Source organism: Camellia sinensis, chromosome 3 (assembly GCF_055761805.1).
Source record: "Camellia sinensis isolate YWXY chromosome 3, ASM5576180v1, whole genome shotgun sequence".
Classification (NCBI taxonomy): Eukaryota; Viridiplantae; Streptophyta; class Magnoliopsida; order Ericales; family Theaceae; genus Camellia; species Camellia sinensis.
In genome coordinates, this window is record NC_138963.1 from 171,600,983 (window position 1) to 171,745,161 (window position 144,179).

At 35.2% G+C, this 144,179-nt stretch overlaps 6 protein-coding genes and 1 long non-coding RNA gene across 18 annotated transcripts; 3 read left to right on the forward strand and 4 right to left on the reverse strand.

Moving 5' to 3' along the window:
- Window positions 1–2,648: 2,648 nt before the first annotated feature.
- Window positions 2,649–7,221, reverse strand: LOC114258755 (uncharacterized). Its single transcript, XM_028198746.2, has 2 exons — window positions 3,264–7,221; window positions 2,649–3,112 (listed from the first exon to the last, which is right to left on the reverse strand). Exons 1-2 carry the CDS (start codon window positions 6,658–6,660, stop codon window positions 2,742–2,744), a joined length of 3,768 nt encoding a protein of 1,255 aa, XP_028054547.2. The 5' UTR covers window positions 6,661–7,221; the 3' UTR covers window positions 2,649–2,741.
- A 2,019-nt stretch (window positions 7,222–9,240) lies between these two features.
- On the reverse strand, window positions 9,241–16,827 carry LOC114258757 (uncharacterized). Its single transcript, XM_082921394.1, has 3 exons — window positions 13,586–16,827; window positions 12,427–13,440; window positions 9,241–9,796 (listed from the first exon to the last, which is right to left on the reverse strand). Exons 1-2 carry the CDS (start codon window positions 16,755–16,757, stop codon window positions 13,070–13,072), a joined length of 3,543 nt encoding a protein of 1,180 aa, XP_082777520.1. The 5' UTR covers window positions 16,758–16,827; the 3' UTR covers window positions 9,241–9,796; window positions 12,427–13,069.
- A 19,288-nt stretch (window positions 16,828–36,115) lies between these two features.
- On the reverse strand, window positions 36,116–43,353 carry LOC114258758 (uncharacterized). The gene is made up of 3 exons (XR_003628073.2): window positions 42,910–43,353; window positions 37,372–37,458; window positions 36,116–36,896 (listed from the first exon to the last, which is right to left on the reverse strand). It is a non-coding gene; the product is annotated as an uncharacterized LOC114258758 (long non-coding RNA).
- A 7,959-nt stretch (window positions 43,354–51,312) lies between these two features.
- LOC114258759 (uncharacterized) lies at window positions 51,313–62,966 on the reverse strand. 7 transcript variants are annotated; one of them, XM_082921396.1, is made up of 9 exons: window positions 62,768–62,966; window positions 62,503–62,625; window positions 61,275–61,354; window positions 61,022–61,110; window positions 60,845–60,919; window positions 54,821–54,882; window positions 54,672–54,741; window positions 52,698–52,897; window positions 51,313–51,727 (listed from the first exon to the last, which is right to left on the reverse strand). In XM_082921396.1, the coding sequence occupies exons 3-9, from the start codon at window positions 61,293–61,295 to the stop codon at window positions 51,609–51,611; spliced, it is 636 nt and encodes a 211-aa protein (XP_082777522.1). In that variant the 5' UTR covers window positions 61,296–61,354; window positions 62,503–62,625; window positions 62,768–62,966; the 3' UTR covers window positions 51,313–51,608. The 7 variants fall into 7 exon arrangements, with proteins under 7 accessions (XP_082777522.1, XP_082777523.1, XP_082777524.1 ...); XM_082921397.1 differs by having other exon boundaries at window positions 62,503–62,654; window positions 62,768–62,965; XM_082921398.1 differs by having other exon boundaries at window positions 62,503–62,651; window positions 62,768–62,943.
- A 26,723-nt stretch (window positions 62,967–89,689) lies between these two features.
- Window positions 89,690–101,241, forward strand: LOC114258760 (polypyrimidine tract-binding protein homolog 3). 5 transcript variants are annotated; one of them, XM_082921427.1, is made up of 16 exons: window positions 89,770–89,878; window positions 90,305–90,407; window positions 90,532–90,599; window positions 91,390–91,461; window positions 91,569–91,645; window positions 91,809–91,893; window positions 93,833–93,956; window positions 94,297–94,361; window positions 94,465–94,514; window positions 94,666–94,707; window positions 97,696–97,747; window positions 97,862–97,919; window positions 98,021–98,034; window positions 98,440–98,547; window positions 98,715–98,858; window positions 100,678–101,241. In XM_082921427.1, the coding sequence occupies exons 3-16, from the start codon at window positions 90,543–90,545 to the stop codon at window positions 101,065–101,067; spliced, it is 1,338 nt and encodes a 445-aa protein (XP_082777553.1). In that variant the 5' UTR covers window positions 89,770–89,878; window positions 90,305–90,407; window positions 90,532–90,542; the 3' UTR covers window positions 101,068–101,241. The 5 variants fall into 5 exon arrangements, with proteins under 5 accessions (XP_082777551.1, XP_082777552.1, XP_082777555.1 ...); XM_082921425.1 differs by lacking the exon at window positions 90,305–90,407 and having other exon boundaries at window positions 89,690–89,878; XM_082921426.1 differs by lacking the exon at window positions 90,305–90,407 and having other exon boundaries at window positions 89,690–89,856.
- A 16,008-nt stretch (window positions 101,242–117,249) lies between these two features.
- Window positions 117,250–120,932, forward strand: COG0212 (NagB/RpiA/CoA transferase-like superfamily protein). Its single transcript, XM_028198758.2, has 6 exons — window positions 117,250–117,749; window positions 117,855–117,945; window positions 118,711–118,937; window positions 119,641–119,716; window positions 120,444–120,569; window positions 120,692–120,932. The coding sequence occupies exons 1-6, from the start codon at window positions 117,330–117,332 to the stop codon at window positions 120,838–120,840; spliced, it is 1,089 nt and encodes a 362-aa protein (XP_028054559.2). The 5' UTR covers window positions 117,250–117,329; the 3' UTR covers window positions 120,841–120,932.
- Window positions 120,933–135,246: 14,314 nt separating this feature from the next.
- On the forward strand, window positions 135,247–141,440 carry LOC114258763 (ribonucleoside-diphosphate reductase large subunit). 2 transcript variants are annotated; one of them, XM_028198759.2, is made up of 17 exons: window positions 135,247–135,892; window positions 136,066–136,127; window positions 136,215–136,302; window positions 136,453–136,716; window positions 136,805–137,045; window positions 137,257–137,333; window positions 137,527–137,697; window positions 138,126–138,218; window positions 138,305–138,454; window positions 138,548–138,634; window positions 138,755–138,919; window positions 139,007–139,126; window positions 139,550–139,752; window positions 139,832–139,981; window positions 140,061–140,208; window positions 140,607–140,693; window positions 141,090–141,440. In XM_028198759.2, exons 1-17 carry the CDS (start codon window positions 135,665–135,667, stop codon window positions 141,186–141,188), a joined length of 2,433 nt encoding a protein of 810 aa, XP_028054560.2. In that variant the 5' UTR covers window positions 135,247–135,664; the 3' UTR covers window positions 141,189–141,440. The 2 variants fall into 2 exon arrangements, with proteins under 2 accessions (XP_028054560.2, XP_028054561.2); XM_028198760.2 differs by having other exon boundaries at window positions 135,288–135,892; window positions 139,007–139,117.
- Window positions 141,441–144,179: the final 2,739 nt, after the last annotated feature.

Below are 144,179 nucleotides of genomic sequence, written 5' to 3' on the forward strand. Positions count from 1 at the left end.
TAACAACACTAAAAAAATTTAATTTATAAGGCCATAATTTATAATTTACTATTTTTAATTAAATTTAATTTATAATTTAATTTTTTTATTTAATATATAATTTTAAATTAACAACGCTAAAAAAATAATTTATAAATGTTCAAAAGATTATTTTATCATTTTCTAATTGTTTACTAAGTAATAGTATGGAGGGTAAAATGGACATTTCACAAAATAATCCCATGGGATACCAATCCCATGGTTTCTATCTCACCTCCCCCCATGGGATAGGATAGTCTCATATTTGTGGGACTAATAGTCCGGGAGGACTATTAATCCGGAGCAAAAAAAATGAAACAAACAATGGACTATTAGTCTGGTGGGACTAATAGTTCAATCCCAACCCTTAATCCTTCAAAACAAACACACCCTCGAAGTATTGTAAGGGATTTTTTACGAAGGCAGAACCCAGGCCCTTTGTGAGGGTCCGGGGGCAACACCCCTGGCTCGAAGTTTTGGTGATATATATTGTTAATTTCGGGTACGGTTTCGTGAGTGTAACAAAAACATAGAGTTGCAAAGTATTCTTGTAATCCTTATTGCGTATAATGGATTTTGATCGTTTCTCCACTATGGACGTAGGCATCTCGTTGGACCACGTATATCTTGTGTTTGTGTGTACTTGTTCTTCTTGTTATTATTTCTTGTGTGATTTAATGACGTTCTTACATAACAAATTTAAAATTTGTTGAAGGGAAGAAAATGTAGAAGAAATGGAATGATTTTATTTTTTTAATTTTTTGTGGGTCATTCTATAAAAATTTATTTTTTTATTAATGGTTATTCAGTTTATCACATTTTTTTTCATTCTATTTCTTTTCCTTTTCCTTTTCCTTTACCATAAGAAATTGGGTGTTTGAAGTTTGTTTCTTTTTCTTTTTCTTTTTTAATGGCTTTTTTGTTGGCTTTTTTTTTATTTTTAATTTTTTTTAATTTCAAAAACTTCACATTTTTGGGTTCTACTCAACCAGATGGATCGATAAAGTAAATAATAATAATAATAATAATTTTGAAAAATAAAAGTCTAGAAAAAAACAACAACAAAAAACAAGCAAAAAAGTATTTGGCTCTTTCAACTTTTTTTTTAATTTTTTTTTTTTGAAAAAAAAAATACTTTTTAGATTCATTTACACAAGAGAGACCGAAAAAAATAAAAAATAAAAAATGACATAATTTTGAAAATATACTAAAGGAAAAAAAATTGAAAATAAAAATTGTGACTTTTGGCTTTATATCAAACACCATAGTATGAAAATCATTAACAACACACTGGTTTTTATTTTTTATTTTTTATTTTTTATTTTTTAAAATTAGTTAGAGATGATAATTTATAAATATCATGAATTACATCAAATAAATTATATAATTATGTTAAAAATATTCAACAATACATTTATTAAAATAATATATACCACAAAGCACGAGCCCTTACTAGTACTACACGCCAATTGAGAAGACTTGGACCTAAGCAACCCAAACATAATTCTTCTATTTATTTTAAGGAAAATGTTAGAAATCTTAAAAGATTTATCAAAATTTTTATCAAAGGTTTTACATAGGTGTGAGACTTATACCATATGGGTCTCATACGGATCCTACACCCATGTGAAATATTTGATAAAAATTTTGATAAATCTTTTAAGTTTCTAACATTACTCTTATTTTAATATAACCCAAGCATACTAACTTTTATTTTAATGTAATTGTTATATAATTTTTCTATTAATACAACTAACAAATGACTAATAAAAAAAAGATAAAATATTATTACTTAAACTTGTAAAGAAGCATAGTGTAATAATTAAGCCTTGTGGAGTTTAGTGTATATTTTTTTAAACTTATGAAAGGTTAGTGCAATTCTTTTCTTTTTTGTTTTTGCTGTAACAGTTTTCAAACTCCTCCTAAAGACTTATTGTAAATTAAAATCTTAATAAGCAAAAAACACCCTCTCTCAACTTTTAAATTATCAGTTGTTGTTTTTTTAATTTATTTAAACTATTTTTGTTTAGTAAGTTATAAACAGACTTTACACCAAACAAATTTACACAAACTCTAAAATATATATATACACAAACTCTAATATATATATATATATATATACTTACCTAAACAGCTCACATAAAAAATCAATTTTATTTGGTTGGAACAAAAAATCAATACAAATTATAATTGGATACAAATCAAATCATTTTTTCATCACTGACAGCAATATGAATATGACTGCACTTTCAATCAAAATCCACATTAAAATACTCTGCAAATCAAGGTTTTACTATTACTCAAAAGATTGACAATTCCACAAATATATTTCAGATGCAAACTGTAAAAACATGAAAAACAACAATTAAATTGTACTTGTCTTGGGTTTAGTGGTAAGTTTGGAACTAGCATGGAAGCGAAATGGATCCTACCTTAAAACTACAAAAACATGGCCGCCACATAACAGCATCAGCCTTTCACCATATCTAAAATATTCTTAGAAAATTATTACTGAAATATACTATTTTTTTTCTCCTTTTCCATTTTCTTCAAAACAAGACATAATCAGCAGAGCAAGCATCCAAAACTAGCAATCTAAGCCAAATTATATACCTCACAGCAAAGGGTAGATAAATAAATAACAAAGAGAACAAAAATCAAATTTTGAAGTGGAAATCAGAGAACGATAACACATAACAATTGACCCATCAAAATGAGAATTCTCAAGATGCCAAATGATTGACTTCAAAGAGTTGTCCTAATGAAATCAAGTGGAATGAATTTGGCAGAGGCGGCCTCTGTTTTGATAGAGCCACAGAAACTTGTCGCATTGTTGGTCGGCACTGTGGACTGGTGTGTAAACATGCCAACGCCAGCTTTGCAACAAGGACCACTTCTTTTTCCATACGAGTCCTAGGAATTGGGAGGCGCGAATCCAATATATCTTTCAACAATATATCATGAGCAGTGACTGGTGATGCGGAAACATATGTGATGAGATCACCCGGATGCTTCCCCATTAACACTTCCAGCATTAAAACTCCAAAGCTATAAACATCCAACTTCTCATTCACTTGCATTGTGTAAGCAAGTTCTGCCACAAAAACAAAGCTAAGAAAAAAAACGGATAGAGGCAAAAAAGGAAAAAGAAAAAAGTAACGACAGTTTGTTCATGGAAATTTAAGAAGAAGAAGAATAGTAAAAAAAGGCTTTGCATGTTGATTTGAATAGAAGTCATGCCATACCTGGAGCCGCATATCCAAAGGTTCCTGCAAACGAGGTCCAATTGGAAGAGTGAGGGTTTAGAAGTCTAGCAGTGCCAAAATCAGATATGTGAGCCACGTATTCTGAATCTAGCAGAACATTCTTGCTTGATATATCACGATGGATGACCGGTGGCAAGCAATCATGGTGCATGTATGACAAAGCATCTGCCAAACCACTAACAACATTCACCCTCTTAGTCCACTCAAAATCCAATGTTGTTTCGTCATTGCTCAATATCTTTTCCAAGCTCCCTCCTTCCAAAAACTCATAAACTAAAAATGAGTGCTGTGGATGCGAACAAAAACCATAAAGCTTTATGATATTACGATGTCGTATCTCTGTCAATGCATGAATCTCACTTGTAAAACTTCTTAGGTAGGCCAACTCACCGTCTTGTGAAGAGTGAAGTTTCTTCACAGCAACAATCTGACCACTTGGCAACTCAACTCTATAAACAGTGCCACATCCTCCCACGCCAATGCAGTGTCTGGCATTAAAGCCCTCTGTTGCTTCAATGATGTTTTCATAGACCATTTTTCCATCATAGCTCCATATTGCAAACAAATTTTCATTATTAGCTCCTTCAGGCTCATTTGCTATGTTTCCCACTCTTTTCCGAAGGACTAGAAAACTCCCAATAGCCCCAAGTAATAAAATTCCCGAAACAGGAACTAAGACCAAAAGCAAAATTTTGTTGTGCTTGTTACCTTTAGCCCCATTGCTTATGTTTGGAGAGCATGGCATCAAACCAGTCTTATTTCCACACAAACCATCATTACCCACGTATGCCTCAAATGGAGCATCTTGAAAGGCTTTGGTGTTGGGCAAAGGACCTTCCAAGTGATTGTAAGATATGTCAATAGATGTCAAACTTCTCATCCCATTGAAAGAGGACGGAATGGAACCAGACAGACTATTGTGGGAAAGATTTAATGTCTCTAAGATTTGCAATTCCCCAATCGGTTGTGGAATCTCACCCGTCAATGAATTGTTTCCAAGATCAAGAGTTTGAAGAAATTGCAATTTGCCTATTTCAGTTTGAATACCACCGCTGAGAAGATTTTCGCTTAGATTTAAGTTCAGTAGCTTTACACACTCCCCCAATTGACTTGGAATTGAGCCACTAAGTTTGTTTGTTGCCAAGTTTAGATTTTGTAGATTGGATAGGCTTCCCAATTCTGCTGGAATGTTGCCTGAAAGTCTATTATTGCTCAGAGTAAGGTCAAACAATAAGTTCAAATTTTCCAAATTCTTAGGGATCTCCCCAACTAGATTATTTGAAGAAAGGTCAAGCACTTGTAATTGAGTTGCCCCTCCAAGCTCCGGCAATATCTTTCCAGAGATTTTATTTTCAGAGATCTTTAGGCTAGTCAAATTGTGGCAGCGCCCCCAGTTTTGCGAAAGCTCACCATAGAAATTATTATAGCTCAGATCGATATAAACCAAGTTGGGGAGAAACCCAAAATCTTCTGATATGTTCCCTGTGAGTTGGTTTTGTTGAAGCCTAACTTGAGTTAAAGACTTGCAATTTTTCAAGCTCTTCGGGATTCTGCCTATTAAGTTGTTGTTTGATGCAACCAGTTTTGTAAGTGATCCACCAAGGCATATATTCTGAGGTAGAAAACCTGTAATTTTGTTATCATATATATCAAATAACTGTAAATGTGTAAGGTTTTCAAATTCTGGAGGAATGGAGCCGGTGAGTTTGTTCCCTAACAAGCCAAACCATATAAGAGAGTTTAGCTTTCCTAACTCAGGAGGGATGGAGCCAGATATTTGATTTCTACATATAGAAAGATCTTGGAGGTTCTTCAACTTCCCAATAGTGGAAGGGATGTGTCCAGTGAGATTGTTGAAAGAAAGATATAAAAGTGTTAGGTTGCCTAAGTTCCCAATAGAAGAAGGTATTGAACCCGTGAGATTATTATTTGAGAAATCAAGCTCATTAAGAGACCTTAACAACCCAACTTCTTCAGGGATTGATCCGGAAAGTTGGTTTCGATATAGATATAAATCGGTTAAATTACCCAAATACCCAATAGAAGAAGGTATTGAACCCATGAGATTGTTCTCTCTCAAATTGAGGTAACTAAGAGACCTTAACAACCCAATTTCTTTAGGGATTGATCCGGAAAGTTGGTTTTCACGAAGGTATAAAGCGGTTAAATTACCCAAGTTCCCAATAGAAGCAGGTATTGAACCCATGAGATTGTTAAAGCCCAAACTGAGGTTACTAAGAGACCTTAACAAACCAACTTCTTTAGGGATTGATCCGGAAAGTTGGTTTCCACGAAGGGATAAAAAGGTTAAATTACCCAAGTTCCCAATAGAAGAAGGTATTGGACTTGTGAGATTGTTTTCTGAGAAATCAAGCTTAATAAGAGACCTTAACAACCCAACTTCTTGAGGGATTGATCCGGAAAGTTGGTTTTCATATAGAAACAACATGGTTAAATTTCCCAAGTTCCCAATAGAAGAAGGTATTGAGCCCATGAGATTGTTTTTTGAGATATCAAGCTCAATAAGAGACCTTAACAACCCAACTTCTTGAGGGATTGATCCGGAAAGTTGGTTTTCAAACAGGTACAAAATGGTTAAATTACCCAAGTTCCCAATAGAAGAAGGTATTGAACCCATGAGATTGTTTTCTGAGAAATCGAGCTCAATAAGAGACCTTAGCAATCCAACTTCACGAGGGATTGATCCAGTAAGGTTGTTCCCTGACAATGAAAGAACAAAAAGAGACCTAAGCATCCCAACTTCTTGGGGTATGGGTCCAGAAAGTTGGTTGTCGAAAAGGTGTAATTTGGTTAAATTGCCCAAATTTCCTATAGACGGAGGTATTGACCCTATGAGGCTATTAGACGACAAAGAGAGATCAAAGAGTGAATTGAGATTTCCTATTTCTGATGGAATTATTCCTGAAAGATGATTGTTGGACAAGCTAAGATTGGTGAGTCTCGAAAGGCTACTAATCTGTGAGGGGATGGTGTCGTAGATTGAGTTGTTGTAAAGTTTAAGACTGAGGAGATGATGAAAGGAAGTGAAGCTAAGATTGGAAAGCGTACCTCTCAAACTAGAACTCTCAAGGTCTATATGGGTGACTCGACCAGCCTTATTGCATCCAATTCCAACCCAATTGCAATGACTGCTTCCATTCCAAGATGACAGGAGAGATTGACTATGGTTGTCAAGGCTAGCTTTCCACATCAAGAGAGCCATTGCTTCAGTTTGTTCTTCTCCAACTTTACTAGTTGCAGAAGAAGCATAAGCAGTAGAATTAGAAGAAAAGACCAATGCAAGGATCTTGACAAAGACAAACAGGACATGGAAAGGAATAAACTGGTTGGAAAACCTATTTGCTAAGGCTGCCATCGTTGGTTTGTTACTCGAAGCTATTAGGAGTAGTTATTGGGTGGAGAGATTATGAGCATGAAGGTTTTGGGTGCATGGAGAGGTATTTATAGATAGAAAATGCAATACATACGTTTAAAAAAAAATTACAAAAAAAATAAGGAAAGAAATATGTAGTGGACTGCCCACCCAGTTGCTTGGAGAATAGTTATTGGGATTAAAAATTCTGATGTTTCTCATTCCATGTTTTGGTTTGAATACTCACCTATGAAGTATAGGCTCAGTTTGATCAACTGAACAATAAAATTTAATATTCAACTATGAAGTATAGGATCAGTTTTATCAATTGAGCAATAAGAGTTAACATCAGATCAGATTCTTTGAATGAGTTCCTATGGTTTGAATACTCACCTATGAAGTATAGGCTCAGTTTGATCAACTGAACGATAAGATTTCACATCACAAATCAAACTGAGCAATAAGATTTCACCTCACACATCAGATTGTTTGAATGAGTTCCTATGGAATAACTTGCATACTTTATTTTCCATTGGATTTTATCTGGTCAGCATTTTACTCATGATTCTACAGATCTTTGACTTTCTTTTTTTTTCTAGTCAATCGATAGGAGAGTAATTTCAAATATGAAAAGTATTTATATCATTAATTAGAAAGTCAATGAAGTCTAACAACCAATAACCAAGCCCAACAATCACTCCGAATTACATATAATCTATATAATGGGGGAGAAAATAAACCACCACAAAAGGGTATCAAATTCCTCTTTGTAGGAGTTTGAACCATCAGCTTCACACTACAAAGGTTTGTGATATTACACAACCCCTAAGCCAAATGCCCTGAATACATATCTTTGACTTGCATAGTGCTTTTTGCTTATGTTTTCATCCATTAGGCATAAAAAAAACTTTCGAGAATTTCATTCACCATTAAGATTCTGTGAACTATGGTATTAACATCCCTCCAATTGCCTTAGACACTGATATCCTATTTTGAATTTAAAATTTGTTGAGGGAAGAAAATGTAGAAGAAATATAATGACTTGCTTTTTTAATTTTTTATGGGTAATTGAATAAAAAATGAATTTTTTATTAATGGTTATTCAGTTTATCATCATTCTTTTTCATTTTGGTTCGGTTTGTTTCGACGTCAAAAATATTTTACTCATTTTTCGGTTGAACAAAAAGTAATTAATAAAATATTTTTTTAAAAAAATATTTTTGCATCATTTCCTCAAAAATGACTTACCTTAAAAAATTATGTAAGTCAATTTTTACAAAGTTGACTCTCACTTTTCAATACATTTAGTCTTTTCAAATAAGTATCTAAACTCACTAAAAATCATAAATGACACTTAATTTTTCTATTAATACAATTGACAAATGACTAATAAAAATAAGATAAAATAGTGTATGAATTAAATTTTTAAGGGGGATTTTTTTTAAGGTCCCTGATATTAAGAATTTATAGCATAAAGGACACTCAATATTTTCATAATGTCTAAGGTCCCCCAACATCAATCCAGAGAAAATTCGATCCAGAGAAAATTCGGTCCAGAGAATTTCTCTGGATGTCCAGAGAAATTCTCTTTATCCAGAGAAAATTCAGATAGTCCAGAGAAAATTTAGACATCCAGAGAAAATTCAAATGGTTCAGAGAAAATTCACACAATCCAGGAAATTCTGCATCATCGTGCATTTTATATGTTCTCTTACAAATATCTTTTCATGAAGGGTTGCTATCAAAATTCTGTTTGCTAATCCTAGTGCTCTTTGTAGATCAAGTCCAACAAGATGAGGTGGTTGACAGTAAGATCTTGCCATACCTTAGCATAGACAAGAAAGAGAAGAAGTCATTCCCTAGACTTCCAGAGAAAATTCAACTTCAAAGAGAAAATTGGTCCAGAGAAGAATTTCTCTGGACTTTCCAATTTCTCTGAAATTCCCTAGAATTCCCACTGTAAATTTCTCTGGCCTTCCATTCTCTCCAGAGAAATTTCCCTTCTCTCTAGAGAAATTGTAATGTGCTTCATCTTGTTTGAATATGCTATATTGTTGATATTGATTCAAAATTTCTACAATTGTTTGGGAAATTCCTATCATTTTCTTTGAATGAATTCAATAAATTTTTGTTGTACTTATCTACAAATTTTCCAGGGTATATCTATCCTTACCTAATTCCAATGGAGAGTGGGAAATATACTGAAGGCTAGAGAAAAAAATTTCTCTGGAGAAAAGGGAAGACCAGAGAAATTTGCAATGGAAAGTCTAGGGAAGGTCAGAGAAATTTAAAAATTTCTCTGAAAAGTCCCTGCACCAATTTTCTCTGTGAAGTCGAATTTAGCAAAATCAACAATTATTACCAGCTCTACAACCTGAATTCTGTAGAATCAAATATCAATTATTGAATATAAGTAGTCTCGATAAGAAGAGTGGGAGAAACTTACTAGTTATGAGATCAAAAAAAGAGGTTCTCCCAAAATCCAAACCAAGTTGGAGGAGATTTCTATTTGCTTGTTTCAGGTCTGACAAAATGTTCCATTCCGTACATGAGTTTGTCATTGACAATGGATAAATTCTTAAATTCTACTGAAATGATAATAGTAAATCATTTTTTTTACAAGAAATCAGTTGACTCATATATATGCACATTATCACAATTCACAAACACAATAAAAAGAGTGGGATTCTACTGGAGAGAAGGGTACACATCATCAATTTCCTTCTTCCCAAGTCCGACCCCTCTCTCTCTCTCTCTCTCTCTCTCTCTATATATATATATATATATATATGTATATTTATACAATCAAAAAATATTTTCCATATATATGATTTTAACTTTCGAAGCACTCAACAGAACTTTCAACTCCAAATCGTCGAGCTCCCAACACAACCTCTACGACGCAGCGTCGATTGGATTGTTCTGAAAAGTTGTCAAGATGTTCCGATTCACCTCTTCGGAAGAAGCAATGATAAATGAGATAGGACGACTGGCTCTGTGAGTGGCTGAGCTGACTTGATGTTCCGCCGGAGATACCGACGGGACGCCGCAAAGATCGTCGTTCACGATGGTGATTCCAACTACCTTCGCTGCTACTCTCATGGCTCCACCCCTTTCCATGGTTGCGATTGATCGAAACCTAGAACAAAAAAATATATGTAACGATTTTATAATATTTCATAGAGTCAAATTTCTCTGTGATATATGAATGTGGGAGCTGAAGGACCTTAGACATTACAAAATAATATTGTGGATCTCTTCCATTACTAAAAATGGGAGAGGGCCCTTAGACTAATTTTCCCAATTTTTAAATAGCATAATATAATTATATTATGCTTGTGGAGTTTAGTGTATTTTTAAAACTTGCCAAAGGTAAGTGTAATTTCTCTTTTCTGTTTTTGATATAACAGTTTTCAATCTTTTTCTCAAAATTTATTGTAAGTTAAAAACTGATAACCAGAAAACATAAGCAAAAAAACCCATCTCTCAACTTCTAGATTATCAACTTTTTCCAATCTATGTAAACATTTTTTGTTTAATCAGCTATAAACAAAAGTTACACCAAATAATTTAACACAAACTCCAAAATATATATATATATATATATATATATTTATAAACAGCTCAAATAAAATAATCTCAATATCTTAGGAACATTTTCAATAATTTTTTCAACAATATTACAAACACAGAAATTATCAAGTTATAATTGGCTCCATTTTTTTTTTAGTAGACAATAAAATTCAAACCTCAAAATTTCTTTTAAAATAATTCATATATTATTCAAGATATCAGTTTAGTGATCGCTTCCTTAATTGAGAAATAACAAAAAATTACAATTTGTTTTTTGTCGGTACGAAAAATCAATATAAATTATAATTGGATACAAATCTAACTATTTTTTTTAGCACTGACAGCAATATGAATATAATTGTGTTTTCGATCCAAATCCACATTAAAATGCTGTGCAATTCTAATTTTTACCATTACTCAAAGGATTGACAATTCCACAAATATATTTTAGATAACCAAATCAAACTAAACCATAAATTCTATCAAATGGGGTCAACTACATGAATCATTCTTTTCCATTCGATTCTATCTAAGGACATATCGTTAGTCAAATTAAGAAAATTCATATCTTTATTTACTACCCTAACCCTTGTCACTCTAGATCTGCCCCTTCTCCTAACACTTCTATCTATCATCACTATATCGCATCTCTTCACTACTGTCTTTGTTGATCTCCGTTGTATATGACTAAACCATCTCAATCTATTCTCTCTTAACTTATCTTCTATCGATACTACTCCTACCCATCCTTGAATATACTTATTTCTAACTCTGTCTTTTCTAGTCTTGACACGCATCCACCTTAAACATCCTCATCTCAGCAACACTCATCTTACCTACATGTTGTTTCTTAGTTGCCCAATATTTCGTCTCATACAACATCGCTAATCTAATAGTCGTTCTATAGAACTTTCCTTTTAGTCTAGTGGGTACTCGTTCATCACATAGTACCCTAGACGCACTCCTCCACTTAAGCTATCCTACCTTAATTTTATAAATCACATCCACTCCAATCTCCTCAACCGTTGTGATAATTAATCCTAAATAATGAAAATATTCACTCTTTGGTAGTGCTTGGTTCTTAATTTTCAATTCTCCTCTATTTTCATTGTTACTGTTACTAAAATTACACTCCATATACTCTGTCTTAGTTCTACTTATCCTAAATCCTTTAGATTCAAGTGCTTCTCTCCAAGTCTCCAACTTAGTGTTAACTTCTTCTCTAGTCTCATCTACTAACACGATATCATCTATAAAAAGTATACACCATGGCACAACATCCTTAATATTTCTCGTCAACTTATCCATAACTAAAGCAAAAAGTTAAGGACTTAAGGTTGATCTTTGGTGTAACTCTATAGTAATTGAAAATTCACTTGTCTATCCAATAAGCAATCTAATAATGGTCACCACACATTCATACATATCCCTAATCACATCGATATAATATTTTGTCGCTCCTTTCTTCTCTAACACCCACTACATTATATACAAATATATTTCAGATATCTATACTATTATATAAAAATAAGAATAAACATTGCCAAACTACAACAACTTAATTGTAATTGTCTTGGGTTTAGAGGTAAGTTTGGAGCTACCATGGAAAGAATGACAAGGTTTAAATCCCACCAGCTAAGCATCATCAGCCATGTGAATGGAAGAATCCTATAAGAGTTTTTGAATCAGTTTGGTAAAAAAAAAAAAAAAAAAAATTCAAAAACTAATTTAGTGGGGAAATTTTTTTAAAAAACTTATTATTTTCATTAAAAATATATATATTTCTTAGGGATAAAAGATTTTTGTTTAAATTCAAAAATATCTTTTTCTGTGTTTATTTTTTTGAAACTAATTTTTAATTTTTCAAAAATAAAAAAATTACAAAGTAACAGGAATTGCCACAGAGGTGAGAATCCTATGTTCCCAAATACCACTCATCGAATGCATTATCAACCATAGGATTTTTTAGGATCTGGAGACACAAAAATCTCCAGACACAAACACATGACTACCAATGCATTGAGACTGAAAATTTTGGGGATAGAAACTTGACTATTTGATGAATTAACTTGTCCAAGTGCAAACAAGGCAAGCTATCAGAGCCCCATTCTGCCTGGTTCATAAAAGAGAACTAAAATAAATAAATAAAAATAAAATAAAATAAAATAAAAGAAGATGAGAATAAGAAGAGCGTACCGTTGCATTGGATATTCCTTAATTTGCAATGGCAATTCACCCACATATTAGAACCCACTCCCCCAAAGCTGCACTCGAAACTGCGGTCTTTATATTTCAACGAGCAGATACATAAAGCTAAAGACTGAAAAGAGGTAATACACAAGTCCAAACAGCGCCATTTTCAATAATAATTTCATGAAAATTTTGATTCTACAAAGGGAGACTGAACATTGGAGTTAAGAATGAAAGAATGTGCTACTCTAGAAAGTGTACAATACAGTTTGTCAACGTTAAATAAAAATAATAATCCTACCTTAAACTACAAAAACATGGCCACCACATAACAAAATCAGCCTTTCACTATGACTAATATCCCTATAAAATTTATCACTCAAATGCACTATCTTAGTCCACTCAAAATCCAATGCTTTTTTTTATTTTATTTAAAACCACACATAATCAGCAGAGCAGGCATCCAGAACTAGCAATCGAAACCAAAATTCTGTACCTCACAGCCGCTCTCAAGCAGCTAGCTGCCTGCAGTGCTATGTGACCTCAGTATTTCAATGTCTTTTAGACTATGAACACAGAATGAAAATCAAAATTTCAAAGTAGAGATGGGAGAACAAAAACACAAAACAATAGAGGAAAATGAGAATTCTCAGGATGTCGAGCAGTTGACATCAATGAGTTGTCCTAATGAAATCAAGTGGAATGAATTCTGCAGGGGAGGACTCTGTTTTGATAGAATCACAGAAACTTGTCGCATTGTTGGTCGGCACTGTGGATTGGTGTGTAAACAAGCCAATGCTAGCTTTGCCACAAGGACCACTTCTTTTTCCACATGAGTCCTAGAAGGTGGGAGGCGTGAATCCAATATATCTTTCAACAATATATCGTGAGCAGTGGGTGGTGATGAGGAAACAGATGTGATGAGATCGCCCGGATGCTTCCCCATTAACACTTCCAGCGTTAAAACTCCAAAGCTATAAACATCCAACCTCTCATTCACTTCCATTGTGTAAGCAAGTTCTGCCACAAAAACAAAGGCATAAAAATAGAGGACAAAGAGAAAAAGGAAAAAGAAAATAGAAAAGACAGTTTGTTCATCAAAATTTAAGAAGAAAAATAGTAGAAAAGGCTTTGCATGCTGACTTGAAGAAAAGTCGAGCCATACCTGGAGCGGCATATCCAAAGGTTCCTGCGAATGAAGTCCAATTGGATGAGTGATGCTTCAGAAGTCTAGCAGTGCCAAAATCAGAGATGTGAGCCACGTATTCTGAATCTAGCAGAACATTCTTGCTTGATATGTCGCGATGAATGACCGGAGGCGAACAATCATGGTGCATGTATGACAAAGCATCTGCCAAATCACTAACAACATTCACCCTCTTAGTCCACTCAAAATGCAATATTTCTTCATCATTACTCAATATCCTTTCCAAGCTCCCCCCTTCTAAAAACTCATAGACTAAAAATAAGTGTCGTGGATGCGAACAAAAACCATAAAGCTTTATGACATTACGATGTCGTATCTCTGTCAATGCACGAATTTCACTTGTAAAGCTTTTTAGGTCAGCCAACTCCCCATCTTCTGAAGAATGAAGTTTCTTCACAGCAACAACCTGATTACTTGGCAACTTGGCTTTGTAAACAGTGCCATATCCTCCCACACCAATGCAATGTCTGGCATTAAAGTCCTCTGTCACTTCAATGATATTTTCGTACACCATTTTCCCATCATAACTCCATATTGCAAACAAATTTTCATTAGTTGCTCCTTCAGGCACATTTTCTATGTTTCCTACTCTTTTGCAATGAACCAGAAAAATCCCAACAACCACAAGACATAAAATGCCCAAAACCGAAAATATAACCAAAAGTACAACTTTGTTATTCCTTTTCCCCATAACCCCATTGCTCATTTTAGGTGAGCATGGCAGCAAACCAGTCTTATTTCCACACAGACCATCATTACCTTTATATGCCTCAAATGAAGCATCTTGAAAGGCTTTGGTGTTGGGCAGAGGACCTTTCAAGTGATTGTAAGATATATCAATAGATGTGAAACTTCGCATCCCATTGAAAGATGATGGAATGGAACCAAACAGACTATTGTGGGAAAGATTTAATATCTCTAAGCTTTGCAATTCCCCAATCTGTTCTGGAATCTCACCTGTTAATGAATTGTTTCCAAGATCAAGAGTTTGAAGAAACTGCAATTTACCTATTTCAGTTTGAATACCACCACTGAGAAGATTTTTGCTCAGATTTAAGTTTCGTAGCTTCACACACTCCCCAAGTTGCCTTGGAATTGAGCCACTAAGTTTGTTTGTCGCCAAGTTTAGATGTTCCAGATTGGATAGCTTGCCCAATTCTGCTGGAATGTTTCCTGAAAGTCTATTATCGCTCAGTTTAAGGTCAAACAACAAGTCCAACTTCCTAAAATTGTTTGGGATCTCTCTAGCTAGATGATTAGAAGAAAGGTCAAGTACTTGTAACTGAGTTGCCTCTCCAAGCTCAGGCAATATCTTTCCAGAGATTTTATTTTTGGAGATCTTTAGGCTAGTCAAATTGTGGCAGCGCCCCCAGTTTTGCGAAAGCTCACCATAGAAATTATTATAACTCAGATCAATATAAACCAAGTTGGGGAGAACCCCAAAGTCTTCAGATATGTTCCCTGTGAGTTGGTTTCGCTCAAGTGTCACTCGAATTAAAGGCTTGCAATTTCTCAAGCTTTTTGGGATACTACCTATTAAACTATTGTTTGATGCATACAGATGTCTAAGTGATCCACCAAGGCATATATTCTGCGGTAGATGACCTGTGAGATTGTTATCAGCTATATCAAAAAATTGTAAATCTGTAAGGTTTTCCAATTCTGAAGGAATGGAGCCAGTGAGTTTGTTCCCCAACAAGTTTAGATAAATAAGGGATTTCAGCTTTCCTAACTCAGGAGGGATGGACCCAGATATATGATTTTCAGCGAAAGCAAGAAATTTGAGGTTCTTCAATTTCCCAATTGTTGAAGGAATGCGTCCTGTGAGTTTGTTGTAATAAAGATACAACACTGTTAGGTTGCCCAAGTGCCCTATTGAAGTAGGGATTGATTCAGAAAGTTGGTTTTTAAAAAGGTGCAAAATGGTTAAATTACCCAAGTTCCCAATAGAAGAAGGTATTGAACCCATGAGATTGTTAGACCCCAAACAGAGCTTACTGAGAGACCTTAACGACCCAACTTCTTGAGGGATTGATCCGGAAAGTTGGTTTTCACAGAGGTGCAAGATGGTTAAATTACCCAAGTTCCCAATAGAAGAAGGTATTGAACCTGTGAGATTGTTTTTTGACAAATCAAGCTCAATAAGAGACCTTAACAACCCAACTTTTTGAGGGATTGATCCGGAAAGTTGGTTTTCATAGAGGTACAAAATGGTTAAATTACCCAAGTTCCCAATAGAAGAAGGTATTGAACCTGTGAGATTGTTATACTCCAAACAGAGGTTACTGAGAGACCTGAACGACCCAACTTCTTGAGGGATTGATCCGGAAAGTTGGTTTTCATAAAGGTACAAAATGGTTAAATTACCCAAGTTCCCAATAGAAGAAGGTATTGAACCTGTGAGATTGTTTGTTGACAACTGGAGATCAGTGAGACATCTTAACAATCCAAATTCTTGAGGGATTGATCCAGTAAGTTTGTTCCATGATAATGAAAGAACAAAGAGAGACCTTAGCATCCCAACTTCATGGGGTATGGGTCCAGAAAGTTGGTTATCGAACAGGTATAATTCTGTTAAATTGCCCAAATTTCCTATAGACGGAGGTATTAAACCTATAAGTCTATTAGACCACAAAGAGAGATAAATGAGTGAACTGAGCATTCCTATTTCTGATGGAATTGTTCCTGAAAGATGATTGTTGGGCAAACTAAGATTGGTGAGTCTCAAAAGGCTACCGATTTGTGAGGGGATGGTCCCATAGATTGAGTTGTTGTAAAGTTTAAGGCTAAGGAGATGATGAAAGGAAGGGAAGCTAAGATTGGAAAGTGTACCTCTCAAACCGTAACTCTCAAGGTCTATATGGGTGACTCTGCCAGCCTTGTTGCATCCAATTCCAACCCAGTTGCAATGACCGCTTTCATTCCAAGGTGAAAGGAGAGATTGACTCTGGCTGTCAAGGCTAGCTTTCCACGTCAAGAGAGCCTCTACTTCAGCTCCAACTTTACTAGTTGCAGAAGAAGCATAAGCAGTAGGATCAAAAGAAGAGAAGAATGCAAAGATCATGACAAAGACAAACAGTACATGGAAAGGAACAAACTGGTTGGAAAGCCTCTCTGCTAAGGCTGTCATTGTTGCTTTGTAACTACAAGCTATGAGGGGCAGTTATTTGAATGGAGGATGAAGGGCATGAAGCACTTTGAGTGCATGGATAGGTATTTATAGATAGAAAATACGATAAATAATAAAATTAAGATTTTAAATACCAAAATTTAGGGAGAAATTGTTTTTTAGGGACCAAATATTTTTATTGCGAAAAGTGTCATTATATTTTTAGCAACGAAAATTGAACATTAGTGATAAATTATTAACTTTTTCGGATCAAATTTGTCTCAAAAAATAAAATATTTTGAGACCAAATTATTTTATCCGTAAAAGTATATTTATTAATGATATTTTCAAAATTTTGTCGCTAAAAGTCTTATTTTTTACTTTTCATAACGACCTTTTAGTGACTATTTAAAAATTAGTCCCTAAATATCTTTTGTAACAAAATTTTCACTTTTAAAAATTAAAAAATTTAATTTTTAAAATTCTTATATGTTGTACTGAATAAAGGAAGTACAAGATGAAGTGGACTGCCCCAGCGGTTGAAAATTAGTTGAGTTTGAAAATTCTCATGTAAATTATTGCAAGTTTTGGTTTGAATACTCACATATGAAGTATATGCTCAATTTGATCAAGCTCACCTATAAAAAGATTTCAGAGTAAATTTTTTTTTTTTTTTTTTTTTTTAATGATAGGTGTTACCGTCTAATGTGTATAGCCAAAACTAATTTTTGTAGTTGGTTGTGTCCCTAGAGTTTATTTATTTTTTCCTGAGAACAAACCATTAATCACATGACACTCGCCCTTCATTTTAATCACGTACATATTTTGGATAATGGTATGGTACATACCCTCAAATACAAGTTATACCATTTGTGTTTTTGATTATCACAAACACAAATGGCATAAGTCAATATTATTAGAGTCATAACTAAAAGAAAAATAAGTTATAACTAAACATCACATTAGGTATAACAAAAAACTATTGGATCATTACCAAAATAATGTCATAACCAATATCGCAATGAGTTATAACTAACAACATAATAAGTCATAATTACAGACACAAAGGTCGTAACTAGGGGTGTATATGGTTTAACTCAAATTTCCCATATATTTTTTGATGTAATTACACTTTTTATTCATGTAGTTTAACTCAAATTTCACCTTAGTCCCTATAGTTTAAATTTGAACAATTTGGTTGCTACACTTTAAGTATAGTTTTAATTTGATCCTTACATCTAAATTAAAGGTTAAAATTAATAATTTTGAGACACTTGTCAATTTTGTAAGGTTTCAATTTGGTCATTTTGTCTAAATTAGAAGTTAAAATTAATAGTTTTAGGACACTTGTCAATTTTCTAAGTTGTACATGTAGATAAAATTAACAAAAATTTAAATGAAAGGATCAAATGGAAACTAGATGTCATGATTAGGAGGAGAGTTAGTATAGCTTGCGTATAAGAAACTAAGTAGACGGGTGAGAAAATTAAGAAAATGAAGGATACCAATTTTAAACTACATTATAGTGGCAAGGATAGACACAAGAATAGGGTAAGAATAATAGTTGTCAAGAGTCTTGTAGAAAATGTAGTTGCGGTCATTAGGAAAGATGATAGGATTATATTAGTTAAACTAATTGTGGGGACATATTTCGTGAATGACAACACATGGCCAAGGTGACGCCAGAGTGGCAGCCGAGGTGCCATGTGGCCTGGTCCTGATACCAAGGTGATCTTGGCTAGGCCGAAGTTATCTGCGGAGATACCGGAATCTGAGATGAGCGGATAAGGGACAAAAGTCCTAGAATAGGAGAGGATCTCAGTTTGGATAAAGATAAAGCTCAAAAAGAGTTTATCTCTATCTAGATGAAGGTCCATGATGAGCATTGAGCCTGAGTCCACTAAAGTAAGGCTTCTACAAGGATCAGGTCAGTGTTGGCTATAAAAACAGGGCACCCTCGTGGGTCTGAGGTATGTAGGAGATACTGAGAACCATAAGTTCTCTCTTGTGAGTTTAAGCATAATTTGCTATCTTTGAGAGATATTGATTACTGACTTGATCGTCGAATTGCCCCCGGGTGGACGAACCACCGTCGGATTCTTATCTTTCTGTGACAGGTTGTTCTAGCTTAATTTATTCTGCCGGTGCTCTCCAGTTGAGTTCTCTGTTTGGTTGTGTAGTCAAAAATCAACACCCACAATTTGGTGCCGTCTGTAGGAACGTAAGGAGAATAGATGGCCAACAACAGGCAAAAAGAGAAGATCGGGGACGACATCCTTCGTGGGAGTGTTAAACATGCCGATCCTAACATGGAGGAGGAAAATCATAATAAAGGACCACGGGATCAGAATCCCGAGGAGAAGGACATCGACCAAGAGGGAGACGCTCCGAAGAAAGTAGGCCAAAACGAGTATTGCAACGAAAACGACCTCCAAGTATAGAAAGATAGATGCCTGAGAAGGGACGGCGAAATGAAGGGAATGGCAAACAAGTTAGCAGACCTACAATCGGTTGTCAATTTCATGATGCAGAACAACATCATGCAACCACCGTTTCCATTAAAGGACACGCCGATTCCAGCGGCCAAGAACGACGCCTAGAAAAGGGGACAGAAAGCAATCCCAATAGTCCCTCAGCATGACAGGGTAAAAGAACACTCACATCGACCTTCACGGGATGTCGGGCAAGCAAAGTTGATGAGATGAGAGTCTCAGAAGACACCACGTACCAAGGGAACTTATGTCAAAGAACATCGGCATGTTCAGGAGAAGGAATTTTGCTTTGATACGGTGAATGAAAAAAAGTCCAAGAGGACGCATAACAACACCAGGAGCAGCGCACCAAAAAGGTTGAAATATGTTGACAGCCAAGCTCCTAGTCGGACTAAGAAGGATTTGAGGGACTACCTCCAGAGGAAGCGGTAGACTGTCGAGGTCACATCCCCCATCAAGCTGAGAACGCCGTTCTCAGTAGAGTTGGATAAGTTTGAGGCCCCAAAAAGGTTCCATATGCCGAGGTTCCAGATATATGACGGTAAATCCGATCCAAACTTTCACGTCGGCTTATATCTGAATTCAATGGTTTTGTATACCGAGAACGAACTTTTGTTATGCAAGGTGTTCCCCTCATCCTTTGGGGAAATCGCATCAAATTGGTTTCACAAGTTGCCGAAAAGAACTGTGAAGTGTTGGGAAGGCTTGACCAGGATGTTTGTGGCTAGGTTTGTTACAAACAAGTTACAGTCATTGACAGTAAACTCCCTGATGGCTTTGAAAATTGGCGAGGGTGAAAGCCTCAGGGCTTATGCCAAAAGGTATTATAAGGTGTTCAACCAAATACCGAGATGTAACCAGGAGCTGGCGGTCGTGTCTTTTAAGAACGGCCTGGAGGATGATTGCACGCTTTGGAAATCGCTCACAAAGACTCTACCAAAAAGTATGGAGGAGCTCATGGCAAGGATCGAGAAATATGCCAGAGCAGAAGAGAATACACCGGGAACGAAGGCGCTGAAGCAGGAGAAGAGAAACAGCTCGCCAAAGCAAAGCCGAGGTAATACTGGATTTAACAGGCAAAAAATAGGGTTAAGGGCTGCACAGGTAGTCACCATTGTGTTCCAGATCTCGGTTTATAAAGTTCTAGAAAGGATTAGGAATTAGCCATATTATAGAGCGTCGGAGAAGATTCCTGGCGAATTTATGACGAGAAGCCTTGGGAAGCATTGTGCCTACCATAATGAGGATGGGCATCTGACTCAGGGATGCAAAGCCCTGAAGATACATTTGGAAGACCTGGTCAGACAAGGTCACTTGAGGGACCTGGTAAAGGCGAGGCTGCCTCAAGCACCGGCAACGCCACCTCTACTGCCACCACAACAGCAAGCAGATGGACCTCGAGTGATTGATGTGATTCACTCGAGGATCAATAAGAACGAGGTGCGTGGAGAGACTTAGAGGGTGAGGCATTTACAACATGTGTATCAGGTCCAGCAAAAGAGGCCTAGGACAAACGAGTGCCAGGGACCAATGGTGTCCTTTACTGAAACAGACCTAGACATGGTATAGCGTCCACACAACGATGCTCTGGTAGTGACCCTCAAGATCGGAGAATGCCAAGTAAGGCACATTTTGATCGACCAAGGCAGCTCTTGTGACATCATTTATATCAGATGTTACAAGGAGCTCGGCCTTTACCGAGATGATTTGGAGCAGTCCGACAACCCAATGGTCGGGTTCAATGGAACGCCAATATGGCGTCTGGAAGCAATAAATTTGGAGGTGTAGGCAGGCACCAAGAAGGTAAGCACAAAGTTCACAGTAATTGACACCCCCTTCCCTTACAATATTATCTTGGGAAGACCATAGTTGCACGCAATAAGGGTTGTTCCCTCAACATTGTACCAGCTGTTGCAATTCTTAACGGAGCATGGAATTGAGGAGGTCAGAGGGGATCAAGTGCAAGCAAAAAATTTCTCCATGGCAGCAATGAAATCCACCTGCAACGTGCGAGAGGCAGAAACAGTAGAAATTGAAGACGATGACATAGAGGTCCTGGATGACGTCGGCAAAGAACTGGCCGACAAAAGTGAGGAAGCCTTGAAGAAAATTCTGGTCCAACAGAAGGATGAAGAGGGCTTCTTCCTTCTCGGCTCAAGTTTGGCTGAGGAGGAAGAAAGGGAGTTAGATGCATTCTTGCAAGCAAACATAGAGGTGTTTTCCTGGACGCCATACGAGATGCCTGGCATTGACCCCGAGGTCACTTGCCATACACTAAATATGGGCAGGTCAGCTAAACCTGCCATTCAGCAGGCAAGGAGGCCGACGTTAGTTCATGTGGAAGCAGTAGAGGAGGAAGTGGACAAGCTGTTGGAAGCCAAGGCAATTCGGGAGGTGAACTACCCAACTTGGCTGTCCAATATAGTAGTTGTGAAAAAGAAGAATAAGAAGTGGAGGGGTCTGCATGGACTTCACCAGACTAAATAAGGCTTGTCCCAAAGACAATTTTCCACTGCCCAAGATTGATCAGTTAATAAATGCCACTTTAGGGCATGGAAGGATGAGTTTCCTGGATGTTTATAGGGGATACCACCAGATAGTGATGTACCCCCTGACGAGGAGAATACCTCATTTATCACCCCAAAAGGGTTGTACTGCTACAAAGTGATGCCTTTTGGGCTGAAAAATGTAGGAGCAACCTACCAGAGATTGGTAACCAAGATATTCAGACATCTGATTGGCAAAGCAGTAGAAGTGTACATTGATGACATGGTTGTGAAGACCAAAGAATTTGAGAATCATCTGGCCGACCTGAAGGCAGTTTTTGATATCCTAAGAACATATCGGCTTCGACTCAACGCTTCGAAATGCCCATTTGGAGTCGAGTCTGGTAAGTTCCTGGGATACTTGGTTACTAGAAGGGGCAGTGAAGCAAGCCCGGAACAAATCAAGGCCATTCTTGACTTGAAAAGCCCGACATCAACAAAACAAGTGCAGATGTTGACTAGAAGGGCCGCAACCCTGAACGGGTTTATAAGCAGAAGTTCGGATAAGTATAAACCATTTTTTAGTTTGTTAAAGAAGGCCACAGATTTTTTGTGGACGGAAGAGTGCGAAGTCATCTTGGCCAACTTGAAAAAGTACTTGACAACAGCTCCAGTTCTATCAAATCCAATACCTGGAGAGGAACTGTTCTTATACTTTGTAGTTTCAGAGCACGCAGTGAGTGCAGTGTTAATCAGAGAAGAGAAGGGAGAACAAAGGGCAGTATACTATGTGAGTAAAACCTTGGCAAGCGCGAAGACCAGGTACTTACCCCTGGAAAAATTTGACACTAGCCTTGGTAATGGCTTCGAAGAAACTGAATCATTACTTCCAATCCCACAGGATCGTCATACTAACTAAGCATCCTTTGAAGTCCCTGTTACAGCAAGGAGATCTGACAAGCATGGTAGCCAGATGGGCAGTAGTGTTGGGCCAATATGACTTGGAATTTATGCCCAGAATAGCAATTAAGGGCCAGGTTTTGGCCGATTTTGTGGCCGAGTTCACACCTGATGCCATCCCACGTCGAACTCCGGTGAGCCGCGGCTTGGGATGCCTAGGAGAGTAAGAAGAAACCCAGTTGGCGCCAAAGAACCCCACTTAAGCAAAACAGAAAAAAGAAAAGAAACCAAAGCCCTATGACATCTACATCGACGACTCCTCCTTCCGCCTGTTTGTTGATGGAAGTTCAAATCGTCAAGGAGCGGAAACAGTAGTAGTGTTAGTATCGCCAGATGGGCAAATGTTAGAGCAATCTATTCATTTGGGGTTCAAGGCCTCAAACAATGAAGCAAAGTATGAGGCACTAATCGCAAGGTTGAAGTTAGCAACAGCAATAGAAGCCAATGAGGTGGTAGTCTTCTGTGACTCCCAATTTATTGTGAATCAGGCAACAGGCGAGTATGCAGCTTGAGATGAAAGAATGATAGCCTATGTCAAAGAAGTTGTTAGAATGCTAGCATTGTTCCAGGATTGCCGACTACAGCAGGTTAGCCAAGATGATAACAGTCATGCCGATGCCTTGGCTAACCCAGCTAATGCAATGAAATCGGAGGAGGCAAGGACAATAATGGTTGATTATTTGTCAGGCCCAAGTGTGGAACCACTGATCACAAAATACGAAGCAATGTGTGTGGAGATGGGTCCAAGTTGGATGGATGCAATAGTGATGTTCCTTAGGGATGGAAAGCTGCCAGACGGCCGAAAAGAGACACATAAGACTAGATTCAAGTCGGCCAGGTTCAACCTAACAGCAGATGGCCACCTCTACAGGAGATCCTTCACTGGTCCCCTTTTGAGATGTGTGCATCCCTCTCAGATTAAAGACTTCTTGTATGAAAACATGAAGGGGTATGCAGAAGCCATGCTGGAGGTAGATCACTTGCTTATATGGCTATTACTCAGGGGTACTGGTGGCCCTACATGTAGAAGGATGCTGAAGCCTACGTCAGAAAGTGCGAAAAGTGTCAAAGGTTTGCATCTTTAATACGTCAACCAATAGCAGATTTGAACCCAGTATCCAGTCCTTAGTCATTTTCCCAGTGCGGCATGGATCTTGTTAGACAACTGTCCCAAGCAAGTAGGCAAACGAAATTTCTGCTAGTCACAACTGATTACTTTACGAAGTGGGTAGAAGCTAAACCCCTTGCGAAAATTTGAGATATTGATGTGAAGAACTTCATAGGGAAGAACATCATCACCAGGTTTGGGATCCTGTCACGACCCAAACCCGCCCCTATAGGTTTAGCGTCATAACCGGCCAGTAATCCTTGGATTACCAAAGGCCTCTTAGCGTAATAACATATAGTTAGGGGCTACGGAAGCAAATATACAACATACAAAGTCCATTGAGCTGTGAAGACGTACATGGAACTGAAAATCTTAAACTTTATATACATACAAGTGACGTCATAGGTACAGTGTTTACACGTCACTATCAAGTACATACAAAAAGGCGAACTTATTCATAAAACAAAAGAAACAATCTTATACATTCATATAGACACGGCCACAATACATGACTTGATCTGGAACCTCCTCGTGAGGCGCAAAGGGGGTGGCCGACCAACACAAAATATCCCAAGCATCATCTTAAGCCTGATCACGAAACTGCTCACCTATATACATAATAAATAACTAGTGAGCGGAGGCCCAGTAAATAATAACAAAGTAAAGGGTAAATGAATGATGTCCCAACTGTGACTGAAACTGAAATTCACATTCGTATTTTCATTCTGAGCATATGTAGAATTCAAAGTTCATGCTTAGTCTTACATAATACATCCATCCGCGCTGACAGATCACACACAGATTGTTCTTAAATCATACTTGTCAGTTCTATATAAGAACCTCCGGCCGTGTAAGAATAACTTGTCAATCTCATAAAGGAACCTCCGGACTGGGAACTTATAAACTTGTCAGTTCCACTTAGGAACCTCCAGCCGGGTATAGATAGGTTGTCAGTCCCATAAGGGACCTCCGGTACCAGGAACTTACATATACTTGAATCATGATATTACTTGAACCATAGCATAATGGCATAAGTGCTTGTTAGACTTGGACAATCATTCATTGCATAAAACATGACATTTCATAGAACAGTTCTTAATTCGTGTACAGAAAATAATTTACTTGAACATAGCTTTACTAAGTTATTACTCACAGATAATTGGTAGCTTCAAATTGACGGCAAAGTAAGCAATTCACCTATCCTGAGGCATGTGACCTACATAACATGGCAGATTCATACGTTGAAACACACGCTCGGATTGTATTTTATTTATTTCGTTGTTCTCGGTGTGTTTCTACTCTTATTCTTATTATGGTGACTTATTCATGGCCCAGGAATGCCTAGGATGGAATGAGGATGTAAAGATTGCATTAGAAAACATTTTCCAAAGTTTACTAAAAACAAGGTCCATACTCAAACGTGGCTTCCCTCACTCAAGCGGACATGCAAAAAGTGAGGGTTCGCTCAAGCGTGATTTCCTTCGCTCGAGCGGACTGTAAACTTTGAAAAAGTACTGGTTGCTTACTTTTCACGCTCGACGGACGCTCTATCCATGCTCGAGCGTGAGGCTCAGATCTTCGCTCAAGCGTGATTTCTGTCGCTCGAGCGTACTGCAAAACATATGAGCTTCTGGGTACATGCATTTCACGCTCGAGTGTGCCTCAGGTCGTTCGACCGGAAGTGCACGCACTCAGAGTTCTCGCTCGAGCATGAACTCCTACGCTCGAGCGTGGATTCAAATTCTGGAATTTCCAGATTTGATCTCCAAGCTTCAAACTCAAACTAAACACTTCAAAACTCAATATTTTGAGCCAAAATTCTGGAAAACATTTGGAAACTCACAAAACATCATGACTTGAAGATCATTTCATGAAATCATGGCCCAAGGGCATGCCAATTGTTCACAATTTCAACTTAAACTTTATGGATGTTCCAAAAACGTGACATGTATGAAATGATTTGAGTTTCAAGCCTCCAAACCATGATCAAATGTAATGAGAGGATGAAAAACATGATGAATTCTCAAAACATAGGTGAGATAAACACATGCATAAAATAATTCTTTGAAATCATGCTCAAATTGTGAAAAAATAGACATGCATGCATGGTATGACTCAATTCTACTCCATTCTAGTGCAATTCCTTCATGAATTCACCTAATTCACTTAAAGTCTTGTAAGGTCTGCTTTAATTACACAATTAAGAGTTTGATTCCTTACCTAGAGTCTTGGATTCTCAAAGGTTGAAGTTGAAACTCCCAAATTCTTTCAATCTCACAACATCCCTAGCAAATCCTTTGTTTGAGCTCAATTATTCCCAACTCTCCCCCTCTCACATTTTCTACTTGATTAGGCTCAAAATGTATTGAAATGAAGGAAAAAGATGAGTGAAAGCTCAATTGGTGCCTTAAATAGGCTTGGATAAAAGTGTAATTAATTAAGGCCAAATAAGTGGACATTAAATTAATCTAATTTAACTGTTCAAAATCGAATTTTAATTAAACCTACCATAAAATTCTAAATATCCTAATTAACATATAAATCAAGTCAATTTCTGAATCGGTTGCTGATAAGACCTTCAATTCGCAAATCGAAACGAAAACACGAACAGATCTTTCTACGTTAAACAAATATAATCACAAAATGATGCAATGCACAAATAATTAATTGAGGATTTCTTCTTAATTACTCATTTGGCGTACTTAAACATGAATTAGTGTTAATCATGGGTCGGGGTTACCACAGATCCCAAGGGCAATAATAGCAGATAATGATACACAGTTTGACAGTAAGCTAATAAAAAGTTTATGTGCAAAGTACAAAATCAAGAACTACTACTCCACTCCAAGTTTCCCTTAGAGCAATGGTCAAGCAGAAGCATCCAATAAGACTATTTTGGATGGGATCTAGAAGAGGCTGGAAGTAGCAAAAGGGAAGTGGGTAGAAGAGTTAGGTATATCGGACTACGCTGAGAAGATCAACTGGGGAGTCTCCTTTTGCCATGGCTTATGGCACTGAAGCAGTTATCCCACTAGAAGTCGACATCCTTGGAATCAGAACCCAAGGAGTAAAGAGAGAGAGCAGAAAAGAGGCTTATGGGACTAATGAGGCATTCCTAGCCTGAGATCTAGACCTATTAGAGCAGAAAAGAGAGAGAGCAGCAATTCGGCTAGGGGCATACTAGCAACAACTTGCTAGGGCTTACAACAAGAAGGTCAACCCAAGAGAGTTCAAGGTTGGGGACCTCGTCCTGAGAAAAGTCATCGGCAATAAGAAGGATCTCAGGGAGGGAAAACTTGGCCCAAACTGGGAGGGGCCTTACAGAATCATCTCGGTTGCCGGTAATGGGGCATATCGGCTTAAAGACACTAATGGCAAAGAGTTGCCAAGCCCCTGGAACACTTGTAACTTGAAGTTTTTTTATCATTAGTTTTTTTGTTTTTCAAAGTTTATGTCATACTTTCATTAGCCGAAGTAATAATAAAACTCTAGTCTGATTTTTATGAATTCGAAATTTATGTGATAGGACTAACCAATCCTATGGCGATGTTTCCGATTGAAACATAACGAATAACTTAGACTTATTATATGGCAGAGTTGAATTATACCTGCATATGATAGAGTTGAACTAAGTTGGCGATCTTTCCGATTGAAACATGACGAATAACTTAGACTTATTCTATGACAAAGTTGAATTATACTTGCATATAATAGAGTTAAACTAAGTTGGCGATGTTTTTGAATGAAACATGACAAATAGCTTAGACTTATTATATGGCATAGTTGAATTATACTTGCATATAATAGAGTTGAACTAAGTTGATGTTTCCGAATGAAACATGACGAATAACTTAGACTTGTTATATGGTAAAGTTGAATTATACTTGTATATAATAGAGTTGAACTACGTTGAATTAACCTTGACTTGCCATGTCGGCAGAGCTGAACTTAGCGTGGAACCAAGCTCGCTTCAGTTAGATTAACAGAAACCAAGGTTGAACACCTCGGCTAGTCTTTGTTTGAATTTGACCTCGACGAAAGACCATAAAAGATAATGTGAACCTAAGTGGAACTTAAGCCCACATTAGGGGGTAGGGAGCAAGATTGATAAATAGACTTGGAAGCTTGTGTCACAACCCAAACCCGCCCCTATAGGTTTAGTATCGTAACCAGCCAGTAATCCTTGGATTACCGAAGGCCTCTGAACTGTTTAACAAAATTAAGGGGCTAGCAGAAGCAAATACATAAATATAATTGTCCAATGAGCCATGCTAACTTATATGAACGGAATATTGAAAACTTTATATACATATCCAAAAATCATTCTTACATTATTCTATTCCCACACACATAATAGCATCTTAAGTACAGCCAACAAAAACAAACAAGTCTCATATACAGAAATAACCAGAACTTATAACACATGACACTTCCGGAACCTCCACGTGAGGCACAAGGGTTAGCTGACAACAGAACACAGTTCCAGACAAAAGTCTTCAGGTTCGATCTCCAAAACGCTCACCTATACATATATATACACACAGTGAGCTAAAGCCCAGTGAATTACATTAATGTAAAGAGGTTAGTGAACGAACTCTAAACATTTCATAATCATAGAACATATCATAACATAATCATCCTCATATCCGAACATAATAATGGTACATCCCATAGAACACATCACATATCGTCTTCTGACTAGAGTAATCGGTTCTGAATACCGATTAAACACATATCACCACAATGAAGTGGCTAACAAGATCTCGTAATTATATATATGTCATGGACCAGCATTAACATGTCATCCCCCATGACTTGGGACTATCTATGGATGCCATAATAGATTTCAAACATAGGACATTCGTTCACGTAAACAAATATCATTTCAAAAATCATAACTTATCAAATCACATTTCGAACATAATTCATATGAACATATCTTTACAATAACGTTACTCACAGTGGGCTCCCGTAAATGGTCAATCAATCTTCGGACGTTGACCTACAAACACAAAAGTACATAACACAAGCATATCATATTATTACACATGTTCACATGGCTGTCACGGTTTAGCTTTCTTTACATTGATTCTTGTTCTTTCTTCTCACATTGCTCAAAACACACACTTGTAATCTCTTAACTTAGTACATTCATTTCTTAGTGTGTTTCTAATTTATATCCTCATTACTATGGCTAAACTAAGGCTTAGGAATGCCTAGGATAGAAAGAGGATGCAAAAATGTACTTGAAATTATTTTTCAAAACTTGCTGAAAATAGGGGTCTCTCTCGAGCTTAGCTTTCTTCGCTCGAGCGGACATATTGAATGTGAGTGGTCGCTCGAGCGCACACTCCTTCGCTCGAGCGGTCTGCAAAATATGAAAAAGTTCTGGTTACGTGCAATTCCCGCTCGACGCTCGCTTGAGCGTGAGACACAGGTCCTCGCTCGAACGCAAGTCTTGTTGCTCGAGCGTGCTTCCAAACACACAAACTTCTGAGAGCATGCAATTTACGCTCGAGCCAACCATTTGTCGCTCAAGCGGAAGTGTGAAAATAAAGGTGGTTGCTCGAGCGTGGAAGCAAAATTTTGGGTTTTCCAAATTTGCTCCCAAAGTTCAAAACATGAATGCAACTTAACATTGTAAACTTGCAAAATATGATGAATTAAGAATTATTTCATAAAATCATGGCCCAAGAGTTTGCCAATAGCTCACAATTCATCTTGAAACTTAAGAAGCAAAACATGTATGTAAAATCTTTCAAGCTCTTTTCTTCAAAACTCATGAAATTAGTAAATTGAGCTCATAAGCTCCATGCATGTAAGAAATTCCTTTTCAAAACATGAAATCAAGGTTCAGAACATGATAATTCAAACATGCATGTACCAATCAATTCACAATAACACCTTGAATGCTCAATCTCAACTCAACATGGTAAAACTCTATATATTCTTGCATGCATGTGGACTTTTCTTCCAAATTCTTTGAAATTCAACATGGATGATATGAATCATGTTCAAAATGATGAAATTAAACTAAACTAAGCATGCATATATGAATTAACTCTAAATTCATCATCTTTAATTCAATTCTCGTACATAATCACAAATTCCTCTTGAATTAATCTACTTGATGGCTTAAACCCATAATTAAGTCTTGAATTCTCACCTAGAGTCTTGAACAAGCCAAATTCTTGCAAATCTTAGAGCTTCTTATCTTAATCTTCAAGAATCAAGCTCCAATCCTTCAAACTCTTAGCTTTCTCTCACTAAAGTGAACTCACTCTCCCTCTAGAAAGTCTCACCAGATTTTTCCACTCAAAGAATAAAGGGTCTTAAGCTCAAAACGAGCTTATAACTCATATATATATATATATATAGTTGTGATGATATAATATATTAATTAGAACATAAGGCTTGCTAAACAAAACTTAGTTAATTAGACTAAATCAATTTTTAATAAAATTTTCCATATGGTTCTAAAAATTCCGAATAACATATTCATGTTACCAATTTCAAATTTCGGATGCCGATAAGGCTTTCAATTTTCATATTAAAGTAGAATTCTAGACAGATATTTCTACAAGTAACAGATAGAAAGTCAAAGATCACGAAAAATACATAATAAACACATAATTTATTTTATCCACTAAATTACATCCTTAATTACGGATTAGTACTTTATTACGGATTGGGGTTGTTACAGCTTGGGACTTGTTGAAATTTTTAGAATTAGAAAAATTTACAAGTTAGAATGGACTTGATACTTATTGAAATTTCAGAACAATTTACAAGTTAAAGTTAGCCAAGATATGCCAATCATTGGCCGAGATAAGCAGTCAAGGTTTATATCCGAGGTACCTTACCCCGAAGTGATTGCACAAGTTAAGGTGTACTTTGAAGAAATGCAAAAAATATTCTAAGTATGAAAGCATGAAAGGCATAGAAGGAAAGGAGTAAGCATACATGAAGCAAAGAATTCAACACTTATGAAAGAAGAAAGAATGCAAGCATGCATTCAAGAAAAACTTGTTTAGGAACAAAAAGGCACTTCGGCCTAGCAAAAGAGATTACTTGTCCAAAAGTTACAAAAAATTACAAACTGTTCAAAAGTAAAGTTCAAAGTAAAAATTCCTAAGTGTTGGAATTGTGGGCATCGGTCTCAGATTGCTCAATCTCGGCTGTTGGTGTTGTGTCGGCCTCGGTTAGCAATATGGCTTCCTTCTCCGCCGCTATCTTGGCGTCAATTTCTAGAAGGGTCTGGTCTAAGCTTTTCTCAAATAAATGAATCTCGACCTCAGAAGTTGTTTGTTTGGGAAAGGCACCCTTGGAAACCAAGTCTTCTTCATCATCATGAGTCAAGTCCAGGACTTGATCATTCAATGTCGGGGACTTGGCCCCCGTAGCAACCTCCTTCTCTTCTTCAGCGTCGTCGAATTCAACATTCTCTTCATCAGCCTCGCCGCTCGATCCTTTGGAAGGCAGACGGAAAGGCACTTGGAGTTTGCTGATATCTCGGAGGTCGGAGTCCATAGGGACAAATAAATTGTTGAGAGATATAGTCCAGCCGAGGTAGAAGCCTCGGTTACAGGCTTGGTTGACTTGTTCTTTGTACGCATCACGGACGGCAGCTTGCCCCTTTGAGAATGCTTTCTCGTCGGTCGCCTTGATCTTGGCCTCCTTCGTAGCCAGTGCCTCTTGGAGCTCTGCCTTGACCTCAGTAGTTTTGGCCTCAGCGTCCTTGATCTCAAATTTTAGTACTTCAGCTATAGCCTCAGTCGCCTCAGCTTTTTCCTCGGCCTAGTCTTAGGCTCGTTTGGCTGCCTTGGCCTGATCCAACAAAACCGTGATCTTGGCCTCGGCGTTGTTTAGAGAGGAGAGGAAGCCAGCAACTTCCTTGGTTTTGTGCACCAACTCTTCTTTGAAAGCCTCGGCTTTCGTAGAGAAAGAATGGGCATACTGGATGGCCTAGAAAGAGAGAAACAAACAAGTTAGTATGAAGAACTTAAAAAACAAACCAAAAAGTACCAAGTGTTGGGAACTTACCAAGATGGAATGCTGCATCATCAGAGCAAAATTTTTATATTCATTGATCGCGGCCATACGATTGAGATCAGTTGGAAGGAGCACAGCTGTGGAGAGAGCGGTGCTGACCTCAATACTGTCAATGGCGCTGTCACCGGCCTTCATTGGCTTATCACCAATCATGATTGCAAGGGCCCAAGGCTCATCGGCTTTGAAAGCACTTGGGCTTGCGGCGATTTTTGACCCCGGCTTCTTCGATCGAGCGGCATCGGATGGTTCGGCCTCGGCAGGCCTCTTCTCGGCATTGGAGGCACTTTTCTCAACCTCTGCCAATCTCAAGATCAACACGGTGTCTTCAGTGTCAATTTGAGAAGCGGCAGTTTTTGCCTTGGCACGCTTCACCATTTTTGTCTTAGGCTTGAGTTGGGACTCTAATGGGGAAGAGGTGACAGTAACCACTCCTGGCAAGTCGGCCAGGAGGTCTTCCACAATAGCTTTTCGGCCCATATCGTCTGCGGCTGCAGCAAAGGTAACTTTGGTGCCAAAGTGAATTGCTGGAAATGCAATGGGTGGGTTTGCTGGATCGTAAGCCGACGCCTCAAAGTCTTAACGTTTGCGGCTACGAGTTCTGTCTGCTGGTACGTTTGCTAGGGCACGACGACGGCGTCGACGCTGGGATATTGGGATAAGTTTGGGGGGCAGAGGTTGACGGCAACTCAACTGGATCAGAAGAGAAAGCCTGATCAGCTCTTAGTGAAGAAGTGACTGGAGGGGTTGAGGCAGACGGTGGAGTTTGACTTCTTCGAGAGATGTCAGGCAAAGCTGATTTGTATATTGGTGTGTAATTCAACAAAAGAGAGGCCTTGCATCTTTGCACAGGGAGATCCAAGAGCTTCTTTAGATCTCGGCTGGAGACGTATGATTGCTGAAATCCCTTGGCTGGCTGAGAAAGAACTGCAAAAAATAAAGAGAAAACATTAGTAGAGATGAATGAGTTGGCAAGCCTTAACCTAAATGCAATTACAGTAGGATGACTAAGTCTTGCCATCACCCTTTTTAAAAACTGCTCGACACAGAGGATAGAGATGAAGATCGTCATTAGGAGCAAACTCTCAGTTGCCCCGAGACGATGAAGTAATCATCTCCAGTAGTTGGAGTCTGGGAGGTCGGCTATTAGTTTGAAGGCAGTCGATCTGAGGTTAAGGTAGTATATGTAGCCTTTTTCAGACTTAAGGCCACACATGGTATAGCATAATTGGATATCGGCTAATGTGATCCTAGCCTTCTCTCGGTGTGCTAGTTTGATTATGCCATTGATAACCCTTTATGAGTTTATGGCAAGCTGTATGGGGTTGAGTTTGTAATTGTAAAGGATTTCTCGGAAAAGAGTATCTAGGGGAAACCAAAGTCTGCATTCAATGAATGCAACAACAATGAAGGGCATGGGGTCTCCATCAAGTATGATAGAGTCCTCCTCCCCAGCTAACCTTAAATGGACGTCATCTGGGATAAAGAACTCCCGCCTAAAATGCTCTAGTTTTTCTGGGGTGTCTACCCTCCACCTAAACATACCCATTATCTCGGCAAGAAGGGATTGGGCGACAGAATGATTGATATAGGTTTAAAAACCTCGGCTAAAACTTAAATAGGCATTGGTGCAAGGGTTTTTGAAGATCTAAAGGGAATTCATTTCAATTTTCCTAAGGAACAAGGTTCTAAAGCAAATCCCAAATCTAGGAACTACAAAAACAGGAATTGAAGGCAAAAATCTGGAAATACAACAAGAAAAGAAAAAAAAGAGCATGATTTAGAAATCAAGAAAGAAACCGAGATTCAAGAACAAAGAAAATCATAAATTCTCGGAACAATGAGTGAGTGAGTGTGTGCAAAGCAGTGTGCAAAAACTAGAAGCAATACACACACTCTCAAATTCAGGAACAGATTATGTTACATCAAACAGATTCAAGAAACAAGAAAATGATGACCAAAGCACGAAGATAAAAATAGAGAACAACTACAAATGCATATACAAATTCCACAAAAATAGGTGTGAAGTGAAACGTATAGCACAATTCAAAAGGAAGTCGTATGGAAGAGCATGGCCAAGAATAGTAAACAACAGTGGAGAATTAAAGTTAAAATAAAAAGGAATCGAAGGACTTACAGATTAAAGCCGGAGTGAGGTACGTCGGAGTCAAATGAGCTAAATGATCAAATTCAAATGAGTAGTGTGCCGGCGGTAACGAAAAATGCAATTGCAGAGAGCTTGTGAACGTAACAATGGAAGATTTGGAAATGTTAGAGAGAGAGAGTCTGAGAGACAAGGGAAAATTGTGAATTGCAAAAGTGAAAAGACGGAGAAAGAATGAAGAGTTTTGTAAAAAACGCGAAAAGGCGGCAAACCATAATGAAATGCTTTGGACGACATGTTTGTCAGGTGGCATATGCAGAAACAACGTAACCTGATAGCGTATGTCAGGTACGAACCAATGAGAAAGGGACGTGTTGTGGAAACGGTTGAGAAAACCGTATGTGACAGCTCATGCGCAGATAAAACTCTTGGAGTTTTTGATTTAATGAATCAAAAACCTCGGCTAGGGGAAGATCTAGGTTAAGGAACTCAAGGAACTTGGTTCTTGGTCATTGATAGAGATGGACAGTTGAGTCCTGAGTACTTGAAACCGATGAGTCATGATCTCGATTGAAGGAAAGAATGAATTTTAGCCGACGTTCTATAAGAAGAAACTATGTATGTTCCATCACCTCAGGCTGCCGAGGTAATAGAACCTAGGAGGCAGTTGTGGGGACATATTTCGTGAATGACAGCACGTGGCCAAGGTGACACCGGAGTGTCAGCTGAGGTGCCACGTGGCCTAGTCCTGATACCGAGGTAATCTGGGCTAGGCCGAGGTTATTTGCAGAGATACTGGAATCCGAGATGAGCAGATAAGGGACAAAAGTCCTAAAACAGGAGAGGATCTCAATCTGGATAAAGATAAGGCTCAGGAAGAGTTTATCTCTATCTAGATGAAGGACCAGGATGAGCGTTGAGCTTGAGTCCACTGAAGTAAGGCTTCTATAAGGATCAAGTTAGTGTTGGCTATAAAAACAGGGCACCTCCGTGAGTCTGAGGTATGTGGGAGATACTGAGAACCATAAGTTCTCTCTTGTGAGTTTAAGCACAATTTGCAATCTTTAAAAGATATTGATTACTGCCTTGATCGTCGAAGTGCCCCTGAGTGGACGAACCACCCCCGGATTCTTATCTTTCTATGACAGGTTATTCGGGCTTAATCTATTCTGCCGATGCTCTTCGGCTGAGTTCCCTGTTTGATTGTGTGGTCAGAAATAAACACCCACACTAATTATTGAAGAGAACATAGTGAACGTTATTAGTGCATATGTCCCATAAATAGGATTAGATGATCAGACTAAGAGAGATTTTTGAAACTAAATGGATGAGGTAGCGCATATCCGTAACATCTCATTACAAATTGCTTGTCCCAAGTTAACGGCAAATTTTTTGTTTCTATAACATGAATTTTTTTTTTCTTTTTTCTTATAGACAATGAATTTCAAACCTTGAAATTGTTTTCAAATTTATGAATAATTTTTTTTTTATTTGTATAGTACTACTTAATTTTGAAATTGTTTTCAAATTTATGAATAATTTTTTTTTATTTGTATAGTACTACTTAATTTTTTCTAAATGGTATGAAAAATCTATGTAATTATGACTGGATACTAATATTTCATCAAACAGTCGAGCACAGATCTTCTTAGTGCATTTATTTAGCTATGTGCTTATGTTTTGAGATTTCTGTGCTACTAAATTCTCACAAATTCTACTTTTATATTTGTTATCAACTAATATATATATATATATATATATATATATATATATATATATTTTATGTGTTTCTCCGCACCATAGTAACTTTCAAATTTCAATCACTTCTTAACTTCTGTATGAACAACTTTACATTCATGCACATTACAATCCCAAAGAAAAGTCACCAATAGAAGAAAAAAAAGCTTCCAATTTGATTCACAATAATGTCACACAACAAGTGTTAACTTTTTATTTGTGACACATTAATTATATAGGACCCAAATCTCTTACTACATTATTAGTAATGAATGAATTTACACACTTTTTTTTTTTTTTTCCTTTTTCTTGACGTTTTTCACGGTGTGGGTTGCTTAGGTCCCATGCACATCAAACGTTATTTGTTGAAAATTTTAAGGCCTCCTTTGGGAATAAGTTTTTAGTAATTTTTTAATTTTTTGACTAAAATATGAGATTTGAAATCTTTAAAAACAATTTTCTGAATTTTCAATTCATATTTTTATATTTTTAATGATTTTTTTTAAAAAAAAAATTAACTTTTTAGATCCACTTTATCTTGGTATAGTTAAAAAGTATAAAATTTGTACAAATTTTTTTTTAAATATTTATTGAATATGACATAACACGAAAATGTACTCAATTTTCATATTTTTTGTACTTGGCAAAAAAAATTTTAAAAAAAAGGGAAAATTGGTCTAGGGTCCCTCTCCCACTTTTCGTAAGGGAAGAGATCCACAAAATTATTTTTTGATGTCTAAGGTCCTCCCATCTATCACAGAGAAATTCAGGCCCCTTCCTTTTGTCTACTCTCACTCGTCACCACGATCAAACACGCACAGAGAGAGAGAGAGAGAGCCATGTCGCCGGAAGATGTGTCGGTGAAGAGGTTTAGGGAGGTTCTCGCGGAGCTTGATCGACGGAGAGAAGCTCCACGGCACAATCACAGTCACCGACGGACAAAGTTCTCAATCCATCTACAACCGAGATTGGGAAAATTTGCAAGGAATTGAATGTTCAGCTACACACAGATGCTACGCAGGCTTTGGGGAAGATTGCAATCTCTCTCTCTCTCTTTCTATATATATATATATATATATCTTCATCCTCAATCTCCATCTTCCTCTATTAACTGGTTCATTTCATATCTTGAATAGTTCTTCATCAAGCTCAATTACTATACTTCCCATTTTGAAGAACTTTACCAGCAAATGCTTGCAAAGGCTTTATATTCATGATGTTTATCTGAAATATATATTCATGAATTAAAAAGGTTGACTGAAATATATATTCATGATTAGGAAATTTCAGATAAAAAGCAACGAAAATGATTTTGACAAAATCTAGGACTATTTTAAATCCAGACAGAAATTAATAATAAGAGTTTTAACTTATATCCGAGTAATTAATATTCCACTACCTTATTGTGTACTGTAGTATGGGACGTCAGTCAAATTTATTACTAGAAACATCATGAATATATATTTTTTTGTGGTCTTAACCTTTTTATTTGAAATATATATTCATAATCCACAAAAAGGCTTTATATTCATGAATATATGTTTTTTTGTGGTCTCAATCTTTTTGTGGTCTCCCATTTTGAAGCCAAGTTGCTGTTGTTGGACGTAACTGACTTTTTACTAAAGGTGGGTGCCAGGACACAAATATCAATCACCCTCTTTGTGATTTGATATATAATGAACAATGCCAAAACCCTCACCTTGGTGTTCTTTCCTACCATGAGGATCCAAGAAGTGGTCTGTATCTGCTGCTAGGGAGGGTGACCTGGAGTAGCTCTCCAATATATCTGAATGGAAAGCAAAAAAAAGCATGAAAAAAAAAATACCAAGAACATTTCTGAGGTTCATAAGTTCATTGACTCAAGTCAGTTGCAATAAAACCAATAACCTGTTGGCAGAATGGTATGAAGTTGGTCTAAATATACTTAAGTTCATAAAACAACGAGTTTAAGTAGTGGAAAAGGATTCAAAGGATTAGAGATTCTTCCCCGAAGAAGAACAATAGGGCAAATGTGTATAAAAGTGCAGTGTATTGAATCAACTCCTACATCTACTCAATCTATTACATAGAACTTGGCCTGAACAATCTCTCATTAAATCATGAGAGAGAGAGAGAGAGAGAGAGAGAGAGAGAGCCAACCCATTTTCTTTGTAGAGAATTTCTGTCCAGAGAAATTCTCTGAGATTTTGGTCACTGTGTAAATTTTCTCTGAGAAATTCTCTGGGAGGTTCTAGAGAAATTCTTTCTCAGAATTTCTCTAGACAAAATTTCTCTGGACAGAAAATTCTCTGGTCATATTTGTCACTTACCAAAGTGCTCTGGTGGTATGAAGCTTTTAAAAAATTGCATAATTTAAAACACTTTTTGTCTATTGAATTGGTGGCTTGCTGTTGTTTTTTCTGGTTTTCTACGTACTAATGTCATGTATATTTGCTATAGGCAAGGGTGAGTCCTAGTGTTGTGGTCTATGCTCAACTTTCAAAGCTTGATGGGGTTCTGGGAAGGTTCCATGCCTTACACTGCTTGGAAATGTTTAGGGTGGCAAAATGGTTTTTCCACTGGTATGTATTAATGTGTTTCATGAAATTTCATATTGAATGTTCTGAGCTATGATATTGTTGCAGAAAATGTGTCGGTGGAAGCATATGGAAGGGAGAGAAATTTGAAATTTCTCTGGAGAGTCCATGAAAGGCCAAGGAGGCCAGAGAAATTTTAAATTTCTCTGGAGAGGTAATTTTGTGGGAAGGCCAGTGAAGTCAGAGAAATTTTCAAATTTCTCTGGAGTGTTGAGTCCAGGAGGGCAGAGAAATTTACAGTGGGAGGTTTAGGGAAGGTCAGCTGAGGCTTGAAAACGTTTCTGGAAAGTACTTGGCAGACTGCAACGAAGCTTCAACATCCAAATTGGGATCCAACTGTGCCGAAGCTGCAAGGTTGTGGTCTGTCTTGGAGCTCATGCCCCAAGAATTTCTCAAATTTCTCTGGATTCAACTCAGAGAAATTTGAATTTTCTTTGGATTCAACCTAGAGAAAATTCAAATTTCTCTGGGTTCATTTTGGCCGGTTTCTTTCGAGGCGAGCAAGGGGGTCCAACTCTAAATTGCCTCTTGTTGATCCAACTCTACCGAGGCTGCAAGGTTGTTGTCTATTATACATATAAAAATTAGGCTAGAGTGGCAATTTTTCTGATTACTCTCTCTCTCATGCTGTTGCTTGGTATATCTAACATGAAATTTTTGGTTTTTCAGGTGATGTTGAAGCTTCTTTGAGTTGGTGTCCCAGTGTTTTTTGAATTCATTGATCTTCTTTTCAATTGTTTAGGCTTGATTTTCTTGGCTGGTTTTGTTTTTTAATTTCTTCTTCATTCATCCGTGAATTAATAGTTGTAAATGCTATCGACACCGCCAATCTATAAATATAACTATCCTTTCTTGTTGCAGTACACAAAACATAAAGGTCAGAACGTTGAGTTCACATGTTTCATTGAGTTTTCACAGGTTTGATCGTGTCTAAGATGAAAATATTGCACTGAAGAGAGGAAGAGAATTTCTCTGGATTGAATTTTCTCTGGATTGAATTTTCTCTGGACTGAAATTTCTCTGGATTGATGTTGAGGGACCTTAGACATCATGAAAATAGTTGATGTCCTTTATACTATAAAATCATAATATCAAGGACCTTAAAAAAAATACCCCTAAAAAAAATTACATATATTATATTTTTTAAGTATATCAAGATTAGGTTTATCCAAAAAATAAACAAATTCCATAAAAGATTAAAAAATTCACTAAAAGTCAAAAAAATATGAACAAAAAAAACTTAATTTTATTAAAAGTTAATTAAACCAAACAAATATGTTTGGAATGACTATTTTATTTGTTGTAAAAAGTAGATTGAATGAAAAGAAATTTTTAACGTTTTAATATTTTTAAATATTTTTTAAGTTTTAAATTAAAATTGTAACTTGCAACGAGCTCCAAGTCTTCTCATTGGCGTGTGGAAAGGGTTCAGCAGGTAGAGATTTTGACACGGGCAAAAACACATTTTTGGCCGTTCCTTAATACTTATGTTTTTGTTTTTTTTTTTTTGGTTTTTTATAAATTAAAAATAAAATAGTTTTGATATATTTTTGCTTTTATGTTTTCATTTTGATTTAAATCACTTTTCAAAAAATTAAGTTTTGTATTTTTTTATTTTTACTGAATTTTTGAATATTTTATACAATTTTTTTTATTTTTTAGATACACTTAACCTAGATATACTTAAAAAATATATATTTGTGAATTTTTTTTAAAAAAAATCACCAAATTCAAAAATACAAAAAAAAAACAAAAAACAAAAAACAAAAACAAACAAAACAAAAAAAAAATTACATTTTAATATTTTGTTATATTCAATGAATTTTTTAGAAACTTTTGTTTAATTTTTTTTTATTTTTTAAGTATATTAAGATTAAGTGGATTTAAAAAACAAAAAAAAATAATTAAAATATTTTTAAATTTTATTAAAATTATTAAAAAAAATTAAAAACTCAAAAAAATATTTTTAAAAACTCCAAATTAAATTTTCAAAATAAATTTTCTATCTTTCCTCCCTTGACAACCTTCAATCACCACCCACCACCATCGACTACTAGCCACTAGTCATCAGTGGACTAACCTCGAACGACATTTTGGCATGATTTGATGACCTATCGATGAATCTAATCCTTTGATCACGTCATGAGTTTTGTACGCCACCACACCACCACTACCACACACCATATTGAAAACGGTAGTGAATGATTTGATAATTCCCAAATTTATCAAGTTTAAGAAAATGACGCCAGGCCTCCAATGATATCAAGTCTTCGTTTGAGATGTGGGTTGGTCTTTTAACTTTTTGGCTATAGGCTAAAAAGTCTCGTTTGGGATAGGCTTTTTAGTTTTTTTGACGTCACTAAGAGAAAAAATAAAATGATTATGATTTGAATGTGATATTTTGTCTTATTAACTTTTTAATCTATTTTATCTTTTTATAACTAAAATAATAAATAAAAAAAAAAACAGTCAAACATAGCCCAAGTCCGCAGCATCTAATTACAAATTTCTTGCCCCATGTTCATGGCAAATTTTTTGTTTCTATAACATGAATTTTTTTTTTCCTTTTTCTTATAGACAATGAATTTCGAATCCTGAAATTGTTTTCAAATTTATGAATTATTTTTTTTATTTGTATGGTACTAACTTAATTTTTTCTCAATGGTATGAAAAATCAATATAATTATAATTGGATACAAATATTTCATCAAACAGTCGAGCACGAGATCTCCTTAGAGCATCTCCAACGGTACATTTCTTTTTTCATCAAATCTAAGTCAAAAATGACTTATTTTACCAAATCTGATATCACTCGCTCCAACGGTGAACTTTCATCAAATTTGCGCCGGGACAACCGGTTGGTCGACCGGTTAGGCGAAAAAAATTTTTTTTTTTTGTTAAACTTTTTGGACCTTTTAGTGGTCGACCGGCTGGTCAACCGATAAGGCAAAAAAAAATTTTTTTTTTTTTTTTTACTGTTTAAACCTTTTCTTGGAACTGTTTGAACCTTTTGGTGGTCGACCGGTTGGTCAACCGGCCGGGCAACCGGCTGGTTGACCGGTTGGTCTCCCCCAACGGTCACAAACAGTGTTTTGATGAAATCAGTATTTGTCCTCAGTTTGATGAATTGTTTGGTGAAATCTCATTTTGATATCGATTTGGTGCAACCGTTGGAGCACCAAACAGTAACTTTTTCACCAAATTTTAAATTTGATATTAACTTTGATGAACCGTTGGAGATGGACTTAGCACATATTTTTAGCTATGTGCTTATGTTTTGAGATTTCTGTACTGCTAAATTCTTACAAATTCTACTTTTATATTTTTTATCAACTAATATATATATATATATATATAACTTAATTTATGTGTTTGTCCGCACCACAGTAACTTTCAAATATCAATCATTTCTTAACTTTTGTATGATCAAATTTACTTTCATGCACATTATAATCCCAGATAAACGTCACCAATAGAAGAAAAAAAAGTTTCCAATTTGATTTATAATAATGTTACACAAGTGTTAACTTTTTATTTGTTACACATTAATTATATAGAACCCAAATCTCTTATTACATTATTAGTAATTAATGAATTTGCAAATCTAAAATAGTTTTTTTTTTTTCTTTTTTCTTCACGTTTTTCATGGTGTGGGTTGCTTAGGTCCCATGCACATCAAACCTTATTTGTTGAAAATTCTAAAGCCCCCTTTGGGAATAATTTTTTAGTGTTTTTTTAATTTTTAGGCTAAAATATGGTATTTTAAATTTTTAAAAACAATTTTTTGAATTTTCAATTCATATTTTCATATTTTTAATGATTTTTTAAAATATTTTAATTAATTTTTTTTATACTTTTTAGATCCACTTTATCTTGGTATAGTTAAAAAGTATAAAATTTGTACAATTTTTTTTTTAAATACTTATTGAATATAATAGAATACGAAAATGTACTAAATTTTCATAATTTTTGTATTTGGTGAATTTTATAAAAAAAAATACATATATTATATCTTTTAACTGTATCAAGATTAGGTTTATCTAAAAAATAAATAAATTGCGTTAAAGATTAAAAAATTCACTAAAAGCAAAATATATATATATATATATATATGAAGAAAAATAAAACACTTAATTTTCTTAAAAGTGAATTAAACCAAACGATATGTTTGGAATAACTTTTTGATTTGTTGCAAAGAGTAGAGTGAATGAAAAGTAATATTTAACTTTTTAATATTTTTAAATATTTTTTAATTTTTAGACTAAAATTGTAACTTGCAACGGTGTCCAAGTCTTCTCATTTGGCATGTGGAAAGTAGGGGTGCAACTCGGGCAGGTTGGCTCGGGTTGGCTCAGGTTGGAGGTTACCCAGGCTCGGCTCAAATTGTGTTTGAAAGTGCCCAAGCCTGACCATCAACCTGAGTTTGGCTGCCCAAGTCCGGATTGAGCTACATAATTTGAACTCGGGTTAGCCGAATTGTCCGAATTTCCCAATTGAATAGATAAATAACAAAAAAATAAAAAAATTCATACAGGAGTGATTCAATAACAATCAAGTACTAAATAAAAAAGAAAAATAATTTATCTTTATCACACCCAAATAGAATTAAATCATATAAAAAAGGAAATTTCTAAACAATTCATTAAAAAATTAAATCATACCTACATTAAAATTTGCCTAAACTATCTGCAAGTAAACCATTACTTCAATAAAAATGATCTTTTTTATAGTTTCTACCTGCAAATCCAACAAAACAAGCATAAAAGACAACTTTATCAAGAGTTTTGGAAAGAGAAGCTGAGAGATATAGTATGGAACCCAACTCAACACTCTCTTTTAGAAAAAAAATAAAAATAAAAATAAAAAAATACAAATTAAATCTACAAAAGGATACATCAAATGTCTCATGATCTTGTTTGTAAATCTCCGGAGGAATGAGGAATCATGTGGGTGAAGTTCAAAGCTTGAACTTCATCGGTGGTCAAAGAGGGAGAAAGAAAGGGAAATGACAACAATGAGGAAGAGGTGGGTGGTCTCTCTGCCAAAAGAGGACAAAGTGAAAGCAAATGTGGTTGCCTACCCCCACAAAGCAAAATTCCATTTATACTCCGCAAAGCCCATACTTATACATATATTATATAATTTTTATAGTACATAAAATGCAACTTGGATTCGGGTTACTCAAGTTACAGACAACCTCTATCTAGGCAAAGCCCAAATTATAATTCGGACATCAAAAATTTGCCCAAATCCATTCAAATTACAAAATATTATTACTCAAGTCCTAAAAAAACTAGGGCTAGGCACGGGTTGCTCGGATTGAGTCCGTCCAAGTTACACCCCTAATGGAAAGGGTCTAGCAGGCAGAGGATGACACGAGCAAAAACACATTTTCGACTGTTCCTTGATACGTTTATTTTGATAGTATTTTATTTTTATGTTTTCATTTTGATTTAAATCACATTTCAAAAAATTAAGTTTTTTATTTTTTGTATTTTTTTATTTTTACTCAATTTTTCTAATATTTTATACAATTTTTTTAATTTTTTAGATGCACGTAATGTAGATATACTTAAAAAAAAAAAAAAAAACCCACAAACAAACACAAAACACAAAACAAAACAAAACAAAAATTTAGTACAGTTTTACATTTTGTTATATTCAATGAATTTTTTAGAATTTTTTGTATATTTTTATTTTTATTTTATAAGTATATTAAAATTAAGTGGATCTAAAAAATTAAAAAATAATTAATTAAAATATTTTAAAATTTTATTAAAATTATTAAAAATATGAATTAAAAACTCAAAAAATTATTTTTACAAACACAAAACACAAAACAAAACAAAAATTTAGTACATTTTTACATTTTGTTATATTCAATGAATTTTTTAGAATTTTTTGTATATTTTTATTTTTATTTTTTAAGTATATTAAAATTAAATGGATCTAAAAAATTAAAAATTAATTAAAATATTTTAAAATTTTATTAAAATTATTAAAAATATGAATTAAAAACTCAAAAAAATATTTTTAAAAATTCCAAATTAAATTTTCAAAATAAATTTTCTATCTTTCCTCCCTTAACAACCTTCAATCACCACTAGCCACTAACAATCGGTGGACTAACCTCCAACAATATTTTGGCATGATTTGACGACCTGTCAATGACTCTAACCCTTCGATCACGTCACCACGCCACCACTACCATCCACCTTATCGAAAAGGATAGTGAATGATTTGTCAATTCCTTAATTTATCAAGTTTGAGAAAATGACCCCACGCCCCCAATGATATCAAGATATCAAGTCCGCAGCATCTAATTACAAATTTCTTGCCCCAAGTTCACGGAAATTTTTTTGTTTTTATAACATGAATTTTTATTATTTTTTATAGACAATGAATTTCGAACCCTGAAATTGTTTTCAAATTTATGAATTGTTATTTTTTATTTATATAGCACTACTCAATTTTTTCTAAATGGTATGAAAAATCAATATAATTATAATTGGATACAAATATTTCATCAAACAGTCGAGCACGAGATCTTCTTGGTGCATTTTTTTTGCTATGTGCTTATGTATCGAGATTTATGCGTTATGACCCAAACCTAGTACTCGGAGGTTCGGCATCGCGACAAGATAATAACTGAAATCATAACAAATTATTAGTTCAATACCCGAGTTGTTCTATGACTACAAAGTGCCTTGTGCCTATCCCATGTACTGGTTTTGACGTATCACCTGAAAGTAGTTAACAGTTATAAGCACATGGCAGAGTAAGAAATATTACACAGTGAGCATGAGGGTACAAAAATTACCATGGATAATAATTTCAACTAAAACATTAACATTACTTAATTTGAATAAATAAATTATTCAATGTGACAGAAACTGAAATACATAAATTATGTAAATAAATAACCATAACCATAGTACAAAACAGAACAGAACGGAGGTCACTGGAGTGACAATCAGAACAAAGGTTAATGGATCCATGACAAACAGAGGACCACAAAGTGACCAATGGTTATTTAAGTCCCCCAAGGCATGGGACTCCCCATGGTGGTACTTACAGAAAATAATTGTTTACAAAATCATTATCAAATAATTTTTAAATTTTAAATAAACATATCCATGGGTTTCAACATAAGCAAATGGACTTCAAAAAATAATTAACGTAATTGAAATATAAATATAAGTTATAAAACATAATTTGTATAAAATAAATTATGATAATTCAAAATATACATAAAATATATTATGGTGACTCAAGATATAATATAACTCATCTTAATATTAATCTTTATTATTTTCTTTCTATGCTGACTTTACGATGCCCTTTTTCCTTAATCTTTTTTCTTGTGAATTCTCTTTTGTTTTTGTTGGCCTTCGATTCACCCCCATATATACTTGAATTTTTCACATGGCGACTCACCCCATATTTATTATCCTCCTGCCTGATTCACTCATCTACATAATGGCCTTGTTTCATAGGGTTTATTTTCAGCTTATTTCAGTTTTTAGCTTAATTTAAGTTATTTTGATGTGTTTAGTTCAGCTTAATAATACAGCTTATAACTTTTTGTAAGTCAAAAATTAACTTATTCTTTAAGTGAGGGAGGAGAAACTTAATTTATAAGTCAAAAATCAATTTATATTCACAGTTATAAGTTATAAGCTGTTAGACTATAAATTATAATCACTTTCTCATGGCTCTACCAAACGGGCCAATAGAATTCACTCATTTACACAATAGGCTTAACAGGTGGCTTTTTTTTTAGGTGCCCAACGCATAGACACCTTTCACCATATTTCTTTTTTGGCCCCAACTTTTATCATAATTTTGTAATTGTGTTGTTTTGGCCCCAAATAATTATATTAATCATACTTTGAGTAAACTAATGCGGAATTAGATTACACCTTAGCATGAATAGCTACGTAATTATTTATATTATATTATTCTTATTATTAAATATTTGCACAATAACTCCTAATGTAAATTAAATTTCACTTTATCGCATATCATCATAAAATTAATATTTATTTTACTATTACAGTCTATTATTATTATTCTCATTAATAATAATATTTAATTAAACTCTCTTATGGTCCGATACTTGAAATTAAAATAATTCAATTAGTCAATTTTACCTTATTGAGAATTCCACAATTAAATTAGAATAAGAATTAAGTAAATGTAATATTATACGTGACGGGATCGTCACATTATGTGCCGCTAAATTTTATATATATATAATTTAATTTATGTGTTTCTCCGCACTACAGTAACTTTCAAATTTCAATCACTTCTTAACTTCTATGTGAACAAATTTATACTCACGCACATTATAATCACAAATAAACGTCACCAATAGAAGAAGAAAAAGTTGCCAATTTGATTTACAATAATGTTACACAACAGATGTTAACTTTTTATTTACAATAATGTTACACAACAGATGTTAACTTTTTATTTGTCACACATTAATTATATAGGATCCAAATCTCATACTACATTATTAATAATGAATGAATTTGCAAATCTAAAATAGGTTTTTTTTTTTTTTTTTTTCCTTCTTTTATCTTCACATTTTTCACGGTGTGGATTGCTTATGTCCCACGCATATCAAATGTTATTTGTTGAAAATTCTATGGCTGCCTTTGGGAATAATTTTTTAGTGATTTTTTAGTTTTTTTGGCTAAAATATGAGATTTGAAATTTTTAAAAACAATTTTTTGAATTTTCAATTCATATTTTTATATTTTTAAAAATATTTTAATTAAATTTTTTTTGTCCTTTTTAGATCCACTTTATCCTGGTATAGTTAAAAAGTATAAAATTTGTACAAAATTTTTAAAATATTTATTGAATATAACAGAATAAGAAATGTACTAAATTTTTATATTTTTTGTATTTGGAGAATTTTTTTGAAAAAAAAAATTATATATATATATATATATATTTATTTAAGTGTATCAAGATTAAGTGTATCTAAAAAATAAACAAATTGCATAAAAGATTAAAAAAATACTAAAAGCAAAAAATATATATATGAAAAGCAAAAAACTTAATTTTCTTAAAAGTGAATTAAACCAAACAATATGTTTGGAATAGCTTTTTTTTTATTTGTTGCAAAAAACAAAGTGAATTAAACCAAACAATATGTTTGGAATAGCTTTTTTTTTATTTGTTGCAAAAAAACAAAGTGAATTAAAAGAAATTTTTAACTTTTTAATATTTATTGACTTTTTAATACTTTTAAATATTTTTTAACTTTTAAACTAAAATTGTAACTTACAACGAGGTCCAAGTCTTCTCATTCAGCATGTGGAAACGGTACAACAGGTAAAGACTTCGACATAGGCAAAAACACATTTTTGGCCATTCTTTGGCTTGTTTAGTGACCATTTTATTTTTAATTTTCAGTTTATATTTATAAAAATTTTAAAAATTATTATAAAAATTTGTTTGATAATTTTTTTTATTTTATAAATGTTTGTCTCAGTTTATAAATTTGAAAAAAAAAACATAAATTCAAAAAAGGAGTTTACGTCGGTTTTTAAATAGAAATTTAAAAATTTGACTAATAAATTTTTGTTTTTCAATTATCGTTTTTTTTCAATTAATTTTTTTTCAATTAATTTTTTTTTCAATTAATTTTTTTTCAACTAATTTTTTTTCAAATAATGTTTTTTTTCAATTTTTTATTCAATTAATTTTTTTCAATTATTTTTTCCCAATTAATTTTTTCCCAAATAATTTTTTTTTTCAATTATAATGCGTTCATTGTCATAAATAATAATAAAATAAATTTAAATATTTTAGGCCTGAACAAACATATTTTTTATTTTATGTTTTTAAAAATTTTTAAACATTTGTTCAAACCAAACGCGTTTGTAGTTTATATTTTTCTAAAAATAAACAAAAATGAGTTTATAAAATTTTTATAAACCTAAACCAAAAACGTAAACGTTACCAAACGCTAATACTTCTGTTTTTGTTTTTTTTATTTTATAAATTAAAAATAAAATTGTTATGATATATTTTTGTTTTTATGTTTTCATTTTGATTTACATCACTTTTCAAAAAATTGAGTTTTTTATTTTTTTTTTTTTAGTGAATTTTTCTAATATTTTAGACAATTTTTTTTATTTTTTAGATGCGCTTAATCTAAATATACTTTAAAATATATATATTTGTGAATTTTGTTTTAAAAAAAATTCACCAAATACAAAATTACAAAAAAAATAAAATAAAACAAAACAAAACAAAACAAAATTTAGTACATTTTTAATTTTTGTTATATTCAATGAATTTTTTAAAAAATTTTGCATAATATTTTTTTTTTAAGTATATTAAGATTCAGTGGATCTAAAAAATTAAAATAATAATAATTAAAATATTTTAAAATTTTATTAAAATTATGAAAAATTCCAAAAAAAAAATATTTTTCAAAACCCCAAAATAAATTTTCTATTTTTCCTTCCTTGACAACCTTCAATCACCACCCTCCACCATCGACTACTAGCCGCTAGTCATCGGTGGACTAACCTCGAATGACATTTTGGCATGATTTGAGGACCTATTAACGACTCTAACCCTTCAATCACGTCATAAGTTTTGTCCATCACCATACCACCACGACCATCCACCGTATCAAAAATGGTAGTGAATGATTTGTCACTTCCCTAATTTATCAAGTTTGAGAAAATGACCACAGGCCCCCAATGATCTCAAGTTCAGCATCTAATTACAAATTGCTTGCCCCAAGTTCACGGCAAATTTTTTGTTTCTATAAAATGAATTTTTTTTAATTTTTTTTTATAGACAATGAATTTCGAACCCTGAAATTGTTTTCAAATTTATGAATTATTATTTTTATTTATATAGTACTACTCAATTTTTTCTAAATGGTATGAAAAATTAATATAATTATAAGGGCTAGGATTCCCTCTAATCTAACGAACTAGAGGGTACAGTTGGGCCCGTGAGGGCCCACCACAGGTTCCGTTTCGATAATCCGAACCGTTCAATCTGTAAACTTGTCGAGTACTGTATATTGGCAAAAACCATGTTGATCGGATATCGATAGTTATCTCATCGGATCAGATTTCTGTCAACTGTTTATTTGTTCACCATTCATTTTTTTATACAAAATTGATTTGATCATGTAACTATCGATATCCGATCAACGTGATTTTTAACAGGTATATAGTACTCGACAAGTTCTACAAGATTATCGAAATGAGACCCATGGTAGACCCTTACAAGCCCAACAGTACCCTTCAGTCCAATCACAAACTGGAGGGAAGCCAACCCCTAATTATAATTGGATACAAATATTTCATCAAATAGTCAAGCACGAGATCTTCTTAGTGCATTTTAGTGCATTTTTTTAGCTATGTGCTTATGTTTTGAGATTTCTGTGCTGCTAAATTCTCACAAATTCTACTTTTATATTTTTTTATCAACTAATATATATATATATATATATATGTATATATAATTTGTGTTTCTCTGCACAAATTTCAATCACTTCTTAATTTCTGTGTAAACAAATTTACACTCATGCATATTATAATCCCAAATAAACATCACCAATAGAAGAAATTATTCGATGGTCCTAAGGCATTATCATGTAGTGTTCTAAAAAAATTGGAACTGGTGAAAAAGATGGAATTTATAATTTTGTACTAGGATATGAAGAAACAAGGAGGCATGAAAAATAGTGATCGGCTACTAGCCAAGAATAAGCGATGTCCCTAAAGCACTTAATAATTTTTCACCGATGGGGTTCACTACTACTTTCTAGTGTTTGATTATAATTTTCATTTTTACAAGTACGTAATATAAATAGAAAAAATAAAATTATCATCTCTTCTACATTCAAATGAAGTCACAAATATTTTTTAGAAGTTATTGATAAACAAAAAATTTGTACAAATTATATACCAAAATAATGTAGTAGTGATAACCTTAAAATATAAGTCACATTAATAGCCATTTGTTTATATAGTGATAGAACCTAAAGCATGCCAACTTTTTTTCTTTTCTTTTTTTTTTTTTTTGTGTACGTCTAATTTTTATTTTATTTTTTATTGGTACAAAAAATCAATATAAATTAATTGGACACAAATACTTCATCAAACAGCCACAAAGCACAAGATTTTCTGTCTCAATACATTTTTTAGCCATGCTTTGAAGTTTCAAGATTTCTGTCCATTTAGATTCTCACAAATCCCATGGTTGACAAATACTCTCTCTGATCAAAGGGCATTTGAGGACAAAGGATTCTCACCCTCGCGGCAATTTTTTGACTTCATAAAATTTATTCTTGCCCTTGTAACAATACCTTTGTAAAATTTGAGTCATCAAAATCCTATGTTCACAAAAAGATAAAAATAATACAAGAATAATGAGTGTTTCACAAATCATATGAATTTTTTATTAATAAATTTTTTAAATTTTAAATATCTTTGTGTTTATTTTAGTCATAATAGTTTTAATTTTTTCAAAAAAAAAAAAAATTATGAAAACTTAACCAAACATAAATTCTACCATGTGTGAATTGCCAAGAATGAGAATACTCTCCTCACATACCTTTGATCGAATGCATCGCCAACCAGAGAATTTGTGAGAATCTAGAGGCATACAAATCTCCAAACATGACCATCTGGCTGGCTAATAATGCATTTAGACAGAAGATCTCATGCTGGACTGTTTGATGAAAAAACTTTTTAAGGTAAGCTATCAGAGTCCAATTCTGCTTGGTTCATAAAACGGCACTACAAGAGAAAGATGAGAATGACAAGACCGTACCGTTGAATTGGAGGTGTTCCTTACATTTGCATTGGCAATTCACCCATAGATTAGAAACCACTCCCCCGAAGCTGCACTCAAAACTCTGTGGTCTTTAATTCAACTCATCATTTGGAGAAACAATATCGATTCCAGCAACAAGCGATACATAAAGCTAAAAGCTGAAAAGAGGTAATAGCCCTTTACAAGAACAATTTCATAAAAAGATTGATTCCACAAAATGAGAGACTGCAACATTGGAATTAAAGAATGAAAGAATGTACTGCTCTATTATTTTTCCTAAAAAAAGAGATGGAAATTGTACAATGTAGTTTGTCAAGGTTGGTTAAAAATAATGCTACCTTAAAACTACAAAAACACAGCCGCCACTTAACAACAGCAGCCTTTCACTATAACTAATATCCCTATAAAATTTATCACCCAAATACACTAATTTTTTTCCCCTATTTTCCCCCATTTACTTGAAAACAACACATAATCAGCAGAGCAGGCATCCAGAACTAGCAATCTAAGCCAAAATTCTGTAGCTCACAGCCGCTCAGGCAGCTGCTTGGATTGGTCCATCTGATCTAAAGTCCCAACCACGCCCACGTCCACGGCTCCTACCGCGCCCACGCCCACACCCTGCAACGATCCATATAGCTTTTTGTTCAAAAACTGAAATAGAAAACACTATGCTAGGAAAAATGAACAAAATCTGTATGAATTTTGACAATTTTGTAAATCCAGATGAGTCCAGAAAGATTTTGCAGTATCCAACACGATGAATAGTTGATTTAGGAACCTCTGCAAGATTAGTTAATACAATGAAACAAAAATGCCAATCCAGATGATAATAATGGTAAGCATGAGATGAAATCATCTTTTAATCTTCTTTTCCAGGTGTTTTTGAACTTCATTCATCCTCACACACTTGGGAAAGTTTCTAACAGGTGGCAATTAGTTTGGAAAGCATGGCACACTCCCATTTAACTGTATGTTGAGAGACAAGGATGATGAAACTTTTGGGAGGAAAAAGAGAAGAAGATATCACATTATCCCTTCAACACCACCACATACATAGGCCACCCACCCCAGAAAACCAAAAAAGGAGGGGGGGGGGGGGGGGGGGGGGGGGGGACAATGTATGAAGCACCTCATACAATTTTTGCAAAAGTTTCGGTTTTTATTTGTCTTTTCTTTTTTTTTTTTAATTTAAATGGTTTACAAGAAGGAAGATGCTAACTATTGCATAATGGACAGTGATTAATGTTGGCATGTGCAAAAGGCATATTGAAATATGTAGAAAGTGCATAAAAAAAATGTGTATGGGAATATGTAAAATGTGTATTGAAATTCTAACTTTTTTGACATATGTGGTTCTTAACGAACGGCCATCGAGTGGTCATTAGTAGGACCCTTCCAAGAAAAATAGACCTATTTCTGGCAACATATAAGAAAGGGGAAAAAAGATTGAATCTACAACGCTCAGAAAATAGTATGCAATTAACTCCAGCTGCAGCATGGAGTACATATTTCACCCCCAAGAAGCTTAGGAAAGACCAATAACAAGGGTCACTTGTGCGTGAGTATTAAACTTCTCACATCTACAATTGCTAATTAGGCATTTTGTTATTAATGTGCTTACCACGGCCTTGAGCAAGTGGTGGCCCTGAGCCACCATAGCCATTGTAACCACCCAACTCTTGTTGCATATCTCCACCACCATATCCTCTTCCGCGTCCATGAAAACCACGTCCTCTTCCCCAACCCCAACCTCTTGCTCCATACCCACGTCCACCATCCCAGCCACCATCTCCATTGTACTCTACCACTCCATTGTTATCATTACCCGTCGTAGACGAGCAGATCAAAAAAAAAAAAAAAATTACCTGTTGTAGAAGAAACATCATAACTTTCATATTCTTTGAGGGGTCAAAATAGAGGGTGCAAGTATAAAGCAATATGAGTAAAAACAGAACTACATCAGATGGTCAAGGGTACAGAAATTAATCTGTCGGTAACACAAATGCTTCTCAACTAAACATTATCCACTTTAATGGGAAAGACTTCCTCAGCCATATCATATATCTTGAAAACCCAATTCCTCCAGCCAATGTGAATTCACACTCTTTCTTGAAATGTTTCAAGTCTCCAGCAATATTAGTTGATTTAGAGGAGAGAGAACAAGAGAACGTGTTTAATCATTCAATTAGAGACACATAAACAAGGAAAAGACTGTTATCAACTGTATCTGCTGCAGACAGTAAATTGTGTGGCTTTGCTAGATAAAAGCAAAAATATTAAACCAAATGTACTATTACAGCATCTCCAATGGGCTCTTTAAAAGAGGCTTGTTAGTCTCATCTTATTTTATGGCCTCCAACGGGCTAGCTACTACACTAGTCATTTTAACAACAACAACCACACACACACACACACACACACACACACAAAAAAAAAAAAAAAAAAAAAAAAAAAAAAAAAAAGATCAAGCTAGCTACATTTGAAGAGCCTTGGGAGGCTTTTTAAACAGTTGTGCAGATAAATAGGTAAAATAAAGAGTAACGTTGGAACACCTAGAGAAAAAAAAAAAGTTAGATAAAATAAAGAGCATTAGTTTTTCGTACTTTAGATAGTGAAAAATAAAGAGTGGCATTGGAATTGCTTTTAGAAACAAGAAAGTCTTCCAATGCATGGATCCCCCACTTCATGCTAGGATCTGGTAAGACCCCACTTCATAGATCAACTACAGTAAAACTTGACTTCAAAACAACTTATACATTTGATCTCAATAAAAATTTGACCAATTTGGTAGATCAAGTGCCTTGTTAGTTAACCAATAAATCTTATACATTTCATAGCAATATAGAATTAGCCGTTTGATTGTGCCATGTGTACTAAGTGCTACACAATGGCAGCCCTACTTAGTTAAGTGTATAAGCTTATGGATTTTTATAAACATCAAATTAAGGGTAAAATTACACTTATCACCCAGCTTTCATTTTCGTTCCTCATCTTCTAATTGCAACAAGTCATCAGATGTCAACCATTGTTTCAATGTAGTCCACCCAAATGTAGTCCACCCATCACTTACCATCAAATTCCTCATCACTCACTTTACCAACTCAAACTTCAGTGTTTGCCAACTACTAATTTTACCTAAATCAATTTGTAGATGAGGTTTGCTCCTAGAAACTTCTTAACAGTCTTGAACTAGTATAAATATGATGATAGCCCTTGTATTGAGTATCATCCAATACAAGAGTGATCTAGTATAAGGTGTCTTAAGTCTTGTGTGTAAGTCAGTCACAAATAAGTGTGTTCAGTGTTGTGTAAATTGATGTCAGTGTTTGAGTGCACTTTTAGAGTGTGTCTAGTGTATTATATAAGTTTAGGTGTGAGTGAATAAGTGAGGCGTGTTAGTGTGTGGTTAAAGAATTTAATAATTCATGATTAAACTATGGGCTTTAAAAGAATTTAATAATTCATGATAAAACTCTTTTCCTTGTTCATCTTTTGATTGTAGCACATGAAAAAGCCGGCACAGAACGAAGTTATTTAAAGGCACCATAAACATTATTTCCCAAAGCAAAACCGGTGGAATACAATACAAACTATGTTACCTCTGCCTCGGCCTCTACTCCGTCCTTGACTACCACGTCCTCTCCCACGCATATTAGGAGAACCCTCTAATTCCGCATAAGAACAACCTAATTATAAACATATTTCAAGGAAATAGAAATCAACAATTATATAATATTGTTTTACCTCCTTCATAGTCATATTCATTCCATGGTTTTACTTGATCAACTGGAATAGGCAGTTGGTACCTGCAATTTGGATAGAATATGAGATACTAATTATTAGCAACTCAAAGGGGTCAGCTATGCTTTATCACGCTCCAAATCCTACATAAATCTAAAGGTTCTCAGCCATAAAGAGAATGTTGATCATACACTGATAACCGTAAAAGGAAACAGAGTACAAAGTAGCTGCATATCAAAGCCATACATATCTTTTGTACTCCTGTAAACCCCAAACAATTATTGCCCACACAACACCAAGAACATATGCACAAACAGTGGCCTCTACAGGCTTAGGACCTCGATAATTATCTCAATAATATTTAATATCACATATGTGATATATTATATATATACTAATGTAGCATGGACATAAGAAAAAAAGGGCAAATCCGAAATTCCACATAAAGCACGTTTAAGGCATCATGGAATGAAGTTTTAGAATGTTTTTATGTCTTTACATGCATTTATTTTAATTTATTGAATTTAAACTATGAGAAGCATAAATAAGAATACACTGCAAGCTAAACTCAAGAGTTTCAAACAATATGTATATGGCTAAGCTAAAAGACTTCGATTGAGAATAGGAACTGAGACGGCAATTTCTGTTAAGAAATTGGGCCGAACTAGGTATTAGTACCAAAGCAAAATACTCGAAGAAATAATAGAAAAATATATTAGAAAACTTCTTGAGAACTATACAACTATTCAAACTATTACATAAAAGAAAACCTATTTACTTGGTTAGGGTTTCATCAAAACCCTAGAAATAAGAGCCTAGCCACTCATGGAGGAGTGGGAAGAAGTAGCAAAAGAAGAAGCCTCCATGAAATTATCCTTGAAGCTTGAGAATTCCCTTTCTTCAAACCCTAGCCTCTCCTTTTTTCTAATATATTTTCGAACCCTAAGAGCAGCCTTTTGTTTTCCTTTTTATTCCCAGCAGAACAGATTTCAATGTTTGTGCACGGAACCCTAGGTGGGCCACTTGAGCGGTGGTGGGCCGCACGTGCGGTGAGGTCTGGCCACATGTGCGGTGAGGTGACAGGTTGGGAATTTTCACACTACTCGCATGTAAAATCTGCTTTTGCGTTACTTTTTGCTTGAATTTGCGTGTTGCCTGTCAAATCTATACAAGTGCACAAAACACATCATCTCTACCAAATAAACAAAATTTAAAGACTATAAATGTAACTTAAGCGGCCTCAATGTGATACCTTTCGGCCTACATCAAGAAGAAGATGAACAGTGAATATGTATCGGCAAGTATATGAATATATATATATATATATATATACTAGCATATCACCCGTGCAATGCACGAAATTGGATTTTAAAAAATTATTTATGATTATGTCAAACATATTTTTAAATTATTAACATAAAATATACGTAATTTTGAAAAAAAAATATATTGATGTTTTATAATTGAAGTAATAAAAATGAAAATTTACTACGTTTGTTCAAAAATCACTAAATAAATAAAATATATTATAACTAAAATCTAAATTGTTATAGCTCTTCCATTAGCATTCCTGCATTATCAACATGATAGTTAATATTATAACTGATAAACAACACATTTATTACATATTTATAAAATATTATAAATTAAAAATGTTATACTTACATATTATATTTTTTTTACCTTGTAAAAGGTATAGGCATTTTTTAGACCAATCTATATTTAAAACAAAGTTTATGCATAGTGCAAAAACTAGTTGTCGTAGCATTGTTGGTACAAGTATGATAAATACATAGGCACAGTCTTGGCATGATGCAATATAATCTTTAATCATTCTAACTCCATAATCTTATAAAATTTTGGAAATATAACATTGTATTTGAAAAGGTAAGAATACGTTATTTATAATGAATTTTATAATTCCTATCTTTGATATCATATTCTTCAAATATGATGGTTGATATCGCAAGATAAACTCAGCATGTTTATCTTAAACAACGAGATTTATTGAATCAGTACTATCTTTGACCACAATGTTAACATTATATCTAAAAAAAAAAAAAAATGCCCAAGAAGTACACATTAATGTGTGTTTGGGAGGGGAAAGATTCAGTACACACCTAACCTTTGGCATAAAGCGTAAAGTGGTGGCCCAAGACTTGAACCCATAACCTCAAGGTTATTAGGCCAAGTCTTAACCATTAAACCAATGGTCACCCCAAAGTGACATTATATCTAATAAATAAATAAAACTTGTTAAAAGGAAATATTGTACCTAATAAAAAATTAAAACACTTGTTAAGTTTGAATTATTATTTTACATAGCAATTATTTATCTAAAGAAAATTACTTTGTTATAATATATGTATCATCATGTATGCAATTACGACAAACAATGTGACATCATATTTAATTTTTTGATAGCAGTGTAATTTTTTAATAAAATTACAGTGGAAGGCTTGAAAAGGGTTTGTAATTTCCTAATTACAGTGTATTTTTTTTTCTTTTTTTTTTTCGCAATTGTAGCCTGTTATTTTTTAATAAAAATTTATATTTTTTTTAGATATTTTTTAATATACAAATTATTTTTTACAGTGTAATTTTTTTTCTCTTTTTTTTCGCAATTGCAACCTGTTATTTTTTAGGGATATTTACCAATAAATCCTATCTCACAAACAGTTTTACCGATTGGTCCTAAGGTTATTTCTATTGTTCTGATTAGTCCTATTAGTTGGGAAATATCTTACCAGTTGATCCTATTTCCTTTGTTTAGTAACATTGAGTGGTCAATTATACCCTTCCGTATGTGTGTCACGTGACATACATCATTCTAAGGCAAAAAGCATAAAGAGCCTTAGTGTATTTTGTTTATGTGTGGCACCCATTGTGTGTGTCACGTGACATACATCATTCCAAGGCAAAAAGCATAAAGAGCCTTAGTGTACTTTGTTGATGTGTGACACCCATTGTGTGTGTCACGTGACATATTGTGTGTGTCACGTGACACTCCAAGGTAAAAAGTATAAAGAGCCTTAGTGTACTTTGTTGATGTGTGACACCCATTGTGTGTGTCATGTAACATATTGTGTATGTCACGTAACACTCCAAGGCAAAAAACATAAAGAGCCTTAGTGTACTTTGTTGATGTGTGACACCCATTGTGTGTGTCACGTGACACTCCAAGGCAAAAAACATAAAGAGCCTTAGTGTACTTTGTTGATGTGTGACACCCATTGTGTGTGTCACCTGACACTCCAAGGCAAAAAGCATAAAGAGCCTTAGTGTACTTTGTTGATGTGTGACACCCATTGTGCGTGTCATGTGACATATTGTGTGTCACGTGACACACCCTCATAAAGAGCCTTGGTGTACTTTGTTAATGTGTGGCACCCATTGTTTGTGTCACATGACATATTGTGTGTGTTACGTGACACACCCTCATAAAGAACATGCATCTAATAACATCTAAATGAGGGCATTAAGGTCCCTCAAAATATTCAAGGACTAAACGGTTTATTAGAAAAAAATTGGGACCAATTGGTTCATAAGTTTAATATTTGGGATTTATTGGTAAATCTCCCTATTTTTTAATAAGAATTTATATTTGTTTTAGATATTTTTTTAATATACAAATTATATATTTTAGATTTTTTATAAAAATAATTTAACAATCCCATCATTAACCATAGTGTATGCGAGAAGTTGAAAATGGTGTGGTAATAAATATGAGAGAAGTTAAAAAAGCTTGCGAGTTTGAAGAAGTCAATAAATGCTAAGGTTTTTTTTTTTTTTAAATCAAAAAATTAGAAAATTAAGATTGACATATTGGAGCTCTCACAAAACTTGTGGGTTAGAAATCCCTTTTTCCTTATATAATATATAGATATGAAAAGTGAAAAGGCGCGGTCTTTTCAAATTTTTGGTGGTGTATGATGGCTGTAACGGAGGTACGGTGCCAGTGGGGGCATGCCACGTGTCCCATGATTGAAGTGGTGCCAGAGTGACAGGTGAATGTGTTGGGCAACTGATAAGACTCCTAAGCACCGAGCAGATCGGAGGGATGGAGCAACGTTATTGGTTCGGCTGACTTAAGCATTTCTAGCTCGGCTGGAGGAATGTAATCCAATCATGCTCTGCAAATAGAATGAAGAGGCAATTGAGAGAGTAATTTCTATTAAGAAATTGGGCCAAACTAGGTATCAGTGCCTATGAAAGTTGGGCCGCATAGTGGGCTAAGAAAAGAGCTCAGGTAGCTCAGACCTGGGTTGATTGGATGATAAGCCGATCAGTGAGTTTAGGCTTAGCTGATAGAAGATGGTCGTATGGAGAAGGCCGAGCTAACTTTAGCTCGACGCAACCCATCTGATGATCAAGGACTACACAGTTTGGTCAATGGTAGACCGGTGTAATGTAGTTCGGTCAGATATTTACAGCTAAACATAGTGTTATTACCATCTCACTTGGCTTGCAGTGAGGAGAGTGTTCCAGGAATAAGCACTATCCTTTAGGAATGTGGTTCCTAGTAGGACTCTGCTAGGAAAGTCATAGTCCTACTCGGATTGTGCCACCCGAAATCTATAAAAGCTCATGACATAACCTATTCCCAAGTATTGCAATTCTTACTCTCGAATACACAGAGCTTTAGTGTCTATTGTCAACTTGCTAACTTAGGCATCGGAGGGGTTTCCAGTACACACCCGCTGACTAGCTTACGTTTGAGTTTTCAGGTGATAAGACGACGACGTTTGGAGGAGTGCAAACTTGATTAACAGGATTATACGAGAAGGATATTTCGTGCTCGTACAGGAACATTGAAGGCCATCATCCAATCCTTAAAAGGCTTATATTGATTGTTTTCTTCAACAAGAAGAAGCAAGTGGAATAGGACCACAAATATATATGTATATTGTTGTAGTTCTTGAAAAACTGTAAAAGGGCAAGATAAGCATATTTGTAAACATTGACAATATTGAAGAAATGATAAAATTCATGTTGTAGCTTAAGAAAGTATGATAGACCATAACGAACATGATTCTAAAGCTAAGGAAGTCAAAGAAGATGCTAAGAATGTGACTGAATTTTCTGCACTTCACAAGTAAATGGGTGTTCAAAGTGAATTTATCATTCCAAATAAATTCAATGGAGTTGATGGAATGATGAATGGGTTAAACTTCTTCATTTCTCATTGTTGCTTCAAAAAGATCAATTTGAAGGGTGGTTAGTCCAAGATTTTTGAATTATTGTACTTCAACATTACACTCGAGGTCGAGTTTTTCTTAATGCAGGGGATAGGGAAAAAAATGGCAAATCCCTTAACCCTAGAAACCTTATTCTCTCTTTTAGAAGCCAACCCTAACAACTCTCTACAATCAAAACCCACTACAATTACTATAGTAGGCAACAATACTCCAAGGTTTCTAAACTTGTCCTACATTATATTTGAGCAAGGAGCAATATAGCTACAAGATCAGACGAGAAGGATTCACTTAAACCTGCATCCTAAGTAGTTCAGGCAAGGCTTTATTAAGGTTTACTAGATCTTCAGTATGTAAATAAGATTAAAGTTGCAAAGAATTCGGAAGGTAGGTTATCTGACTACAAGAGTTCACTTGTATACACACAACTTCTACAAAATCTGGTACTTGGGAACCGCACACATTACTAACCCCGTATGAACATTCAATAACACATACAAACTTCCTAATTAATATGGGACAGTGACGGTCATTAATGTGTCCATTCATGGACAAGAAAAAGCAAACTACGGACTGGTATTAGTGGCCTAGCAGCTCTCCATAGAGAGCCTAAAAAAGACAGCAATAATACTATTATGCACACACACATAAATAAAAGATGACCCTACTTGTACTAGCCCTTAATATGATAATATCTCCTATTATTAAATAATCACAATGTTCCATTGCTAACCTAATCTCAAGTTGGTTATCAAAAAAGAGAAGCATGAAAGAATATATATATATATATACAAACAAACAAACTTAAGGAAATAAACTTAGTAAAATTTACCCTGCAGAAGATGTAACCAACTCCTCCTTGGACAGAGTAATTGTTATAACTGACACATGGTGAGTAGTTTCTAGGCTGCACTAGTAAAAAATCAATCAGCCTAATAACAATCAAATTGGCTTGGCACAGAAGTATTAAATTAGTTCAACAGCACAAAAAGATTTTTTTGCTTCTTACAGAAGAAGGCCTTCTTCTAGTGGTTCCCACATGTCAGTTATATCCATCGAACCAATTGATGTGTTCTCATGGATACCAGCAATCCTTCTCTGATACAGGAAACTCTTTTTTAAGAACATATAATGCAAAGAAGACAGAGACGTACAGAATTTCGTTTTTTTATAAAAAAATAAATAAATATTCAACGATGGCCCACATAAACTGAACAGGGCTGGAAAAAAGACAAACAGATTGGCACTGATCTATTCACCACCTTAATCAATTCAGCAATCATCACAGTTTTGTTGATAGCTCTGCCATGGCCTTTAAAACAATTTCATTGGATCCTTTCTCCTGCAAAAATTATGCCAAAATACATAAAAGGTAAGATAGAGTACAAATGACGAGCAGGCACAAGAAGTAATATTGTTTGTAACATGGAGAACAATTTTATCAATAAGTTCTAACATGGAGAACATGACCCCTTGACTGTGCAAAACAACAAAGGGACTTCAATTTCTGACACCGGCATTGAGAGACCAACTCAATACCATTTGGCCTACTAATTTGGTGGTACATAGCTTAGTAGCAGGAAACTCCTATGGGAGCCTCACTCCCAGCCCAGCCCCGCCCCACCCCTTTTATTGGGACTTTATATAATTGAATGAATAGATGAATTGATATATATGGGCATGCTTGTATAGGTTGGCTTTTGTTTTCTGAGAGATCAGTGTACTACTGTTGGATGTTTGTTTTTCTTATGCGGGTTTTTTAACGGATTTTTTTAACATTTTACAAGAATAATCTTTCAACTTGGTAACTGTCACCACTTTCTGAATAATTTGTCCAAGGTTTTGAAAAACGGTTGTAGGTAAGAGTTGTAGTAACTAGAATCGTGAATTTTTTTTTTTAATTTTTCGCACTATTTGAAGAAAACTTACCGATATGCATATTTTTTTTTTCATGATCACATTTATTGGGATTTAAAATAGATCTTAATCATTTTTTGTTAATTTTTAAGTATGATCCAATATATTTCATATTTTCAAATCACTATAAAATGAGTTTTTTGCATTTTATTTCTATAGTTAATGCTTTTAAGAATAATTGATTGTAAATGTTTACAAATTATGTTTTACCAATATCTAAACTAACTGAATAAAAAATATTCACAAAGGATTATAAAATAAAATTTGTGCAATAAATTAAAAAATTTATAAAGAAAAAATTCATATAAGATTTTTTTCTTTGGTTTGGATCACTTGAGTATTTTTTTTTTTTTTTTGTAAGCTTCCCTTTTTTTTTTTTTTTTTTTTTTGAGAAAAATAAGTTATTCAGAATATTATAAAGGGATATAATGGTACCTCACGGACTGTTAGGGTACTACTACTGTTATGTAACACCGAAATAACTATTACACATGTAAATATCAAATTACAAGAGTATCATGTTTGCATATCCACTGCTAGTGTGTATATAAGTATCTGGAAAGAGAGATAGACCTGAAGCAGAGTGGTAGCATAAGTAATGTAGTTCCTCATCCTTCCCTGAGTGGTTATACGAATCTCATTCTCGTTGATCGGGGTTTCCGGCCTAGGCTTCTCTATCCTCTGATACCGATCCATCTAAACAAACCCAAATTACAAACTCACTTCTATCCCAAAAAAATTGAAACCCCAACAAAAACCAGCCAAAAGGGTGCTCAAAAATCAGATCCGAAAGCAACAAAGCCAAAACCCAGAAACAAGTGTAAGAGTCTGGTGTTACCGTTGTATGGAAGTCTGAAAACCCGGTCTCTCTCTCTCTCTCTCTCTAGCTATGTGGCTTCTCTTTCTTGGGGGTTACGAGTTTTACGTGTTCTCTGCTTTTTCCGCAGAAAGAGTGCATTTTACAGAGAGAGAGAGAGAGAGAGAGAGAGAGGGATTTTAGCAGGGTTTACGGTGGCTGTCGTATCGCCACGGAGACCGCCTGATTTATCTTATCTTTTTCCTATTTATTTGAACGGCGCGTGATTTTGTAGGGAAAATATGTGATGCTACGCACCTTCAAATGTTAGGGTCCTTTTGGAAATAACTTTTTTAACTCGCTTTTTGAATTTTTTTTTTTTTTGATTAATTTAAGTCTGGCTAAATTAATTTTGTTTTGAGAGATTTTTTTTGGCTCTTTTGATTTTTTTGTTTTTTTTGAAAGAAAAAATGAAATGATTATAGTTTAGATATAATATTTTATTTTATTGGCTTATTTAAGAATTGTTTGGGATGTATACTTTTGATTTTTTACGACAAAAAAATATGTATAAAAATAGAGAAGTGATATGACTTAAAAAAAATATAAAAATATAAAAAAATATACTTTTTTAGTGCTAGCCAAACAATCTCTTAATCTATTTTGTCTTTTCATATTTTTTTAAGAAAAATGATTGGTGGCCACAATATACGCGGCTCAAATGGCTCGAATTGACCAAAACGACGTCGTTTTGTGTTGTTTTGTGTTCAAAACGACGTCGTTTTAGTCAATTCGAACCATTCGAGCCTGAAAAATTCAGGCCCTCTATCATTGCTTTTTTTTAATCTCACTCACTTCCAATCGTGTTGCCAAACGACAGCTTAATAATGTTATTATTGGCAATCTATTCTGATTCTGATTGGTTTTGAGTTTTTAAGAAAAAAAATATGAGTTTTTAATTTGCATTTTTAATTTTTAATTAATATTTTTACTTTTTAAATCTATTTAATCTAGATTATATACACTTAAAAAATATATAATTTATAAAAAAAAAATACATAAAATCACTATATTTCCAACTTATATATATATTTTTAAATTTCTTTATAATGTATAAATATTTTATTTTTTTAAGTACATTAAAAAATTAGGTGTATCTAAAAAAAATACTAATTAAAACTCAAAATCAAACATTATGATATTTTCTTTATTTTTTTAATATAATAAATGCACATTCAAACTATCTGCTATTATGTAACATTTAGAAGATAAGATAATAAATAAAATTATATGTAATATTTTACCCCTTAATATTATTAGGACTCTACAAAATATATATGTATTCTTTGTATATATGATATATGGAGACTCATTTATACGAGAAGTTATATATTATATCGGACTTATTGGGGGTGATACCCATCTTAAAATGTAGGGAATAAGATAAGAAAAAACGAATTATATGATACAATACAGTTGTAGGACATACCATATATACAGGGCTGGTCTTGAGATTTAGGGGGCTCAAGGCGAATTTCAGAAATGAAACCCCTGTTATATTAAAAAAAAAAAAAAGTTCACGGATAAAACGATAAGTTAAAACAACTTTTTTTTATTTATTTGTAATCACAAAAAAATTTACTTGCACATATAATCATTAAAATTATAAATAAAAATTTACTTTCATATATTAAGATAGGAAGCAATCATTACAAATAGTCAAAAAAAATAAAAATTTGGTTTTGTTACTTTATAGTTTAGCAATATGCAACTTACAATTGAACCACGATCAGTTCAATTGGGCCTATAGTATTTGAATTTTTTTTTTTTAATATCTAAAACACAAAATTATATTTGAGAGCCTCTTTTTCTGTTCAAATTTAAAGGCCTAAGGCGCAGGCCTTTCTTGCCTGTCCTCGGGGGCGGCCCTGCATATATACATATTTTCTATATTTCTAGTGATAAGATGTGATGTAAATAACTATCACATTTTGTTTTTATGATATGTTGCCTAATTTTCTTTATTTTACATTCATTAGAATTATCAAATCAACCATGTGACATTTTTGTTTGGAGTGTTTATTTTTATTCATATCAGTCAAAATTAGGGGTGAATAGTGGATATATCGATCCGTCAAAACTGACCGAACTGAACCGATCCGTCGCATTTTGGATGGATGCGTGATGACGAGCGGACGGTTGCGGATTGATTTTTTCCAATCCACCAATTTGACGGACGGATGGCGGATTTAAGATTCCTTTGGCTGCAACCGAACCGCCAAACCGAGAGCACCCCTAATAATTTATAAGACTTTATGTTTTCAATTTGTTTAAATATTTTGTTTGTGTTTTCAATTGAAAAAGAGTTTAAATATTGTGTTGAAAAAAAGTTTTCAACTTGAATATATTTTTTGAATTGAAAAAAATAAACGTATTATTTATCTATATTTTTTGGTTTTTAAATTTAACTCTAAAAATAATAAATAGAAAATATGATATATGATGGTTGGTTTTTGTTTTCAAAAACATATATAGATGTAACAATACAGAGACATACAATATATGCTACTGCCCTGTTCATGGTTTTGGTGGTTTGAGTTGCTATTATATTTTAAGAACCACAGATTGTAATACTTTATGTGGATGAGTCATGCAGTGATTGTGATATTCTAAAGTTTCGACTTTCTTTTTTTGGATGAGACATACAGTGATTGTAATAGTTTTTCAAGTCATTGACTATAATACTTTCTTTTCTTTTCTTTTTTAGGAAGTGCACAAGTTGAATTATGTTGAAAATTTATAAAATCTTAAACCGCTAAACCGATTCGCATCCATCCACCAAACTGCCAATCCGCTCAATTCACATCCGCTGGATTGGCGGACGGATACGGATTGATTTTCTCCAATCTGCCAATCTGGCGGACGGATGGCGGATTGGAGGTTCTGTGGCCGCAACCGACCCGCGCCCACCCCTAATCAAAATGTTATCTAAATTTTCAAATAAATTCGGCATCTTCAAACAAATTTGGCAAAAGTATTGTTGGATCTTCTTAGAGTATCTCTAAGGGGATAGTTAAAAAAGGTTTATTAGCCATTTTAGTCAATGTAACTCTAATTTTGAACTTCAATAGGCTAGTTACTGGGTTAGCTACTTTACCATCCTACTTTTTTGGTGATTACAATTGAAGAGCTCCAGAGGCTCTCCAAACAAATATGTATGTATATATCTTGGATTTTTGTATATTCATGTCTTGGATTTGGGATTTTATATATTTTATATATGTATATGTGTATGTAGTAATTTTATATATTTTTTCAATTCTGTTTGATGAATTACAGAATAACTTATTTTGTATTTTATATTTTTTTCTCCTCATTCTACAGGTTTTGTATGTTTGTATGGGCAAATTTATTATTACTGCAAATTTATATTAGTAAAATATCAACAATTAGTATTTTTTGTTTTAAAAATTAATTAAGTTAGTTTGAATGATTAGCTAAAATAAAGAGTGTGGTTAGATAACACAATAGTTAAAGTAATTAAGTAAAATAAATAGTGTATTTTTTTCGTACTTTAGTTAGTGAAAAATAAAGAGTGGTTGAAGTTGCTGACTAGACAAAACAAATAAAAATTAAAAATTGACCATAAAAACAAGTTTAAAAAAAAAAAAAAAAACACGAAACTCTAAACTATGGCATTAATAAAACTTAATGATTTATTTAGATGGCGGGATGAGAAAATTAAATATTAAAATAATTATACTTTTTTATTATCATGTTTAGATTATTATAAACAAATAAAAAATATGCGACATAGGAATACAAGTAAAATTTATTTTGTTATTTTCTATTTTAATGAGAAATCTCAATATCATAAAAAAATAAATAATCAACCAATTTATTTCTTGTAAAATCTAACGGCTTTCGGTGAAAATGAAACCCTATAAAATAAAAATACAAATAAAATCTTGGGTAAATTACACTTACATCCCTTGAGATTTTGATTTAATACATATCACCTCCTGATTTTTAAAAAATTACACTAACCCCTTTATTATTGTAATTATTTAGACGGAATGAAGACATTAAACTTATGCGCTCTCTCTTTTTTTGCTTTGTTTTACTTTATCTTTTTCTTTTTCCCTTTCCTTTACTTTTTTTTTTAATGTAATTTCTTCTATTTTTCTACTAGGAGTTCTTACCTTTTATACAAACAGGAGGATTTGTGAAATGAGACTATTAATCACAAGGGTGGAAATATAATTTCTAAAACGTTGGGGGTGGGTAGTAATTTGACCAAAACTCAAGGGGGTGTCAATGTAATTTACCCTAAAATCTTTTGTCTCCATTTGTCATCATTTATCAAATAACTTATAAAGTAAACATAAAAAAAAAAAAAAAAAAACTGGATAAAAATACACCTTATGATTTCCAGGTGATTATGGAAACTGCGTTTTGCCCATTTAAATTTCTAATTGCAAACAAATGACTTATTTTATCAGTAAATTATAAATTTAATAAACAATCTTTAATGTTATCATAAATACATTTGAGTTAATAATCTAGTTAATTTTATTATTGTATAGAAAAGTATTTAGGAATTTTAATTTTTGATTAATTATGTTAAATAAAAATTTATAAAAATGGGTTTTTTGTAATTTCTAAAACTACATGAGACAAATTATATTTTAAGAAGACCTCATGAGATGTATTTGTAATTTATCTTTAAAAAAAATAATCACTATGTTTGGTGTCAAAAAAATTGAGCTCACTTTTTGAAAAAATTAAAAGCTTTTTATTTTTCGTGTTTTTTTTTTCAGTCAAAAAATTAAATAGTTAAAAAAAAAAAATTTAAATGCACCTAACTTAGATACACTTAAAAATTGTAATATTTATGGAAAAAAAATCTTTAAAAAATTCATCAAATACAAAAAATAATACACTCTCGTATTCTTATATATTTATTGAAATTTTTAAATATTTTTCACGAATATTTTACTTTTTTATGTGCATCTAGAAAGTAAAAAAAAATACTTAAAATATTAAAAAAAATTAACTAAAAACAAAAAATTTAAGAGAAAATTTGTGATAAATCCAATTTAAGGAAAGTATAAGGCAGGTAAAAAATTCTTTTGTTTGTTTTTAAGAACATTTTGTTTTCAATTTTACGTCTTAATTTATCTATTGACTTTCATTGATTATCCGTTTAAATTTTTTTCCTATTTGTTCAAAATTTATCCCTATCTATTCAATTTCCTCTATCTGTTCATTTTTTTTTTTACCTTATCTGTTCAAATTTTCAATCTTTTCAATTCAAATTTTCCTTACATGTCTAATTTTTTTTCCTATTTGTTCATTTTCTTCCCTTATCTATTAAAATTATTTGTTCAAAAAATTCATCTGTTGCAATTCCCATCTATTGAAATTCTACTTGTTCAAATTATTTTTTTCAAAAATTCCATCTGTTGAAATTTTTTATTGAAAAAATATGTATGTCGCAATCGATCTATTCAAACTCTCTATCTCTTCCCACTAACTTTACAAATAAAATTCAAATTCAACAACAATAATGAATCTATCTGTTGAAAATCTATCTATTCAAATTCAACAACAACAACAAACAAACAAACAAAAAAATTATCTATACAACAAAATTTCTATCTATTGAACCAAAAAAAAAAAAAAATCCAAGAATGGAAAAGAGAGAAATGAAGAAAATTGTACCAAAAACACATATTTGAGCCTCTTTCTACCCAAACACAGATTCAACAATGTTTTTAACAATCCCAACAACAATCCAAATCTAAGGTCACAATGAAACTGAGACCTTTTGAGTAAAAATACAATCTAGATGGTAGACTACAAAATATCAACACACCAAAAAAAATTATATATTAAAAGGTACACAATCTCACTAAAATTGCAAAATCGGATCTTAGGAGCTATTATTTTAACTAACGAAACACAATTTTATTAACTTATGCAAGAAATGCAAGCACATCCACACCAACACCTAGCTCCAAGTAAATACTATACCAAATATGACACCTCAAATAAAACCCGAGAAACATCACATGCAGTGATTTTCAAACTTATACCAAATTCCAGAAACGAAATACCTCATAATTATCGAGGGAATCAAATCCACAGTTGGTGAAAAAATCCAGTAAATAAACTTCGATACCAATCATTGCTGCAAATCAAAATTCTCCTTAATCTATATCTCACTACACATATCTATACTATCAATATATATATATATATATATACACATGAATATGCATCTATATACATGCTTACGTTTTGATGTTTACTCAAACTCTCTAGAAAGATGGCGTTTCACAAATGTCATTTTTCCTGCACCATCATCACATCAGGATTCAATTGAAGATCAAATCTAAACTGTAAAGAATTTAATTGCAGATCAAGATCAGAACAAGTACCTATACCGCCATCACCGACATTGATGAGCTTGAAGCTTGGATAATCCACAATTTAGATGAATTTATTATTGTGTTTATTGATGATATCTTGATCTATTCGAAAGGTAGAAATGACTATGAACATCACTTGAGAATGACCCTCCAAACACTTAGAGAAAAACAATTATATGGGAAATTCAAAAAGTGTGAATTGTGGTTAAATAAGATTGCATTTTTGGGACATGTCATTGATAAAAATGGTATTTCTGTTGACCCTCATAAGACAGAGACAATTATTGATTGGCCTACCCCGACTAATGTGACCGAGATCCGCAGTTTTATGGGATTGACAGGTAATTATCGTAGATTTGTTAGAGACTTCTCAAAAATTGTTGTATCGTTGACCCAATTGACTCGAAAAGGGTAACCATTTGTGTGGACAGAACAAAGGGAATCAGCTTTTCAAAAATTGAAAACAAGATTGACCACTGTTCCAATCCTTACTATACCCTCAAGTATCGAAGGATTTGTAATTTATAGTGATGCATCTTATAAAGGTTTGGGTTGTGTTTTAATGTAGAATGACGCAGTGATTGCATATGCCTCTCGACAGTTGAGACCACATAAGAGGAATTACCTAACACGCGACTTAGAGCTTGTAGCAGTTGTGTTTGCATTGAAAATATGGCGGCATTATTTGTATGGGCCTAAATGTGAAGTGTACACAGATCATAAAAGCTTGAAGTACTTTTTCACACAGAATGAATTAAACATGGGACAGAGGCGGTGGCTTGAATTGATCAAGGACTATGATTTACAGATTCGGGCAAGGCCAATACCATGGCAGATGCACTTAGTAGAAAGAATATGAGAAGTTTAGCCTGCTTGCTTACAGATCAGAAAGAGGTTCTACAAGAATTTGAAAAGCTTGAAATAGAAGTGGTACCTTTTGAACAAAATGGTTTAATAGCCGCAATGTCTGCACAACCGGCAATTATCAAAGAGATCAAACAAAAGCAAATGAACAATGAGTTTCTGAAGAGGATTTGTGATGAGTTTGAAGCCAAACCTAAACCAGGATTCATAATTGAAGACTCAGCATTGAAATTTAGGGGAGACTTTGTGTTCCTAATGACACGAAACTAAAAAGAAGAATCCTAGAAGAAGCTCACAATTCGATGTTTGCTATGCACCCAAGGAATACCAAAATGTATCAACATTTGAAGATGGTGTATTGGTGGCCCAATACGAAAAGAGAGATTGCCGAATCCAATTCCAAATGCCTACAATGTCAACAAGTATAAGCGAAGCATGAAAAATTGGTGGGCTTGCTTTAGTCTCTTCCTATTCCATAATGGAAATGAGAGCACATAACCATGAACTTCATCGTCGATCTACCTCGAACATCTAAAGGTATGAATGCTATTTGGGTTATAGTTGATAGATTGACAAAATTTACTCATTTTCTTGCTGTGAAAACCTCATTTAATGCTTATAAACTTGACACCATTTACATTAATGAGATTATCCATTTATATAGGGTTCCAGTGTCTATTGTATCAAATAGGGATCTTAAATTTGTTTCTAGATTTTGACATAGTTTACAGAATGCAATGGGAATAGAGTTAAGGTTCAGCACAACATTTCATCCGCAAATTGACGAACAAACAAAGAGAACTATTCACACTTTAGAGGACATGCTTCGTATGTGTGTGTTGGAATTCCAAGGCAACTAGGAAACATATTTGCCATTGGCTGAATTTGCTTATAATAATAGTTTTCACACTAGCATTAATATGGCGCCATATGAGGCACTGTATGGTAGAAAGTGTAGATCTCCAGTTTGTTGGACTGAAGTTAGTGATAAGGCTATATATGGGACAGAACTTGTGCAATAAACAACTGAAAAGATAAAGATCATTCAACAACAGCTCAAAATTACACAAAGCCAACAGAAGAGTTATGCAGATAAGCGAAGAAGAGATTTAGAGTATGAAGTGGGAGATCATGTGTTTATCAAATTAACACCGATGAATGGGCAAACAAGATTCGCTAGAAAAGGAAAACTCACTCCTCGTTATATTAGACCGTTCTAAATTCTTGAAAATTTGGATCATGTTGCTTACCGAATCACCTTACCACCGAGAATGGAACAAATATACAACGTATTTCATGTGTCTATGCTTCGAGGCTATCTTAAAGATCCATTCCATATAATTGAATATCACCGAATTGCTCTAGATGAAGATATGATCTACGAAGAATGGCTAGTGCAAATTATTAACTGACAGGTGAAAGCAGCTGAGAAATAGATCAATTCCGATGGTAAAAGTAGAATGGAGGGAATATTATAGGAAAGAAGCCACTTAGGAAAAGAAGATGAGATGTGGCAACGATACCTGAATTTGTGTAACAACCCCGTTCTATGATTAGCCTCTAAACCATGATTACTTATGCTTAATGAGTAATTAAGATGAAATTCTGAATTAATTGCATGTGTATGGCATTAATTGTGTTTATATCTGTCTGCTGTAGAAATATTTGTTTATATTTTTGTTTTGTTCTGTTAATTGAAGGCCTTATCAGCATCTGATCACGAAATTGACCTGATATTTGTGTTATTTGGAATTTTTGGAAAATTATGGTAGGTTTAGTTGAAATTTGATTCAGGACGAAATAAATAGAACAAATTAATGACCATCACTTAGACTAATTCAAGTTTAATTAGCCAACTCTAACCAAGCCTATATTAGGCCACCCCCATCACCTCTTATATACTTTACACTCTCATTCACTGATATTCTTGAGCCCAAACGTGGAGAGAGAGAGAGAGAGAGAGAGAAAATGAAGGAATTAAGATCAAGGGCTTGAAAGAAGTGAATTACTAGGAGTTGTTAAAAAATATAAGTGAATTTGGAGATTTAAGCTTTTACACTTATGAACCCAAGATTCTTAGGTAAGAATTCAACCTTTTAACTTTGACATTGAGTCACTTAGTATATGAATCCAAATAATTAAGTTATGTAATGCAAGAATCAAACATAGATAGATGAATATAGGGGTGTATCATGCATTCATGTATATATCATAGCATTTTAAATTTGATTCTAAAGAATTCCCACATGCATGTGCTTATCCCACCTTTGTTTTGAGAATTCATCTTGTGTTGTATCATTTTATACCAATTGATCATGTCTTGGAAGCCTTAAAGCCAAACCCTCTCATGCATGTTATGTTTTCAAAGATTTGAGTTTGTTTTGAGCAATTGACGAGCTTTTAGGCCTTAATTTCATGAAATGATCTTTAATTCTCAATGATTTACACGTTTATAAGCGTTTTCTCAAGTTTTCGGTCTAAAAGACGATAAACTACAACTTTGAATTTGAGTTTGGATTTGGAAGAGCAATCTGGAAATTTCAAATTCTGTCTCTCCACTCAAGCGATCGAACCTGCACTCGAGTGACCACTCTGTGTTTTGGCACCTCTGCTTGAGCGACCAAAAGTTGGCTCGAGCGTAAATTGCACGCTCTCAGAAGTTCAAATGTTTTGCAAACCGCTCGAGCAACAAGAGTTGCGCTCAAGCAAAAACCTCAGTCTCACGCTTCAGCGACCATCAAGCATGCGTCGAGCGAAAAAATCAAGCAACCAGTACTTTTTCAGTGTTTACAGACTGCTCGAGCAAAGGAAGTTGTGCTCAAGCAACACCTCACATTTTTGACCCACCGCTCGAGCAAATGAAGTTGCGCTCGAGTGAGGCCTTATTTTCAGCATATTTGACTAAGTGTTTCAAAGTGCATTTTAGCATCCTCATCGCATCCTAGGCATTCCTAGGCCATGATTAAGACACAATAATGAGGATAAGACTTAGAAACACACTAAGAACGAAACACAATGACTATAATGAATCCCGAGCGTGTGTTTCAATGTGTACATATTATGTGTTGTTTGTAGGTCCCGTAAGCTATCTGATCTGTCTGCTTCATCTGTTCTGCAATTGGAGCCATCTGTGAGTAATAACTCTGTAAAGTTATGTTTAACTTTAATTATTTTCTGATGATATGAAATGATCAGTTTTCTGAAATGCTATGCTTTGTATGAATGAATGATTGTCTAAGTTTCTGAAATGTATTCGTGACATCCTTAATTTCATATGACATTTGTTATCTGTTCTGTTATGTCCCAATTATGGGCCAACTTTATGTCTCATGAGCCAACTATTATGGATCCTTCTATATACGTCCCTTTATGGGTCAACTGTACGTCTCATAAGCCAACTATACCATCTCCATGCACGTGAGTCAACTGTATGCCTTTATGGCCATCCCTTTATGGGTCAACTGCTTCTACTAGTGCTAATGGATGTACCACGTATGATTAATTGCAAATTCTGATTTTGAATATGATTCTGAATCTATTTTTGATATGAATTCCAATTTTCTGAAATTGTTATGGACAACATACATTAAACCCTTTACTCTGTTATTCTTCACTAGACTTCCGCTCACTATTTATATTATGCATGTAGGTGAGCAGGTGCGTGACCAGGCCTAAGTTGCTACTTTGAGAGTTTTGTTTTGTCAGCCAGCTATCATGTCTCCCGGGGAGGTTCCCGTTTGTCAAGTCAAGTTTTATGAATCATGTGGAAAAAGGTTTTTGTCTTATTTTGTCTATCTGTACTTTGGGCTAAGTCCCTTATGACACTATCTGTATCTGTATGGTAATACATGACGCACGGAAGTTTGACAATATATATATATATATAAGTTTTAAATCTTTTTTGTCTCGTGCATGTCTACACAGCTCTATGGACATTGTATTTTATATATTTTCTTCTGCAGCCCCTTATTTCTTGTTATTTTGCCCAGAGGCCTTTGGTAATCCCAGGATTACCGGCCAGTTACGACACTAAACCTTTTTTTTTTTGGGTAAGTAAATTACGACACTAAACCTATAGGGACGAGTTTGGGTCATAACAATTTGTTTCCATACAAAGGTAACTTAAGTTTGGAGGACCAAACTTTCTAAAAGACTGTGACGACCCCAACGCATACATTATTTTTATATATTTATTTGTGTGAGTTTAATTGCTAAGTTATGTGTTTAATTGTGAATATCTGTTTGTTATTGGAATACCTGTTTAGAATTGTCAACTTAAAGATAGAAATTGACAGCCATAACGGTTTTAGAAACCAAAATTAACTAGCCCAATAGGCTAATTAGAATATTTAGAATTTTATGAAAACTTTAATTGAAATTTGATTCGGATCAAAATAATTAAAATAATTGATTAGAATTAATCAAAACTAAGTGGGATTAATTGGCTCTAACTAAGCTTAATTAACCTAAGCTAATTACTCCATATATAAGACCTTAATTATGTTTTGAACTCATATTTACAACATATGGATGAAGAATTCTAGAGAAAATGAGAGTGAATTCAACACTTTAGAGAGAGAGAGAGAAAAGAGAATTTGAAGGAGATTGGGAGGAGACTTAAAGAATTAAGCTGGAATATACTTGAATTCACACTCTAGGTATGAAATTCTCCCTTAATCTTTGTAGATAAAACATATAGAAGTTGAATTCATCTAGTTCTTAAGTTCATTTGCATGTAATTGTATAATAGAGGCTAGAATTACCATGAATTGGAAGAGTTGAGTTGAATTATGTACATGCATGCATGATTCTTCATTTTTGAGTTAAGATTTCTTGAATTTCATACATGCATGAGGTCTAGAAAACAAGAACTTGAAGGCTTTTCATGGTTTTATACGTTTCATGTCATCTTGTTATGTTTTGGAAAGAAGATAACTCAAGTTAAGACATGCATGACTTATAGCTTACAGTTTGAGTTCAAATTTGAGAAATGGACCATGATTTTGGACAATTGGTTTCAAATGAATTATGTTTTCATGTTTTACAATGTTTTTCTATGTTTTTGGAACAAGCCATGCAAGTCTCACATTTGAAAGATGAGTTTTGAACTTCAAAGAACAATCTAGAAAACCAAAAATTTGCCCAATTTGCTCAAGCAATGAACTTGTGGCTCATGCGAACTTCGCAAGCATTTAGTATTTTTACAGAAATTAGTAGATGGCTCGAGTAACCAAAGGACCGCTCGAGCGACTACCTTACATTTTGAGTCTTGGCTCGAGTGACTAGAAAGTTGGCTCAAGCCTAAACTTCAAGCATCCAATACTTTTGTAGACAGGCCACACCGCTCGAACGACCAAATGTACGCTCGAGCAAACACCCTATTTCTAGCAATTTTTGAAAAGCTTTCATAAGTGCATCATTGCATCCTCATGCTTAATAGAACATTCTTAGACATATAATAAGGCATCAATAAGAAGGAATTGATGTAGAGACATCCAAGAAGAGAACTGAATCGAGATTACACGTTAAATCGAAATGGAACCTCAATGTGTTTTTGTTATGTATTTTGTACAGGTGGACGTCCGAGGCCTAGTAACAATTTAACCCATAATGAATAGTAACTTTATAAAGATATGTTCAAGTTATCTTCATTTTCGAAACTGTTATTGTTCTCAAAGTTGATATATGATTTATTAGATGGTTTATTGAAACGTTATTTTCTTATAATGAATGAAGTTCTGTTTTGAAATTGTAATCGTGGCATCCTTTAGTGAGGCCCTTGCCTAGAGGAAATAATACCAAGGCCCATTGTTTAATAGGCCCTTGCTTGGGGGATATAGTACCATGGCCCATTGAATAATTGAAACACAGAGATCTCTGATGTTAGACCCACGTGGTCCCATTGCACTAGGTTGAATGGTCGAAAAGGATGCCCCGGTAAAACCGGGGTTTGTGTTCCCATACTGTCAGAGCCCACAACCGGTCAGCCTTATGGCATGCTTTGACAAAGTCAAGCCTCCGGCAAACCGTTCAGGAATGGCAGATGGCAAACACACGGTGTCCTAGGCGCACCAATGCACATGCAATGCAAAGAGACACATAAATGAAATCAAAACAGGATATCATGAGTTCGAGTCAAGCTCTCTAAACTCCCCAGCAGAGTCACCAGAAACTGTAGACGTTCCCGAACGCCCCGGGAGGGTGAGTCCCATTCCGTTCGTTTTGCGGGTCTATTACAGTTCAAGACTCTCAAATTGTCACGGTTCTTAATCTGAACCAAAGAGTCCAAATCCAGCAAATCGTTTTGGGAAAACAGATTTTTAGAAAAGAAGTGCCAAACATGGACTGCTTTGCCAGATATAGAGTCGCCACCTAAATATTTTATTTTGAGGGAATTTAGGAAACCCTGACTCGGTGCCAAAGGCCACGCGTTCGTCATCACCAAAGTTGCCTCAGCTCGAGAACTTGGGTACGATTGGGGAAGGTTAGCTATGAGCACCCCCTCTCGCCCGATCCGAAAATCGGCCTCTACTAATCATGATATCCAGTTTTGAAAACGTTATGTGTTCTTATTCCATTTATTAGCCTAGAATTACTATGTTATGCGCGCAGCAAACAAATATAGATCAAATCGCCTAAATTGGAACAAAACATTGCATGTTCGTTTTGAAGATGGTTTGCTACTCGCAAGTAGGCTAAAATGCAGGTTTTGCCACCCTCAAGTGGGCTTTATAAAAGATGGTTTTGCCACTATCTAGTGGGCTTAAAACTCACAGTTTTAATGCATTATTCCAATTTAGGTAATTCAACCTCCACCCACAGGCATTCAAGTAGTTATATCACATAAGCAAGTAGCCTCATGGTAAGCATGCTGTCATGGCAACACTCACACGCATGCAAGGATGCTAAAACATAAATGCTCACCGAGTACTCCAAGCTAAAACAGAAACTAGTTAGTAATCATATGCATGATCCTAATTCATGTTAAGATGGCTAATGCAACACATGCAAGATGTAGCTACAATAGGCTCGGCTAATTTATGGATGACATATGATGATGCTACAACTAACACGTATTCAACTTGGAATTGAAATACAATGCAGTTAGTATGATGCGCCGAGCCCGGTGCATGCAAGACAAATGTATAGATGCACGCATGCATAGCATAAGGTATGCTAATTTTAAATATGCCCTAATACTAACCATCAAAAGTATGTAAGTAAAAGGGAGAAAGAAGTGGGGGTTGGAAGACATGCACACACGCACCCACACTTATTACAAATTCGCCCTTGCTTGGAGGGACCAAAAGAATATACAAATTAATTATTACAGACCACTTAATTAATTAACAAATTAACTAAACTATGGAAAGCAGTAAAGGCCTCGGGAAGAGGATCCAATGCGCGCGTGCTCGGGTTTGCTCGAAAATCCACCGCCATGCACAAGTTTGCCTCTGTTTTCCCTGCTCTACTCCTCTGAAAATTGCACAAGTCCCAGGGAGCACTCTATGGACACTGCGGAACACCACCGGCTAAGACAGAACACCACCGGCCATGTCCAGATGGTCATCGACCATCTGTAAAGCCATCGGCCAACAATGGATGGCCGGTCGGCAGTATAGATGGCCGGCCGGCCAAAGCTTCCTGCAGAACCTGTTTTGACAGCAGCAAAGGGCAAAACATGGCATGGCAATGCATTTCAAGCAAATGTGTGCACCAACACACCCCTTATCATGTTTATGACTCAAAGGGGGGTGGTACTCGATTCTCGGACCACCAATCGCGCATTTCAATGCGTGATGACCCAAAAAATGAAGTTGTGCATTTTGATTTCAAATGACATGCAAACCAAATAAACACATAAAGCCCTACCTCTATCACGGTGATTCAAGAGGCAAGGCATGCATGCAAAATGCTATGCAACCTAGGCATGGAAGCTAAGAATGCAACATGAACATGCGAATATGTATAGCATGCAACAATCATGCAAAATGGAGCAAGGATGTGACAATATGCAATACAAGCACGCAACATCATGCAAAAATGGACTTAGACCAATATAGGTAGCTCTCAAGCATGCCAAAATCATCGGCCAAAATGATACAACAAAGGCATGAAAACACACACACAAGCATGCATGCACAAAGGCCTAAACATGGAGCATAAGCCATCAACTCTCCAAAGCATGAAAGGTATGGAAAATGCAAGTATGCAAGCATGGAACATGGACTGAAATATGGTCTCCAATGATGCCAAATCATGAGAACAGGCTAAGTAAAGCATGCTAGTGACCCACACACCCAAGGCTAATAAGCTAGAATGCAAAGAGGCTATACAAAGCATGGCAAATATGACCAAAACGACACCAAACAGAACTTAAACATGTTAAAACATGACTAAAAACTTCACAAAGTTAAGCCAAAATATGCAAGCATGATGGTCTAAATGCTAGGCACATGTTAAGGCAATTCATGGCATTACAAAACAAGTATGCAAGGCAAGCATGGTGTGTCTAAAACAAGTAAAAACAGTGCTATATCATGGCAAAATAAGCACAAATAACACTTAAGACATGGCCAACATGAACTTAAAAATGGTGCTCACACATGAGGCTAAAATGGCACTTTTTGAAGACAACAAGGAGAGGGGATGGCCCTTTCCTTCTTAGGACCTTAAACCACCATCCTCACCACTGAAATCCCTCAAGATTTCAGTGGTGAGGAGGCCCAAACAAGGTGGTCCCAAAGCTCACCAAAAATAGCACAAAATGGGGCCAAACAAGGCCTAAGAGGGGGTAAACGACCCCAAACACAAAAGTGACCTTAATGAAGTATCTTAAACAAAAAAAAATAGAACTTTTTTATGTTATACACAAAGCTCAAAACAGCAAGCAAGATAGGCTAAAAGTGTGTGCAAAAACGGGGAATAAAGAGGGAAAATGAGTTACCTTTGTAGCCAAAAGGGGACAGCAGCCTCTTGGTCCAAAAAAAAAGTCCCTTAGCCTCTGAAAATGGCCTCCAAACTCCTTAGGTTGATGATGGAGGTGTTGTGCTAGGAGGTGTAGTTCAAATGGCCAAGAACTAGACCCTTTTGCACCCTCTAACCCACACAAATGTAGAGAGAGAGGGAGATATAGAGAGGGAGTGATATATATATATGATATATATCAGATTTTTCTAACCCTTAAAAGGGGAGGAGAGGCCCTCTTTTTATAGAGAAACCAAGGGGGCAAAACTTCTCTTAGAAGCTTTGAGCAAAAAGGCCAAGCTTCTCTTAGAAGCTTGGAGCAAAAGGGCCAAGCTTCTTGGAGAAGCTAGGCAAAGGGGTCAAGAGGTTCAAGCTTTCTTCAAGAAGCTAAAAAAAGGATCAAGCTTCTTAGAGAAGCTAAAAAAGGGTCAAGCTTCTTGGAGAAGCTAAAAAAGGGTCAAAAGGTTCAAGCTTCTTGGAGAAGCTAAAAAAGGGTCAAGCTTCTTGGAGAAGCTAAAAAAAAAGGTCAAGCTTCTTGGAGAAGTAAAAAAGGGTCAAGCTTCTTGGAGAAGCTAATAAAAAAAGGTTCAAAAGGGTCAAGCTCCCTCAAGAAAAGGTCTCGGCTAGGAAAAGTGGCCAATTGATCAAAAACAGTGGCCGGCCAACCAAACACAATGCCGACCGACCATCAATATTGCCGACGGCCATCACCAATGGTCGGTGGCAAGGAAACAAGGCCGGTGGCCTCAAGCCATGGCCGATGAGGTGTGGGGATGGCCTACAAGCTATTTCCCACCCTCAGAAGCAAAACAGTAAGTGTTTGATGTAAAACCAAACACAAAACAAACAAGTCGAGAGGTCTTGAGGCAAGACGCGTAGCAGAAACCTCCGACAACTCAAGACGAACACGTACAAGGATGATCATCGAGTGTTCAAACGATGACGTCCAAGTCTTGAGGACGGTCAAAAATGGGGTGTCTACAACTATGCACACAAAACAGATTCGCAAACTTCAAATCGGCATAACTCTCTTGACTGGACTCCATTTAGGGTCGTTCTTTATCCAAATTGAAGCTCCAGAGGTAAGATTTCCAATGGTTCTAACCTCACATAAAGATTGTGTGGAGAGAGAAAATGATAAAAGAGTGAAGACTACTCAATAATAATAATTCGAATTTAGAGTTTTTGATCCAATCTCGCCCAACTACTATAATAACACCTCAACCAAGGCTGAAATATCGACTATGAAGGTTCTGAATCATGATAATCAGAGAGTGAAAAATAATTCTATTATACCAGGAAGTATGGAGTGCTACAAATCGATATGTAAGAATACATACTTTTAATTTTGTATTCAATTAATCATTTTAGGATCAAAGAAGGGAGTACTACAATAAGACTTAGATATTACCTAAATTATTTAAACCAATCTAATGATATATGATTCAATTATTGATAATGATTGATTATAGTTGATATGAAGCATATAGATGTTTTGAAGAAATTGAATAACAAAGCTTTCATGCTACAGAAGGTTTTATGGTGCTGTGCTATCATTGACATGAATGCTATATGTGAAGTAGGTGAAGTCTTGTAACTTTGTTTTTGCTAATTTATTTAATGTACTGGAACTATCAATTGAAAGTTAGATTAACAATCAAATAAGGGAAGTATTGGGATTAGGTACTGGCAAGGTGCTTAGATGTAGAAATTGAATTTAATTTACATCAAAATTCTTTAAAATGTTATCAATTCTGGAAATTGATTTTTTTAGAAGCTAAAGAAATTTCTTTTAAGAGTTAATTTGTTGTTTAGAAGTTGGACAAGGTCCCTAATTGCTAAAATTGTGATTTAGAAACTGAAAACATTGTGGAAATCGATTAATTTTAGTTATTGAAATTCATGTTTATAACTTGAAAATAAGTAGAAACAATGACTGATACTCATATCTGCATTTGTTGCTATGTCATGGAAGAATTACTCAGATTTTGAGTTTCCTAGTTTGTTTAAAGTTAGTTCAAAAAAAAAAAAAAGATTTAGTTTGTTTAAAGTGATTTCTTTGATATCCCTAATGCATTGCCTTGTGTGTTGTAAACTAGGTATCGAGGCAACAAGAAGTACTCTGAGCTCTCTTAGAAAATAATCCTGTGAGTGGTATTTGACATTAGCCTCTGAGGTGAGTGTATAAATTCATATTCAGTACTACTTGGATTACTTATGCGATGCTTATTAATGGATGTTACAAATTCATTGTCTTGAAGCTGATTCTTTGCATTGTCTTAGCGACGTTACATCTTATTGTCCAGGGGACGTTATATTGCATTGTTTTAGAGACGATTAATTCACTATCCTGGGGATGATGCCTTGAGGCTAATTAAGGCCAAGTTTGGCATAACCTAAATAATACAAAAAATCAAAAAGTCACTATCCTATTTAAGTCACATCATCTTATTTAAATCACATCACCTCTCTAACACATCACATCAAACCCAACCCATATCAAACCCAACCCATATAAGCCAATAAGTCAAAAAGTGCACTTTTTAGAACATTCCAAACCAACCCTAAATGTGATAGGTGGCCAAGGGCCGACATATAACTTGCTTGAGATGTCTTTTTTTTTTTTGGTAAATGTTAAATGCTTTTGAGTTGTTTATTTCCCTTTTCAATTATTATTATAATTGGTACATTCACTAAGCTTGTTGATAGCTCACACTACTATTGTATTTTTGTTTCAGGTGTGCAATAAGTATAGGCGTTCACTGCCAAATCTAGATTTTTGTTGAGAAGTCTGTTTGAGAGAAGACATGTATATATTTTATATGTATGTACGTAAGAGTTACACTCTAGTTTGTACAAATCTGTAGGTTCATGTTTTGTGCACTAACTTTTTCATATGTGTAGTGGGATGAAGTTTTGCATTTTTTGTTTATCAATTATTATTATCCTTGAAGTATATGTGGCAAGTTTATAGGTTACATCTTGTCTAGGGAAGTTTTGTCAGTTACGTCCAGGGTAGGCTGTGACAATTTGTTTGTGAATGATTTTTTTTCTTTTTTTCAAGCATCTGTTTGTGGATGATTTTTGATTTTTTCTCTCAACTTTCTGTATTTTTTGTGATTGATTTGTATGATCCATCTCTTTCTCTTTCTCTTTCTCTCTGTGTTTATGATTTTTTATTTGTTCAAAAGGCTCATATTTGCTGAGGAAACATACTCCAAAAGACTTAAATCTGTTCAATTTTTTGACCAGATAGATTGAGATAGGCTCAAATATATTCAATAGATTTCTTTTTTTATAAAAAAAAGGTCACAATTTGAATATATAAAAAAATTAAACAGATAGAAAAAAAAAATAGACTTGTGAAATTCAACAGATAGGAAAAACTAAGTTTGAATTTCAACAAATAGGGAAAAATAATAAATAGATAATAAAATATGGACATATATTTGAACAGATACAGGAAAAATATTAAATAGATAGCCAAAAAATTTGAACAAATAGAAAATAATTTGAACAAATAGATATAAATTTGAATAGATAGTCAAAAAAATTAAATAGATAAAAAATAATTTGAACAAATAGATATTAATTTGAATATATAGTCAAAAAAATTAAACAGATAAAAAAAGTAAACAGATAAATTATGGAGTAAAATTGAAAATAAAATGTCCATCAAAACAAACAAAAGAATTTGTCACCAAACTATTTTACAAATTGTGGACCTCTCACCAATAAAAAAAACATCCACTGGACCGAATACATTAGACAATTGCTACCTTGGTCTTTACAACAATTTTCGTATTAAAATAAAAAAAAAAATAAAAAAACAAACTACATGAACAAGAACAACAACAAAGTCCCAAAGGACTAAGTAAGAAACCTAACACAAACTACAACTAAAAAATACAAGAGCAGCCAAAAAAGGTTGTAGTACAAGAAAAACCAGCAATCATCTTACAAATGTTCTTTGGGGAAAAAAACAAGATCTGATCAAACCATATTTGAAATAAAATATAGCCTATACCCAACGACGCCATTGTCGTTGTCCCTACTTTGCCACAACCCAACTCCACCGTTATCGCTGCTGCCATCTTTAGTTATTGTCAGAAGTCCAATTTGAAGAGAAAAACTCGCACAACAATAAGGAATGAGTAAAAGAAGAGGGAACCATTGAGAATGTTAAAAATCCAAAAATCTATGCAAGAAATAGGGGGAGAAGCTCTCAAACCCTTATTCTTAGCATAAAAAACTAAGATGTACACTATAAAAGTATTTTCAAAGCTTGTTGGAGGGACGCCGAAAATCGCATAGAGAGAGAAGCTCCCTTCTGCGTCCCAACACCCCTAGTTTTTTTAAGGCCTGAGTCTCTTTAGTTATTCACCAGTATATTTTCTTTCACATTGACACCCTTATTTTTACATGGTAAGCCTTATTCATACTTCTTTTTTTTTTGGTGAATATGTCATAAATAAAAAATAAAGAACTTGCATAAAATATAATGGGCATACCCCAAGCCCTAACAAAAAACTATACATGAAAAAAAACAAGACCTACCAATGAAAAATAGGTCGCACAAACCAAACTAACACCTGACAAGAACAACCAACATCTAAGCAAGAGCACTAAACCTGCTTTAGATAAAACTAGCTAGAAAACATCAAACATCTACTAGAGGATGGGAATATAAAAAATACACCATCTAATCCATCCATAACGGCCAAAACAGAACCCTTTGCATAGCCCGCAAGGTAATCAATGTATAAGACAATCACCGTAACCAAATTAAGAGTATAGAACATGTTTAGGAGCCCCATAAAGATTATATGTGGATCATGAACACATTTTAAAGTCTCAAAACATCTGAAAGAAAAGTTGAAACATTCCCTTGCACAGCCTGCAAGAGTAGCTAAAAATATCAACATAACAGTAGTTGTACAAAAAGCAAAGCAAATATATACAATGCAAAATAAAATTTTCTGCAATCTTCAGGCTCATCCAGTAGCCATCCCCACATACAACATACATCCTGAGCTTAGTTAACCCTACCCAAGATAGAATGTGATATAAGCACCAACTATTCATGTCAATCAAGTATAACGCAGCGGGTAAAAATTTTAGATCATACCTTAGGTGATAGAACCTGAAGCGAAGAATTTTGTAGGTAAATCATGTGCTTCAAAAATACGAACAACGAACTCCCAGCAGTGGAGTGATATTACAGTATGAGTATTACCCACACTAGTCACAGTGCAAAGACTTGATTGTTTTTCATATGGGAGAGAGTTAGAGAGAGTCTGATAAAAAGGTTATGAGTAAAAACACATAACGTATATGATATTCTATATCATTCAGATGTATATAATCAAATATATAACACTCAATATATATCTATCCATCTATCCATATCTCTTGATAAGATATGGTAAATATAGATATTGATTGTGGGTTATCCAAATAATTTAAATTCAAATTCAAACTTAAATGGATAATTTAATTGGTCATGGGTCATGTCACATGGGCGCCCAAATTCGGGTCCAATACCCTACCCAATTTCCAACAATTCATAACAAGAATAAACATAACATCAGCAACACAGTAACAAAAGCACACTATATATAATCTCATATCACTCAACCTACAATATAGGATCTTACAACACTCGAATATAGCCTTCTCTATGTGACCTGCAATAGAAAGTATAACAACACAAAATAATATGGTTAGTAACACGCAACATGGTTATTGATTTTGGTATGCAATTGTACATTGCTCACAGACCCTCAACCCTCTTATAAGTTATTTGACACACTCAACTTGAACTTTCAACAGCTCCAAGTACCTTAAAATTAACAAAACATTAGAGAAAGCACTCAATATATGCTCTCCATCACTCAACCCATATATACTGAACTCCTATCACTCATTCCAGACTGTAATCTTCGTAATGGTATGGGGAATCCTTCAAGAATTCAAGAACCAGTTGTCACTAGAATGTATTTTAAGATTAGTAATAGACATCACATGAAATCCAATCATATCCACAATGCAATTAATAACAACCTTCTCAAGAGTCACATCTTTCTAAAAATTATGTTGTTCTTAGCAATCTACAATTGGTACACAGTACAAGTAAAGGCAAGTCTAGTAATGATGACACCAAGAGATTTCCCTTTAACAGATTGCAACATATGCTGAACAATTGTAGGCCAATATACAAGTTAATAGAGGCGTTCACGGTTTGGTTACGGTTGGGAAACTTCTAATTCACCATCTGTCTGCCGAATTGGTGGATTGGAAAAAATCAATCCGCATTTATCCGTCAGATTGACGGATGCGGATTAAGCATATTGACGGATTAACGGATGGATGCGAATCAGTTTGACGGTTTAAATTTTTACAAATTTTGAACATAACACAACAACTTGTTAACATTTGTTTTTTTTGAATAACAATCTAACTCAACATAACTAAAAGATTATCAACTAAATTGTCAAATACCAATAATAAATACATATAAGAAAATTATGCATTAGCAAAACTATTTCATTACTTTTTTTATTCAAAAATTATTTAATTTGATTTTTTTAAAAAATGACAAAATTAAGTCTTATATTTTCTACACAAGAATACCAAATATCAACACTTGCCATTTGATAAAAGGATTTCCAAATTGAAAACAAATTAAAAATATAACAGAATGTCTAAACTCTTTTTTAATTGAAAACACAAACAGAATATCTAAACAAATTGAACACACAAAATCTTACAAATTACTAGGGGTGCTCGCAGTTTGGCGGTTCGATTGTGGCCAAAAGAACCTCAAATTCGCCATCCGTCCAAATTTAGACGGATTGGAAAAAATCATTCTACAACCGTCTGCTCGTCATTACGCAACCGTCCAAAATGCGATGGATCAATTTAGTTTGGTTAGTTTAAACGAATCAGAATGTCCGCTGCTCACCCCTACAAGTTAGGCCATGAAACATTAATCTTGGCTTGAATACAATTCCAAACTCTAGAAGAGAAAGGACGATCAAAGAGAAGATGATTATGATCTTCATAAGAATCTTTGCGAAACACACATTCAGTTGATTGAGAAATACCAAATAACTTCAATCTATCCCCAATATTCAAAATACCCAAGATAGCCATCCAAGTCACAAAGCTAGCCTTAGGGATATTATGAGGGCCACAAAGAGTACCAACCCAAGACACTTTATCATAAGACTTCCTCAAGTAATTCCAAGTTGAATTAATGTAAATTTGCCAACAGAAGATGGCAACCAAATAACAAAATCAGTACCAGAATTAGGAGAGAAAGTCGATGAAGTACTCTCAATTAGCTCCTTAAGCTCCCAAGATAAAGCATTAGGCCATTTTCGAGAAGCATTCTGTCACGACCTGCTTCCCGTACCCAAGGATTAAGCATCGTGATGGCTAGAGATGGCAATTTAAACCCGGCCCGACGGGGACCCGACTCCCCGACCTCGATTTGAGCGGTTTTTTCCCGAAAAATATCCCCAACGGGGAGGGGATGGTATTCAAAAATTAATCCCCGATCAATTTCGGGCCGGGGACGGGGATAAGTGTCCCAGCCCCGGCCCGTCCCCATTCCCGTTTTATCCCCGAAGTGAAATTACTCTTTTACCCCTCTATGTATATATAAACCAAACCTATTTTTCAGTTTCACTTCCTTTGCGTCTCTCTCTCTCACTGTGGCTCTCATCTCCCTCTCCCTCTCCCTCACTCACTGACTCAAATCTCAGTCTCATCTTTCTCCCCCCTTCTCCTCTCCCCCTCCCTCTCCCTCTCCCTCTCCCTCTCCCTCCGTCCGTGAAGCCCTCTGTCCGTCAGATCGTGAAGCCCTCCGTCAAATCGTGAACCCTCCGTCTGAACAAATCTGAAGAAGAAGAAGCCCTCCGTCTAGGAAGCCCTTCGTCCGATCATGAAGCCCTCCGTCAGATCGTGAAGCCCTCCGTTTGAACAGATTTAAAAAAGTAAAGCCCTCCCTCCGTCCGTGAGCCCTCTCTCCATCCATGATGAAATTTTTATTTGATGATTGTTGTGTATATATATATCTATGATTAATTTTTTTTGATGATTGTTATATATATATTTGTTGTTGTTGATGATGTTGTGTGGTTTTGTTGAACAGATCTGTTTTGTCGTCCATTAGACAGATTTTTTTTTGTTTTTTTTGTTTTTGGGTTCTTGTGTGTTGAACAGATCTATCGGGGAATTTTCGGGGTCAAGGAAACCCGATACCCGTTAAGGGACGGGAGTGGGGGAAGTGATGGGTTCCCCGCCGGGGATCGGGGCTGGGGACGGGAATTTTTTTACCTTCGGGGATCGGGGAGGGGGAGTGGCATCCCCGGCCCCGCCCCGTTGCCATTCCTAGTGATGGCCAGTAACTGAAGTTACCTTCGGCCAATTCTTGAACAAATTAATAAACACGAGCAGAAATAATATTTAAGTGAGCTTACCAAAATAATCATCGGAGCTTCTATTTTTATTACAAAATTTATTGACCAAAAATGTCGATATTTACATATAAAAATATCATAAAAGTTTTGTGTGTGTTTATTCCACAACCGGACTTTCCAAAAGCTATTTTTGAATTGCATTGTTTTCTGAAAATTGGTAAACAGCTATAAGCACATGGCAGAGTGAGAAATATTAGACCAAGAGTATAAAGGACACAAAATAGCCATGATAGTTATGTAACTAAAATATATAATATAACTTTGTCTGAACAAATAATCATTTAAGTAACAAAATTGAGATTATGTAAATAAATAAACATAACCACGGTACCGAACAAAATAGAACAGAAGTCACAGGAGTGACAGTCAGAATAGAGGTACAGATTCAATAGGTGGCTTATACGAATTATAGAAGTGGCTCCCACAATAGTGTAGCACTTATCTCTGCACAGTACTTTGCTTCGCACAGAACAAAGGTCAATAGATCCGTGACAATAGAGGGTCACAAAGTGACCAAACAAAAGCTGATGGTTATTTAAGTCCCCCAAGGCGTGAGACTCCCGTGATGATACTTACAAAACATAATTGTTTATAAGGTTATAGTCAAATATTCTTTAAAATTTAAACAAACATATCTATGGGTTTCATTTTAACAAATAGAGTTTAGAAATTTATCCACGTAACTGAAATAGTTATAAAACATAACTTGTATTAATATAACTAATAAAATACAACTTGTATAAAATAAATTATGGTAAGTCAAAACATACGTAAAATATATTATGGTGACGCAAGGTATAATATAACTCACCTTAATATTGACTCTTAACCTTGCTTTCCACTATCACAATCTTTTTACTATAAATTTCTACTTCCAATATTTTACGTGCCTCTCCCTCTCTCTTTTTTTCCTTTCCTTCCCCTAGATTTTGATCCACTCCTTCATATTTATGGGGAGATAAAGGCATCATCAGGCCAACACGTGGCCAAGTCGAATATCTCTCCAGATTTGATAATAAATTACATGAATTTATATTTATCTTTAATAAATATTTAATATAATTACACTTTGACCTAATTTTTTAATATAACTATATAAATAAATCAATCTCTAATTAAATTCACTCTATCGTATACCAACAGAAAATTAATTATTTATTTTACTACCACACCTATTATTATTATTATCATTATTATTGTTATCAATATTATTATTTATTTACTCTTACTCTTACTTTTATATTTATTTATTTACTCTTACTTTTATATTTATTTATTTACTATCTTTAACTTTAATTTGACCAAACTAGTATTATAATTCTATATTTCTGTTAATTTGGCCCCAAATAATAATCCCTAATTAATCCCATATTTGATAATCCAATGCCAAATTAGATTCTGTATTTAATAATATATTATCACATACAACTATAATACTAATATAAAATTTAACGAACAACTTAAATTTTCGCATTGCTACACATTCTCAACAATATCTTTGACCTAAAACTCTACATCAAGGGTAGAATCATAAACAATTTGTCCCCAAACTTAGCACACAAAGGCCCTGTTTGGTAGGGCTTATTTTCAGCTTATTTCAACTTTTAGTTTAATTTAAGCTATTTTGATGTGTTTGGCTCAGCTTAGCAATACAGCTTATAGCTTTTTATAAGTCAAAAATCAACTTATTCTTTGAGTGGGGAGGAAAAACTTAATTTATAAGTCAAAAATCAGCTTATGTTCACAATTATAAGTAATAAATTGTTAAGATATAAGTTATAATCACTTTTCCATAACTCTATCAAACGGACCAAAGACCAAAGGTGCCCGTTATCAAACCACAGGAAAACAATTAATCCATCACCCACACTATGCAGAGGATATTTTCATGCTAATTGTGAAGGAACTTCAACACTCGACGTGTAAATGCAAGTGTACATAGAAGAATAATGCTAGACACCCACCTTTCACTTCTCCGAATTTATTTCGAATGGGGTTGTGTGATTCTGATTAAATTTGTATGGTTTGGAGTTTATATATAAAATAAATCTAAATTATTAGATAAAAATTTTAAATAATTTCTGAATTGTTTTGGATTTGAATTTTTTATTTTTCATATTTTTTTTACTCTTAAAGTTTTTTTTTTTTAAAGTTAATTTTTTATATTTAAATATTAAAAAATAGAATATAAATAAAAAATTCTAAAAATAATTAAATAAAATCGAACACGTGGCTTCGATATCGTCTGCTTGATGGATGGGAGACGCACACAGATGTATCTAGGGCACGCAGTCTAGTTCAGACGATCACCGGCGTCTCTCTCCCCATCCTGTTCCTCTTTCTCATCTAGGTCTCACTTCACCTCTCTATCTCTCGTCAAGTAAGCTATTTCTGCACCTCAGGTATTCTCTCTGGTTAATTCCTGTTTCACTGTTCACTTCGCGTGATTGTCTCTCTTTTTAGCTTTTCTAGTTCGTTTGTGTATATGTTTGGTAAATTACAACGGATTTAGGCCATGTTTGTTTGGACGGACTGGATTTGTGTGATTATCAATCCCATTGTGTATCCTATTCCATGTTTGAATTGGCTCAGAATTATAGGATGATATTGATAGTCCAAACGTCACAATAGTCCTTCATATGGGGATACTATGTCCGGATGAACTATTAGTTCGGACCACAAATTTCTTAGCCAAACATCGGATTATGCATTTCGTTGGATTATTAGTCCAATCCCATGGCCATATCGGTCGAAACAAATTGTATGAATATTCCTGGTTTAGCTAATGGGTAGAGTAATTGAGTCTGTATTGCTTGCTTTGATTTCAGTTGCGGAAAGATTAAAGACATAACATTTGTATGTGGTTTGATTGCTCAAGTGTTGTAATTTTTTAGTTCAAAGTGTCACTTTACAGACAATAGTTGAGAGCGGGTAAAGTGTATATATTTGTTTCTAGGTGCATTACAATACGTTGGTACTTGTTTTTGTTTAAATCGAAGTCTGTTAGATTTGGGACAGTCCGGTATGATCATCATACTATTTGGGTTATTTTCAGGGTCATTTAAAATGACAGAGCCTTCCAAAGTCATTCATGTACGGAATGTGGGGCATGAAATTTCTGAGGTACCTTCTCTCTCTCTCTCTCTCTCTCTCTCTGTGCCAGTAAATATGTAAGTAGATGGTGTTTTAAGCTTTTCTCTTTGGAAATAAGAACTTTTGTTTCTTCTTCTGCATGGTACTCCCAAATTGTGTGTGTGGTTCCCAAATGACTCATCCAACTTGTTTTATCCATTCCATTAATGTACATGGAATCTAAACTGGTATTCTAATTCAAGTTTTGATGTAAGGTTTCTATTTTTCTTTTTATATTTAATTTTATAATATGAGGAGAAAAACATGATTAATATCCTGCTTTTCTCTTGGGTCTTACTAATGTCTGTCATCTGCATTTAAATACAATCACATCCATTTACACATTGCATAGAGAGAGTGAGTGTGTGGGACACACGTGCATGTATGTAGGACTCACACACTCACTCTCCCTATGGGTGTGTGTTGGAGTGTGTAAATGGGTGTGATTGTAGCATTACTATTTAAGTTTAGAAGCAAACTTGCCTCCTATCAAATTTAACTTTGAAAAAAGCTGCAAAGAAGATGGAGGTGACTTACAAAAAGTGCAATCAAAGTTTAATAATCGTTTGGGCACATTTGGTTGCTGGTTAAAAGAGAGGGATTGGATTAGTTATCCATGGTACCCATTTATCCCACATTTGGTTGCACAATTTGACAATGGGATAATTGGTTCACAGCTTTACTTGTTCAAGTGTGAGTGTGAATTTTTAGTTGTAGATTTTTTTCCCCTTCATGTTATCTATGTATAAATATTCTAACACAGGTTGCGATTTTACGCTAGAATGACTTACATCAGCTATTCCAGCAATTTGGGGTCGTAACCAAGGTTGTGATGCTTCGCGCCAAGAATCAGGTATGTTTGCTTGCTATATGGTAGAGAGAGGCTAGATTTATTATGTTTGAAACTGTTCCGAAACTCAAGAACTAAAATGTTTGTGTACATGCATGCCATGGCTGCAGGCACTCCTCCAAATGCAAGATATTCCTTCAGCTGTTAATGCACTGCAGTTCTACACAAATGTTCAGCCAAGCATAAGGTATCAAGATATAAGAAACATTTGTTTCTGTTTCGGGAATAAGTGGATTCCACATTTCTTGTAAATTTCCTTTGCTTCCGAATGGTTTCAAGGTAGCAATCCTTTTTTCTTGATTCAATCCGCAGGTTTTGATTATGGTTCAATTTTTTTGTTGTGAATTTAGGGGAAGGAATGTTTATGTTCAATTCTCATCCCATCAAGAACTAACAACTATGGATCAGAATTCTCAAGGCCGGGGGGATGAGGAGGTTAGTACTTTGTACTTAGTATTGTGGTATTGGCAGTTATTGGTATCTGTGAGAGGGATGGTTTGAAAAGGAGTCATCCTTTTATGGCAACATTTGTGGATTTTTTCTGGCTAGCATAGCAGATTTTTTACATAAATAATGGCCTTTTATCTGTTAATAATTGCTTTTAAGCTGAGGATTTAATTTTGACGGAGGGGTATGGTTGCATATATTGAGATTATGTTTATTGATCTATCTGTGGAGGAATCAATGTTTATTGAAGAATTTAATTCCAAGGCAGTCATGACTCTTCTAGATCTTTTCTCAAAATACAATACATATTGTCTCATATCATTCAACAATCAACTTTATGCATCACTTGTGTTGCCGGTTATGTTTATATAGTCCTATTAATGTGAACTTCATGCAAGGGCTAGAGTTAGTTGAAACTGAAGATTATTTCTTGCCTTTTGAATTTTTATTCATCTTTGATGCTAATCTCATTTTACATCCATGATGCCTTGCTTGATCAGAAACGCCAAAAAATTTATTGATACACCTTTTAAAGCCTATCCTACCTGATGTGGTGAACTAAGTGCGGATCAAATTTGATTATCATGACTATACATACTATTCAAATGATTTTTTTTCGAGAGACAAATAGTATCCAAGTGAAAATATCACAGCAGGATCATATGTAATCTCCTAGTGTCACCGTGCCACCAAAATATTTGAATAGTCATCATCTTATCATATTTGCTGCTACAAATTGGTGCATATGAATAATCAACTCTGAGACAGTTGCCAGAACCACTATCCCATCACAAAAAAATGGTGGTTATTATAGTTATACAAAATTCTAAGATGTGGGGTTTGGGAAGAATGGACAGATTTGGATATGGGCTGAATCATTAGATGCAGTGTTTTAAAAGGTGCACACTTAGGTGTGAGGCACATTGAGGCGCCTCAGACAGCTGGAGATGAGAGGTGCAGTAGGAAAGGCACATTTGAGGCCCGCGCCTTAGGCTTAGGTGCGTGGCGCACACCTCATACGCTTCATTTAAAGTTTTGCTCCATCGTTATTCTTTGTGTGTGTAACCATATGGAATTACAACCCCATTAATATAAAATGTAAATACTTGCTTTGAGCTCCAATTTTCATATAAAAAAAAAGCTCTAGGCATTAAGCAAAAGCTTTGGGATTGCAAGATGGATATATGGTTTGGGATTCCTTTCAATGTAGTAAATTACAACAGTTTCGGCCAATAATTGAAGCTATCAGGCAATTTGGTCCCAATTTAAAATTAAAACCACTAAGGTATTATATGGTGTGAGTTTCTTATCTAAAAAAAGAAATAAATCATGTTAATAAATTGATAAAGAAAGATAAATAGTATAGGGCAAAGTAAGATTGAATGTTATTTTTGAGAAATTTTTAAAACGTTGAATGTTATTTTCATAATTATTGGAATAGTGAATGTCGTTCTATTTATTTATTTTTATTTTTTGAAATTCTAAGAATATTTGTTTTATGTTAAAAACTTTGCCTATATTAATACTTTGGTTATCTTCAACAACTTGTGCCTCACGCTTAACCTCCGGGAGACCTTAGCGCCTCAATGCGCCTAGAGCTTTTTAAAACACTGATTAGATGTTAGTTATGCATAATTGGATGATAATAATTTAGTAGTGTCGCACATGACTAACTTTAAATCACATTATAAATGGGCTACTAGTAAATTTCTTTTTTGTTTTCTCCAATAACTTTATAATGGTTTCTTTTCTTTCTCCTTGCATCTATATTTTGTTTAAATGGTTTCTGTATGCTTGTGGGAAATTACTATTTTATTATATCAGTAGTTCTTTCTTCTTTCTCCATCTATTCTTCTCTATTCATTCTCTTCTCTCTCTCTCTCTTCTGTCTCTATGCTGGTCTGTGGCGCACACTCCGGGTACACAGCCTAATCGAATTCTCTTAGTTACCATTCATCACATGCTATATCCTATAACCGTGGAAGTGCTGCATCAAGTGTTTTCTCCTCATGGATTTGTGGAGAAGATTGTCACATTTCAGAAGTCAGCTGGTCAGCTTCTTCAAGTTTTGTTTCTCTTTCTCTCTCTCTCTCTCTCTCTCTCTCGTCTATCTTTTTCTTAATTTCAACACTCATCTTGCTTAACCCCTGGTCTGTCAGGAAGGTTCATTAAAATTTGCATCATGTTGTAGTGTCTGTATGCAATAGTTACGGTTTACTAACTTTTGGATGTTTAGTGTCCATATTCTCATAAAATTATGCTGCCAGTGTTTTTTTGAAGTTTGAAAATAATTTCTACCTTAAAATAATGAAAAGATGCTATTCACCTTCCAAAAAGTTAATGAAATTTTGAAGTCTTCTATTTTTTATCTTGTATCTGCAATTTCTGTAGGTTTTCAAGCCCTTTTACAGTATCAATTACGTGAAAGTGCTATCTTAGCAAGAAACTCTCTTCAGGTCTGTTGGTCATATTCAGCATGTTTTTTTTAGAAGCGGACATTAGATTGTTTGCTGGTTTGTCTACTTGGTGAAAGTTTTAACACTCCAAATTTCTTTGTAGGGGCGTAATATTTATGATGGTTGCTGTCAGCTGGACATTCAGTTTTCGAAGTAGGCTGCAAATGGACAAAAACTTCTAGCTATTTTTATGTTCTTTTGTGTGTTTGTGCTGGCATGTTTGTGTGCATGTGTACTTGTTAATTTTCTCATCTTTTTGATGTTATGTTCAACATTTCATTTGTTATTCACTTTTATGATCCAGCCTCGATGAGTTGCAAGTGAACTACAATAATGAGCGCTCAAGGTGGGTTAATTAGCTGTTTTTTTTTTTTTTTGTTTAAAATTTTATTTAATTTTTATAGTGTTTGTTTTCTTTAACTTTATATTTTGCTTGTAAAATCAGTTCTCATTGCATAATTGTTAAAACCTATCACCTACTTCACCCACTTAAACCTACTCCACTAAACCTAACCCACTACACCACTACCACCTCACTTACTCCACTAAACCTAACCCACTACACTACTACCACCTCCACTTCACCTACTCCTTACCTACTACACACTCACCCTCTTCTATATATAGGAATCATGAATCATTGTAATAAATATTCAACAATTACAAACATCAATCAATAATACAATTCTCTTTTTCTCTTTATACATTAAATTTCTACATGGTATCAGAGCAAGGTTAAGCACTTAGTATTTTTCGCTTCACCGGCGGGCGGCAACCTCGCCTTGGCCGTCCGCCGGACCTCAACCTAATCTGCTAAAATTTTTCTACACATACCTTGAAATTTCCTTTCTGAGTGCACTACTGTTCAGTCGCCGGAGACCACCACCGCTTGCACGTCGATGTCCCTTTGCCAAAGCTCCGTCGCGACACCGGCCTTCCTTGCGTCTGGTTTCAATCCCCTGCTATTCCAAGCCACAAAATAGGGCACGACTTTTGAGGGCTCGATATCTATATCCATGTATATCTTTTGGGCAGTCTATATACACACTCATACAGTGTCTTCTACACCGGTAACATGGTACAAGGGCCCAACCCTTCTTGATGCCCTCGACATGATTACAGAGCCCAAGAGGCCATCAGACAAGCCTCTTCGTCTCCCACTTCAGGATGTCTACAAGATTGGCGGTATTGGTAATTTGGCCCACTTTTTTGATCAACACCAGCATATAGTTTCAAAGAGATAACTATATTATATAATTTTTTCTATTTTAAAATATTTTTCCACCGTCCAAACCTTTTTTTTATCTTATATATATAAAAAATTGGATGGAACTCACGTGGGTGCTACTTTTTCTTTTTCTTCTTTCCACAGCCCAACTTTTCCTTGAACCTCAATTTTTTATTATTAAAAATAAAATAAAAAATAAAAAATAAAAAATAAAAAAATTCATTCCATCTAATTTTTCTGCTCAGTCTTGTACCTTCAAGCCATTCGGATTTGCACAATACACTCATTTTATTTCTATCGGGATTTCGCCCTGATCACAATTTTACACCCAAAAAAAAAAAAAAAAAAAAAAAAAAACAACAACAACAACAAACCCAAACAACCACATCCACAGGCGGGATTTTTCTTCTCTACTCTGCCGCCGGTCTCTTCTTCTTGCCTCCGTCCTGAGCGGCCCTTGCCGGTGCTGCCTCCGTGTTTTCCACGCCGCCCAACACGTTCACTCCCCCATACTCCTCCACTGCAGCATATGGCGGACTTCCAAATCGGAACATCACGGTGGCCTTCCGCTTCAGCTCCTTATTTTTCGCCTTTCGCACACTTATCTCTGCTCGCGCATCCTTATACATGCGCTGGAGCAGAGCCAGTTGGGCGTTTAACTGCTGCACCTCATTTGTCCTACTCTGCAGCCGGTGCGACAAGTTTGTGACCGCAGTCATGGTTTCCACACATGACTTCAATGTATACTGATTGGCCTCAATATCCGTTTGCACTGCCATTTTTTGCACCACCGACCGCATCGGAAAGTTCAACGGAGCAAAACCAGAGGTGTTTGGTTGAGGTTCACGGGCCACCGCACCTGTTATCTCTCCTGTTGACTCGTTGAGGTCGGGAAAGAGAGTGAGCAGACCACGGGAAGATGAGGCCATGTTCTGGGTAGCTGAACGGGAAGAAGAGACCATGTTTTTTGGGTTGCTGAGTGTTTCCGAGAAGGGTTGGATACAGAGTATTTACAGATTGTTTCAGAATGACAAGTTCAGAGGTTTCAGTCTAGTTTGGTTTCCTCCGCCTCCGCATTGGTTTATATTAACACTGACGACGCGGCCGACACGCCGCTCTGTCGCTCACGTGCCTCGCCGCGTCTCCGGCTCACCTTTTGATGGCTCGACGCTTTCTGTCGGGCACGACTTTTGATGAAGTGGGCGCGCCTTTTGAGGGCGCAACTTTTGATGGCACGCCTTTTTATGAATTGGGCACGCATTTTGATGGCACGTCTTTTTATGGATTGGGCACGCCTTTTGATGGCACACCTTTTGAAAGATTGGGCACACCTTTTGAGGGTGCGACTTTTTATGGGTCCGACAAGACTCTGTAAACTGTCCCGACATTGATTCCGGTTAGTTTCTATAAGGGTCCGACAAGACTCTGTAAACTGTCCCGACATTGATTCCGGTTAGCTCCTTCATGGGTCCGACAAGACTCTGTAAACTGTCCCGACATTGATTTCGGTTAGTTTCTACAAGGTCCAGCAAGACTCCGTAAACTGTCACAACAACTATCACAACATTGTCTGCTACAACGGTCCGACATGACCCCATAAACTGTCTTCTACATCGGTCTGACACAACCATCCAGTGTCCTCTACAACGTTATGACACCACCATACAGTGTCTTCACCATCGGTCTGACACGACCATACAGTGTCTCCTATCCTCTTTTCTTTTATGTATTCGTCTATTTTCTTGTTTTGTTACTCTCTCCAAACTCAAGTTGGCTAGTTCCTATCCCCCTTGAGTTTGCGGGGGCTGTTAAAACCTATCACCTACTTCACCCACTTAAACCTACTCCACTAAACCTAACCCACTACACCACTACCACCTCACCTACTCCACTAAACCTAACCCACTACACCACTACCACCTCCACTTCACCTACTCTTTACCTACTACACACTCACCCTCTTCTATATATAGGAATCATGAATCATTGTAATAAATATTCAACAATTACAAACATCAATCAATAATACAATTCTCTTTTTCTTTTTATACATTAAATTTCTACAATAATTTTAATAATGCTGCTGATTTTATTCTCTTTGTTTAGGGATTTTACAAACCCATCTTTGCCTTCAGAACAGAAGGGAAGATCCTCACAAGTATGATCCAGTGTTTCTGTTATTTTTATCTAAATCATAAATGATAATAGAATGTCTTGTCATCCAATTTTTTTTTTCTTGTATTAAACTTATATTTGTTGCATGGTGGATCAGCCTGGCTATGGAGATGCAGGAAGTGTGTATGCCCTCCAAGCTTCTGGAGGTAGGACAGGTACTTAATTGACAATCTTGTGCTGGCTTTGTTTGAATAATTTTTTGTGATGCTCAACCATGTTCTTACATCTTTTTTCTTTTTTTTTTCCTGTGTTGCAGTTGGATTTCCACAGGTGGGTATTGCTTTCATGTTATTAGTCCCTCCTGTGATTTTTCTTTTCCAGAGGGGAGTAATTTATCCCTTTTTTGGGGGGCGTCTTGGAATGATTATTTGGACATCTACAGCCTGACTTCTCTTCTTCGTTATGAACTCTGCATCTAAAATAGGGTTAATTTGGACAACCATTTTGATACTGCCCCATGCCTGCATTTAGCTCTGTTGGATAGTATTCAATTTCAAATTATAGTCAATGAGTTTGATGAAAAATATGAGGGACTGGGATTTACGATTGGTTGGATAGTTGGCACTGATATGGGTTAAATGTTAGTTTTTATCTTGTAGTTCCGTGGATGTATGTTGTGTGTTGAGAGTCTGCAAGACATTTGTGTAACTTGATTTTATTTGGTTCCACTTCTAGATGGGCAATGCTGCTGCCATTGCCGCTGCTTTTGGAGGAGGTTTGCCTCCTGGAATTAGTGGAACAAATGACAGGTGCACTGTGATTGTATCAAATCTAAATCCTGATGTGAGTCACCCCTTCTCTTTCTCCAAATACTTGCCTCTTTTTCATATCTTTTTGCATTTGACGAGGGACAAAGCCTATTCTCTGATCTCAATTGGTTGGTTTTGTCCCACCCTTCAATTTGGGTAATCTGTTATTTATTATGCTGTCTTTTTTAATTTCCATCTCAGAGAATAGATGAGGATAAACTTTTCAACCTGTTTTCCATCTATGGAAACATTGTGAGGATCAAACTTCTTCGTAATAAACCGGATCATGCACTGGTTCAGATGGGTGATGGCTTCCAGGCTGAATTAGCTGTGCACTTCTTGAAGGTTTGACAACTAACGTTCATTTATTTTCCTTTCCCTCTTAGTTTGATGCAATCATGATGCTTGATTTTGTCTGGTCTAATTCAATTTGTCACTGGACTGATGGAAAGGAAGCATAGATAAGTGAGTTTCTTGGGATGCGATAATTTGTGTTATGGTGCCATTGACTGGCAGAGTCCTGTTTTGTTGTGGTGGTCTCTGGTTGAGCACACTTAGATCTTGACGAATTTTGGTTGGATATGTTATTTCTTGACCAACCAATATTCTTTAAGATCTAGTGCACTTGAATGCTTATTTCGTAGTTTAGTTTTACTCAATGAAACTCGATTGTGATCTTTATCAAAATTTTAGAGAGCACCAGGAATGAAGTGTTTCACCCATTTTCGGGTGTTTTAGTTTTAAGGCATCGAGTTATATTATAAAAAAAAATTATGAAAAACGTAATCATAGAAGGAATGTCAGTTTTTATTTTCTCAAGTAAATATAGTGAAATGGTAGAAACATTTGAGGGGCTATTTGGACCGACCTCGTATAATAGCTGATTCAATACAAACCACACAATACAAAAAATTGAGAACTATATTGGGAAATTTGAGAAAGAAAGCCAATACTTTTGATTGGGGTAAATTACATTGTTGATCCCTCTAGTTTGAGTGAAGTTTCACTTTGGTCATTGTAGTTTCAATTTCATCAATTTTTAAACCCTACACTTCCAATTGCTTTTCAGTGTGGTCCCTTCATCAATTGCTGTTAGCATTGTGGACGAAAAATGCCACATGCGATTCACGTGGGAATTTCAGTGGTTCCCGCACAAGAAAGAAAAATGAATAAATTACACATGTAGTTCCTATAGTTTCTTCCGAATTCAACTTTGATCCATCTAGTTTTTGCATGTAACCATTTTTCTGTCCAAAATGCTAGCGGCAATTGACAGAGGTGACTGCATTGAAATGAAATTGAAAGTGGGGGGTTTAAATTGAAGAAATTGAAATTACGAGACCCAAAGTGAAATCTTGTTAAAATTATAGGGATCAATGGTGTAATTTACCCTTTTTGAGTTTTACTAACTCCAACGAGTGGCTGCAGTAGCACAAAAAGAGATAAGAGAAAGGAAAGAATAAAGGTACTTATATTTAGTGGCCTGAGAAACTAGTATGTAAAATTACAATAGAATAACGAAGTGTCTATAAAAAAAATAATAAAACAAGAATTGATTGGAAGAGATCCACTCTTTGGAATGGAGTTATTTCTCCGGAAGTTAATTTTTTAACTTCCAAATTTTGGCAATGGCTGTTTTTTTTTCTGTAGAAATAATTTCCAAAGGGAAAAATTCTGCACTGTTCCTTCCATTCTCTGGAATTGGGAATTGAACTACATCAATGAACTTGCCTGTTAAACTATGCCAAGTTTTATCCTGTTAGGCCTTAATTTTTGAAATCTCTTTTGGCCCCTGTTGAATATCATGGTCATTTAGGTGGTTGTTAGTTGAACCTTACTCTTGAAACCGTTGAACAGAAGTTTATAAATATTATCATCTTATAAAGTGAGCTGATTTCGTTGGCAACTGGTGAAAAATTTTAGTCAAAAAAATATGCACATGCACCGCTGAGTATATTGCTGAGCAGCTGAAAGGCTGGAGTCATTTTATGGTACGAGAGTCGAGTAGATGCTATAAATTACAAAGTCCATGTTGCAGGTGTAAATAGCTGTGATAAGCTTTATTTTAGTGATTTAGACTTCGTTATTAGATTTCTGTTGTTATAAAACTTTCCTTTTTATTGAACACTTGTTACCAAAATTAATCTAAATTCTTGAATTATAGGGAGCCATGCTGTTTGGGAAACAATTGGAAGTAAACTTTTCGAAACATCCAAACATCACAACTGGTGCTGATACACACGAGTACTTGAACTCAAATCTCAATCGCTTTAACCGCAATGCTGCAAAGAATTATCGTTACTGCTGCTCACCAACCAAAATGGTCCACCTGTCCAGCCTTCCCCAGGATGTGACCGAGGAGGAGATTGTGGCCCACCTGGAGGAACATGGCCCCATTGTCAATACCAAGCTCTTTGAGATGAACGGTAAGAAGCAGGCACTTGTACTCTTTGAAAATGAAGAGCAGGCCACTGAGGCCATTGTGTGCAAACATGCCAGCACCCTTGGGGGTTCAGTGATCCGGATCTCCTTTTCCCAGTTGCAAACCATTTAGGACCTTTGTACCAAATAATGAGTAGCAACAAGTAGTGGACAAAAGGTTTTTATGTGCCAGTGACAATCCTTTTATTTTCGTGCTCTTTGATTATGTATTTTGACTCATCTTTCTCATCTTATGCGCGTGTAACAAAGTTTGCTTTTTAATGTCAGGGAAGATTTGTTGGTTGCAGATTTGCTATGGTTGTAGAGCCGGAGGGGAGAGGAGCATTCTCTTGTGATTGAGAGATTGCTTCTTGTCATGGTTGTATATATCGTTTAGTGCCTTTTAAACCATCTATGTTTTCTTTTCATTATCCAAAACCAGCTTGTCAATGAATATGTTCACAGTTCTTTGCTTGCTCTCTCTCTCCTGAAAAGTCCCAATTAATTCATTTAAGTAATATCATAATATGGTATACAAATTAGTTCATTCAATCCAACAGTCCAAATTTGAATTTTTTTTACCTAATGGTTCAGGGACGAAATGAGAGGGTTGCTATTTGCCCCCACCTCTTTTCGCCTTGAATCCGCACTTCTTCGAACCCTCACTTTGCAAAATGAAACCCCTTAATTTTCTCTTTAAACCCCTACTTTAACATCAATTATATTCTTAATCTCAAATCCAAAACCAAACCCTAACCCCATCCCTATCCACACCAATTCCGGGAACGACTGTTGCTATCTTCGGTGGTCATTGAAGACGACAGCTAGGTCTGGTTACACCCTCTGCCACGGTACATCGCCACCATACTCACTGTCATTTCCAGCTTATTCTTCTCTTTTGCCACCCCATACCTCGATCTTGATCTTGTCTGACATCGTCGGTTCCATAGCCGTCGACGACAAGGGCAAAGAAGATCTAGGTTCGCGACGGTTGTGAGGTGGGTTTGGGTTCCATAGTCATAACCCTTTCGCTCCACCGTCGCCTTCTCCTTCCCCATCTAGATCTTCATCTCCATCGCACCTCCAAACCCTAGTGACCTAACCATGTGTAGAGAGAGAGAGAGAGAGAGAGAGAGAGAGAGAGATTGTAGTGGTAGTGGGTTCACGATCGGCGAGGGTGGAGATCGCGATTGCAGAAGAAGAAGAAGAAGAAAAAAGAAAATGGTGGGGAGGCACTAGGATGGCTGCTAAAGGAGGCTGTCGGCCGAAGTGGAGTGAAGTAGAGGTAGAGATGGAAGTGGGGTTAGGGTTAGGGTTAGGGTTAGGGTTGGAAGGATAGAGATGGGTCAAAAATGAAAATTGATGTTAGGGCAAAATTGTAATTAAAAAAAATAGCGAGGGCCTAAAGAAATAAAGTATGTGTAAATAGCAGTCCTGGCGAAATTATTATGTTCATAAAGATATACTTTTGTACAATGACTAAACTACCCCCATGCATTTAAAACCATGTCTGTTCATTATACTATCAAACTCCGTCTCTCTGTCTCTCTCTATTGCCTCTGTGCCATCGCTAACTCAGCTGAACTGGCTCTACATCCACTTCAGCACCTTTACCGAAGCCACTATCACAGAGAGAGAGATGTTCGAATAAGAGATTTGTTGCCGGCTATCCCAAGGGTTTGGTGTCACGACCCAAATCCGCCCTTATAGGTTTAGTGTTGTAACTGGCTAGTAATTCTTGGATTACCGAAGGTCTCTTTACAGAATAACATATAATTAGGGACTGCAGAAGCAAATATACAAAATATACGTAGTCCATAAAGCTGTGTAGACATACATGAGACAAAAATTTGAAACCTTACAAAATATACACATAAGATGTCATGTTCATATAAGTCTTGCAACACCATGCAAGCATCATCAAAAGGGATTTAGCCTAGTATACAGATAAACAAAACGAGACAAAACATAAACGTTCGTAACATGATACACAAAATAACTCTTGACATGGTCGACAAAATTCGACTTCTAGACACGGGAACCTCCCCCAGAGGTATGGTGATTGGATTACCCCAAAACTTTACAGGCAGCAGCTTAGGTCTGGTCACGCGCTTGCTCACCTACATAAATGATATAAATAGTGAGCGAGAGCCCAATGAATAATAACGGAGTAAAGGGTTTTAATGAATGATGTTCATACCAGATTCAGAAATTCAAATTCATAAACAGATTCGTATACATATTCATATTCATACTCTTGCAAATCATATACAGAAACCAGAGTTCATGCTTAATCATACGTGGTACATCAATTAGCGGTAACAGAACAGATGCAGAACATATGGTGGTTATGAATAACCAATTCTATAAAGGAACCTCCGGATCCGGGTAACAGATAACACATATGCTGAGCTCCATAATGGAGCCTCCGATATGGGTAACAGAGTGCAGACATAATAAGTTCCATAATGGAACCTCCGATACTGGGTAACAGCTAACAAATATCACATGATGCTAAGGATGCCACGAATACATTGTCAGAAATTGGACAACCATTTATTGTACAGAACATAATATTTCAGAAAACATATCTTATTTTATTACACATAAATTAAATAAAGTTGAACATAGTTTTACTAAGTTATTACTCATAGATGGCTCCGGCTATAGACAAACAGAGCAGACTAATTAGACGGTTTACGGCGCGTAACCTACATCAACACATAACAAATACACATTTGAAACACATACTCGGAATGTACTTAACTCATTATGTTTCTACGTTTTATCCTTAGTGTGTTTCTACGTTTTATCCTCATTATTATGTTTTAATCATGGCTTAGGAATGCTTAACGTGCAATGAGGATGCCAAATTATGTTGTTCAACACTTAGGCAAATTTGCTAAAAATAAGGTCCCCGTTCGAGCGCAACTTCCTTCCCTTGAGCAGAGGTTCAAAAATGTAAGTAGTCACTCGAGCACAACTTCGGTCGCTTGAGCGGCCTGTAAACTTTACAAAAGTACTGATTGTGTGATTTTCACGCTCGACGGACACTCGACGATCGCTCGAGTGTGAGACTTAGGTCCTCCCTCGAGCGCAACCTTTGTCGCTCGAGCAGTCTACAAAAACATGGAACTTCTGGGAGCTTGCATTTTACACTCGAGCCAGCTTTTGGTCGCTCGAGCGGAAATAAAAACAAAGGTGGCCACTCGAGTGGAGAGGTTGAATTCTGGAATTTCTAGATTCACCTCTAAGCTTCCAAACTTAACTTCAAAGTCTCAAAATACAACTTTTGGCCCCAAAACTTAAGAAAACACTTGTAAACTGATAAAACATGGTGAATTCAAACTCATGTCACAAAATTAAGCCCAAAAGCTTTGTCAATTGTTCAAAACTCAACCTTAAAATTGTGAAAACATATCATTACATATCATGCATGTAAAGATGCAAGTTCAAAACTTTCAAACACATGATCCATTGAGGTGTCTAACTCAAAAACATGTTGAATTCTTAAAAGAAGATCAAAGTAAGGCCATGCAAGAGGGAAATTCTTTGAAAACAACCTCAAATTGTGATGAATTGAGTATGCATGCATGATATGGTTCAATTCTCTTCAATTCTAACTCAATTCTTGTAGTAACCAACTTAATTCTTTAGAGTTCATGTCCTACACATCATAATTGTACAATCTAAGGGTTGAATCCTTACCTAGGCTTGTCAATGATGCTCTAGATGATCAATTGTTTGAAGTTCCAAGCCAAAATCTCTAAGTTCTCTAGCAATCCTCTTAATTTGAGTTCAAACTCCTCTTCTCTCTCCCTCTCACGTTTTGGTGTCTTAAGATAAAGAAATGAGAGTGTGTAGGTGTGAGTGTCTAGTTATTTAAGCCCTATATACCCTTGATTAAGAGTGAACTAATTAGACTTTACTTAGTCTAAGCAATGACCATTAATTAATTCGCATTAATTCGTTCCGAATTAAATTTTAATTAAACCTACCATAATGTTTTAAAAATTTCAACTAACACATATACCAAGTGAATTTCGTGATCGGATGCCAATAAGGCCTTCAATTCGCAATACAAAACAGAAACAAAAACAAATATTCCTACCGCCAACAGATATAAACACAAATTATGCAATACTCATGCAATTAATTCAAAATTTCCTCTTAATTCGTCATTAGGCATAATTAATGATAGTTAATCAACTAATCACAGGTCGGGGTTGTCACATCCCAAACCCAAGTATGACCGGTCGTGGCCCACAGGGCCTTAGCCCAAGGCACACGTAAGCCTAAACACGAAACTATAATCAAATTGAACAACTAAACAAAAGTCTAATAATAAATAACCAAACTTAATCCAGTGACATGCCACAACTATATACGACAAAACCAACCATAAACAATACCATCCAAACTTATGGGATATAAACAGCCCACATATCAAAATAATCCTAAATGAACCCCAATAAAAAAAAATAAAAATAAATATGCACAACTTGACATAACAATCTAAAACAAAATAAATGAATGTCTTAAAGGTCCATGCAATTGAGTCCCCGCTACGCTATAAATCCACTCTAAGTCCTTTTAACACTTGGAAGTGATAAACAACTAAGTCAACTGATAACTCAGTGAGTAGCAACATGGATAGTAAATACAGTTTTGAAAACATGGTTCAATTCCAAAATAAGATATATATATATATATATATATATATATCACATAAACTAGATTAGCATACAGTTTTGATAAAGATAATCTATTTCGAAAAGAAGGTTCCATAGGTCAACAATTAAAATACTCATGTCTCTCAAGAACATGATAAATGACATTTTCTACTTAAAACATAATACAACATGAACACCAATAATTTTTTGGATACCAAGAAATAACAAGTAACAAGCCACATAGTTCTCAAGGCTATAAGCCCCGTTGGATCCAATATAAAACTAAGAGTCATCCTCAAGGTGGCAACCTGGGCCTTTTCTCTAAGGCGATCCGATTGAAGATCACCTAGCTTAACCTAGGTCTTTTCCTTACAATCGTTGAGCACTAGAGTCATCACGGCCCAACCCGAATCTGTTCCCTAGTGGCTAGAGTCACCACACACAGTGGAATAATTTTCCTGGACTAAATACACGGATGGTCTCAATAATCAATACACATCAGTTTCGCAAAACATGGTAGTTCATCATTATAAACATAAGACCAAAACAAATAGTTTACAGTATGCCAAGTTCACACATGTTTCAGAAATAATTTGATTCCATTGATAATATAATAATTTATCAAAACAGTTTAGTCTTAAAACAACAATTTAATTTTCCAACAGTTCAAGGTAGGGGTGCATTTATAAAAATATATAGCATGAAACTACTCACCTGAAAATGGAATAATGTAATCCTCGAAAAGAGTATAAAAGTCCAACTAGTGCCCTGAATCAGGTATGAAAACTACACGTCACTACAAATTTAAAAATACTAAAGAATAAGAACTCAATAACCCCAAACTAAAGCTCACTAACACGGCTCAACTCAACTCACTGTTACTCATAAATATTACCTAAGCTCATGTTCTTCAAGGTCTAAAATTACCCAAGACATGGGTTCAGATCGAAACTTTAAGATAAAACAAAATTTTAAACAAGTTTTTCCAATCTATTCGCTAACTTTGAAAATTACAAAACCCACTCCACGCTGTTCGAAAAATTCCAAAACCCTCCAGATATCAACTAATATATCCTAAGTTTTAAACCCAATTGGTTTTACTTGATTTGCTTATCAAAATAATTATCTACAATTAATTATACCTAAATAGGTTGTTTTCTGCAGCACTTTAAAGAAATTAATGGTTCTCTTAGTATACATGAGCAATCGATGCAAGGCCAAAAATTTAAGAAATTAGACTCGTAACCGGTTCTAATGACACTAATTTGATAATTTTCGGATTTATACCCAAAGAGAACATCACTCCCGAACTTACTGTTTTAAACCAGTTTTCTAGATAGATTGGAACGCATCAGTTTATATGGATTTTGACTCCCAAAAATTATGAAAAAATTCAGATATACAATTCAATATGTAATTAATCTACTGTAAAAATTTCAGTCCAAAATTCATTCGTTTGATATGGTTTCTTGATTTTTAAAGTTTGTGGTTCTGTATAGAATTTTTCTGAACTAAGAATTTCACCATTATTTCTCATCACCAACCACTGATTTGGCGCCTAAACAACACACTCGTTTCTCCTATTCGTTCTCAGCAACAAGCAGATTACACACATGAACCATCAACACAATATATAAATATAATAAAATAGGACAAGACCTTAGAGTTGTTGAGCCACAAAGGTGCTGGAAGTTCCTTTCTCTCCCTCTTTTCTATCTCTTGCTCTCTTTTTCTCCCTCACTCTCACGTTGTTGTTGTTGCTGCTCTCTTTTCTATCTCTTGCTCTCTCTTTCTCCCTCACTCTTACGTTGCTAGGCTGCTGCTCTCTTTTCTATCTCTTGCTCTCTCTTTCTCCCTCACTCTCACGTTGCTAGGTTACTGCTGCTATATTGTTGGAAGGGCTAGGGTTTTTCTTTTCTTTTCTTTGTTATACATAACATAAATGACTCTAGATAAATATCCTTTGTTTTATTTTATTTTATCTCTCCATTAATTTAAATAAAATACAACTACTATTAGATCAAAATATGCTTACTAATTTGACACTTAATTTTATTTTATTTTTTTATTTTTTTAAAATAATAAATTTTGCCTTTAAATTGAAGACTTTCACTTCCAAATATTTAATTTGTACTTTAGGATTCACCATCAAAATATTTGAGATTGTAATATTAATATTATTTAATTATTTACTTAATTTTTATATTCGGGTTCTCACAGGGGTTGTTACATTTCGTCACCGCCGCACTCCCCGATCCGATGGCAACATGTACAGATCTGTAGATTCAAACACCTAAACCCTAAATCAGCCTACTCTAACCCTAGATCTAGACCACCACAGCATAGCTGCTATAATTGCCGCCCTCCGTTTCTTTCTCTTTCTCTCTGTTTCTTTTTTTATTTCTCTCTCTGCCGAAACTGCACATGAACTTGGCTTTGTAGGTGGTCGGCGATGGCGGTGGGTCTTTCCACGGCTACGTGGTGTTGAAATTGATATTGCACGATGGAGGAGAGGCCTCACCAGAGTCAGGGTACAAGGAAGCGTAGCCATTGCAAGACTGATATCTTACTCTCTCTTTTTGTGTGTGTGTGTATGTGTGTTTGTAGTTGTTGGTAGTAGTAGTAGTAGTTGTTGTTGTTGTTGTTGTTGTTGTTGAAATGAGTGGCTAGTGGTGGTGCTGGGTGGAGGTGGTGGTGAAATGTTTGTTTGTGGCTAAATATATTCAAAAAAATTGAATAGATAATTTTCTTTGTTGTTGCTGTTAACAGATAAATTTGTTGTTGTTGTTGTTGAATAACATATTTATGCAAATAGGCATCATTTTGAATAGATAAAATTATAGGAACCCTCTCTCTCTCTCTCTCTCTCTCTATATATATATATATATATATCAGTGTATGTATGAGAATTTGAACAAATAAAAAAAATTGAACACAGAAAAAATTTGAATAGATAAAAATATTTAAATAGATAGCTAAAGAAATTAAACATTCAGTTAAAAAAATTAAACATGCAGTTAAAAAAATTAAATGGATAGATTAAGGGATAAAATTGGAAGCAAAATGCTCTTCAAAATAATAAATGGACTTCAAACAATTTCACAAAGAATGAATCTCTCACTAATAAAAGATATCCATTGGATCTAATGTCTTAGACAATTGCTAGATTAAACTTTTCAACAATTTTCTCTACAAATTAAACTGATTATATATTTTATGAAATTAATAGATAATTTTTATAAAAAAAAACTAATTAGAACCCACTAAACAACACTATTTATAAATAAATAATTCATTAAAGCTTCTCACTCAGAAAAATTGTGAAGAATTTCAATTCTCAAATTTTTGAACTCTAATATTTCATGTACAGGGGTAAATTAGACTTTTCAGGCAAAGCACAATATAAGAAGAGTGTTGCTATTAGTACCCCATCAATTATTTTGAACTCTCCATTTTTTAATTTTTTTTAATTTTTTTTTATTACAATAATAACCTCAAATGAAATTACTAAAAATGACATAAATAATTGTAATAACCCCGATCTCCGATTAATGCTAAACCATGATTATTTATGCCTAACAGTAATTTTGAAGGAATCCGGAATTAAATTGCATATGTATTGCAATATCTTTGTGTTTTTATCTGTTTGCCATAAAATAACCTGTTCATGCCTTTGACTTTAAACTGCGAATTGAAAGTCTTATCAGCGACCGATTCAGAAATTGAGTAGTGTTTTATACTAGTAAGAATATATGTGATTTTATGGTAGGTTTAATTAAAATTTGGTTGGTATGATTAAATTAGATTATATAATACTAAATTACATTAGTTCAAGTTAATTACATCATTGCCCTTGAGTGGGCCACTTTCTCATACAGTGTTTAGAATTGATTCATACACCATTTTCAGCCTTTTCCTTGCCAAAACCATGAGAGAGAGGGAGTGACGTAGGAGATTGAATTCATCTAGAGATTTTGCTTGGAAATTAGAAGAATTGTAGAAGAATTGTACAATTGAGCTTCCATTCTTGAAATTGAGGACTTGAGGTAGGAGACTCACCCTTTTAATTGAGAGTTTGAGTTGTTCTTGCATGATTCATGGTAAGGATAGTGATTTAAGGCATGAATTAGCTTAATATGTTGAATTGAGTAGGAAATCATGCATGCATGTTCATATCTTAGCATTTTGAAGTGTCTTCATGGAAGTTCTTGCATGCAAGCCCATATTCTAGCCTTAGTCCATGAATTCATCATGATTTTGAGCTCAATCTTACATTTGGTCATGTTTTAGAGCATTGGATTTAAAATGAACACTTGCATGTTAAGCTTTTGTTTTGTTCTTGAAGTTTAATTTGAAATTGTGTTTAATTGACTCACCTTTAGGCTTTGATTTTACAAATTGATCTTTGAAACATCTTATACTATGAGTTTACAAGTGTTTTCTAGAAAATGGGCCCAAGAGGTCGAGTTTTGAGGTGTTGAATGCTTGGTTTGAGCTTGGGAGACAAATCTGGAAATTCCAGAATTTGGCTTCCTCGCTCGAGCGAAGGATTCCACACTCGAGCGACCATCGTTTGTTCAGAGCTCCGCTCGAGCGAAGGATTGATGGCTCGAGCGTAGATTGCAAGCTCTCAGGTTTTGGTGCACGCAGACGCACGCTCGAGCGACGAGACCTACGCTGGAGCGTAGAGCTGTGTCTCACGCTCGAGCGAGCATCGAACGGGTATCGAGCGTAAAATTTTAACAACTAGTACTTTTGCATTTTTTTTCAGACCGCTCGAGCGAAGGAGTCTACACTCGAGTGACCCCTCTGTTTTGACAAGCTCGCTCGAGCGAAGGAATCCATGCTCGAGCGAGACCCCTGTTTTCAGCAAGTTTTGAAAAATATTTTCCAAGACATCTTTGCATCCTCTTTCCATCCTAGGCATTCCTAGGCCATGTTTAAAACTCTATAGTGAGGATTTAAGGTTAGAAACACACTAAGAACTAGCGACGTAAGTTTTGTGCAATTAGAATGTGTGTTTCAAGTGTGTGTCCGTTATGTGTTATGTAAGTTACGTGCCGCGTGTCGTGTGATCAATCTGCTCTGTCTGTCTGTTTCAAGGCCAACTGTGAGTAATAATTTAGTAAAGTTATGTTCAAACTGTATCTACTTTTTGTGTGATAAAACAAGATCTATTTTCCGAAATGATATGTTTTGTACAATGAATGATTGTTCAATTTCTGATATGTATTCGTGACGTCCTTAGCATCATGTGATATCTGTTAGCTGCTACCCGGGATCGGAGGTTCCTTTATGGAACTGGTTATTCGTAACCTCACGTGTATACGTTCTGTTCTGTTCTATTCTATTCTGTTCTGTTAATGCTAATGAATGTATCATGTAAACTTAATCATGACTTCTGTTTCTGTCTGTATATAATCTGGACAAATGATGAATTTGATACAAACTGAATTATGATTTTTGAATCTGTACGAACTCATTCATTGAAACCTTTTACTCTATTATTATTCACTGGGCTTTCGCTCACAGTTTATATTATGTATGTAGGTGAGCCGGCACATGACCAGGGCCAGAGTTGACGGCCTTCTGTTCTGTTCTTGTCAGCCAACTGTTGTGCCTACCGAGGAGGTTCTGAACGAAGCCTTAAGCCATGGCTATTTTTGTAATCATGCTAGTCTTTGTGTATGCTCTGTAAAGTCAGGTCTTGGGAAGTACATTCTGTATATACCTTATAAATATTGTGTATTTGGACTGACATGTTTATGTATATCTAAATAAGTTTTGAAATGTTCTGTCCCATGTACATTATCACAGCTCATTGGATCTTGTCTATTTTGTGTTATTGCTTCCGCAGCCCCTTATTATTTGCTAAAATCTTCAGAGGCCTTTGGTAATCCACGGATTACTGGCCGGTTACGGTGCTAAACCTACAGGGGCAGGTTTGGGTCGTGACAATAATTTTGGAACACCTCATCTCACAATTAAGCCCACATACCCACTACATCATAAGTTAAGGTTTATGAGAGGACTCACCTCCATCACCCATCCATCCATCTTTTCCAAATTCCACCTTCAAAACCTATACACCCTGAAAATCTTGAAAACCCTTTGGCGGCAATATTCCGGTGGTAGTGGTGGTAACCATTTGATTATCCACACTTCTCTGGCAATGACAATGAGTAAAACTCTTTTTAGCAACCATAACTCCATGAGACGAGAGAAGTGCAATAATAAAAGCTTAGAGGAGGTTTATAACTTTGATGGTATTCTTAACTTAGAGGAGATTGGTCTTGTAAAGGTAAGTTTCTTAAAAAAAAAAAATAATAATAATAAATATGTTTGTCATTTTTTCGGAACTGAACTCCCGAACATTTAATCGAAATTCAGGAACACGGGTCCGAACATTGTTCATTTGTTCAAGAACAGGTAACTGAGCATTTCTTATTTGTTTGGAAATAGATAATTGAAACTCATGGAGATTGCAGAACCCACAAAAGGGGAATTTTGAATCAACAACAAAAAACCCTACATTTATTTTCTCAAATTATGAACAAGTATGTGGAGAGAAATAATAATCACATTCGTAGGTTTTGTTAGGATTTTTAGGAGAGATTTTTCTTGGGGTGTGGGGGTATGCATAATTTTGGTATTATTTGGGAGGAAAAAAGAAATTTTAAGAGTTAAAATTTATAAATGGGGGTCCAAAGAAATGGGAGATCTGAAATAATTGATAGGGGTTCTAATAGCAACACTCAATAAGAATCATAAGCAAAAGTTGGATTTTATTTACACTTAAAAAATCATCAGTACGTTCAATTTCTCAATACACTATATTAAATTATTAAAGGTTATAATTTACTCTGAGTATACTTTATATTTTTTTTCTCAAATTATCCTTCAAAATACACTTAAATAATAAGCAAATCAAAAAACCCTAACAGGAAATAGAGCAGCATCCAATAACTATGCAATATCATATTTAGTTTATTGATGCAGCATATCTAAACCTGCAGAATCATTATTTAGACCTTGTTTGACATCTAAGTGTTTTAGTTAAAAAGTCAAAAGATTATTAAAAAAATTATAATTTATATTTAAAAGTTAAAGATTTCATTTTCTCTCTATTTTTAGCATATTTTTGTATAAAAAATAAAAAATTCATTCCAAACATATTCAGTGTGTTTGGTTTAAGTTTTTTGGATTACATTTTTTAAAAATTGAGTTTTTTGGTTTTCGTATTTTTTTTTTTAGTGAATAGTTTTAAGGGTGATGCACCAATAAATCCCAAATTAACAACTTATACACTGTTTAGTCCTAAAAGTTTTCTTATAGACTGAAAGGTCATAGAGGGCATATACATCAAACATCATCATCATCAAAACAACATCAAACATCACAACATCATTATCAAAACAACATCAAACATCATCATCAAAACAACATCAAACATCACAACATCACAACATCATCATCGAACATCATTCATCAAACATCAAACACAGATTCCCAACCATTAAACATTAGGATTATTCATTACACATCAAACATTATTCATCAAACATCAAACATCAGATTTATGAGTAATATCATTGAAACAATATCAAACATCATTATCGAAACAACATCAAACATCACTGCGTCAACATCAAAACAACATCAAAATAACGATTAAACAATTTTTAAAATAACAATTAAACATCAAACATTAAACACAGATTCTGCAACATTAACATCATCAAACAACCTGCACCCCCCTCTCTCTCTCTCTCTCTCTCTCTCTTTCAAGACCCAATTTCAAAAGATACCCAGATCTCAAATTCCTCTGAATTACCAACATCAAAATCGATCATCAATCATTTTATGGGTTCGAACTTCAGCGATGGATATATTTTATCCTCAGCCAAACACTGATTAATGAACATCAAAAAATACCATAAAATAGAACATCACTGTGTTAACCATCATGAACATCAAACATTAAAGAGAGAGAAAGCGGGTCAATGGTTTTAGTTGAGGGTGAAAAGGCAACACAGACAAATTAGAATTTTCAATTTTGTGAATTTGTAGTCAAAACCTAAAAATTGATCGCTTCTATGGCCTTTCCCATAACTATCCTCAAACATCAAACATCAAAAACATCTCAGATCGAATTCGAGCCCCCCCCCGGCAATCACCTCTCTCTCTTTCTCTCTCTCAACTCCAACGTATTTTGGAAACCCTAGCAATGGCGGACCAATCGGCTGCCGTCGATCTCATCTCTTCAAACCCTAGCAATGGCGCTGTCTTCGGCGAATGAATCAGAGGCTGTGACGATGTACTGTATTTTCTCGAATCAGGGGAAAGCACCAATAAATCATCCAATTTCTCGAATCAAAAGATTGGGTTTCAGAGTCGGTTCTCTCTGTAGGGATTTTGTTTCCATTATGATGCGGTTTAGCTTTGTGTATTTGTTGTTTATTTCGGTTTTAGGAATCGCTAGGTTAGGTTTTACAACGAATTCAATATCAAATTGATTGGTGTTTGTGTAATTAAGCAGTTATATATCTGGATGGAGTTGTTTTCAATTAGATTATATGTCTTCGTTATGCGTTTTTAGGTTTATATTGGAATGTTCTCTGTTAAAAAGTTAGTATATTGGACAGGAGATCACATAATTTTTGTGTAATAGATACAATTTAGATACAATGTTTGATGTTGTTTTGATGATGATGTTTGATGTTGTTTTGATGATGATGTATAAATGGGACTAAATGGTGCATAAGAAAACTTTTAGGACTAAATGGTTCAACTTTTCAGAAAATAGGATTTATGGGTAAATTTTCTTAGTTTTAAAATCTTAAATTTTTTTTTGGGAAATTTATCAGAAAGTCTCCTATGACGAAATTGTATTCCATTTGGTCCCATGAATATTTTGTTTGATTAGGCAGTCCATGATAGTAGAGATATCTTACTGATAACTCCTTTTTTGAATTACATTGTTATGTGGGAGACAAATATGCCCTCACATCAATTATGGGCAGTTATGTTTTCATTTTCTTCCCATTCTCTCTCCAAAACCCATCTCTCTCTCTCTAACCAACAAAGGACGAAGCAGACGCGAAGCTGTGTTCGGCTCTCTCACACACACACACATCCATTCTCTTCGCAGCTTTCTTCCCATCTACCTCTTCTTCCCTCATCCACCATTTCTTCACAATTCGAAACGTGACACAACCCACGTCACCAACCCATGTCACCAAAAAAAAAAAAAAGTTTCAAATTACCTGTGTTCACATCACAACCCACGTCACAAAAAACCAACCCACAACAATTTTCAGTTCAGTTTTGTTCTCTCCGGATTTTGTCTTCCCTTTCCATGGATTCCCTCGAATCATCAACGCCCACATCGGAAAATCCCTACACTCTGCTCTTCAAGGCCACCACGATGATACCCATTTCGCATTATGCATTGGGTCTTTTGATTCTCGGTGTTGTTTTTTTGTACAATTTGTTGGAGTTCCATTTCGTTGAAGATCTTGTATTCCGAGGAAGTTCGGTGACTCTGACGTACAATTCTTGCTCCGAAATTTATCAAGGCGTTGCCTCCAAGTGTCGAATTCTTCACGGAAGGTATCTAATTGTTAAAATTGTTTTTGTTTTTGGTTTTCTGTGATATGGGTAGTAATGGGTTGGTGCCCAATTTCAATTTTCATGGTCGTGAATTTGTTGATTTGGGTTTGTCATAAATTGGTGTGGAATTTGGAATTTGGAATTTTTGAATTTTTTGTGAATTGTGTTGCGTTGGTGCTTGAAATGTGAAGGTATTTGACGATGCCGTGGCAATTGAAAAACAAAGGGTCAAACTGTGAGAAAGCCGAAACGTGACACAACCCACGTCACAAAAAAAAAAAAAACAAACAAACAAACAAACACACAAACCATGTGTCAAATTACTTGTGTTCACGTCACAACCCACGTCTCATGTTTTGAGTGTTACACACTTACTAAATTAAAAAAAGTATTAGTGTGCTTTTTCGATCAGCGTGACATACAAACACCCATTCACCTTATCCCATACAAACCCACACCAAATGTCAATCAATAATACTAGCAGTGGCAAAACTGTCAACAAACAAATTAAGGGACCACTCAGTTACTAAGAAAACATTCAGGACCTTATGGATTACAAGTCCACAAAATGGAATTTACTGGTCAATTCTCCTTTTTTTTTTAAACTATTTTATATGCACCTTACTTAGATGTATCTAAAAAATAAAAAATTTGTGAAAAAATATTTTTAAAAATTAAGAAATACATAAAAATGTACTGAATTCTCGTTTTTTTTTTATATTTTTGGTATTTAGTGAATTTTTAAAAAGTTTTTTTCACAAATTTTTTACTTTTTAGGCATATTCATGTTAGGTATATCTAAAAATTAAAAAATTATTTAAAATATTAAAAAAAATTAGTAAAAACAAAAAAACTCAGAAAACAAGAAAGTAAAATTTTCTGAAAAATATTTTTGGAAAACTCTAACCAAGCAGTGTTAATTTTTTTACCTCATATTTTAACAAAAAAATTAAAAAATTACTAAAATAGTATTCCCAAACGAGGTTTTTAAGAGGGAAGACACACATACAAGAGACAACTTATTGGTTTTTTGGCATCTCTTATATTAGCATATTTTTTATTTATTTTTTTAAGTCACATCATTTCTTTATATTTTTACATATTTTTTTATAAAAAATTAAAAAATATTTTTAGCTAGATCATTTCAAATAAACTATTACTGCCTCTACAAAAAACAAATTCTATGCTGGTGGTCAGTGTTGATTTGAGAGGGAATAGCACCAATAAGTGCATCTTTCTTCTCTCCATTCTTGAATACCACATCGGGTTGCAATTGATTGAGGATTACTTTTATAGTGAAAAGTTATTTTTTATTTTTTAATTTATTTTAAATTATATTATTTTTCATATTTTTTTTAAAAAGAAAGTTTAAAAAAATTAATTTTTAATCATCTCTTCAAAATAATCCTAAATCTCGTCAGTGTTCACCTTAGAGTTGATGATAATAGTGAGGGTTGAGGGGATAAATTGAAATTTTAGATTGATGAACAAGATGATAATTGAAATTTAGAAAAGAAAATTAAGAAAGATGAATATGAATAAAACATAGGGGGATGCACCAATAAATCTCAAATTAATAACTTATACACTGTTTAGTCCTAAAAGTTTTCTTATAGACTGAAAGGTCCCATTACAATGTTTCAAACATCAGATTAATGTTTCGAACATTAGATTTTGAACATCAGATTAATGTTTCAAACATTAGATTGATGTGCAAATGAGACTAAATGGAGCATAAAAAAACTTTTAGAACTAAATGGTTCAACTTTTCAGAAACTAGGACTTATGGGTAAATTTTCCTAAAACATATAAGTAATTTGAATGTACCATAAGAAAAAAAAAATTATTTTATAATTTAATATGTATTATTTTTATTAATAAATTTATATTAAAATATAATAAAAATTAAAATTTTAAAATTTTAATTAAACTTATTGAATTATTATTGGGTGCAAATGGAATCACTATAAGCAGATTGTAGTGCCAGCCCACGATAATAACAGTGCAACCCAAATCTAAGCCGTTAATTCCTTATCTATCTAATCTCTTTCCGACCCAAATCACTCCACTCATCAACAACATATTCAAACACATCCTTCAACCTCTCCCCATGGACACGATCGCTATTCGAGCTTCACCTGCATTTACAATCAAACCCCGCAAATCTCTTTCTCTCTCTTCACTCTCTCTCTCTAGAAATCAATTCTCATACACCAACAACAACAGCAACAATTCGCGAAATTCTCAGAAGCTAGTGAAGGTGGAGAGCAGAGGAAGCAGCAGAGACGACGTCGCATTCGACGAGTCGGCCTACGAGGCCGAGAGGCTCAGGCTCGACGCCAAGGCACGAAATTCGATGGCCGAGACGTCGGAGAGAGAGATCGCCGACCATGACGACCCGAGAGCTTGGAAATGGGCGATCCGAAAGCGGGTTTGGGATATGATGGAGGCCCAGAACATAGCCCAGTTCCCTCGGCCCGTTCACCATCGTATTCCCAACTTCGTTGGATCGCCAGCCGCTGCTAATAAGGCACGTGTTATTATTGGATTGGGAATTTTCTAGATTGTGTTTGTTTCCCAGGAAAATTTATTTGGTTGATACTGATTGTTCGTTGTTTGGGAAAATTATTGACAGTTGAGTGGATTGGAGGTGTTCCGGGTGGGGAATTGTGTGAAGGTGAACCCTGATTCCCCGCAAAAGCAAGTCAGATTCCTTACACTTAACGGTCAGTTATAATACTATTATGTGCCATTTAAGATTTGAGTCTTTTCTTTAATAAAGATGATCAATTGATGTGCAAATATCAAACTCCTATGAAAAATGTTCAAGTTAACATAGAACTGAATACTGATAATGCCATTTGTAAGGAAAATATTCGGTGATATTGTGGGTTATAGAGTTCATTTTAGTTTATAAGTCATTGTAGATTTTTTTATATAATGTACCTCAAATATCTACCAAACAATTAGATAAATTCCTCAATAGTTTTTTGAATTAAAGACTGAAGAATTGAATTCATAGTTTATACTGCTGTACCAAACTAATTGAACTAAAGCACCATACACAACCATGAATTTATTTTATTTATTTTTTATTTTATTTTTTGGTTGAGCAGTCAAGGGTGTTAGGCCAGCTTACGCGCATGACTAATCCCCTCCCCAATCCAGTCAAAGGCATGCCATCCACGTCGGGATTAGGGAATTCACAAGAAATTACTTTCTCACGGCTTGGCCCCAAGAATCGAACCGTGAGCAGTTGTGTGGGAAGCACACCCACCAACGACTCGGGACAACCCTAAGTGTTGCAACCATGAATTCTAAGTTTTTCTAACTAGAAGACCTGTAGTTTTATATGTTTTCATTTAATTGATGTACCTCTTCTTTGTGGTTTGATTCCTTTAGCTATTTGTATCCGGTACTGGTGGCAGCTACTACTACTCTTTATGTTCTATGATTCTGCAAAACACCTGATTACCTTCATCTGTATGCAGGTGGAAAGAAGTTATTAACGCCTCAACCGCGTCTAAGGACTGGGTTTTTCTCTGTACTTGAATCCCATATGTTAACTCCTAGTACCATCAATGAGGCATGCACCTCTGTTGGCGTTGCCAAGTATGGAAGGCCAATTGGATTGGATGCAAAAATAAAGGTGGATCTAATTGTCATCGGGTCAGTGGCTGTTGACCCTAAGACGGGTGCTCGACTTGGCAAGGGTGAGGTATAGCAGAGTACTTGTTGTACTACTTACATTACATTTTTTTGCACATTTACAATTTAAATGAGTGAACATGCGAGGCTGCTTTAGAGGGTTTGGAATTCTGATTGGTATGACATCTGGGTACATTTTTTTTTCCTGACAATTTAATATGGTCATAGTGTAATGTTTATGTGGCTGGTATCATTTCATGAAATCCTTGTTCAAGTGTCATTCATACAAAAGATGAGTTTTTTTTTTTTTTTTTTCCTAGGGTTGGAAACTAATCAAGGTATACTCTAAAGAGAAATTGTTTTGCTTTGAACTTTTTACATGCAATATTAGGTTTTAAGCATTTTTATTATTACTGGAAGTGGTTCATGTGTCATTATGCATGATCATAGTACACAGAGAGAGCGAGAGAGTACAATTTTTTTTGGAGACAGCTTCTTGTGTCAGTATATCTTAGAATGGTAATGACTTTTCCTCTAACGTGGTTTTAAACTTCAAATTGGGGTTAAATTTGGTGAGCTTGTTAGCTACATTGATTAAAACCCCAACCCCTTGATAATAAATAAAATGGAAGTCCATGGAAGTCACTAGACTGTTGGATTTCACGTTGACCTTTGGTTACCCTTGACACTAAAATATTGACAGGTACAACACCATGTTTGGGAACATTCTGTTTAGGAATTTACTGGATTTTTTTTTTTAATGTGTGTTCCAGGGATTTGCAGAACTGGAGTATGGGATGCTGAGGTACATGGGTGCTATTGATGATTCAACACCAGTTGTCACATCTGGTGAACACTGTTTCTATATGATTCATTAATCATATCCTAAAATGCCTATTTTTTTTATAGAAAGTTCTTCTTGCATAAACATGATTCTGAAATTGTACGTTGATTCCCTCACATGTTGTTGCTTGCTTCTCCATATTTGAGCAGCTAGAAAATGGGAGATTCAAGTTTTGAACATTCTTGTTTTCTCCTTTAAATGTTCTCCAGCTTAACTATGAGAAAAAAGAAAGGAAAAAAAAAAAAAAAAACTGGAACCATGTTATTTACCTGCATTTGCATATCTTTTCCCCTTTTGAGGCAATATAATGGGACATTGAATTACCTTCAGTTTGATAATTGTGAATGGTGGCAGTGTCTTTGTTCGAAAGTGTGAAAAAAAAAATTAAAAATTGTAATTTGGGATTTTAGGATCTGTGTCTGAAGCAGCAGTTGTAACGCATGCTAAGAAACACAATGAGTGATGTAACTTAAGACCACTTGTTTCTGCAGTATGCTTTTGAGAAGGGTCATTTTGATAGCATGAAAAAAACGTAATTGTGAGTTGAATGATTGTAATTTGTATGCCACTAAATAGATGCATCTGGCCATCGTGTTCTCATCTTTCTTGTCCACTTCATCCCTTCTTATTTTATATGTTTGAACTGTTATGACATTGCAATCTTTTTGAATTATTGAACAAGTATGTTTCTTTCTAGATTGTGTTAAATTTGCCTGTGAACTGCACTTGCAGTGCATGACCAACAATTGGTAGATGATATTCCAGTTGAGAAGCTATTAATCCATGATGTACCGGTTGACATCATATGCACTCCAACACAAGTAATTTTCACCAACACACCAATCCCAAAGCCTCAAGGTTAGCGATACTCTGCATTTTGCCACTTCATTGCATCCCTGAAATCATAATCTTCCCTTTAGTGGGTTGATCACACAGCCTTGAACCCATACCATGTATGATTATTTGGTGTCAATTTGTAGGGATTTATTGGGACAAACTGTCTCCTGAAAAACTGGGTCAAATTCGAATACTCAGAGAGCTGAAGAGCAAAATTGAACGGGAAACTGGAGAGAAACTTCCATGTGGCCCATCAGAGAAACTCCCCCCTATGGCTCAGCGCAGGCGATAAATCTCTTTTGTTCTCTCTCTTAAGAATGATGAGGATTGTAATTTTTGAATTTTATGCATTTGAATAAAACAACACAGTTTAGAGTGTGTAAAGGTAGTCTTTTGTATTTGTTTGTACATTTTGTGTGCAGTATTAGAAAATTTTTTTTTTTTTATTTAAACCAAATTAATCTGCAATTTTCAATACCTTGTTTTTATTCTGGCCAAAAAATTTTAAACATAGGATCGTAGTTGATTTTAATTGGAAAAAATGGAAAAAGGAGGGAGAAAAAAATGAAGAAGCAAGGACAAAATCCCGATAACAGGCCCAAAACACCAAGTAATTATGTTCGGCCTATTAAAAATTATTTTAAAATCTGAAAAAACTTCAAAAAGAAACTTAAAAATACAAAAAAGAATGGTTCGTAAGAATTTATATTTTGAAAAGTTAGGGTATTCAATAAATTACTTAATAATTTTTTGTTGAATATTTTAGCTTTAAATTATTTCTAAATTAAAGATCTTAAAATTTTAAATTTTTTTTATGAAATTAAAAAAATTCTATAAATTACATTTTTTCTTAAAAAAATTTCGTATTTTCTTTCAAAATTAGTCTAAAATCTGATACTACGATAGATGAATCATTCTATTATATAATTTTGGAGATTTTTTTTTCAAAATCTCTATTACTAAGACTTTATAGCATAAAAGACATTTAATATTTTAATAATGTCTAAGGTTTCTCAAATTAATTCAGAGAAAATTCGACTTTGAGAAAATCTCACAAAGAGAAATTCACTTCAACCCAGAGAAATTATTTCAAAACCAAAAAAATTCCCATCTCTAACACAAAGATATTCACTCAAACCTAAGGAAAATCTCTCTCCAACTCGGAGAAATTCATCCAAATCCAGAAAAAATCCCCCTCTAACTCAGAAAAATTCACTCAAATCAGAGAAATTTTCCCTCACAATCTTTTCTGGTTGAAAACATAAACCTCATGCAAAATGTGTTCCATGGTTCACCCTTTGGCTGGAGTTTAGTAGCTCCAGTGCCAGTACTATTGACAATGATGGTAATTTCCTATTAGAAACGGGTGAATCCAACACATGCGAATTTTCTTCTGGCAACCCTAATGGTCCAAGTGTTATGTGTACTACTAATAGAAAAGATTGCTCAACCATCCAGCAAGGTGTTACAATTTTGAGAAGCTACATTTTCTGTGTTCATTAAAAAACAAACAAACAAAGATGGTTCTTGCACAATGTGAGAGTTTAATATCATAAGAGCAATTGGTGTGCAATTATTGACACCGACCTCTCCTTGTCGGCCGCCATTGAGGCCCCTGCTGCTGCCACTAAAGCGTCGCCGCTTAGCCGCCACCTACGCCTCGTCTCGCTCCGCAGCTACACTGCTGCGACCGTCGCACCACCCTCTTTTCTCTCTCTCTTTCGCTGCTGTTGCCCCGCCAACCGCAGCTGCACCATCGTCGCCCATCTATCTCCAGCGCCCCACCCTCGCCGGTCGTCCTCCTGATAGCTGCCAAGATTTCTGTTGAGCATATTTTCGTTCTAAGCCCCCATCTTCTCCTAGCACAGCCAGCAATGGTACCCAGGTTGGAGCTACGTATGTCAATAGTGGTATCCGTGTGTTGCTTAGGGAGAAAACACTTGAGTTTCTCGAATCCCTACCAAAAAAATATAGAATAATGTTTGGGACCTTTTTTTGGGATTCTCATGACTCCTAATTTGAGCTTGATCTTTGATATGTGTGTAGGGTCTACTCATATATATGTGGGCTCTATATTATGAGTAATTGGGATGAAAATGTGAATTGTAGGAGTGTAGACGTCCCCGAACGCCCCGGGAGGAACGAGCTCCCGTTCTGTTCATTTTGGGGTCACTACAGCTCAGGACTCTCAAATTTGTCACGGTTCTAAGTCTGAACCAAAGAGTCCAAATCCGGCAAATTGTTTTGAGAAAAACAGATTTTTGAAAGAAGTGCCAAACATGGACTGCTTTGCCAGATACAGAGTCGCCACCTAAATGTTTTTTAATGGGAAATTTATGAAACCCTGACTCGGTGCCAAAGGCCACGTGTCCGTCATCACCAAAGTTGCCTCGGCTCGGGAACTTGGGTACGATTGGGGAAGGTCACTTCGTGAGCACCCCCGCTCGCCCGATCAAAGATCGGCCTCTACTAACCGTGATATCTATTTTTGAAAACTTTGTGTGTTCTTATTCCGGTTATTAGCCTAGGTTACTATGTGATGCGCACAGCATACAAGTATAGACTGGATCGCCTGAATTGGAACAAAACATTTCATGTTTATTTTTGAAAGATGGTTTGCTACTCGCAAGTAGGCTTGAAACATTTGATGATTTATTCCAATTTAAGTAACCCAACCTTCACCCACAGGCATTCAGACAGTTATATCACATAAGCATATTGCCTCATGGTAAGCATGCTATTCATGGCAGTCACTCACACGCATGCAAGGATGCTAAAGCATAGAACTTACCGAGTACTCCAAGCCAAAATAGAAACTACATTAGAAATTATGCATGATCCTAAGTATACAGAAATGCCTAATGCAACACATGCAAGAATGCAAACTATAGCAGGCTCGGCTATTCTAAACATGGCATATGGAATGCGGCAACTAACATGTATTCAATTTGGAATTGAAAGTACAATGCAGTTAGTATGATGCGCCGAGCCCGGTGCATGCAAAACAGATGAATGAATGTAAACATGCTATCATACTGTATGCTAATTGAAACATGCCCTAATCTAACCAACATAAGCGGATAAATAAAAGGGAGAAAGACGTGGGGTTGGAAGACATACAACACACTCACGCACACTTATTACAGCATTGCCCTCGCGCAGAGGGTCCGAACAAATAATACAGTCCCGAATGAAAGAATATTACAGTCCAAATATTACAGTCCGAATAATATACAAATTCCTAATTAATTAACAAATTAACTAAGAAAATAAATAAACTGGCATGCAAGCCAGGGACTGCCTTGCTTCTGATGGATGATGCATGTCCGGGTTGCCTTGCGCGGAAATCCACTGGGATGCCCCAATTAGCCTCTGTTTTGTGATTTTTCTTGGGAAGCGCGCCAAACTCCGAAAGTTTGCTGATTCTTCATTTGCTGCAACAGAGAGCAGGAAAGGGACATAGCAATGTATTTTCACAGATATATGCATGCCTCGATCCTCGTACCACCAATCACGCATATCGATGCATGATGGCAGAGGAGTCGAAATGTGCAACTTAATATAGAATGAATGCACGTGTAAACACAACAAGAACCTAACTCCATCATGGATAATCCGGAGTGTCGGTGACTGGGGAATTGAGACGCATTCCGTCACTCGGAGTACGAAATGTACCTCGTTTCCCGTGCCCGGGCTAACTCCTATTCCGAACACAATGCAATATGCATGACATGCATGAAATGCAACTAAGATACAATCCTAACATACACAATGCTATGGAATGACATGCCTCGAAATACGTGCACACGGGCACGCAAACTGAGAAAATGACAGAATTGCGATCTAAGATACAACCTAGTATGCACTATGCTGTAAAAATGAGATGCCTCGAAATGCGTGCACACGGACACGCAAACCGAGAAAATGACAGAATGCGATCTAAGATACAACCTAGTATGCACTATGCTGTAAAAATGAGATGCCTCGAAATGCGTGCACACGGACACGCAAACCGAGACGATGGCAAAATGCGATGCAAATGCATGAAAATGGCATATAGAATGCAACATGGACTTATACTAACATGAGGGAGCCTCAGCCACACTCACATAAGAGGCCAATGAATGAAAATGAAGTGCCTCGAAATGCGTGCACATGGGCACGCAAACCGAGACAATGACATACGCAATGCAATATGGCTAAAATGGCATATAGAATGCAACATGGACTTACACTAACATGAGAGAGCCTCAGCCACACTCACATAAGAGGCCGATGAATGAAAATGAAGTGTCTCGAAATGCGTGCACACGGGCACGCAAACCGAGACAATGCAAAAATGCGAACTATGGCATGGGAAATGATATGCAAACATGGTAATAGAATTTAAGCGCTGAAATGTGGGGGAAAACAGCCCCGAAATGAGGCGAAAACACACCCGATGCGAGGAATGGTCTCGAAACATGAATTTTGGGACCCGAAATGGCCTATGGCTATACCAAACATGCACAATATGGATATGCAATGAATAGACAGTAGCAAGGCAACCCCAAAATTAGCATTTTACCAGCACAAATCATGGCCAAACAGCAAGCAAAGATAGGGCAACAATGGCATGCAAAAATGGCCTTAAACATGAGGTTATGAAGCAACTCACAGCTGCTAATTCCAAACAGGTTAGGGCCCTTCAACAACATTGAAGAGGGGCCAAAAATAAGCATATTTTCAGAACTGTAAAAACCCTAAAAACAATCATAGACAAGGCTAAGTTCTTATGCAAGAAAAAGGGCCAAAAGGTGGCCAAAGAGGCAAGTGGTATATGCAATGCCCAAACTGAAAAATTCCCTTCTACAACATTGAAGAGGGACCAAAAATAAGCATATTTACAGAACTGTAAAAATCCAAAAACAGTATACAAACATGCTAGAAATGCAATGCAAAATAAGGCTCAAAAGAGGCCATAACATGAGGTATGCAAAATATTCATCAAACAAGCAAAGACCCTTAATAAAACATGTTAAGAAGGTCAAAATAAGGCCATCTCTAGGCCTGTAAATCGTCCAAAAATGGAAGCATAGTGGGCTGCCAAAGCATGCAAGAAAATGGCATTCAAGGAGGGTATTGAAGCAAGTGCGAGAAGGAGGGCTCAAACAGGGTTGAGCCCTTAATGAGACATGAAAATGAGCTCAAAAAAATGACCTTTTCAGTTTTGGTCGGAGCTCAAATATTCAAGAAAGAGAGGCTAAGAAATGATGCAAAAATGAGCTAGAAAAGAGGGAAAATGGACTTACCTTTGAAGACCAACACTCTTGTTGCTTCTTGGACCAGATTTGGTGACTCTAACCTGCTGGAATCCCCTCCTTTGCTGCTGGAATGGAGGGGTGATGGTAGAGCTTGAAGATGATGAAGAAATGGAGCCCAAAACTTAAAGGAAATGGGGTGCTATGCATGTATCTCCTCCAAGCAACTCTTGTAACCCTTTTTCTAGAGTTGGGAGGCCAGCAAATCCAAGAGAGAGGGAGAGAAGAGTCTAGGCAAAGTGGTGCCAAAATCAAGCCTCTTGTTCCCCCACAAAATATCCCCCGGATATAGATATTTTCTGGGGGAAACAGCTGCACAGCTGTAAAGTGGAAGGAGAGAGGAACATGGCCGGCCCATTACTTTTGCTGCAGGTGGCCGGCCGGCCACCTCCCCTAGCCGGCCGGCCAAGGGTCAAAAAGGCCAAGAATAATTAGTGGCCGGCCACCATATATTGGTGGCCTCCCAGGTCCCTCTTCACAACCCTGTGGTTCGAATTTGGAAACTCTAAAACAGGAGAGAGAACAAGCCATTTTGAGGAGGGGTTCAAAAGGTTCAAATGGAATTAATGGCCGGCCATGAACTTTTAGGGTCCTCCCATGTGTGTACATCACAAATATGTGGTTTGGGTTTGAAGAAAATGGCTCTAAGGTGTTCAACATTGGCCCGGAAGTGCGAAAAATGAGTGTCGGAGGGCGAAAATGGAACATAACTGGTTGCCAAGATAATTGCTGGCCTCCCACCCTCCAGTGACCTCCCTGGTGATGAAACAGGGGCACCTGCCAAAAATGAACGAAAAGCAATGCAAAACGAATGCTCGGGGGCCAAAACACGCAGTTCGGGGTCCCGAAAATGGGCTGCCAAGCACCGAAAGTGGCGTTCGGCCACGAAGTGGGTTTCTCAGGCCCCAGTGTCCCTTGAAAGGGAGAAAATAAGATGTATGCCAAAATTTAGAGTAAACGGAGATGGTTAAGCGGTCCCGAACAGAGGCACACGGCCTGACGGCTCCGAAAACCGGAAACCGGACTCCGAAATGGGAAAAATGGCCTACGGCCACAAAATGTAGCCTACGGACATTGAGAGATGGTCTACGGGACCTCTCCCTTCCCTCAGGAAAAGAATCCGAGAAAACCGAGTCTGGTTCGCAAACCGAGGCAAGGCACAGAAGAGGGTTCGGAAGTCCGGAGGCAGGGCTCGCAGCCGCGACTCTGAGACTTCTGGACAAGCACAACATGCAATATCACCAAGTGCTCAATTGGCGACGTCTGAGTCTTAAGGTCGGTCAAAAATGGGGTGTCTACAAGGAGCTATGTATGCATGAGGGTCTCTATCACAATTGAAAAATATATAAACTATCTAGCATTAGAATAATTGTAGAAATAACCATATGTTAGAAATTGGGCGCCCATGTGGCATGACCCTTAGAACCTTTTGAACCTGAACCTTTTGAACCTTATCCATGTAAGTTTGAATTTGAATTTGAATTCAAAACTTATTTGGATAACCATTCAGGATATCTATATCTATCATATCAATAGATATGGATAGATGGATAGATAGCTATTGGTTATATATCAGATTATATGGTTAATCTAAAGATATACGTATATCATATATACGTTATGTGGTTTTTACCCATAACCTTTTTTTCCCAAACTCTCTCCCAGAAAACAACGATCAAGCCATTTTTGCACTGTGACTTGTGTAGGTGATACTCATTTTGTAGTATCACTCCACTGTTGGGTTCGTTGACTGATCAAATTTTGGAAGCACGTGATTTACCCACGAGGTTGTGTCATTAAGGTATGATACGAATTATTTTTATTGGACATGAGTTGGCATGACACTGCCACAACTCTATCTCAATCTCCTCAAAAAATAAACAATCTCATACTAGCCACTGCACCGTGCGACTGCTGAGAACACCTGCATGTGGGAGCTCTATACTAGAAACTCAAAATGAGCCAACATAGAGACATCAACCCAAAAAGAACAGAAATAATGTCTCATATACCCCAGACCCATCTAATTACACCGGTCCAAAAAACATCTCTAATCCCTTAAAAAAGCATGTTTGACCCTCTCAATTCTTGCAATATATTCACACTCAATTCGCTTCTCATACGGAGCGATGTGAGTTGCCGACAGTGAATATACAACAGTGGTGTAATACTAGATGAACTTCCCTTTGCCCTCATGCCATTTAGTTTAGGATTGACCGCTTTCCCAGTGATATCCCTTAAGGTCGAATCATACATGACCGCAGGCAACATACCAAAGTAGCAGAACATCAACCCCTTACCTTATAACATAGTCAAAAGTCACAAAAGGGTACATAAATGAAAGTCATATCAATAATGACACGTAAGACTCACACGGTGAGGAAACAGGGATCCATTCTCTCACCTCATTACTCAGTCGCCAAGCACATATAGTATGAATACATGTTACGGTGGAGTAACTCTTCCAAAAGAGTGACGTCATCCTTGATACATCGTACAGATATAAGTCTAGTCGCTTTGTAGCGCCTAACTCGAATTCTCTATTTGCTCGCCTTCTAGGCGTCAAATGAGATCTCGCATCTGGCTAATCATAACAGGCATAACATGGAAAGTGGTACTAATATCCATGTTTGATCCTTAACACAATCTCATCTTGGTTGTAACCAAGGCGACATATATAGTGGATTATTTAAGCCTCTCTTGGCTCCAAATAAAAATAAACCATTAGTCTCATCCTTGCTTGCTCCCAAACACCAAGGGCGATTGCTCGTGTGAGTGAGCTAATCTTGCCTACTGACATCATCATCTGCTAATCATTATGACACTAACCATAATAGTGTCAACATCCCATCATCTCATAACAAATAAGTGATCGATTAAGAAAAATTTGACCACAGCTTGCGCAATTCTAGATTCCAAGCATAACCCTTATCAGCACCTCTTGCGATAAGCATATACAACAAAATCCACCATTTGCGCCTCATATGAAGTGGTTCAAGATCACTACCTCTTGCGCAATTACCTCTCTAAAGATATTTTGGTAACCAATTTGCATTCATTCTGGATGCGACCAACTAGCGCATTGAATCTTACAAAAAGCAAATTAATATACTACTAGTAAAGCATTTTATCCATAATCTAATAAGCATGGTCAATGTCTAAATAACTCAGTTGACCATTTACCAAAGATAACACTTATCATGTCAAATACGCCCACATAGTGTACTTTAGGCTCCCACAACAAAAAAGATCAAGGAATATAGGTCATCTATTTCTCCCAAAGACAATCTGAAGATTCACTCAATAGCTAAGGCTCTGTCTTTTACCGATAGGTAAGTCAATGGATTTGCAATTTTGCATCTAGAATCATTCTAGGATATTCTTTATGTAAGTCATCGAAGACAAACCGAGAATTTTCCTAAAACAATTCCTAAGGATTGTACATCCGAGCATATAAATTACATCACCCATGTCCATCATATCTAAAATAGAGGACTGCCCACCCTAGGTGGCGACAACCTTATAAATTCCTGGCTCATAATGACTAAGTAAGGAAAAACTTCTTTTGGACCATTGTTCATGCCTCAGTGGTCTTCATCGATCATCGTTGGCCTATCATGGCTTGACGAAATCTAAGAACCACTATTTAGATAACTGTTTTAGGCTGTAAAAGATTTATTGGAACTAGCAACCTTTTTGCGCTCCTAACTTTTCACCATAAAAGCAGAAGGTAAATCCCTACGGATCTACTTATCCAATTCTCTAACGAGAAAGTTGGGTCACAATGTCCACAAATCAATGTTCCGAACTTATGTCAATCATAGCCTAAGTCAAAATAACCTCACTCCCCAGGAGGAAGTCTTCTCATGGTCTACACTTCCTTAATGGTGTGACTTTTCGGTATTTAGCGAGCCTTATGCCTCAACAATGACTATCCAAATTACGCATAACTTTATAACAGTTTTGCGTCATAATGGAAAGTCAACCAAATTATAAAAATAGTTAATTCTCAAAGACTTTGTCTTAAACTGCACAACATTGATCCACTTTCTAAAAAATAGGGGACTAGAGCCTTAGGCATTATCCTAGGCTCTTTATCATCTTGCGGAGCAATCATGAATGTTTCCCTCTCAATCACCCAGTGATGACGTGGAAAATTTTTACATTCGCTACCACGCAACTAAGAATGTAGAGTATTCTTCTCTAATGGAGTAATCCATTAGTAGGCACATCACTCCCACTGTCCCTAGGATATTGGAAATTTATTTCCATTCTCAACTAGGCTACATAGAGTGCTATGCTTAGAATTCTCTATTTTATAGAGTTCAAAAAACTCTATTCACGTCACCTTTACTAATAAAACTTTATGTGACTTAGTTACACTACCACAAAGCTGCTTACCTATATGCACATGACCCGGAGGGTTTATATGACCGCATACAATAATGCACCACACGACCCTTTGTGTTTACAGGACAGCATACAATAATGCGCTATAGAACCCTAGGTCTTAACTTCGCAATCTTATAAGAAGTAAAATAAAGATAAGCTGCTTAACGGTTACAGATCGCCCATAGATGGCTCTCCGCTAACCCATTACTCAAATGGAGTGTAAAATATGGAGGGCACTTAGTTAGGGATATAGGTAACAAACTAGTGCAATTCCCAATTGGGAAACATTTTGCGCCATTATCCACCTAACATTAACAATATTTAATTCCTTATCTCTACTACACCATTGTGTTGTTGAGTACTAGGAATAATCAATTTTCTAAGCATCTATCTCTCTTCACAGAGTTTTCTAAAATAACTCAAATAGATACTCGCCACCTTGGTCAAAACTAAAGGCACGAAAGCTATTATTTCATTAATCTCAACCTCATATGTGCTATGTCAAAAATTATCTCAAAACTTTTGACTTATGGGAGATCAAATAGTCTTGACTCAGATGCGTATCGTAATCTATAAATGTGTCGAGATTGAGGCTTAGCTATCATACCCTTACACATATCTAGTCACAAATATCATAGTGGACTAAATGCGACAAAACAAATGACCTTCTACGGCTTTCCTACTTACTTGTGCGCACCCATTCCGAACAAAGTTACACATTTACATGAGAGCAGGATGCCATAAGCGAGTGGGCCCGAGAAGGCCTATTCAAACCATCGTGTCATCATCTCATTAATGTGATTAAGTATAATAAGCCACTAGTTCATGACCAATGTCATAAACTAATTCCAATCATCTTAATGTATGAGTTCTCGAAGACAAGTTTTAAAGGTTTAGGTCAAACTAGGTAATGACTCACGACTAATTCATATTCACTAGATCATAAAAGGATGTCATAGAGATATCAAGTGCACCTAAGTCGCAAATTTAACTAGTAAGTGCTAATCCCCTGCACCTTCAAGTCAATTTTATTCTCCATACACTTTACTGCATCTAGTTGAAAGATGACGATACTCCTCTTGCCATATCTATTTCTCGCTTCATAGTTACTTGCAATTAATTCTACTATTCACAAGAATGAGAGAATAAGCTATCAACTATGACAGCTCCTGAAGTAACTTAAGCGTGAATTAGGCTAAAGAGTCTAATTCAACATAATACTCTCACGAGCCATGCGTCAAATTCTTAGAGTCATAACGACCTTGTCAGCCTTGACCTTTTCATTATTATGCTGCAACGTTTGCGCTTAGTGGTAAACGTCATTAAAAAACGTTAGCCTAGCTAAGGAATCATACAAAGAAGCCCCTCCTCATGTCTCACACTCAAGTGTGAAAACAGTAAGTGTCCAAACTTAGACAAGTTGGCAATGCTAATAGATTTTGCAGCTTCTAAGCGCTAATCTTTTCACTTAGTGTTAATAGATTTTGCAGCCACTAAGCGCTAATCTTTTCACTTCACGTGATATTTCAACACACACTATTATAGTGCATGAAATTTTGCTCTATCCACTCCCAATAATTGGGCAGAGACCAAAACACTGCTCATACTGGCTACTCATCTTATACTTAATGACTAATTTATTTAAGCTCGCATTTCTTGGATGACGTGACTCTTGAATGTTACTTCATCCAATGATGTAACATTATTTACAAGTCAAATTACAAAGTCAATCCGCGCAGCTCAATAGTCAAGATCATATACAGATATATTGAGGGCTTACTAATTTCATAACTCCAAAACTCGCCAACCAAAACTACGTAGCGTGCCGCTAACCATAACGCATACATTAGTTTTTATTATGCCAAACAAGGCAACAAAACCACGGCGACTTTGAGTCATGTTTCCTTACTTTGGCTCAATTAAGACTTGACCTAAAGTCTCCAAGACTTTTGCTCATCTAAAGAATGGGATTACATTGTTCACATTTGAACATCTTTACTAAGTCTAGGTCAACCAATTAACTTCCATAAGCTAAGTCAATTTAGAGAGAAATTTGCATTGGGATTAATTTGATTAGCATAATATAATTTTGCCACAAAAATCTAAATTAAATAGTGACAATATTACACAAGTCGTAAGATCGAAAATCCGCTATGCTCGTAATCATCTCTTGCGCCACAGGTGATAATTATCCAAAATTTAATTTAATTTATGAGCAAAATATTGATTTTCGGGAGTTAATCTACAAAGATTTCTCTCAATCGAATAACCTCCCACTGACTATGGCATGTCTAAAAGCATGATAAAAAATTCTAATTCCATGCAATAGTATCATAATGTAGATTCACAATCAATACATGCTATGTTACATTTAATAATGGAATTAAAATAAAAAATAATTAATCATGCTATTCTAATCACAACATATTACAAACCCTAAAAAAAATAATATACTGTATTTAATATTCAAATTATGTCATAACAGAAACTGTATCACGTTTGAAAATTTCTGGAAATTTTCTGAAATTTTCTGGAATTCTAAATAACTAATAAACACACATTAAATTAGAAATAAAAAATTTTAGAATCTGATAAACTGAAAAAATTATTCCAGTAAATAATAAAAACATTTCAGAAGTCTACAATAAAAAATTCAACCCCAGAAAATAATTTATGCAATATCAGAAGCATATTAAAGCATAAATAATGAATTATAATCACAGGAAAAATACTTTTTATTTTCATAAAATTTTCAAAATTTTACAAAAGATAGAAAATATAATTCTGAGTCTAACGGTACTAGCCACGCTTAAAACAAAGCTATAACGAATTAATTATGACAATTTAACGCGCTTCAGAAAAAACAAAACAAACAGACCCTTAACTTCAGCAGCCAAGCCGGCGGAGGAAAAACGGCACGGCTCAGCGCGTGCGGCGCGGCTCAGCGTGTGCGGCTCCGTTCGCGGCTCAGCGCGCGGCTCAGCACGCGGTGCGTGTGTGTGGCGCGGAGGGCGCTCGCGTGGAAAGTGCGGAATAGTGCGCACGTGGAGGCGCGTGAGAACGCATGAGAGCGCACGGAGGCGCGTAAGAGCGCGTGGAGGCACGTGGAAGCCTCCCACGGCGTCAGGTGGCGCGTGAGGCCCACCCTCCGCCTTCCAGGGTGTTTTCTGGTTCGATTTTTGTACTGCCGGACTCTATTTTTCACAATAAAAACATTTATGGTATTAAAAATAACATTTAATGAACATAAAAATGAAGTGTATCACATTTTCAATCAATGAGAGTTGAAGTGCAAAAAACCGTGCACTTCATCTTCCTTCTCCATTAATTTTCATGCATATAATGTGTATATATTTATATAAAAAAATACACATATTTTAATGTATAAAAAATAAGCACGAAAAAATCCATTTAGGCTTTTGATACCAATGTAAATCATAAAGCATTATAAATTAACGCAGCGCATAAAAATAATTCGTATCATACCTTAATGACACAACCTCGTGGGTAAATCACGTGCTTCAAAAATCTGATCAGTCAAAAAACCCAGCAGTGGAGTGATACTACAAAATGAGTATCACCCACACAAGTCATAGTGCAAAAATGGCTTGATCGTTGTTTTCTGGGAGAGAGTCAGAGAGAGAGAGTGTGAGAAAAAAAGGTTATGGGTATAAACCACATAACGTATATATGATATACGTATATCTTTAGATTAACCATATAATCTGATATATAACCAATATCTATCTATCCATCTATCCATATCTATTGATATGATCGATATAGATATCCTCAATGGTTATCCAAATAAGTTTTTTTTTCCAGACTCTCTCTCAGAAAACAACGATCAAGCCATTTTTGCACTGTGACTTGTGTTGGTGATACTCATTTTATAGTATCACTCCACTGCTGGGTTCGTTGACTGCTTAGATTTTGGAAGCACGTGATTTACCCACGAGGTTGTGTCATTAAGGTATGATACGAATTATTTTTATTCGCTGCGTTAATTTATAATGCTTTATGATTTACACCATAAGTGATGAATAAAGACAGGACCAAAATGAATCACTCAGCGGGTGTGACAGAGTGAGTGAGAGTGAGTGGAGGCAAGATCGTGATGCTGGCGGCAACGCAGCACGGGGCCGGTGATGGAGGATGGACGATGGTGGCGTGGGGAAAGGGTGGAAAGATTGGGTTGTGGTACAATGTACTGGAGAAGAAGAGAGAAAGGGAATTTTTTTGAGTTGAGAGAGTCAAATTTTTTTGTGATTTATGTGCGTGGATTGAGGAACTTTAGATATCATAAAATAATATTGTGAATTTTTTACATTATTAAAAATGGGAGAGAGATCTTAGACTAATCTTTTCTATAATTTTAGTCTGTTTTATTTCAAATTTCAAAACTTCAAATCAATTTATAAGAAAAAAAATTATAAATTAAATTTTATTTGTATAGTTTATTTTAAGGTAAATTACACTCAAAATTTGAAAAAAAATAAAGTTAGCCATACACATTTTATATAATTACGCTACCTTTTTTTTTTTTAAAAAACTAAATCGATTAAAACTAATGGAGATAGTGAGTAAATATTGAAATAACAAAAACAAAAATGCATTTTAGTAGATAAGATATGATGATATTATTTTTTTTTGTAATATTATATAAATAAAAAATTCATTCATTACAATGTTACTCATTATAGACCATTCATTTGTAAGGTCAAGTTTGGCATATTGTAAAAAAAGTTAAAAAGTCAAAAAATTACTTAAAAAGTTAAAAGTTAACACTATTCACCAAAAGTCAACAATTACGGTTGCACAACCCCCAATTCTAATTTTTCTCTACAAATCAATTTTTACAAATTTTTATTACATATTTTTCCATAAAAAGTCAAAAAGTTAACCCAAACATCCATATTTTCTTCCTCAATTTTTTAGTCCAAAAAAATAAAAAATTCACTTATTTAGGACACCCCAACAACTCCTAAATATATTTATTTATTAGAATAACACTAGTATTTAAATGGAATTTTCCTAAATATAATTTACCCTTTTAAAGAGGGAGGCAGAGTGCATGAGAAGGAAGAGCAAGTGATTGGTAATATGGTATTGAATTTTTGAACGTCAGCCAGTTTTTAAATTTTTTTTCAGCGATCGGGTCATGTAACACTTTAAAAACAGACCAAAAACCCAACCATTGGAAATTCCAATACCAATCCCTTCCTCTTCCTTCTCGCGCACTCTGCTTCCCTCACACACCTTCTCTGTTGAAACATATGCACAATATACACATATAAATCACTCATTCAATGTTCCAATCATCCCAACCCTTTCTGCTCATTACGTGTTCGACGAAATTCCCCACTCAGTAATCGCTCACTTGGGACTTTTTGTTGTTGTTGTTTGGGTTGCGTATATAAAGATATGTATGTGATAAAGAGAGATGGTCGTCAAGAATCGGTGCATTTTGACAAGATCACTGCTCGATTGAAGAAACTGAGTTATGGGCTCAGTTCAGAGCACTGTGATCCTGTACTGGTGGCCCAGAAGGTCTGTGCTGGGGTCTACAAAGGTGTCACCACCACCCAACTTGATGAATTGGCTGCCGAGACCGCTGCAGCCATGACCACCCACCACCCTGATTATGCCTCAGTACGTACTAGTGCTCGGGTTTTTGTTATCTGGGTTGCTGAATTGTGAAGTGTTTTGATTAATAAACAACTTTTATGTTATGTTTGATGTTGACTGTTAATTGAGGGATATTGATGATGGGTTTAAGTTGATCTTTGCTTATTTGTTAATTATCTGCTTGTATTGCAAAGCAGTTAGCTGCTAGAGTTGCTGTTTCCAATCTGCATAAGAACACTATGAAATCATTTTCGGAGACGTAAGTGTTCATTTTAGCTGATTTTGTTTTTTGATTTTGGAATGTTTTGTTATGGAGAAAGTGGGTTGTAATGGATGGCTGATGCAGGATCAAAGTCATGTACTACTTTTGTGATAAGAAATCTGGGCAGAAGGCTTCTCTTGTTGCTGATGATGTTTATGAGATTATCATGAAGGTAATCACTTATGAAGATTCAATTAACATTTGCTACCAAGTATTTCCATAAATCCTATGAGATGGGCACAACATGATTTATTTATATAGAATAGTAATTTGGATATTTTTCTTTTTATTTCTTTTTATTTGTTTATTTTTGCAATTTCAGAATGCTGCTCGATTGGACAGTGAAATCATATATGACAGAGATTTTGACTATGACTACTTCGGTTTTAAAACTCTCGAAAGATCTTATCTATTGAAGGTTGATGGTAAAGTTGTAGAAAGGCCACAGCACATGTTAATGAGGGTTTCTGTTGGAATCCACAAGGATGACATTGACTCTGCTATCAAAACATACAATTTGATGTCTCAACGTTGGTTCACTCATGCTTCTCCAACACTTTTCAATGCGGGAACACCACAGCCCCAAGTATAATTTAATAATGTACACTGATTTAAAGTTCTTGCTCCTTTCTTTTGTTTTTGTACCTACATACTTTCTTTGATGTGTATGGCAGTTGAGTAGCTGTTTTCTTGTGTGTATGAAAGAAGACAGCATTGACGGAATATATGATACTTTGAAGGAGTGTGCTGTTATCAGCAAATCAGCAGGAGGAATTGGTGTCTCTGTGCATAATATCCGTGCAACAGGCAGTTATATCCGCGGAACAAATGGGACTTCTAATGGCATTGTCCCAATGCTTCGAGTTTACAATGACACAGCCCGTTATGTTGATCAAGGAGGTGGCAAGAGGAAGGGTATTTTCATGCTTTTCATACTCCTGTTTTGTTTTCCCTTGCCTACAATTGGTATCTGTTTGTAAGGTTTAATTACTACTCTCTATCAACTAAAATTATGGTTCATTGATGGAGTGAACGGCGAAGCAAATTTATCTAGCCCCAAATAGTTTGTTTTTATTTATTCTATGTAATTGACTTTTTGTTGCCTTCATTTCTGTTGTACTTGCAGGTGCTTTTGCCATATATTTGGAACCATGGCATGCTGATATTTTTGAGTTTCTAGATCTGAAAAAGAACCATGGAAAGGTAATATAAAAACCATACTGAGGTCAACTTGTCAATCATATGAATTGTCAATCTCAATCTAGAAAATTTTGAATTTTGCTTATGCATACAGGAAATTCTCTATGCTGGTGTTTAAATATGAGCAGTGCTAGTTCCCTTATAGCTCTAAGGTATCTGTTAGCTTAAATACCTTATCAATATTATTTTGTCGCAGGAAGAACACCGGGCTCGTGATCTATTTTATGCTCTTTGGGTACCTGACCTCTTTATGGAAAGAGTCCGAGATGATGGGGAATGGTCCTTGTTTTGCCCTAATGAGGCTCCCGGACTGGCTGACTGTTGGGGTGATGAATTTGAGATATTATACACTCGGTATGAAAAAGAGGTAAATAGATGATTTGCCTTCAAAAAGTTCAAAAGTTCATGTAGGATTAATCATAATATTTTTTGGGTAAATTACAAATACACCCCATGAGGTTTGCTTAAAATACGAATTGCCCACGTGGTTTGGAAAATTTCAAATACTTCCCTGTCAGAATTTTTTATTTAACAGAATTAATTGAAAAAGTGAAATTGCTAACTGTTCACCTATACAATAATAAAATTATTTGAATTATTAATTGAAATAAAATTTTATCATTATTAAAAACTATTAATTAACTTGATGATTTATTAATAAAAGGACCTATTTGTTATGAAATTAGAAACCTTAGGGGGGCAAGGGGTAATTTGTAATTTAAGTAAACCTCGGGGGTGTGTTTGTAATTTACCCAATCTGTATTGGACAACTGAATCTTCTGTTTTTTGATTCAGGGCAAGGCAAAGAAGGTGGTTTCTGCTAGGAAAATCTGGTTTGAGATTCTTAGTTCTCAGATTGAAACAGGAACTCCTTACATGCTTTTTAAGGTAAACTATGAATGCAAGCTCCTCATTTTATCTATTTTTATTTATTTGTGCTGGGTTTTTATTTTTGATTTTTGTTTCCCCTTCAGGATTCTTGCAATAGGAAAAGTAACCAGCAGAACTTGGGCACCATTAAGTCCTCAAACCTGTGTACAGAGATTATTGAGTTTTCAAGTCCAACCGAAACTGCAGTTTGCAATTTAGCGTCCATTGCTCTACCACGATATGTCAGGGAGAAGGTCAGTCGTTAAGATACCTGCTTAGCCGTAATAAGCTTACTTTTCATTTCAATGGTTATATAATTGGAACTATTACTATTTTTGGTTATACAGGGGGTTCCAATTGAGTCACAGCCATCGAAGATGGTTGGAAGTAGAGATTCCAAGAACCGGTATTTTGATTTTGACAAGTTAGCAGAGGTTTGTTATTTTGTGCTCTATTTTGGACTCCTTGTTTTCATTTTGAGAATCAAAAAAATTCTAAATTCAAAGAATTTGGTATGTGATTCTTTTTTTACCTTTGTCTGCCTGCATTGGTAGGTTACTGCAACAATTACTGCAAATCTCAACAAAACAATTGATATAAGCTACTACCCTGTTGAAAAAGCAAAGAGGTCAAATTTACGACACAGACCGATAGGTATTGGAGTTCAGGGTCTTGCTGATACCTTCATCTTGCTTGGCTTGGCATTTGATTCACCAGAGGTATGGGTTTACTTTCACTGGGATTGTTTTGGTTTAGCTTAAAGTTGTTCGACTACTTTGACTTACATTCTGATTTGTTGATTGTAGGCACAGCAGCTAAACAAAGACATATTTGAGACCATATACTACCATGCACTGAAAGCTTCTTCTGCAATGGCTGCAAAGGATGGCCCATATGAGACATATCATGGGAGCCCGGTGAGCAAGGTTTGTCTTGCTCAATATACTATTATTGTCAGAGTCAAGACTGTCAAGCCACAAGTATCTTTTCTCTTTCCATAGCTTGTGTGTGTGTTTTAAAACAAACAATTAGATGGGTCAAATTGATCAAATCATTTAGGCTTCAAATGTTCTGAGTTCACTTATTTTCAACTAATTGATAGTATAGTCTTATTGGATGTACCATTCCTCATGCATTGCACTGTGACCATTTTTTATGATCTTGTGAAAAGATAGGAGAGTGGCTTTTGCAGGAATGTTCAGACTTCAAATACAATAATTATTAGAGAGCCACAATTTGTTCAGTGCATGTTACATCTTACATGCTTAGATAAATTATGTGAAATACACATGCAACAGTCCTTTATATAATATTTATATTTATCTATGCATTTCTTTCTGTCTGTCTAGGGAATTCTTCAAGTGGATATGTGGGCTGTGATGCCATCTGACAGGTGGGACTGGCCCACTTTAAGGGAAATGATTTCAAAGAATGGAGTTAGGAATTCCCTTCTTGTAGCACCTATGCCCACTGCTTCGACCAGCCAGATCCTTGGCAACAACGAGTGTTTTGAGCCTTACACCTCAAACATTTATAGTCGTAGAGTTTTGAGGTTTGCCTTTTGTCATGCATTTGGTTTGTTGAAAGAGTGACCTTGACTGCACTTATGATCTATCCCTTTCTATTTCCAGCGGTGAATTTGTGGTGGTGAACAAACACCTCCTTCATGACTTATCTGAGACGAGGCTATGGTCTTCTGCTCTAAAAAACAAGATTATTTATGAGAATGGCTCAGTTTCAAACATCCCCGAGATTCCTGAAGAACTGAAAGCTATTTACAAGTATGGATGATTTACTTGTCTTAATTATATGTTTGCAGCATCTTGTGTAGTACTAAGATAGTATATCGTAAATTATCAGGACTGTGTGGGAGATCAAACAAAAAACACTGGTAGACATGGCGATTGACCGTGGGTGCTACATAGATCAGAGTCAGAGCTTAAATATCCACATGGATCAACCTGATCCTGGGAAGCTGACTTCCTTGCATTTCTACGCTTGGTCTAAGGTAATTGGACTAAAATTTGAAAATTGATCTAATTGTTATTAATGTTAATATTAAGGCTAAGTTTGGGAAGTCCCAAATAAGCCAAAAAGCCAAAAAGTTACTCAAAAAGTTAAAAAGTTAACACTATTCACCAAAAGTCAACAATTACGGCTGCACAACTCCCAATTCAAATTTTCCTCTACAAACCAATTTTTACAATTTTTTATTACACATTTTTCCATAAAAAGTCAAAAAGTTAACCCAAACATCCATATTTTCAATCTCAATTTTTTAGTCCAAAAAGACAAAAAGTGCACTTATTTAGTCTTCCCAAACTTGGCCTAAGAGTAGTCTATGCATACATATTAGTTTCACTGTACTTTTTTAAGTACTTATTATTCAATTTTTGGACATGCAAGGGTTTGAAGACAGGGATGTATTATCTGAGGACACGTGCTGCGGCTGATGCAATCAAATTCACTGTTGATACCTCCTTTCTTAACAAAGTAATTGATATGCATGTTGGTTATTTTAAGTGGATATCCCATTGGATGTCAATTATGGTCCTCTTTGTGTGTGTGTGTGTGTGTTTTTTTTTTAAAGCTTTGAAGGGCATGGATAATTTCTTTACCATGGGGCCATTATCCAAAAGAGAGAGAACGGGGGGGAATAGCCCGAATTAACTTGAAACTATTTTTTTTCTCCAAATCGTATACAATGTCTTGACAATTTTCTTGTTTGAATGGTCCTTACACCAGACAACTAATGTTATTAGACTTTCAAATGTTGTTTGAAGCACAACATATTGATTTTATTCAATAGGACGTCCAAATGTGTCATTTATTTTAGAATGTTTTGTTTATTTTATTACACTAACTTCTTGGTTGTTTTGTTGACAAAAGGAAAATGCTGTCATTGTGGACCACGATGATGAAGCTGCTAAGGCTCAAGTGGTATGTTCATTGCAGAACCGGGAAGAGTGCATGGCCTGCGGAAGTTAAAGGCCTTTGCCCGAGAATCTAATGGAATGCTTGTTTAGTTAACAAATCGCCTTGCACAACCCAGCAGAAAATGGGTATTGTTGTAGAAGGTTTTAAAACAAGTTCAAGTCTCCAGCAACTTTCTTTATGTATCTGTGTCTTTTAAGAACTTCCATGTTCATACCATTCGACAAATCTGGTAGTCTCCATTTTGTATAGAGTTAACGGAGTTTGCAAGAACATGTGTTGTATATAAAATGGCATTTGCTTATATATTCTCAGTTGCCTATGCTTTGCCAATTCCTTAACATCTGTTTGTGTGGTGATTTTTGAAGCAAAAATCATCTTTTGATTTTGAACTTAATTCTTTTTATTCTATGATATGCACCAACTATATTTTTCATGGAGAGAAAGTAGAAGATTTTGTTATCGTTGTCACTATGTAGATTTTTAGTAGATGCTGTTAATATATATATTTTTTACTTATTTTGAGAGAAACTAGGGTTGCGTTTGGTAGAGTTTTGTAAATATGATTTGAGAGTATGAGTTGTATTTTGAGTTTGTGAGTTGTGGAATTATGATTTGAGTGTAAAAAATTTATTTGGTTATGGTTTTTGAAGAGAGTGTTGAATTGAGTTTTGAATTGAGTGTGAAATTGAGTTTTGAAAGTTTGATTTGACATGTAAAGTAAGAAAATTTGTTTGGTTATGAGTTTTGGAAAGCGTATTGTTGAGTGCATGGCCTGCGGAAGTTAAAGGCCTTTGCCCGAGAATCTAATGGAATGCTTGTTTAGTTAACAAATTGCCTTGCACAACCCAGCAGAAAATGAGTATTGTTGTAGAAGGTTTTAAAACAAGTGCAAGTCTTCAGTAACTTTCTTTATGTATTTGTGTCTTTTATGAACTTCCATGTTCATACCATTCGACAAATTTGGTAGTCTTCATTTTGTACAGAGTTAACGGAGTTTGCAAGAACATGTATTGTATATAAAATAGCATTTGCTTATATATTCTCGGTTGCCTATGCTTTGCCAATTCCTTAACATCTGTTTGTGTGGTGATTTTTGAAGCAAAATCATCTTTTGATTTTGAACTTAATTCTTTTTATTCTATGATATGCACCAACTATATTTTTCATGGGGAGAAAGTAGAAGGTTTTGTTATCGTTGTCACTATGTAGATTTTTAGTAGATGCTGTTAATATATAATATTTTTTACTTATTTTGAGGGAAACTAGATTTTTAAAATTTAATGTTAACAACAGTAGTTATACTGGTGAAGTTGATTTTAAAACAACTCGACAAACAGGCTTTTTTTTTAAAGATTTTTTTAATGTGTAATTCACTGGATGGAATGATTTGATAGTGATTTGTGAAAAGAAGAGGATGATTCATGCGGTTTATCAATTAAAGTCAAGAGAGCGGAAACAAATAATAATGTACAAGAATCATGTTGAGAAATCCTATGTATAAATTTTAAGAATGATTATTATTGTTTCTATTGTCTTCTTTCAATCCTTTTTTTCTTTCTTACTAGTCAAACAAAGATTGAAGTAATCAAATCCAAAATGAATTGCAAAACCTACATTCCAAGTATTTGTGGGATTCCTCAGACATGTTATGGTCATTGACTCCTTGTGGATATATATCATCTTGGTTTTCTCTTTTTGCCGTGATTGCTGTTGAGTTCACTTCATGAGTCAGACTGTTTAGACTTATACTTAGTTGCTTTTTGACTGTATTTTTGTTATTCTTTATTTATGTTATATGGGATTGTTTATTTATTTATTTATTTTTTAATAAAGATAAATTGAATCTCACTTTATCTACCCATTCACTTGAAACTAATCTGCATCCATTTTCACTTTCTAGAATGTTGTATTTGGTTGGAGAATTTAAACAGAGATTTGGAAAAAAAATAAAAACGATAAGTAAAATGTAAATAAAATATATCTATATTTTATCTAATTTCACACATATTTTCTTTTTATCTTTTTAAATTTTTTTCTAAATCTTCCGACCAAATAGAGCGTAAGTGTGTTTGGGCTTTTTCTAGCCGTTCAATGGCTGCCCCTGCTATAAGAGCATCTCCAATGCACTAGGCATATAATACTTGTTAGTTAAAATGCCTAGTGTGATTCACTTTTTTCAATTCCAATGCACTAGGCATATGATTAGGCATTTTGGCTCAATTCATATTCACTAGCTACATGTAGCTAGCCTTCAACGCTAGGCAAAATGTATTCAATCATTAGGATCATTTCCCTCCATCTTTATTGTTGACGTGGCATTCTATAAAATTAATAGTATTTAGATGAATAGCTAAAATAAAGAGCATGGTTGGAGTAAAAACATAAAATAGTTGATAGGCAAAATAAAATATATACTTTATAGTAATATTTAGATAGGTAAAATGCCTACTACCGTTGGAGATGCTCTAAGCCTTCATTGCTTTTTTCTCATAGTGTGTTAGAGCATCTCCAACGGTAGTAGGCATTTTACCTATCTAAATATTACTATAAAGTATATATTTTATTTTGCCTATCAACTATTTTATGTTTTTACTCCAACCATGCTCTTTATTTTAGCTATTCATCTAAATACTATTAATTTTATAGAATGCCACGTCAACAATAAAGATGGAGGGAAATGATCCTAATGATTGAATACATTTTGCCTAGCGTTGAAGGCTAGCTACATGTAGCTAGTGAATATGAATTGAGCCAAAATGCCTAATCATATGCCTAGTGCATTGGAATTGAAAAAAGTGAATCACACTAGGCATTTTAACTAACAAGTATTATATGCCTAGTGCATTGGAGATGCTCTTATGCAACTCTCCCTATCATCTAGTTTTACTACTACTTTAAAAAAAAGAAAAAGAAAGAAATTACTATCTTAAAAAAAAATGAGAACACGACATTTCTTGGTTTTGTTTTTATAGGAAATGAGGCGTAATGAAGATTAAAAAGATTTTGGGTAAATTATAAGATATGGTTTGGCAACCTTGAAAA

What these genes read in the sequence shown, in the direction of transcription:
- LOC114258755 (XM_028198746.2), bottom strand. Translation starts at nt 6,660, where the DNA reads ATGGCAGCCTTAGCAAATAGGTTTTCCAACCAGTTTATTCCTTTCCAT. An exon ending in CTTTGGATATGCGGCTCCAG is followed by an intron (nt 3,113 to 3,263) that starts GTATGGCATGAC and finishes TTTTTGTGGCAG; the next exon opens with AACTTGCTTACACAATGCAA.
- LOC114258757 (XM_082921394.1), bottom strand. Translation starts at nt 16,757, where the DNA reads ATGACAGCCTTAGCAGAGAGGCTTTCCAACCAGTTTGTTCCTTTCCAT. An exon ending in CTTTGGATATGCCGCTCCAG is followed by an intron (nt 13,441 to 13,585) that starts GTATGGCTCGAC and finishes TTTTTGTGGCAG; the next exon opens with AACTTGCTTACACAATGGAA.
- LOC114258759 (XM_082921396.1), bottom strand. Translation starts at nt 61,295, where the DNA reads ATGATTGCTGAATTGATTAAG. An exon ending in TGATTGCTGAATTGATTAAG is followed by an intron (nt 61,111 to 61,274) that starts GTGGTGAATAGA and finishes TTCCTGTATCAG; the next exon opens with AGAAGGATTGCTGGTATCCA. An exon ending in ACCACTTGCTCAAGGCCGTG is followed by an intron (nt 51,728 to 52,697) that starts GTAAGCACATTA and finishes TTTCTATTTCAG; the next exon opens with TTTTTGAACAAAAAGCTATA.
- LOC114258760 (XM_082921425.1), top strand. Translation starts at nt 90,543, where the DNA reads ATGACAGAGCCTTCCAAAGTCATTCATGTACGGAATGTGGGGCATGAA. An exon ending in CTGGACATTCAGTTTTCGAA is followed by an intron (nt 94,515 to 94,665) that starts GTAGGCTGCAAA and finishes TTTATGATCCAG; the next exon opens with CCTCGATGAGTTGCAAGTGA. An exon ending in TACAATAATGAGCGCTCAAG is followed by an intron (nt 94,708 to 97,695) that starts GTGGGTTAATTA and finishes CTCTTTGTTTAG; the next exon opens with GGATTTTACAAACCCATCTT.
- COG0212 (XM_028198758.2), top strand. Translation starts at nt 117,330, where the DNA reads ATGGACACGATCGCTATTCGAGCTTCACCTGCATTTACAATCAAACCC. An exon ending in CAGATTCCTTACACTTAACG is followed by an intron (nt 117,946 to 118,710) that starts GTCAGTTATAAT and finishes ATCTGTATGCAG; the next exon opens with GTGGAAAGAAGTTATTAACG. An exon ending in CTCGACTTGGCAAGGGTGAG is followed by an intron (nt 118,938 to 119,640) that starts GTATAGCAGAGT and finishes TGTGTGTTCCAG; the next exon opens with GGATTTGCAGAACTGGAGTA.
- LOC114258763 (XM_028198759.2), top strand. Translation starts at nt 135,665, where the DNA reads ATGTATGTGATAAAGAGAGATGGTCGTCAAGAATCGGTGCATTTTGAC. An exon ending in TTTATGAGATTATCATGAAG is followed by an intron (nt 136,303 to 136,452) that starts GTAATCACTTAT and finishes TTGCAATTTCAG; the next exon opens with AATGCTGCTCGATTGGACAG. An exon ending in TGAAAAAGAACCATGGAAAG is followed by an intron (nt 137,334 to 137,526) that starts GTAATATAAAAA and finishes ATTTTGTCGCAG; the next exon opens with GAAGAACACCGGGCTCGTGA.